Source organism: Lepisma saccharinum, chromosome 3, assembly GCF_977018435.1.
Source record: "Lepisma saccharinum chromosome 3, izLepSacc3.1, whole genome shotgun sequence".
In the NCBI taxonomy this organism is placed as follows: domain Eukaryota; kingdom Metazoa; phylum Arthropoda; class Insecta; order Zygentoma; family Lepismatidae; genus Lepisma; species Lepisma saccharinum.
Genome location: NC_139231.1, coordinates 30,276,997 through 30,398,892, shown reverse-complemented (window position 1 = coordinate 30,398,892; position 121,896 = coordinate 30,276,997). Strand labels below are relative to the sequence as shown.

The 121,896-nt window shown below is 37.1% G+C and overlaps 1 protein-coding gene across 4 annotated transcripts; it reads right to left on the bottom strand.

Annotated features, from left to right (window-relative positions):
• Positions 1-18,388: 18,388 nt before the first annotated feature.
• Positions 18,389-73,578, bottom strand: LOC145984954 (mitochondrial S-adenosylmethionine carrier protein). Of its 4 annotated transcripts, XM_083118387.1 has the most exons (7): positions 73,334-73,578; positions 58,031-58,187; positions 37,327-37,436; positions 28,827-29,091; positions 26,743-26,881; positions 21,988-22,113; positions 18,389-21,225 (listed from the first exon to the last, which is right to left on the bottom strand). In XM_083118387.1, the coding sequence occupies exons 1-6, from the start codon at positions 73,418-73,420 to the stop codon at positions 22,005-22,007; spliced, it is 867 nt and encodes a 288-aa protein (XP_082974513.1). In that variant the 5' UTR covers positions 73,421-73,578; the 3' UTR covers positions 18,389-21,225; positions 21,988-22,004. The 4 variants fall into 4 exon arrangements, with proteins under 4 accessions (XP_082974513.1, XP_082974511.1, XP_082974514.1 ...); XM_083118385.1 differs by having other exon boundaries at positions 18,389-22,113; XM_083118388.1 differs by having other exon boundaries at positions 18,389-22,113; positions 73,379-73,578.
• Between the last annotated feature and the right edge of the window lie 48,318 nt (positions 73,579-121,896).

Sequence of the window (121,896 nt, the reverse complement as noted above, 5' to 3'; positions counted from 1 at the left end):
CTAGTGAGGAATGTACAACATTTTGACTGTCCAGGTATACGTGATTCAAGATTTGGCCATTCATTCTTTTTGCAGTGATTATCCTTGTCCCTACTGCCCCATTCGCACAATAAACAGCAAAATTTAGTATTGTCGAGCTGGATACCTTTTAACAACGCAATTACTTTTAAATCGAAGCATATTATCCAACAATGCTTATCATACTGATATTTTCTAACAGGATTTTAATTTTTTCATGTGTTTCCTTCATGTTAGTTGTACAAACTAACGGCACAGAAGGAAATTTGTTCCCATTATGCAAGAGAACAGCCTTCAAACTAGTTTTTGAGGAATCAGTGAAGTCTCCGCTATATTGTTTCATATTCATGATCAAATAAATCCATCACATCGCAAATATTATTACTAGGGCTAGGATTTTTATGACTTAGCATTTTTTTTTTGGTAGGGTGATGTGTTCCCTAAATATATAGAAATTCATATGGTGAAGAAACTAATTGAATTAAGGTGCTTCTTAAGGGCATATTTTGCCATATTGCGTGATAGAGCATATTTTGATGGATTTTCGGTCATATTCAGCATATTTTTACATTTTCAAGAAATATACAGTCATTTTCGAAGTGGATTCGTTCTTATTCCCATTTTTACTCGAGAGGTTTTTTTTGGACTGCAGCAAAATCTTTTTCATTTTTATTTGAGAATTTAGAGAAAGTATTCATTGTGCATTGTAACTCAGGGTCCATAAAGTGAACTAAAAATAGTATGTAAGCATATGAAAATATCTGAGCATTTAGATATTGATGTTTGAAACAGTCCAGTTATAAGGGCATATTTTGTAAAATTTTAGGTCATAAGAGCATAATTTATTTTGCATATTTTGGTGATTTTTAGGTCATAAAAATCCTAGCCCTAGTATTGTAATAATAATACGCTATCGTTTTCTCTGGAATTAAAATCTTCAAACTCCCTTCCTGTCGGTTAGCTAGTGTTGTCCACGAGACGGGACAAGCGTTTCAAAATTCGAGACGAGACACGGGACGGGACGAGACGGCTCGTGAAAAGTTTCGTCTCGTCTCGAAAGTCTCGAAAAAAATACAAACAAAATAATTAATCAGTTACGAATATTTATTTACTCAGAGTAAAGGATATTCTTTGGAAACCCAAATCAGCGTTTATTACATAAAAAAGGCTATCCTATTTAGTTTTTATACTTTTCCGAAATCCAGTATTACTTCCATTTTTCAATGTATTCAAGCTTAGTAATTTTAAGTTGTAATAACACTCCAGATAGAAGTACTTTGCTAAAATACCGATTCAGATATCTATCTGTATAAAAATATTGTGAGAGAGAAGTATTCTCGATAATTTCTTTGAATGGAAAATTTATGAAAAATATTGTAAACCTTACGAAAATTGCAGGCGTTGTTTGCTTTTCCATAGTAATGAAATTTATTATTTGTTTATCCTTAAAACAGCTTAAATATATTTAACGCCTTTAAAGTAAAACTACTGCAATAACGCGCAGGGTGGTATTTATAGGGGGGGGATGGGGAGATTTCCCCCCTCTGGGTACTTGTATTCCCTTTGCTTGATAAATTGTATCCATGGGGGAAATGTTATATGGCATAAAGTAATTATTTCATGCTGTCCCTAGACAGTCAGTAGAATTTCCCCCCTGGAAATTTCTTAAATACCACACTGAACAGTTAAGTGATTTTCAAGATAACAATAGTTGTTATCTTAACAACACGATTATTCCCGCACAAGGAATAAGGAATATTCTACATAAAATCGTGCCATCTAAGGAACGGCCCTAAAGCGATTTTTGTAGTCTTCTCATGGAAGAAAGTGATGGGATTTTTGGCATGTAACCTCCCTTGCTATTTTTAATATTTCCCCATCCAAACCCCCTCGCGATCAGTAATAATTTTCTCTAGGTTATTTTCTGTTTTAACTTTTTATTAAGCATTCTGTCTGTTTAAACATGAAATTTCCCAGCGGACGGAGAATTCCCTCCCTTCAAAATAATCGGCGAAACGGGAATTCCCCTTTCGCCTAAATTTTTACTTGGATGGGAAATATGATATAATGCGCCTCTGGCTAATTGGGCGAAACAGAATTCGGCAAAAAGGGAAGACATGGAAACTAAAATTGGAGCAAGAGAACACCTGAATTTTGTGAGGAAATGTAATCAATTTGTGGCATAACTTCCCTGGGTGATCGTTATCCTCTCCTGCTTGTCGCGGCGCTTCGGCACGAAAGATTGCATTTACTACTGTCGGTTCGTTCGCAAGCGACACTTCTCGCTTTTCGCCTGTCCTGTGTTGTTTGTCGCATAGGTCAGACCAAAGTAAGAAGTGACCAGACCAAAGTAACAACCTATGTCAATTTCCGAACCTAAGTAGCACGACCAGCTGTACGTGTCGCTGGGAAAAGCTATTTTTTATCACTGCCCATATCAACATCTCATTTCTAATTAATTTCTTGCGTCGGTTAAGCATTCTCTTATTTCTCCATATTTCTGGATGTTCCAACATTTCTTCGATTCTTTAGGAAGCTCTTTCGAGTTATTTCTGTAAGATTAACCCTCGCAAAACCTAATTCGCCACACGATGCCGGTAACGAATTTGCCCAGACTATACCCTCGTGTTGCAGTTATCTTTACTTGAAAAATCCGGAAATTTCCTCAACAACTGCTACCCCAAGGGCTTCCTTCCATTCATCCTTGCGCCAAACGATGTGAAGGTAGCCACTGCCATTGTTTACTGTAGGTCCTCTTCCAGCCTTATTGGGGACAATCGTCATAAAATTCTCGCCAGCACAAACAGTTCATTCATTGCGACCCCTCTTCTCAAAATCAACAGCTCCATACTCAGTACTGGTTGCAAACTCTAAAGATTTCGCACCAAAAACCTGGTAATAAGCCAATATAGTTAGATTCTCTGCGTTGACGTAAAGAATCTATATTGCCTGAAGTCAAAGGAGTAAAAAGCGACATGCAAGAAGCGACGCCTGCCACTTGGAAATGAACCCTCAGTAATAAATATACCCTTCAAAACCGAAGCGACATGACGAGCGGGACGTGTCACTTGTCGCTTTCGTGTCGCTCGGACTTGACCGTTTTCTAATGTAGTGCATCGTGTTGCCTCTGTCCGTTGGTAGCGCATGCGTGGGGAAAGCCTGCTTAGAGACTGACTAAAGGAGCTTGTGTCGCTTGTCACTTCGGTGCGAAACCCTTGTGTCGCTTGGGGATTCCACCGATCGAACGCAGGCTTGCACGGTGTGCAATACTGCTGTTGATGGACTAGTTCCCAAGCAGCATGTGTCGCGTGTCGCTTCGGTTTAAACTCTCACTTACATGAAACCTTGCAACCGAAGCGACGCAACAAACTGTTCGGGGTCGATTGTCGCTTGCGTGTTGAACGGATTAGACCATTTTCTGAATACCGTGCGTCATATTGCCTCTGACTGTGAATGCTTGCTAATAAACTGAAGTTGCCTGTGTCACGTGTGAACTACCATGTTGCTTGTCACTTCGTTCTGAACGCTCCCTCAAGGGAGCTTGCAGACCAAAGCTACACGCGACAGGCGAGAAGCGACAAGCAACCGCTTGGAATCGAACACTCAGTAAATGTGACCTCCGAACCGAAGTAACACGACAAGGTGTTCGTGTTCTTTATCGCTGAAACTTAATATCGTGCATAGTGTAGCCTCGGTCTGTTAGTTGGTAGTGCATACTATGGGGTGAATAGTTGCCTATATAAAGAAGGGGCTCGTGTTGATCGTAGCTTCGGTGCAAACTCCCCATGCGGCTTGTCGCCTGTCGCTTGTTGCTTCGGTCTGAAAGCTCCCTTAGTGTACGGTGGATAAAAGAGTTGATTGAACGCAGAAAAACAACAAAGTAGATTTCATTTTCTACCTATTCGTAATTAACAAACATTATATTAAACACTAGCCGATTGCCCGTCGTTGCTCGGGTATTTATTTATCCCAATCTTCTATTAAACAGGAAAACATTGAATTCTAACTATAGTGAAAAATGAACTTAGAGTTGAACGGCATTGGGAGTGTCACTATTCATCTTAGCGAACCCGAAAACTATGGATTCCACACTAATATCGGTCGTTTTACATGTCACCTCCTTCGCACACCCACCCCTAGGGGTGCCAGGGGTGTCTTGGAGTTGAACGGCATTGGAAGTGGCACTATTCATCTTAGCGACCCGAAAACTTTGGATTCCACACTAATATCGGTCGTTTTCGATTATTTTTACATGTCATCCCCTTCCCATCCCCCTAGGGGTGCCAGGAGTGTCTTGGAGTTGAACGGCATTGGAAGTGTCCCTATTCATCTTATCGACGTCGAAAACTATGGATTCCAAGCTAATATCGGTCGTGTTCGATTCTTTTTAAATGTCACCCCTTCCCACCCACGACCCTAGGGGTACCAGGGGTGTCTTACCCCCACAGTTTTTCTTTCCAGAGTGTAGTTCATATGTGTACTAAGTTTGCTAATCGTTAATGTCACCAATTAACTTAGCGACTCCAAAAACTATGGATTCGACACTAATCTTGGTAATTTTTGACATTTTAATTTTCACCCCTCTCAACCCCCATCCCGATGGGTGATGAACTTGGAGTTGAACGGCATTAGGGGTGTCGCTATTCATCTTAGAGACCCCGAAAACTATGGATTCCACACTAATATCAGTCGTTTTCGATTATTTCTTGCAGGTCACCCCCTCTCCACCCCCACCCCCACCTCCAGGGCTGTCTTACCCCCATAGTATTTTTTACGAGATTTCAAGTGATACGCGTACCAAGTTTGGTTGAAATCGCTCCAGGCGTTCGAGAGTTATGTCGGAACAAACATACACACACACACACATCCATCAATTTTTATATATTAGATCAATGTCCTTATGGTTAACGAACCTTGGCTCAGTCGGTAACGCGTCTGACTACCATGCTAAAGGTCCCGGGTTCGATCCCCGGCTGGTTCAAATCCGGGAACTTTTATAACGGTGGAAGCTGCCCCGGCGCCCACCCAGCGTCGAATAACATGGGTACCTGGGGGGTAAAGGCGGTCAGGGGCGTGATGCTGATCACATCACCCCCACTCATGACCGGATCAAGAAAGTGTGGGGCGTTACCCCCACACCCCCTATACGTCTTCATGGCGTGGTGCTAAGCACAGGGGAACACTTTACCTTTTATTTATTCTCACTATACAGTGAACAAAACATTTTAAGGTTTTACCCACTTTCGGGAAAAATATTTGGTGATGTCTTCCAGTTTTAACTTTTGTTGGCATAATATCCTGCATTACTTTTACGAGACGAGAAGAGACAAAACGAGACGGGACGAGACGAGACGGAACAGAACCCTTCGAGAGGAGAAACGTATATTTTCGAGACGAGACGGGACGTGACAGACCAAAGTCTCGTCTCGTCTCGTCTCGTCTCGTCTCGTGGGCAACACTATCGGTTACGAAAGAAACCCAATTTGGTGTCTTTCTGAAGGAGATTCCAGACTTTCAGTCTAGATCATAAAAGTTCGGCCTGTTTCTTTCCCAATTTCAAATCCCGAACAGGGTTGTTTAATTCACCTTGAGTTAACACGTGAGGTTCACAGGAAGAGCTTTCGAAAGTAGAATGATCTTGCTTCTCATTTTGAACTTTGATAGCTGCCTCATGTTCACATTCATCTTCTACAGTTGTGTACGGGGATATGGTAAAGGTACTGGCCTCACAGCAGATGGCAAACTTGGTTACTTTACTGTTTATTTGCATTTACTATTTATTCCTTTTACCTTTGTAAAACAGATGAAAAATCTCGTGGTTCAAGCTACAACATTCCATTTCCATTGAAGTCGCATCAAGTACGAGGTTCACCCCCCCTTTTCATGTGATTCAGCCCTCCCCCGAAATAAAATTTGCGTGAGTCATTTTGCATTCATAAAGGTTAAATTGTTTGTACCCATCTTCTGTTCGAAATCATTTAAATTATTGTTTTACATACATTACTTATCACAGAAAAAATACCTAAATTCCGAAGAAGCAATACTTAAAAAAATATAATTGTACAAAAACTGTGGGTGATAGAAAAATTCTGAGTGCATTTGTACGTGCGTCCTTCTAGTTGCGGGGGGACACAGACGCTCTCCACTGTACTTAGCCCTTCCTTGTGACTGGGTGATTCAGTAATGGCCGGGTGAGAGGAATGAATGAGTGAGTCATCCAACACCGTGTTGTGGATTGCATGCCGTGGGCAAAACGCTATCCTCCGTGAGTCAACACTCAACAGTTGACTTCCATCCAATTTTTAGTCACTTAAATTTTACCATCTTTTTATGTGTATGATTTCCTTTCTTTCTTCTATTTCTTCTTTTTAAAAAATAAGATGGGGTAAAAATGGAGTTTTAACACCCCCCCCCCCCATTGGGAGCATTACTACTTTTCTCTGGGTCCTTGTGTGTGACAAAAACTGATAGTGCAGTTCCAGATCAACACATCTTGTGTATCGGAATGTATGACCGAGGTTTTTCGACATCACTGATCTTACGGAAGCATTATAATGATCAGCGACACTTTCACCGAGTCGAAACATTGAGGAACAGTTTCCGTGAGGCTCTTCCCTCTGCGGCACTGTTGCCAACTTAGCTCTTTCTCACTGGGTCCGGCCGACATAACCTAATTTTGCCATATGTATACAAATTTTGCACGTGACGTGATATTGTTATATTGGCTGCATTGCCCCACCTCCTCTTACCTCCCCACCTACTTTTTTATAGCGCCGTGTCTGACGGTGAAGATGACATAATATTGTTATCCGGGAACACTTTTTATTTCGATTTCATACAACAATCGGTGGATTATTGAGATGGGTGATGGCGCCGGATCTAGACGGCGAAAACTAAAAATAAATTGTCATCACTTTAAATTTAACGGTAATAGCAGGGCCCCACCCCTTCTATAATTACCCTAGGAGGCACTTTATCCAGCCTTCGTAAATCTAGCTCCTTTAAAGTGTTCTAAACTCCGTTTAAGTTGAAATTTAGCTCTTTTATGCGCACCAGGCTTGGCAACACTGTTAGGATGGGCGTAGGAGGCAAGGAGAAATGCATTTCGTTTATGGTAGTATTATTTTATTTACTCTCTTGGGAATATCAAACTTCCGATGGCATATAAAAAGATATCAACGCAAAGAGGGCAGTTTGAAGATGTAATCGACAGGCGGAAAAGTCTAAACTTGCATTTGATTAGACGTAACTTGAAGTTGATTCTCTATAAGGAATACATGGGATTCTGAAAAATCTTATTCATCATATTTTTCAAACATCGTGTCTAGCTTAATAATCAACATAAAAAAAAAACGCTTCCACTTGTAACATGGACAGACATTCATACTCTCTCATACGCCAGGATTTTTTAGTAGCAGTGTCCATTCGTGCGACACTGAAATAAACGCACAACTGGTACGAAACTGTCTCTTTCCCTTATCACGATCTTCCCATCGATGGTATTAGGTTAGAGTCCTGGAGTTATGTAATATCCACCTTTACAAATCCTGCGTACGAGTGTGTGAGTGTGTTCGTCTGTAAACTAAATCAGAGAAGCCATGGGCGTAACTTGGGGCTAAAGTCGGGTTGAAGGAGTAGAATGAGAACATAGGGCTTAACAGTGACGTGCGGTGACGTCGACACTTGGGGTAGCAATGAGTGGCGTGCCCAACGGGTCATAATCCCCCCCCCCTATTTTAGGGCCCAGTATTCCTAAAAGAAGAACGTCAAATACAGGAAAAATTGCAAAGTTAGGAATGACTACAAAAAGTTGTACACATAACTTCCACCCACTTTCGAAAATCAAAAACCATTTGATTTGACTACTGAGCCAGAGATGCCGGGTTTGAATCTCGGCTTGGCAATGGGTGATCTTTGTGTGTCCCTTGCCCTTCATCAATTTTATATCGTCTTCGCGATTAGCCAAATATGGCGGAAAGCGAAGTAAAATAAACCAAATCAAACAATCAATCAATGAATGATTTGATTTGATTCGCTTGTTTATACATTTGGTTAATCGCGAAGACGATACGACAAAATTAATGAAGGGACAAACACAAAGAACACCCATGTCCAGGTAGGGGTTCGAACCAGGAACTCCTGGTGTTGTAGCGCGCTGTGGTAACCACTCCCCAACGGTTGGTTGATTTGACGTTTTAAGTCCACTTTATACCCAGAAAGGCTAATCGGGACTAGACCTATAGTTTAATGTTGGATCCGAACCACTATATGCCTCCATCGGGTACAGATCCGGGACCACTCCCCCCCCCCTCCCCACGGAGGTCGGCCGACAACAAACATGTGAGAGGAAGGCGCTAACCATTCGGATTCGTGTGAATCGGTAAAGCAAACTGCATTTTTCCTGAGTATTAATTTTCAATTGAATTTTTGAAATACCATCTTTATATATGATTAACGTTTTTTCAAAAATTTTGCATTGCTTGATTTCCATAATTTCCCCATCTCACGATTTCGTTACTGAAGGATCCGGGCTCGAGCCCTGGCCTTTGCATGAGTGTTTATTTGCAACCACTCTTCACCCGTTTAATTTAATCAACGTTCATCGTCATGGCAGAAATTAGGTAAAGCGATGGATGAGAGAAGAAAATACAAATAATTTCCTCCCAGTGCATCTGCAGGGCACTGTGAAATCAGTAACCTAGAATTCTCTGTTTATGATTGTCCCTCACGACTTTCCAAGCTCTTAGCTACTTATTCCGATTAAATCTATACAGTTAGAAAAAGCGATGGGTAACAAAACACACCTTTTTCTACTTTCTTCAATGATATTCATTTGGCTTTGAGTTCTGGGATACATTTTTCATTTCTAATTTTCTCATTATTCACTGCAGGCACAGTACAACACATAAGAACAAGAATGCACGCTCGTCACGAATCCCGGCCTGAATTGTTCTTTGCGAGGTCCCTTCATCAATTTCATTATATCATCACTCATCCTCATTTTCGCGATAACCAAATGTGGCAGAAAAGCAAAGTAAAATAAACCAAACCAACAACAAGAATTAGAACGCGCGTTCACTTGCCCAAATAAATACATCCGTATTTATGATTGTTTAGCTTATCCATTTTTTTTATTGGAGGCCAAGAGATTAGTATACTTAAATAAAACACTACTAAAACGAGAGCAAGAGAGAGCGTGAGCAAATATTTGTTATTTAATCAATATATATTCCATATTTTTTTTTAAAAAAAACATAACATTTTTGTCTGCACATAAGACGTTCCAATTGCATAAATAATAAAAGTATATCCCATATTATATATACATATTGCGCAACGTGTAAAAAGTAGTGTAAATACAGAGGACAGAAGTACTGCAGAAAAATTTCCCCTTAGTTCTTTAGAGGATTTACAAAGGAAGCGAAGGGAATCCAATCCCCTATCTGTCCTATAGGAGATAGACTGGAGGACCTGAAAGCACGGGCTTCCAACCGTGGGAGCGGGGGCGAGAGGGCAAGGGAGGTAGAGGCAGAAATCTTCCTTTTCCCTTCGAAAACCCGTTTCTACCTGGAACTGTGAGGCGGAGAAAGAGCGAGCTAGGCCGCTGAACGCACCGAGGGACGAGAAGCGCGTGAAAAAAAGTGTTGCATATGAACTGTGGCTTCAACAAAACAAATATTGTGATTTGAAAATAATTAGAGATTTGAGATTGATTGATCTATCTCTGCTAGACTAGCTACTCCTCAGTGCACGTCACTGGGGCTTAACTTTGGGAACGGGGATTGAGAATGGAAAAGATTTTCATTCCATAAAAATAGCATCCCGGACAACAATGACTCAATATTTCTTTGTTCCTCAGTTCCCAGGAGGTATCAAAAATACCCTTAACTAGTAAATGTTAATAAACCTGAATTTTAGGGTGCCACTGCCAAGTTACGCCTAGTAAAGAGTAGAGGCATGCATATTTATTTTTGGACGAAAACACGAAATATGAAATAAAACATTGTAATGTTAATTTTTCATGTTTCTGAAAGGTGTGAGGTGCATTTTCCTACCCTGTCTTGTTTGTCACGAAATGATGCGAAATAGACCCTTAAACACGAAATTCAGAGTTTACTTACCGACGCGACACTTTCTGAAGTTTGAATTATCCTGTGTGCTATGCAATTAACTTAAAATGGATTAATTCTGCTGCAAATATTAGAGAAGCAAAAATGGACCCCTTTACACAGGAATAAACTTAATACTCTGCTAACTACATACATGTGCCATTAGAAAGGATACGTTTATTTTGTATTTTTGTGTAATAAGTGGTTTCTAAATCAAATGTAGGATTATATTCACAATTTTGAAACCAAAATATCATTTTATATACCACTTCTGATCCGATTTTTCACTGCAATAACACTGAAATTTTATTTTATTTACAGCTTTAGAACCCGAAATTGACTGTTTTTGTACCGAAATTTTGCTTTTTTATTCACCAAAAATATTTGCCTCTACTAATGTCTTTCTGCCACGTGCTGTGGTGGTGAATGTGCTGTCTAAAGGTGGCTCACTGGGGTTCCCTGCTGGCCCGGCATTGAGTGTGCCCAAGGGAGTCAATCCAGGATGTCCAGGAATATCCCAAATTCCAGTCATCGAGAGTTTACATCATCGTTACACAGGATAGGCATGTGACATTTGAACAGTTTCAGAATGGAATGGGGGTGGGGGTGGGTAAGGAGAGGGCACATTACATCGTGAAAGATTTGAAAATGAGAAAGGTTTGCTGCTACATGACCTCACCCAGCAATGAAAGCAAAAATGTCTTGACAGGTGCAGAAAAAACTTGGAACTCCATGTCAGCAATCTGGAGGGTTTATTTCAATCATTTGGTCAGACAGGATGAATTTTTCTTCAGTTGTTGGACACAATGCAATAGAAGCACAATAGAACAGCGTACAGTCAAAATAACCCAAATCAGGTTTCACATGCTGGAAACAACTAGCATTTGTATTCTTCTGGGAATGCTGATAGAATGGCTGCCACATGGTGAAAAGATCAACACACACCAGTTTCATTATTCTGGAGAATTCAGCAAAGATATATAAATAAATAAAGAAGTGGCACAACAGCCCATGATAGTCAGGGCCTACCTACTGACTGCCTGTCTCGCTCCAACATGCCTCAGCAGAAATGGGCTATCATACAACCAGTTACAGGGTGATGTGTGGTCAGTACAATGAACCCCCCCGTCGTTGTAGGTTTCAATGACCGAGATACGATCCTCATTCATAGGTCCCCAGTTTCCTCACAGATGGTGGGTGGTGAGTCCCACATGCTTGCCGAAATCCCAGGAGAAAGGTTGTAGGCCAAGCCCAAAGCCTGACACTTTTAGACTGCATGCATCTTCAGCAAAGATGACCAGGTAAATGGACCATTTTTATTTAACACAATAATGCCAGGCCCCATACTTTTGCACAGGCTAGGGCAAACTACAGGAACTTGGGTATACCATCCTCAAACATCCTACATACTTACTCTTTACATTTGGACAGGATGAAAGAGCCAATAACAAAAAATCACCAATGCCAATTCCTTACAGGAGAATGTCTTATCTTGGTGTTGTACCACCCCAAAAGACTGGCTCCATGAGGCACTTGTGAATCTCCCAAATAGATGACATCGATGTATTGAGGCAGGGGGAGAATACGTCCAACCTGCCTAAAAATCTCAAGTTTCTGCTATGGGATCTAAATCAGGCGAGTCTCAAGTCAGTCTTTTTCGAATGAGCAAAGTATTGAGTTGCTAACAATCCTGTGGCACAACAGTCCGTGAGCACCACGGCCTACCTACCGACTGCCAGCCTCACTACCACCTGTCGAGGTGGGACATTATCCAACCAGTTACGGGGTGATGTGTGGTCAGCATGATGAACCCTTAGTTGTAGGTTTCCATGACAGGGTTACACTACTCATTCCTAGCTCCGACAATTTTCTCATGATGGTGGGTGGCCACTGTTCCCACACACAGGCCAAAATCTCAGAAGAAAAGTTGTTATGCTTCACCACAGAAGACTCAAACCTGCACGTGTCCTGTAGCCCAAAGCATGATGCCTTAGCCTGCGTGGCCATGATGCGGAACAAATTTGCTAAAAGGAACGTTTATTACAATTACAGAATCCCAAAATTTTTATTGTAATAATAATAAACTCTGGAGAAAGTGAAGTTGCATTGTGTTCAGTTCTCTTGCTGTTTTGTGTTTATGCCAAACATTGCAATTAATGCAGACAGACGTACTTCACTATTGACAATCTAGAAATGTGGATTTTATATTAAGAAGTTTTACATTATAAACAAACTCTAATTTAGATAAATTTACATTAAGAGTTATTTAACCAAATACCCCATACATCATAATAATAGATGTAACGATCGCACTGAAATCATACTAGTTCCGAGAAGATACTGATACCATTGGCAATACTAACACTGATTTCCACTAAGACTGATATCAATTGGAACAATTTAAGTAGTTCAAAATATCTACAAATTTTAAAATATAGTTTCTAATTGAAACCATACCATATCAATCTACTAGATTTTTGCTTTAAAATATTAGTAATTTCACATAACTTATTCACAAAATAAATTTCTCCTTTTTTGTAGCTGATCAGTGGTGATTCATTCATTTTGAGTTTTTGGACTTTTAACCAGTGTATGAAATGTTTATGAACATACATTTCGGAGACTGATTCGTCTCCCTCCTCAGGGTAGTGTGTTATCTTCTATATATATAAACATGGATGCATGTGTGTATATATGTATATGTATGTTTGTTCCGGTATAACTCTCGAACACCTGGAGCAATTTCAACCAACCTTGGTACACATACGAGGTGTGGCTAGAAAAAAACCGGACTGATGCTACAAAATCTTTTATTGGTCATTTTGGACAATAGGAACATTATCCCCTTCACGATCCCTACACCGTTCCATACGAATCTTCCATTGCTGGAAGCAGTGTTGCCAGTCGTTTTCGGAAACCATGTTCATGACATCCGTCGCTTTTCTTTTCACAGCTTCTACTGTCTCAAATCTGGTTCCTTTGAGTGCTGACAGTGGGAATAAATAAAAGGAATAAAAGGTCGCATGGAGCAAGATCCAGTAAATATGGTGGATGTTCTAACACTGGGATCCCATGATTGGCCAAAAAAGTCTTCACTGACAATGCTGTGTGAACAGGAGCATTGTCTTGGTGCAGAATCCATGACTGGTTTGCCAACAAATCAGGTCGTCATCTTACTCACTCATGAAGGGTTGTCAGCACACTAAGGTAATAATGTTGGTTTACAGTTTCACCCTTGGGTACCCAATTAACATACACGTGGCGAACCCGGGCATTTCCAAATCATTGATTGGCGTTTGGTTTCAGGATCGTATATGAAAAACCACAATTTGTCACAGGTTATCACTCTCTCTAAGATTGTAGGGTCTCTTTCAATGTTTGTCAAAATGTCAACACAAATGTTCATTTGAGTTTCCTTTTGTTCCAATGTCAGGTTCCTTGGCACGAATTTCGAACACACTTTTTTCATGTAAAATTTGATGAATACTTTCTTTGTCAATTCCTGTGATTTCAGCAACAGCACGAATACTCAATTGACGATCTTTTCGAATCACATCGCAGACTTTTTGAACGTTTGAGTCACTTTTCGACGTGCAAGGTCGTCCAAGACGTGGGTCGTCTGTGATCACTTCTCGTCCCTCTTTAAACCATTTGAACCACTCAAAAACGTGTGTGCGTGATAAACAGTCATCTCCGTACACTACCTTTAGCAAATTGTAAGTTTCTGTCGCGGATTTTCCCATTTTGAAAAGAAACTTCACATTGATACGCTGTTCCATTTTAACACTATGCATCTTTCCGACTGAGCACAGACGCACGATCTGCTTCGTCCAAAGCCCACAGTAGAACTGAGCGGCTTGCACCCAGGGCAATCACTCATTCGATAGGCAGGGTATCATGGTATACACCCATGCATCCATTAACCTTCACATGCTCGCTGTTTGCCAATAGCAAAGTCAATCCAGTTTTTTTTCTAGCCACACCTCATACGACTTACAATCTGGAAAGAAATAGTGTGGGGGTAAGACACCCCTGGCACCCCTAGGGATGGGGTTTGGAAGGGGGTGACATGTAATATAATCGAAAACGACCGATATTACTGTGGAATCCATACCTTTTGTGGTCGCTAAGATGAATAGTGACACTCCCAGTGCCGTTCAATTTATTTATTCTTGCTTCTGGAAGTGAAACTAAAAATGTTGTTTATAATCAAGCTTCAAGTTAAATTTATATTATAGTGAATTTGTAAAAGATTTTACTTTATAATTTGTATACTGTACTTATACTTTTAAATACCTGTAAATAAAATTAGTTACATTTTACACTATAGTTAGAATTCATTATTTTCCTGTCTAATAGAAGATTAGGATAAATAAATACCTGGTGCTGGGTCATCAGCTAGTATCTAATAAATCATTGTTCAGTCCCTGGACACATGGTGTGTTTGGGGAGTGTCTATTAAGGAGTATAAAATCTGTTGCCTTTGAGGATTACTTTTAGTGGCCAAGTTGTAAGTGAAGTTGTATATATTATTTATATACATAAACACTAAACCCCTCTACATCACTTCACAGATAGATCTTCAACCCTGCTTGGCCAGTCAGCATATAAACGATGATCAGTGTAGCACATTCACTGGGAGAACTGTATGCCGACAACCATTTAGGGTCTGACAGTTGCACATAAGCAGCACTGAAGAAGGTTAACTAAAAATTTTCTGGTTGATTACGAACTTTATCAACCCATAACCTTCTGACAAGGTGGAGCTTGGGCCACCAAAATATAATCCTCCCTGGTACTTTACACATAAAAACAGGTCTTGACGTGACCACCAGACTAGGTGGAGCCTGGGCCACTGATAATTCTCCCCGACAACTTCACTTAAAACAGGTCCTTATGACCAGCAGACGAGGTGGAGTCTTGGCCACTGAAAATAACCCACACAGGAGAAGTTCACAATCACTGGGTGCTAATTCTGGCCTGTGTGGAGGAAGAAGCGGGGAGTGATCAAATAATTCTGTCAAATTATATGTAGTGAGATCTTGCATTTAGCCTGGAGTGTGACGGTGTTATCAGCAAGGAACTGTAAGTAAGCAGACCATTTCTGGGTTGCAAAGCGCTGCACATTAGATGTCTCTGTTGATTGTTAAGCCTGGAGGTAGGAAGTCAACTAGCAACACTCGGTGTATGTACCCAAACACTGTGCCAATGATCTTGAGAGTTGAATTGGTCTGCTTGAATTTGGTCTTTGTTGACGACGGTGTGTGCCTCTACTCCATGGACTGCCAATTCAATTAAGGAAGCAGGTGTGACACCCATGTCTCGTCACCTGCAGTGATCTAGCTCAAGAACCCACATCAAGAGTTTGCTACATGAAGCAGTTGACATACAGTAAAAAGAAAGCCAAATGCTCTTTGGCTGTTCTAGCAAGCAAGAGTTGAATAGAATCCATATCCAAACTGGCAGCAACCTAACAGCTGAACAACTGTTACGTAGATTAGATATGGCCAATCTTGTGAAGTGGTGACTATGAAACATGTTCAAAGTAGAAGGTCAGTGACGAAATTGTGAATCTTCTGTTCTCAAGACACTTTCTCTTCAAACTCGCACACCAAATTTTCGTTCAGCACATGCACTTGGCTGCTTCACTGATCATGCACATTTTGCACTTCTTACATTAAAGATTATGTCTAAATTCACAATTGAAGAGTTGTTTTTAATCAATAGATGGAAGGGCAATGCAGTTTTTTACATTCCTCCGTTCATACTCTGGAACCCAGAACAACAATGACTCTCGAGTTGAATGGCCAAGCATACAGAGTGTAAAGTTTATGTAATCATTTAGTGTTTGTGTTTAAAGAATATATTATTGTTTTATAGCAGTCTTGAGTTTCATTCTACTAAACATCTGTACTTGAATCAAGTCTATGGAATACAGTATTATAGTCCCCAACTCAAGAGACAAAGGTTTGTTACACAACGATGAACGATGAGTGAGTGCAATTTCCTATCACGTACATCCAGTGGCGGTGATTGGGTTACAAAAAAAGGGGGGGGGGCAAAGGCAGTTTACTTTCCATTGGTAAATAAAGTTTAGCATAATGCAGGAGTACAAGTGGGGGACAACTGCCCCCCTTGCACCTCCTAATCGTCACCACTGCTTGCATTGTGCAAACGAACACAAAAAACACATTATCAGTCCTACACAGGACACACACACATTTGTGCTCCTACCAGCAAGGAAACAGACAGTTCCTAACCCATGGTCTTCATACACCTCACCCAAATTGATTGACAAATGTCTACCAGTTCACAGTCCTTGCATTCAAGAAATCAATTACAGTCTGCATCGCACAGGTAGCAGGCAGCTCAGTTATCTTGAACATGTTTATCACACAGCAGAATGATACACCAGCATTAGCTGCTTGTAAAATAATAATGGAAAGCATCACACATGAGCAGAATTGTTACTGAAGTTTTAGTAGCATATAATCATCACATAGACAAGACAACATTCTATGTTGAGGGGATACAGAAACCAGTGCCCCAACAATGGCAAATGCTATGTTGAACAGCCGTTGAAGGTGGTCATCCGGTCATATTTGTGAAAGAACATGTATTTGACTGCAGAGCGAGCAGTCTTACTGTAGCATATTAAGAAATGTGGAAAGAAGGTAGTGCGTGAAGCAGGAGGCTTCGTTCATTGCTTTCGTGCAGTGGGAAGCCTTTCACCATCTGATTCATGAGTAATGGTGCAGTGTGGCATTGTAATCATGGCAGAAGAAACAGAAGGTGGTTAACTGCTTGCCTTATTATCCTGAGTAAACTCAGGCAGGTACTAGGTGCACTTTTTATATTATCCTGAGTATAATCGGGCCAAATTACTTTTTCTCATTCCATTTTTTTATCCCATACAAACTCATGAGAGGCACTCTGCCATGAAGTACAGCAAATGTCCATTTGGAAGCAGTACCTTACTCAGCTTGATGCTTGGAATGTGTAGAAGAGTGAGAGATGCAAAAGGCAAAAAGGCAAGTTGATTGGCAGTGAATCACGTTACTACTGCCCAGATTGCAATGTTCCCTTGTGTGTAGCTCCATGCTTCCGAGTTCACCACACTGTGCCTATCGATTTCAGAATGAAAACTGCAATTTGTAAGATTTTAAAAACATATCTACAACATTTAAAGGCAATATATTACGTTCAAGATTATTATTATGATAAAAATGTATGTCCTTCTTTAGCCCGAGTATACACAGGTTAATATATATACATATAGTAATGTTTATAAGTGAGTGAAATGAATTTTTTAAACTTACATTATAAACGTTTTGTAAAAATAAGTTTTCTTACATTATGTTCATGAAAAATGAACACTTTTCATGCATGTGTGTGTAGTCAGAGTTAACTTGGGATAATAAAGCATAAGTTCTATATATATAGATATTCTATATTCTTAGCTATATTTCAGGTAAAATATGTATTCTCAATAACAAGCATACAATATAGAACAAAGAAACGGGGTTTAAAAAATTTCAAAATTTGGGTTGTAAGGCAAGGGGTTAAGGGGAGAATGGGACACTTGCCCTTGCAGCATTTCTAACTTCTCTACATATGCCACTCACCCACTCCTGCTTACTGGTCTTGAGGTTCAGCTAGCAGGCAGGTAGCTCGTATTGCACGGAGCTCTTGCTTGCTTCCACAAATGTAAGCAAGTGTCTCAAACCTGTGCTACGTCATGGCAAGTAACACTCTTAGATACTGGCTCTGGCAAAATTACATGTGTAATATCAGCTTCACTTCATTCAACAAGTTTGTACTTACAAGTGCTTCACTTCACAGCTTACTGTCCTACAAACTTTTTAAATTTTTATAACATTATTTTCAGTGGTTAAGCTAGTATTCACGAAATTGTTGTGCGAGATTGAAATAAGCACACTAAGTCTGTAGTGCATAAGATTCCAGTGATAACTTGGAAGACTGCATTTTCCATAACATAACATAACTGACTTTCCCAACGACTATGGGAAGCAAACTGATCCAAAATCCATGTACAAAATCTTCATAGAATTAATTTTAAGTCCCTCCTTTCACAATTCTATAATTTCTAGTTTTTAGTAAAAATAATCATCTTTGCTTAGAAATATTATATTTAATGTAATATACTACATATTGAATATATAACAATGGACTATAAGTACAATATATGTCTTGCTGGCAAACAACATTGGCACAACTGCTTAAGTCATACAAAACTAATAATAATTTTCACAAACTTTTATTACAAAACTGTATGTAAATACATCTTCACAGCTGTAATAAAAACAAACAATGCTAATCCAATCTGTCTATAAACTGACATGTAGAGTCAATCTTAACAAATAGTTCCACTCAATGACTTTACAAAGTCTTTACAAGAGTTGTAAAAAAGCTGTCTTTTTTGAATGGATGTTTTCTCCAATAAAATGCTGACTTTTTTGGAAAAAAATTGAACATTTGGCATCTTTGACAATTGCAGCTAACCTATTTCACTTGCTGTTTCAGTTGTGAGTTTCAAGGTTCATAATGCCATATTTTGCAATTACCTAAATAGTTTTACATGGTGTAGCAGTCAAGAGACAAGTACTGGTCATTGCTTATAGTTATTATTGGGGGGGGGGGGGGGGGGCTGAACCAAAAAGCCAAGAAAAACTCCCACCCCAACAAAAACAGCAGTCTTTACCTTACCACTTTCAACTCTAGCCATTACATGGGTATCAACCATTTCCTTTCATCTTATAAATCATCATCAGCAACAAAGGGTGACCAGCAGTTCCTGCTCAAAATGAAACACAATGCTAATCACTAGGGAACGGATTTCTAGGTCCATACCTATTTTTATTTTGCTACGTCCTGGACATATGTTACTCAGAGATCTTTGCCTTTCATGTAACCCCTCTACTGAAATTATATAGAACCTAAAAATGCCTAAATTAACTATAAATTCCTATAAATGCCTAAAAGCCCTATTTTGACTTAAAAAATGCCTTTTTAACGATTCGTTAACTTCTAAAATAACTTTCATTAAGAACGACCCTTAATTTCCACCAGAAAGGTTTGAGACCCTTGAATCTTGAGACCTTGAGTGGCAAAAGAAGCAATGTAACAGCAAGGGTGGTCAACGTCTGTGCAAATTTACGTCAACTTCCAACGTATATCATGAAATTGGAAAAATGTGGAATGAACTGACTGGATGAGGTTTTCTCCATTGTTAGACACTTTACTTCCCAGGCAATTAAAAGGACCGTAAGTGTAACAAACAAAACAAAAGTGAGGTTTGTTTTGGGACAGAATCCTAGCTACAAAAACATTCAGTTTTTAAAACCGGGCCAGCATTATTTCCGGCTTTCAAGAGTGTAAGAGCAAGGGAAGATTCCAAGAATATGGAATTGGCTGTTTCAAGTGTCTGCTATGACGTGTAGGAAAGGCAACCCTGCAAGTGACCAATCATGTCACATATTTCCCCTTTGATACAACAGTTAGGTGAAAGGGAAGGTTTTGTGCGGGAAACTACAACTGCCCTAGTATAGAGGCTGTTCATCAAGGAGAGAAGACCACTGCAAACCTGCCTGCGGTTTGAGTTTTTTGAGCAAACATTAAGCACAGATAGACTAATTGGGACTGTACCTACAGTTTAAAGTGGGACCCGAACCACTAGGTGTGTCCAACTCATATTGAACCTACGACCTCTGAGTTACAAGTCGACAACGTTACCACTACACCCCGGGGAGAAAAAAAACATTGAAAAGCATACTCTGCTTCAAAATATGATAAAAGTTTAACATTGGAGAAATTGTTAATTTTTTATAATCAATGAATAGTATCCATTGCATTAAAAATAGTAACTTTTGTACACAAATTGCATTTAAAACCAGTTATTTCATAAAATTATTATTAATTATACCTATTAATTTATTGTAAGCATGTAAAAGTCCTAAATTCTTCTTTTTTACCACCTAAAAATCCATTCCCTACTAATCACAGTTCTTACTTTCAATCGCAAGGTGATACCACACCCATATCACTCTGCATTCAAAGAGAGGATCATCACACCACAGAATATTTTTGGAAAAAAAAAAAATATACATAAGTTATTTTACTTAATGAACATTTACTGAAGCCCCTACACATAGACTCACTAAGTGGCACATTTGCGGATCATCTGTGGCATGGCTCGTGATTTGCACTACATTCTATAGTGTTATATGCTGCTTAGAGTAGGGCAGTGTTTGCCATGTCACCCAATGGCGCCACATCCGTATTTATCTCTTTGGTATTTAGCGTTGCATTTCCGCCACTTTTGGGTAAGGACAATGATGAGGATAAGTAGGGATTAGTGATTGATAAAAGGACATGAACAAAGAACACCCATGCCCAGGCAGGACTTGAACCTGGAAACTTGGGTGGCGAGAGACTGAAAGTTAACACTTCCAAAAATGGCAGCGATGAACATTCCAAACTGAGCTGGTGGAATAATTATGTCAATAATATATAAGTATGCAAGTTTAATATATTAACAATGCTGTCTTCATTGCTTTCATTCTTTGTATTTATAGGAAATTACAATATAAGAATTTATACCAACAGTATTATTACCAAATCTGCAGTGTGCTACAGGACACAGAAAATGAACAATGCATGTTACTAAATAAGATTTAATGATTACTAACATAAATTTATTAATTATGTGCTTATTCTGGAATTGAGGTCAATGTGTTTCACAGAACTAATACCATGCTCAATGCTAGGTCTGTTTAACATAAAAGCCACAATACACAGTTCTGCTTTATACAAAATCTATGGTGATCCAGTCAGTAGGGTATCAGATTGCTATGCAGGAAACCAAGGTTTCATTCCCAGAGTGGGTGATCTATTATGGGAATTTTTCCTGCAATAACGTCCCTCCATGGAGAGGTTCTAGGATGTAAAAGTGGCCAGAGCAAGGTGTTTGTCACATCACTTCCTCAAATGGGTGAGATGAGTGGGGTCCTACCTCCATACCCCCTTACATGTCTTCGCTGCTAATGCAATATGCAGGGAGGTAGCCTTTCACGCATTTCTGTCAAGAGTTAGAATGAAATATACTGTTTGTTGTACGAGAGATTTGAAGGAATATTAGGAAGAGATGTAACGAATATCCACAGGATATTCCAACAGGCAGATCCCAAACAGAAATATGTGAACATGCACTGATAGAAAATCATGTGATTAAAATATGAGCATTTTTAAAAATTAAAACAGAGGACAGAAAAAGAAAACAGGTGAAGCCATTTGGTGTGAACAGTTTACAAACAATAGCAGTATAAATGATTAACAATATAAAGCTAAAATTTTAAAAGGAATTTCCCAACTTCCATTCCACTAAAGAAATGGAAGATATATATTTATTTATTTTATAAAATAATAATTTAACCAAACCAAATTCCAATGTCATAATGTAACAGTTTTTGGAACATTTATTGTTAATTGGTGGCTTGTAACCATTTAGTGAAAATTATTTAATAAATTGTTACTGATTATTTGACGACTTCTGTTTATAACTTTTGACAAGGACACATGTAAAATATATTGTGACGTTGAGAAATTGAAAAGGTTTAGTCCCTACAAGGAATAGCACAGTATTTATTAGTTCTACCATTCTGTTAATTACCGCAAGTTCACTTAAGGTGAAGGTCATGCAGTAACAGAAAACATTCACATGCACAGAAAAGAACTACAAAATATACCCACCACCAGATAATGAATAACCGGCTCTACATCAAACTAGCTCATTGTACCTAATATTGCAATGTATGATATTTTACTACAGGGCATCAATTACCTGCAACTAATTTTGTGTCATGCTATAAGCAACTGGTACAATTCTTTAGTCTTCTCATAGACTCCAAAGAATACAGCTCCACCGAAGGATATCCATGCCACACGAGGTACTATTCCTGCATACAGCCTGTAAAAGAATACCATATTTATTCATGCATAATGCACACTTTTTTCCAAAATTTTTAACCCCAAAAACTGTGGTGCGTATTACGCACGGAATAATTCAGACAGCCAACATGAAACCGTACAGGGTCGTTCCATGATTTTGGGACACTAGAATTGATTTTTCATATCTATGGAATCCTATCATGTTATATATATATATATCATTGTAAAGCTTAAATCCCGCAGTTTCTGAATATAAAAAAAAAGTGCTCCCTGTGCTTAGCACCACGCCATGAAGGCATATACGGGGTGTTGGGGTAACTAAATACGGAAACAGTATTCCATTCAAGATAACGACACTAATGTGAAATGCTGTTGAAATAAGTTCATCACAAAATGAAGGAATGTTCAGATTTTTATGGTACTTTAGATGAAAGAAAACATAAGGAAAAAGATAATAAAAATTAAAATGTATTACTGGCCTAATAATATGAGATACAAGAAGTGTGTAAATTCCTTAATGGAAGAAATCTTGTGCTGCTAACTGCTATTTGGAAGGTCCTGAATGTGCCTCGTATAAATGTTACATTAGTCACGGAAAGAAAAAGTATATATTTTGAAGTTCTTTTAGAAAAAGCAAAGAAGGAATGAGCAAAACCATGTATAAAAGTTTGAAGACTATTTCACATGATTTTTCACTTTGTAATGTAATGTTCTGAGACATCAAGAAAAGCAGTGCAACTCTGGCGGAATTCGAGCATGCACCTTCCGTAACATTGGATGCATATCAGCAGTATTTGTTGGGCGAGAATAATAGAAAATAACTTCCTGGGCACTGCAAATCCATAACGTAATTTTGATGTTGCTTTCTATTACAGAATAAATAAGGTGATTAAAGAGTGAAAGCTTTGGGATGCTAAACACAATGGAGGGAGGGAGAGGGAGGTGGCATGGGTTGGAGACTTATTGTTTACACAAGAGGATATTTTCCTGTTGGTCCACATAGCAACAAGTGACTCATTGAATAGGTATGATGTCATTCACTCTTGATCAGCACAGCAACAGCTTTACGACCTACAACTAAGAAAGCCATATGTTGAAATTGGATTGTACTGCGCATTATATATGAGATATAATTTTTTTATTACTTTTACCCATCAAAAACCAGAGTGCGCATTATACATGCACGCACACTATACACAAGTAAATACAGTATAACACTAAACATTTCCAGCATTGTAAGTCAGTATACATGGTGAAGTGGTAACCATTGTGTTGCAAAATCTGGGAGTATTAGGTTCGAATCTTGGTTTAGGCATGGGTGTAATTTAGGGATATGACGAAGCTGAAAATTTACCAATGCCGATTACTCACCGATAATTTTTGGAACCGATACCGATGCCGATATTTAACCGATTCCGATACATAAGATTATTAAACAGAAATGGGATGTTATTTTCAGCATGACAAAAATAAATTTTCTATGTACATTTCTATTGCATATCATATGTTGTATACATATATATTCTCAAGAGATGGGAATGTACATTTGCATCTACAAAATGTTCTGTGAACTTTTAAGAACAACATGGATTCTCAAGAGATTAAACATTAGTACACAAGCAGTTCTTTGAAATGCAAAATGAATTCCTGTTCTGCCAGATTCAACTTCAGAATCACGAGTTTTGGAATCACTTCAGGAAGTAACCTACTTCTTCTCTTATCTCAAATCTGTTCAGCAACACTGAACACTCAATCACTGAATACTGATGCAGCAGGTATGCCCAAGTATTTTCTCAGCACTTGCTTCAGGTTTGAATATTCATTTTTGAATTTCCAAAACAACAGCAGATCCTGGTTCAGCAATGTACTGTTTTATTTCAGATTTATAGTTAGGTTGATCCTCTGAAGGAGTTTGCAATAATTTTGTTACAACAACTCTACAATAATGACAAATCATAACCTAATTTTCAATAAATCTTACAAAACTAGAATATAAAACTTATTAGAAGGTAAAAACTCTAGTATAATCTGTTCCGGTTTAAATATCAGATTTTTGCCGATTCCGATATTGATGCCGATTTTCATACATCTGTAATCGGCTTCGGCACATCCCTAGTGTAATTGTATTCATGTTAGTTAGTGTTGCTTTTCTGCTACTTTTGGCTAATTGCAGTGACAAGGATGAGTGATAATTATATGAAATTGATGAAGGAACACTCACAAAGAACATCTTGCATGCCAGGATTTGAATTTGGGAACTTCAGCCACCAAGACAGCAGGTATTGAAGTATTAGTAAGTTTGATCTATTATCTAATTTCATCTTTCATCCTCATTGTCACAATTAACATAAGAAGTATAAAAGTGTAGTAAAATAACAAAGTAGAAATAGAATTATCACTGCAAATAAGCCAAGAGGTAGAAAACTAAGATAAAATAAACAAAATAATAACAGAAATTTCGTGCTTTTTGCTGGGTTTTGCAGAAGTTCACAAAGGTGAGAAATCAACTGTAATAAAAAAGAAGCAGACACTCTTTTTATTTGTCCATTACAATAACAACTGATCCTAATACAGTAAAATCAGAACCTTACATTCCAGGACTTTATATTTTCCCACTTCATACATTAAATTTTTCTGGCATCAATAAGCATAATGATATAAAACTATTATAAGTTTCTTAACCATAGTCCCATGAACAGAGATTCCACTGCATTATTTTTATTCAAATTTAAACTGATCTAGCTGATGAAGGCACATAGGGGAGGGAATGTGGAGGTTGTCATGTGACCAGCACCACTCTCTGGCCTTCTTTTCCCCCATTTATTAGAGGCTGGATGACCCCCCAGAGCAACTTTATACAGGGACAAGAATGGAAAAATTCCGACCTTAGAGCACCCTGGGAATCAAACACACATCTCTCTTGAGGTAATCAGGCACCCTCTCAAGTACAACCTTGGCTATATGTTTGTTAGACCTCCAGGTTTCGAAAAATGTGCAGGGTGTCAAATAATTAATTTAAAAGAAAACACTGACATGTATTTGAGGTTTATCACAGGAGGACATTTAAGAAGCTGCGGTAGTTCAGTCGTTAGGGCATCTGACTAACAAATGAGAGACCCAGGTTCAATCCCTGGCGGGGGAGAACCGGGACTTTTTCAACCTGTTCAAGCGGCTCCAGTGCCCACCCAGCATTGTATAAAGTGGGTACCTGGAGGAATCTGAGGGGTAAGAGGTGACCAGGGGCATGGTGCTGATCACATCACCCCCAGCTCGGCCGAGATCAAGAAAGTGTGGGGCCCTAACCCCACACCCCCTATACACCTTCATGGCATGGTGCAGGGGAGCACTTTACACACTTCCAGGACATCTGGGCCGAATTTATGTGTGGTAGTTTGTTTTTTTGCGTGGGGATTCATAAATTTAAAGGTTTACGAAACTATGCCAATAACCCAATGGTGTTATGTAATCACATCAGATATTATGTTATTAGTGAATTATTATATAGCAATATTTCTTAAAAATCACATGAACTCATGGTGATTTTTCTTATTTTATGTCATGTTCATCTATTTTGAATTATTATTTGAAATACCCATTACAAGGTCAAACCTAGAACCTTTGACAATGTGAGGTTGCAATATGTTCCACATATCTGTTTGTATCAGTTACTATGATTATCAAAAGCAAAAATCATGTGTATTTTATAAAAATAATATTTGTATATTTAAATTATCTTCAATAAGAAGACAGCAGATCATTAGGGTTAGGAACTCAATGAGTTTGTTACATATCAAATTATTTCAGTATCTGCAATGAATAAATTTTATGTTATTACTAGGGAATGGATTTTAAGGTGCAGCACCTTTCCAAAAAAAAATATAGCTGTTTTCATACCGATCGTTGGAGATATGTATTTTAAGACATGGAATCAAGTAAAATGAACACACTTTGCTGCACCTTTTCATGATTAGCACATGTATCCCCTTTTTACCCCCCTCTTTGATGCTTCAGCACTTTTTTCCTTTCATGTTTTGTTACAAAATTGCACAGAAAATTAAATGGTTTTCACTCTTCTTGAGCAGCTACATAAAATCATATAGTCTCATTTTGTAGAGTAGAACGAGAGCTGTAAAATGGCATAATATAATCATTGCAACCCCAATAGTTCCAAAGATAATGTAGCAAAACTGAAAGAGAAAACACAAACTTTAACAAAACCTATTCAGCAAAACCACAGTTTTCTATGCATGCATTATATACAGAAGGTGCAGAAAAAAAGATAATGACATTTTATCAGCACATTTTTTAAAACATTTTCAGCACCTTTTTTCCCCCTTTGCTGACCATAATTTTGCACCTTAAAATCCTTTCCCTAGTACTTTATATATATATATATGTGTGTAATATTATATTAACCCTGATCTACGGTCAGAATTTCCAGCCATCCCTGCATATGCACAACCTGAGGAGGAGTAAAGTGGTCACAGCATAGTGATGATCGCATCGCCTACAAAAATGTCTTGAGATGTCCCCCTCCCCTAATGTGCCTTCATGGCATTGTAGGATGTGCACAAGGAATCTTAATCCCAGGTTAAAGGTCATGTAAACTCCTTCCACTAACACTGGATTAAAAGAGAAAAATAATTACCCTGATACACCACTCTCCATGTACACACTTCTAATCACTGGCCATACATTTCCTTGAGCTGCCATATTTGATTTCTCTGCTAGCATTATTCTAGTCTTTGCCACATCAAGAGGTGTGGTCAGTCCAGCAGAAACACCACCTGCCAATAAAAAATTGAATTTCATTTCTTCATTCTTACCGTCAACCCAGAGAGAGTGTAATTAAATTATGATTGATTTAAAAGCAAAAGGAAAAAAAAAAGGTTCAAATTTGGTGATTCTTGATTTTCTTCGAGCTTGCAGTTCAGAAAACTAAATTTTCGATCATGTGTCACATGCCTTAGATGAGAAAACCCCTACCACAACATTATGGAGAGAAATTGATTCTGTAATTGAAATCTCATGTGAAGTTATGAAGCAAATTTTAAAGTAAATCTCTTGTACATTGACATGGCATAGTTTAATGGAACACTTTCATAATATTAAAATTTATAAATACTATAAACTCCTTTCAATTGCTACACTTTTCAAATATTGGTATCGGTTCAACCCTAGTCTTCCTCATGTTACTAGAAACATCCGCACTGCTCATATATAGCTTGACTTTTAGAAAATCCAGTTATGTGGGTTGATTTATATCAGTGCAGAGTTCATCCTACATCCAAGAGCATATGCAGGGGTGGGTTCAGTGGGTTCGGACCCCTTCAAATTCCTTTCTTCTTTTTGAAAATACTATGGTAGATTCAGCATACTTTCCGACGAGATACTTGATGTGGCAGGTACAGAAAATTCTCTCTGTGCACAGTTTGTGGATTCAGAAAATAACATCAACTAAAAGTTTTCTTTCTTTAGTTTCACACTGGGTAATGATATATCAGCTGAGAGTCTGACTTCAGTGGGAAACTGTTTTGGTACAGTAAGTGAAGTTTGTGTTTCTTTGGAAATAATACATGTAGAGGTGAAATAGTAAAAATAAATATATTGCATTATGTACCAAACTATTGTTAGTGTGTGAAACTTCTAGAAAAACATGATTCACTTCATGTTTTTGTTAAATTTCTTCAACCTTGTCAGTTAAGTGGAGCTGTCTGAGTGAACCATCCCAAGTCACAGTTGAAAAAAGGGACTTTCTTAATTGTACTCTTTATCTGAGAAAAGTTTTACTGTACAGTTGTGAAAGTATTTAGAGCCCTCATCACAATTTAGCCTCTGCTCTTTCTTAGCCAAGAGACATCACACAACTGCTTCAGAGACTTTGGGAGATTTCAGATGAAGAGTTCAGCAAAATATTTCAAACTGCTTCTGAATAGTGTCAACAGACATTCAACTCTGAAATTATGATCCCAAGAATAACAAAATACACGCACAAAAAAAAACCTAGATAACTATCCTTGAACTATTATTATAGAGGGGGCACGTGCCATCGGCCTTGGGGGATGGTCATCCCCCCAAATTATCTTTCTGGATATGCCCCTGCCCACATCCACAAGTTCGGCATACACACTTCTTTTGACAGTGACACACCAAGATGGGTGTTTTATAATTTTGTACTGGGGTAAGTTAGCATCCTTGCTTCTGCCACTATGCACTTTTGAAAAAACGTACATTTTTATGAATATGTCATAATTAACCCCATAAATCATCCTGTAATGCACAAAATGCATAAAAATTGATCATTAAATACCCATGGAGACCATCGACACACATCAAAAACTATTGCAAGCAATTCAAGAGCTGTCCTTTATTCATGCTTCTTTTTACTTCATACAAAAACGTTTTTACACCTTAGTAAGTTTTCCACCATACTAAACATTCATGAAGAGCATGATTTTCTTGTTTATTGTTTCAAAAATATCAACATAGACAAAGTTAATACCCAATGTAAGTTTTATGTGTCTATCGCTTTTTGTACAAGTTACGTAGTCAAAATCTTGGTTGCGTGACTTTTTAGACACCCTGCATATTGGATTTTGTATATAATAATCAATTGAATGGTTTTCGTTGAATTTCTTGCACAAAATTTGTAATTAAGAACAATTTCAATTCTAGAATATTTAAATGCATTTGTTAATTCCGTGTCCATACCAATTAAAGAAGTTTATGCACCTGCCAAAGCTCCACACAGAGACACTTGTGACGGGGTGAGTTCATGTTCAATCCAATTGCTCCATAGCTTCTTGAGGAACTCCCAAAGAGGAAACTGGATGAGCGAAAATGGTATCTCACGAATCAGCATGCTGCGGAAACCTCGATACAGCCCTCTAACACCTTCTTCCTTTAGAGTGTGGTCCAGAATGTGTAACGATGTGTGAGGTGATGTTTGCCTTCTCTGCTTGATAACCTCTACAGGAACTCTGACAGTACAAGCCATCTGAAAGCAAGTTACTAGATACGTCTACTAAAATTATACTGTAAATAGTTTAAAACAAGTACAACAAATGTGAAAAGTTGTACTTAAACATTTAAAAAAGTTTTAATTCCTGAGATTCCCTGATTCAGGAGCCAGAAAAAATGGTTGCAAAATGTTGGATTATATCAACTGGAGACCAATCGATTGTAAGCACAACTTAAAAAAAAAAATGTGTTTAATCCTATTGTGTGGTTATGTTAGCATACAAGGAAGTGTTGAAATTGTGTTAACCCTTTGCGACCGGGGAAACACGATCGTGAGGGTAGGTATTTGAATTTTTTCCCGTTAGGAGAGATCGCTTCTCCGACTCAAACCAGAATGCAACGCCGGTGCTAGTTGTGCACTTCATTACTCTTTTGTTTGTATGACGTTACGGCTTTGGCTGGTGAATTTGGAGGAAAGCAAAAAGCAGCAACAAGTGGATGCAATGAGTTCCAGAGGTAAGTTCCTTGTTTTTGTTGCTTGTTGTTTCAGTTTTCAAATTTAAATAGTGAATTCTTTGTCTCAAAAGTGTCAGATTTGAAGTAAGATTATTAGTTTCGCTTGCTGTATTAATGTATGGTTTGTATTGTGATGTAAAAAGTAAGTCGCACGATCGTGAGGGTCAGGTCTAATTTAAGCTCACGTGCAGAATAATCTTTTGTTGTGAAGTGTTAGTTGTACTTGCTGTAGATCTTTTGCTTGAGAAGGAATGAAAATATATTGCTTGGTGGAAACGTATCTTCACTTGAAGTCATTTATTGTTGTTTTTTGTGAATACATATTTTCCATAATAATATGTAATATTATGCATAATATATATAAATATATTATATTATTCTTTCCAGCTCTGTCCAATGATGTTGTCTTGCAGCTGCTAGAGGACTCCGACATTGATGGCCTCTCAAGTGAAGGTGAAGAAGCAGCTGCAAATCGTGGAGGAACATGGGAACAAGCTTTGGAAGGTCCAACCTTTGATAGATGCTGTGAGAAACGGGTGCAAATCAATACCGCGAGATTTCTCAAGCTATTCCATTGATGAACAGATGATCCCATTCACAGGTTGCCGCAAACTGAAACAGTTCGTAAAAAACAAACCACGGCCTGTAGGTTTAAAAAATTTCGTTGTCACCAGTTCATCAGCAATTGTCCTAGATTTTGAAATATATCAAGGACAATCTACTCCAGTCGAGCGCCCTGAGCTAGGACTTGGTCCATCTGTTGTGTTCCGACTTGTTTCTTCCCTTCCACAAGGTAGTTTCGTTTATTTTGACAGATTTTTTGTAAGACTTCCATTACTGGAAAATCTTTGGAAATAGGAATAGAAGGGACTGGATCAATAATGGCAAACAGGATTAAAGGTGTTAGGTTACATGAAGGGAAAATGCAGAGAGGTGAATCTTACGAGAGGTATGACAAAATAGTAATTGTGGAATGGCAAGACAATAAGAAAGTGCTCATGGCATCAACATGTTGTGGAATTGAGCCAGTTTCGCAGGTAAAGAGATGGAGCAAAAAGAGAATAAATATATTGAAGTTACATGTCCCTCCATTGTGAAAAGGTACAATCAAAGTATGGGGGGTGTTTATGTTTGTGATCAGCAAATAGAGTACTACAGAACATGGTTCAAAACAAAGAAGTGGACCTTGAAAGTGACATTACACTTCCTTGACTTATGCGTTGTAAATTGTTGGCAAATGTACAGGGAAGATTGTCGATTAAATAAGTTAGGAAGGAAAGACACAGATGATCTCCTTAAATTTAGGCTGCAAAAAATCTTACAAACTGTAATTAATGTAAATATATTATTTACCCTATAACTACAACCATTAATACAGTCTCTCTCTCTCTCTCTCTCACACACACACACACACACACACACACACACACACACACACACTCACTCACTCACACTCACACACACACACACAAGTAATTAAATTGTCTTTCTCTAATATAATCCCGGACTGTTCATTTTGAAAGTAATAATTATATGGTACATTATGGTAGTAAATAAGGCCTAACACTCACTATCGTGAGGGTACTATCTCTAGAAAACTAGATGTGGCAAAAAAATTTCATTACGAATTTTGTGTTTTGATGCACCCAAACATCAATAAAATTCAATTTGTGACAAATTATTCATCAGAAATCTCTCTTCGGTCGGAAAGGGTTAACCCATTAATGCCGAAACAGCATTTCAAGTATTTTTTCAAATTCCTTTTTTGAAATGTCATAGTTGAGGTACAAATAAGGTGAAAAAACATTTTTTTTGTTAAAACTAATTTTATTTGCCTTCATTACAGTCTGGCAGATTTTCCTGCCATCAGGCATTTAAGATAGAAATTTCAACTACTTTTTAACTTCCTTTGTAATTATTATTTTTTCTTATTTAGCTACTTAACAAGAATTTTAATACATTGGTACCTATAGCATAACCTATTTATATGGAATATATACAAACACAGAAACATACAATAGTTTCAAAAATGTACTCTAAATAAATTTCTAAGAAGTTACATATTTTAGCACATAGTTCAACAGGAAGCAGAATTTTCAATCAATCTCTTGAACATCAGTTAAAATCTGCTCCATAATGTGTCCCAAGCCTTGAAGTACTCAGGATGGACAGCAGATACACATTTACCACAATTGTATGTAGTACGTTCTGAACATTTCTTACATCTTCAATTAGGTTTATTGCTCTTCACAATTCAATGTTCAGCGTTATCATATTAAGAGTGCATGCTGTATCTCTTTTCTCAGAAATGGTGACCTGGTAACCCTTCTTGGTACTCCCAATTGCTTGTAGAGTAGGTCTTACTTTCTAGTGACAATCATTGGCTTATTTTCATATTATCAGCAAAATGTAGGTGGCACATAATGTGATCAAATATATCCCATCTCATGGCACCAGATACCATTACATTGTGTATATCTAATGCAACACTCCAATGCATATGGTGCTTTGGTAACCTACAATACTCAGAAACAAAAAGTATTCTAATGAAGATTAGATTATTTTATTTTGTTATTGACTCAGTACGTAGATTTCTCTGAATTGCATAACTCTGAGTTTGTTCCACAATCATATCAACAAAATGTGCTGATAACATCAATTGGAAGAAATCCAGAGATGGTCTAAGTGTACTTGCATAATCCACAGCAGTTGGAGAGAACAAGGGATGAAAATTTTGTACTTTGCTTTCAACATGCCTCTCGGGCAATGCCCATTTTCTTTCTTCTTTGCATTTGTGCTTCTGAGGTTGTGAATCTCCATTACCAGGATTCTTCAAATTTTCTGCGTATCTCTGAGACAGTACATCTCCTTTTGTTTGGAGAATTCTCCTTGGCAGGTGTTCCGGTAGTTCTCTGTTTAGTCTGTTTTATCCGAGTCCACATCTGTATCTACTTCAAGGTGTTCAACTGCTGCAGAAGAGCAATACTACAGCCATTTCAGTGGCGTGCCCAGGATTTTCAATAGGAGGGGGCATAACTATACATTTTTTGGCAGTCATCCCTCATTTTGCCATCATTTCCTGCTTTTGAAACCCCTTTTTTAGGAATACTGAGCCAGAGAAGGGGTTATGACCCCCACTAACCCCCCTTCCTTAGGCATGCCACTGAGTCATTTGTCTCCTTATCTGAGTCTTCAGTGAGCAGGTCACAAATGTCACAGAAAGAACCTGTAAGAACAAATAGTAAGTGTACCTTGTCTTTGTACATATTACTGTTTTCATGTAATATAATGGAATAATAGTAGTATTATAATAATAAAAGTTTAACATTACTTTTCAATCATTGTTGTTTTGAGGACTAAGATGCAAACTGTAAATCAGCAATTAAAATTCAGAATTTTGGGGACTGCGGGAAATGATACTGTACTGAACAAGGTGCCAAAATTGGGGGAGGGCAGGCAAATACAGTATATTTCCCTTTGTAGATAAGTTTTAGCATAGTGGGGGGGGGGGGGCAAAAGTGGCAAAAAGTGAGGGGGCAACTACTCCCCATCGCCCCTCTAATTGTCGCCACTGGACCGAAGCCAAACATCCCATTACATTATAGTATGTTAAATATTATTCTGTAAAGCACAAGTTTGTAGAAATGTGCAGTACAAAAAACATAAAAAGAAAACAATTATGACGTTCTCTGAATTGTTTGTCATATTATATTATATTATTTTTTGGCATATTATATGCTATAATTACAAATCGCTTATTACAATGAAAAAGAGACATTTCAAGATCAGAATTCATCTATTAGTTTACAAAAATACAGTAAAACATATTTGTACTTTATTTGAGGAGCTGCAAGCCATTTTCCTTCCTATTCTCGCAAGCACACGAGAATTGACTACTTGAGAATGCACTAAGTCACGAAACTGCATCAGCATGGTCAACAAAGAAGGTTGGAGGTCTAAACATTCAAGCAGTTGCATTTTCAGATCAATTAATCCATTTCTCTGGATCCTGCCATCCGCATTAATGGGTTAAAATAAAATGTTGAATCAGTCTTATTGTTTATATATATTGTTCCCATTTAAAATTGAAAAAATGCATAAATTACTCTCCAAAGACGACCATATTTTATTATTTGACATGATATCCTTCTGCATTTTCTGGAAATGGCCAGTGTCCCAAGGAAAGAATTTGACAGCATGGTGAAAGAAGTATGAAGATTCCATGGGATCAGAAAACTTATTTTAAACAACTGGTATAGGCTGTAACTGCATAACGGGTCGCAAAGCAAAAGAAGAAGGAATCATATCAACACTTCACAGGAAGCTTCAGTAAGATCAAGTATTGAAATGTACAACCTAATCAATAGTGATATTACAGTAAATTAGCATTTATTATTAATCAGCTATTATTTATTGTGTATCAGAAATTCTTTAAATCAAGCATGTTGATGAGATGACTTACAATCTCATCATCAGACGTTCAGGTTTGAATCTCAGTCTGGACATGGATCTCTCTCTCTCTTCATAATTTTTATCTAATCATCATACTCATCATCACAATTAGAAAAAAGTAGCAGGAAAGTGACATAAAATAAGGAAATGTGAGGATATGTCAATAATAGAAATACAGCAGTAAAAAGAGTTTGGTGCCAGCATTATTAAGAATGAATAAAATTCCCAAGTCTGTAACGCTTTAAGAAATGTTCTGTTTTTAAAGCTAAATGCCATGAAGGCATATGAGGGATGTGGATCCGATGTAATCAGCATCATGCTCTGGCTATATTTACCTCCCCCTCTCCATTTATTAGAGATTAGGTGACCACACAGTGGCTTCACACATGGAAAAATTTCAACCCGATATCACTCGCCTTGAGAAAAAAACGTGGATCTCCAACAAAGCAGTCAAATGCCCTATCAAATGGATGGCTCTTCTTGAAAATGTTACAAACATTTATGCTTGTTGTAAGGTTTGTGGGCAATAGTTGTTTCATTGTTAAATAAACTGATTTAACGGTTAAACATGACCCATGGCTAGCTGGAGGTAAAAACAAGCTGGCATGGTTAAGCAAATGATTGTAGCTGTACATGTCATACATGTGACAGAGCCCGACACAGCTATCTTTGCCGTTGCACAGATACCAATTTCTGTTTCGTCTCCCTCTCTCTTAGCATCACATGTTCTACCCTACTCGCCAACCTTCACCATTGTTGCCATATTGTCATTCCATTCCTGGACACACTCACGCAATCATCATTGAAAACAATTGAATAGCGCTCCAGCTTGCGGTTCACACCGTTCGGCAGGGACGGTAATGTGGCAATATAGCAAGGCGTAGTGGTTGCTTCTTTTATGCAGTGCATGTTCATTGGCTAGCTAGTGACTAGTGTTGACAAATGTAAATATGAAGCACTATTTCTGTTACGGAAGGAGAAAGGCAAAATGACTGAGTTTTGTTGGATTGGAAGCACCATATTTTTATTTTAAGTATTTGACTGGTTTGACATTGTGTGCATGTATTGTGTGTGTGTAAGTGAAAGTGCATGTGTTTGGTTAGTGAACGTTACATTCCATAATGCCTCCAGTATTATTGTTCATATTTCATCACTTTAGAATTGCTCAAAAGAAATAAATTATGTGGATGCATGAGCATTTCAACCCTCGTCTCCGGCACCGGCACGTGTTCTTGTAGAAATTGCATGATGGAAGCTGTTATTTTTGCTGCTTAATGCGATGCATGTTGTTGTTGTTTTTTTTTTGTTTTTTTTTGTGTGTGTGTTAAAATTGGCTAGTTTTGATGGGTGACAAGTTCATAACAAAAGAAAAAGCCACGCGGCTTATCGTCTGGTGGCAATATATGTACATCTTATTCTTATTGCGGAAGCCGGTATCGTTTGTAAATGTACAACAAAGGCAGCCAACTGTTGGCCATCACCGAGAGGCAATAATACTGCTTAAGGAGGAGTGTTTGTGGTCCAATTGTTGCTGTTTAACACATTCGCAAGTTACACTGTTCTACAAATTTTCACTTTTTTCTGTTACAGAAAGGAAAGTAGCTCTTTCTTACTGAAATTGACCTCCTGAACACGATATGAATTTCATTTTCTAAGATTGGCTCTTAATTTCAGTTAAGGAATAATTCATGTTACCCATAAGCAATGCGTTGGCTCTTATTTTCAAGGTAGCATAATTCATGTTACATAACAATCAATCATAATCAATGTGGGCATAACTTAATAAATGTATTAAGAGTGCAAGCAAAAGGAGGCCAGGGGGGCACTTGGGAAGAATTAATACAATTCAAATTTTGAAATTAAAGTGTGAAAACATAGATGAGAGATGAGGTGAAAGACAGACACAAATTAACTTAATGCTGGTGATGCTTTATGATAATTCTCTTAACTGGGGGAAAGCATAACTCTGTTTCCTCCACTTTAAACACTTCCGTATTCAACGTCCTCATATTAGTAAAGATTGGGTACTCTCATTTCTGTAACAAAACGTGTGTAGAACAGTGTTATTAGTTCTCAAACCAGTGGTAGTGTCAGTCGTGCATCACATGTCATTGCAGTTCCAGTGTGGAAGGACTTATTGGGAGTGAACAGTTAAAATGCCACCAGGCTCATTAATGCAATGGAAAAATAATAAAATAAATTGTTTAATTTTATTTGAAATCACTATGAAGAAGTCTTCTTTACATCATTTTGGGTAATTTTACGCAATGATTAGTCCACATTTAGCAGTTTTAGTCCATATGTATGTACATATAAAGCCACTTGTTAGCACATATAAATCCCAGCCCTGGTTATAATGCATGGCGTTTAAAACTTAACGTTAGATAGAGCTGAGTTCTCTAATTTCCTTGTTCTACGAACAGCTGTGCCTCGGTGCACTGTAGCGATTTTTCTATTGAGCAGATTAGCAACACTGGTTCTCCCGTTGTACTGCGCAGATTGCGGCAGAAATATCTGGGTTTGACTATAACTGTCCACGATTTGTACTGTATTTGCAAAAGTTGTATCCTTATCTGCCACCTAACAGAGCCAGTGTACATAAACGTTTCTTACTGGAAACTTGCATGCTAACTTGGTAGGTCAATTGTTGTGCATTGCTATGGAATATCTGTTATATCACAGACCCAGATTAGATTCCTGTTGAGCCATCATATTCATATAATGTTTCAGTACACTAATATCTCTTCTGTGTGCCATAAGCTATGATATGAATATTGGTTAAAACATTCATCAGCAGTAGGGTAAGATCTTTCTCTTCACAACATGAAGGACCTACTGATTGTGGAGATGATCAGCGCCTCTACTGGAAGAATTTTTCTGAAGAAGGTTGCATCCAGTGTTGCGTTTGTGTGTTCCGGTTCACAATTTTTCTGTCAAGCCAAAACAAAGACGACTTTTAAATTTGTTTGAGGAACTGTACACTATTATTTATCTACAACATATGAGGTTTCATTCATTAATGTGACTTTGAAATGTTACTATTATATACATAAAGAAAAAATGGGAAGTCTTACCCCAAATGCAAGGTAAGATGAGGTTTATTCCATTCTTTTTCCAAAAGTACAATTGGTTCCAAACACTAAGGATGCTTTTTGTTCATTTTTACAGGGTTTTCTATGCAGTAAAACAATTTCTAATAAGAAAAACCATTTAATACTCATTGGTGAAACATTAAGTAACAAATCTTGTCCTGCTTTTCTCTACAAAATTGTATAAGTATTGCAGATTTCTGTATATTACTTACAAATTCTCCACAAGATGCTGCAGCCATGTGTACAAAAGGTGCCCACTTCTCAGAAACATGGGATAAGCCAACTTTCTTCACTGTATCATAAGTGCAGAAAAAGACAGCAGCTATGAAATGCACAAGAGAACATTGTTAATGTCAGAAATGAGAGTACTTGTGAATTCTCTTGTAAACCAAAACTTAATATTGTTGCTGTATTTTGATAGAACTGACAAAGTATGGATACACAATTAATGATATACATAATTGATATTCTAATGATCCAATGTAACATTTCAAATCTTCCAAATAGAAAATGAACGATTCACTTCATCTCCTCAATGTGCATAACTGACTGCTGCTGAGAAAACAAAATTACATATTATGCCATTCACTTTTACCAAGGGTGGACAGTATTTTAAATGCACTTTCATATGTTCATGCAAAGAATATCTCATGCTACGCATTATCATAAAACACTAAACACTTCTGAACAGACAACATGGCAATAGGCAAAATCGCCTTGCACTTAACTGCACCCCAACCGCTGGGCATCATGGACAATTTGGAGGAGGTTTTTATAAAGGTTTCTTGCTAATACATGTACGTAGAGGTGCCATAAGAGTGAGCAGAAATGACAGAAACCAAGCTGAACAGTGTTGTTGTGTGTCAACAGTCACTCTTGTGAACCCAAAGAATAATTTTATCTAATACAGGAACAAGATAGATTGATCAACAATATTGATTCTGGTCAATATAGGAATATCAATACACCACCAAATTGCCAAAGTTTTAATGATTTTAATTTTTATACATAAGTTGTAATTTAATACCAAATACCACCAGTTTGTTGTGTTTTTAATTAATTTATAATTCAAATATCATGGTTTTGTAAAGTGGATGTCAAAATATGCAGTTTCTATTTTATAAGGAAAATCCATTACAGCCACCTACTTGCAAACATTAATTAAGGAGGTTTATGATCCATTCAGGTTCTTCAAGGAACATTTGTAATTTTAAATTGCAATCGTCAAAAATTTCACATCAGTCTATGCTTATTACAGAGATGAAAAACTATACTACTGACAACTGACTAAATGATAATTACTGATAAATTTAATAATAGCACATATTATCTGACCTCCACATATCCCATATGTGTAGCCTTTGAACATTTTTTGTTCAACATTAATAATAATAATAACCTGTGGTGGAACAGCCCATTGAGGGGCCCAGGCCTACCTACCGACTGCCAGCCTCACATCCACCTGCCGAGGTGGGAGATCGTCCAACCAGTTGATGTGTGGTCAGCACGACAAACCCCCCAGTCGTTTTAGGTTTTCTTGACTGGCTTATGCTACTGATTTGTAGCTCCCCAATTTCCTCAAAATGGTGGGTGATCACCGGTCCCATACACAGGCCGAAATTTCAGGAGAAAAGTTGTAATGCATTCCACAGGAGAGTCAAACCTGCACATGTCCCGTAGTAGAGCAAAAAGGATGACACCTTAGACTCCTCTGCCACAGTGCGGGACTATTGAACATGAAACTAATGTATATTTATAAAGATTAAAATATGTTATTATTGTACCCAAACAAAAATACTCCCTTTAAAAAATAATCATTATGAGAATAAAATATAATTTATATAACTGTATTTACTTTTACTATATTTTTATGGGACAAAGTTATTAACAAACTTTCTTTTTTCGATAGCTTTCTGCACTGCTTTTGCATGTATTTTTCTTATTCCCTTCTGTTGCTTTCACTACTCCTTGCATGAGCTATGCCATGTTGACTCTATTTATCTTATTTTCCTCTGTAGTCTCTTCATATATTGGGTTCTCAGCAAGAAGCTATCATATATTCTCAAAAATGCAGTAATGAAAAAATCCATTTGCAGTTCCAAAAGCAAATGCTGACTTTGCAGACCTTTAGAAAGAAAGAAAGAAAGGGGGAAAACCTGACAAATTGTAGACTAAAACACTACATACACAGATGAGGGTACAATTTCAGTTTTGAATCTTATAAAAGGTCAGGTTTACAAATTTTCAAGAGCACTAACTCCAATCCATGAAATTCTACCATACTCAAAAAATGTTGTAATATAACACTGAACAATAGTGCACTACAATTTTGTAAATAAAATTTTACATAAATTAGAAAAATCATATGAAGCCAGGACTTTCTCGGGGTAACTCTGTTAGCAGAGCGATGGCACGATATACCAGACACCTGGGTTCATGTCCTGCTCAAGCATGCATTTTCCACTTGAAGAATTTGCAGGCATTAGGAGAAAATCTTAATGCAAGGGCACTTACCTCCCTGTCCAAGCACAAGGGATAATGGGATGAGATAAATACATCAATATCAGTGGATATTATGTTGAAAACAAAGGGATATGTAATAAACAGTTTTCGTGTTTGTATACATTTCGGCAATTTTTATAGCCTTCTGTCTCACATTTGGGTCATTCCATGTCAAGTGAACCAAATGTTGGTTAATTTTGAACGTGACCATCTCTGATTTTATTCATAGTTAGTTGTTATGAAGTACCACTTAAGGTAGGAAAAATTGCAAAATTACAGATTTGTATCTGTTGTAGTTCTCCAGTTAGAACCCTCTGAAATATGGAAAAAAAGCACAATTTTTGGCACACACGCAATCACAAAAAAACTCATAAATCAAGCTAGAATTGACGTGGAAGGTTGGGATAAGAACCAAATTGTTGTTTTTGCTATGAGCTTTAATTACATATACCACATGACTATTTTTCAAATTTGTTTCATTGCAAGGTCATTCAAACTTTTTTTGAAAATCAAAATTTTCAAAAACCTATATTTTGAAAATTTTTAAAAATGCACATAGAAACATACATATTTCAATATCAAGTTTTAGAAGTTTTCTTATGGGATCGCAATGGGATCATAGGCTATAAAGAGGCACTCAGAACATGAAACGACAAGCACAGTGCAACACATAGGTTCAAAATTATGCCAGAGCCTCGATAGTATGTAAGAATGCAGTACCGAATGCACTAAAAAGAAGTGTAAAGGTTAGACACGAAAAAGAAGTTACATCTGATGGGATAAAATCAGACTTAAAATATTCACAAATATGCAATGCTGAATAACGTATCAATCTTTCTGTTTAGGTTAATTTGTGTAGCTTTTTCACCTCTTGGGTTAATCGCGACGATAATGATGAATGATAAACTGATGAAAATGGATGATGAGACAAACACAGTGGGGGTGTATGGATTGAATTGAATTGGTTTTCCTAAGTCCACTTTAAGGCGACCATTTCCGAAGACATACAATGTCAAGACTCCATTTTGCAGACTAACAAGGCTCTGCGTCTGGATTCCGCCAGTATAATCCTCTGTGAGGCTCGTGTTTTTTCGTCCATTTTGTGATTTTCCCTTCACCATTCTTCCTCCTCAATCGAAAGAGACACCAAAGCCAAGTAAAATAAACTAAATCAATCAACAAACACAATGATACATGAATGGTTTAAGCAAGGTAGGAGAATTTTTGGTGTTGTGGAGACCCTTTCTGAAGAAGTCTGAAAATGTCTTCTTCAACCCTTGAGTGAATTTTGCAGAATAACGCGACTCTGGCATCTGAACTCACAGCCAGTACAATAATTTGCGGGGCTTGTGTTGGGTCCTGCTTATGCTTGTGAATGTCGTATCATCAATTCCATCTCATCACCATTCATGTTCATCTTCACGATTAGCCAGAAGTGACCGAAAAGTAAAGTAAAATAAAAAAAATCAACCAATCAAGCTTCAGACTTCCACAACAACACCAGGACTAAGGATGATGTCTTCAGATAACTTTGTAAACAAAAAGTGTTTGCCACGACATACAGTCAGCTTAATGACGTGTTCGTACAAGTTTTTCCACAAGCCCTACTGGAAGACTTTTTTACACCAGTAAACTATAAGCACTTTTTACTACAAAGTCAGCAACTTACATTATGGTTACGATGTAGCAGCCATGACGTTCCTAACTGTACACATGGAAAGAGCTAATTGAACTGGCACACAAAACACACTATCTCTCTATTGTAAGCTCCTCTACCGGCAGCTGGCAAACTTTCAGAAGAGAGCATCTTGACAGGAAGAAGAAGAGAAAACAAACAAACAAACAAACAAAAAAACAACATATCTTCCGTTAACCCTTTCTTAACCGAATGTGCCAGACTTTTCCCTATGGGGTAAATTATCCGAGATGTTAAATTACGGACAATTAAAAGAATCATAAATTCCCGAGACTGAGATCGTTAAGGAAAATATATTTTGAGGGAAGTTGACTCGAGTGTCTGAAGAGCTGAAGAGGTGGGGTTCGCTCAGATGACACGTCTTGGAGGGTTGGTTTTCTGCGTTACTTATCATGTAATATTTAACCCCATCATCTCGCGGGGTGAAGGAGATATTTTTACAATTATTTATAAGAAAATGTGTCTTCGTGAGTATTTCAACTCAGAACCTAACAAAAAAAGTTGTACCCACTTCAACCAAGGGTTAAAATATTTTCCAGGACAAACCAATAGGTAAAATTGGATGCATGCGTGTGTGCGCAAAACACACTCACTCACACACACATATATATAATATATGAATTTGAATTTTATTTCCACTTATAAAGCATATAGCCTACATTGGTATTTGAAGGATTCACTTTAATAACAGTTTTTTCAAATTCTTCGAACCGTGTCATATTTCCTGGTTTTATATCATTTGGTAGGTTATTGAATATCTTAGTTTGAGTGTTTTATGGTTCACAAATTAGAACACCTTCAGGATCCATGAAATGTGAAATATTTTCCCAAAACTCATTTGTGGCACATGTTCAAAGCTCAATTGTTGCATAAGCAGGAAGGATTTATAAAATTTGGGCCTCTAGGCTATCCTGCAGACATTATTATTGCTATTATTATTAACAGTTTTATCATCATGGTACTTTACTTCCACTAACTCAATGCTGTGTTCATAACACCTGTAAACTTTAAAATATAGTACATCTGATTAAAAATTATTCATTAAACTTCTTTTTCATTTATAAGCGCCACTTGCCACAATGCCTAATACCGCACAGACACACGCACCAAATGAAAAGAAACAGATTACTTGGGGCATTCCCCTGGATTTTGACGCTCCTTATTGCAATATGCAATCAAATCAAATCTACAATTTCATTATGCATTGTATGTGCACCATACAGTTGAAATTTTTAAATTGTTCTCCAGTTTTGATGTGTCAAACATGCCAATATACATGGATACCGAAACCAAAATTTTAGTTTTATCATCTCTAATAAGAGAATAAGTATGTAATTCCTTCATCCTCTATAAAACCCATTTTAACTATTCTCTTCCTTGATCACAAACATAAACACACACTATTTTACATGCTGTCCACAAGAATCAATTTTTTGTAGAGAACACTGAATCAGGTAAAAAAAAATCTCATTACATTTTTTTACTTGAGGTAACATACACCACGGACCCTACAAACATATTGTCTTCCTTTCAATATAAAAATTAGTTTCATAATATTTTTACAACAATGGATAAACTTCAAAGATGGATGCAGAGAATGCTTAATGGCCTTGGGCAATTAGAATAATGAAATATTCAACAATAATTAACGATTGTTGAGAAACAACGGCCGTATCTGTGCAACAACAAAAAATCATAATTTATTAATGTGAGTGGTAAGTGTATAGCATGGCAAGTAGGTATTAGGCTTAAATCACTGATGATAGTTGTTATTAGTGACTAATTATCTTATTTGTAATGACGAGATCCTGGGTTCGATACCCCGTGGAGGCACATATAGGTTCGGATCCCACTTTAAACTGTAGATCCAGTCCTGTTAAGCCTATCTGAAACTCAAACTCAGTATCATATCTTCTGTACCTTGTTATCAAATATGAATTTAGCAAGAATTATCTGAAAACTCTCGGAATAGACCAATTTAAAATTAATTAGGTTCCTTCTGCAGTAAAATCCCCTTTCCTTTTGGAACCATTAAAGCTAACTAACTCTCTAGCATTCTTAAACCTGAAGGTTTGTGGTTGCAGCAACACAAGCCTTCCATCTGTCCCTATCCTGGGCAAGATTAATCCAATTATTAGGTCATTCTCAACGTTATCCTTCCATCTTCGTCTTGGTCTTCATTCAGGTCTGATTACAGCACCTATATAACTCTGATATGAAATGTGGATTTCTTTTAATAAGTACTTCAGTAGGATACATGTTACCATGCACGAATATTGCAAGTGTTAGACACATTCATGGTTTATATCATGCACATTGGATTTTGTATCACCTATTTTGTGCATTCTGTATGACCCATTGTGTATTTGGTGTTCTAGGAAATGTATCATAGACAATATTTGAAGTGGTATTCTGAGGCAGTTGCAAACTATGAAATTTGTACATGTCTCGTTAGTTAATATGGTTCATAGTACTGCAAGCTATCTGCAGGAGAGAGTTCAACAATCAATGAAGAGGATTTGATTCTCTTGATTTGATTTGATATATATTACTTCGCTTCTTGTGCCACTTTTGGCTAATTTGCAAAGATGGGGATGAGTGATGATATGATGAAATTGATGAATGGACACTCACAACATCCATGCCCAGGCCAAGATTCGAACCTGGGACACCTGGCATCGTAGCGTGATCATTGAAGAGGAACAACTACTTGGTAAGTATATTTGCTCATAATTTTTCTGTTTAAAATTATAAGGCATGCTTGGTTATTCACATACACCCTTCAAAAATACCAGTTATCAACATGACACCTACAAAAAGACTAACTTAAAGCTACGTTATTACATATTATGGATCATTTTTAACTAACTACTTCTGAAACTTTGGAGATTATAACAACTTTTTCATACATAACTGAGATAACTAAAAATATGGTTAACTTCATTTTATCTAACGTATATTTTCCAAACTTCTGCTCACAATTCATATCCTATCTCTTTTACATGTATATATAACATTTTTCAAATTTAAAAATCCAAAATCATAATAGTTTCGCCATCTATTGAAGGAATAAAGTATTGTTTCTATGTGAGGTGTATGAGAAATGCATCGAATCAACATGCGTAGATAAGTGAGCCAGTACATGATTCGTTATTTAATGGCTCATTGTATTGCAAGCTAGCAGCAGGAAGGAGATCAACAACAGGGTGTCGACTAAACTAAAAAAAAAAAAATATTCTTGACTTTTTCTTGACCTTTCTCTTTTTCTTGACTTCCTCCCCTTTCCCTCCCTCTTATTTAATCGTCCCCTACTTAGGTATGGTCAAAAATTAAGAAATTAAATATTTCTTCAATGAGAAACCTCTACCACACGCCAGTTACAATTACAACTGAAGCTGTACTTCAATAGGGGTTTAAACTTGAATACATGTAAAAATTAATGCTTCAGTCTTCATCCTGGATGGGGCTACATTACTTTACTTAATAACTTTACAAACCTTCACGCATACAAGAATATAATTCTTAAAAAAAAAGTGAACAAATTTTAATCGCAACTCAATACAATCTTAGTTTTCAAATATTCAATTTTGTCAAGTCCCAGGCCCAGTATAGGTATATAACACTGTAAAAAAAAATAGCAAAAATTCTTGACCACAAGCATATTTTCTTGACTTCTTGACCTACCTGTTTATTTCTTGACATTCTTCACTGGTAGACACCCTGCACAATCATTGAAGACAAATTCTTAAGCCTATTTTTCGGTATAAAATCTTTCAAGTTATAAGGCTATCAAGACAACTCCTACAAAAAAAAGACATGTCATAAAAGCTATAAAAGAAGTATATATATATATATATATATATATATATATATATATATATATATATATATATATATATATATTAAATATTACTATTTTTTAAAAAACTAAAATAAATAACTATTTCCGAAACTTTGGAGTACATAACAACCTTTTCTACATTACCGAGATAACGAAAAATATACTTCACATCATTTTATCTACCGTATATTTTACTAATTTCTTCTCACAATTCATATTTTCTCTCTATTATGTGTATATATAACAGTTTTCAAATTTAGAAATCTAAAATGATAACCGTGTCGCCATCTGTTGGAGGAATAAAGAATTGTTTCTTTCATTTATATGTGAGGTGTAAGAGAGATGCGTCAAACAATGTGAGCTAATTATGGGTAATAAATAGTTGCCATATGGAGTATTTTAACGCAATCGCAGTTTATCTTTTTGAAATTATATAGAGAAAGCTTACGATATTCTTTTAGTTAAAACTTTAGTTCTAAGATAATAAGGAAAAGTGAAAATGAAATACATGAATCACATAAAAACTGACGTAACGCAAAATAGACTTTATAATTCTAAGACGAAATTTGTTTTAAGTACACTTTATACTCAGATGGGTTAAGCGGCACCGGACCGTCAGGCTAAAGTGCGCTCCAAACTACTGTTAAATGTGTCTCCACTGGGGGATCGAACCTGGGACCCCTTGATTAAAGACCACGGTGTTACCACTGTACCATAGATAAGGCCCTATTTCTAAGAAAATGTCTTCTCCTGATAAAACAATACGTTTTTGTAAATATGTGTAGCAAAGTATCAACTGATAAAAATGCTAATATTATTACTAAAATTTTAGACAATGATTATTCGTTTTGAACCTGCAAAGTAATATGTTAGGTTAGGCTTAGGTTTTTGATAATCGCAGGTTCAAAATCAAGAATCTACCATGATCCATTTCATATTTTCTTAGAGACGGATGCAATCAACATAGTTGCCAGGTCCGGTGCACGGTGGCACCAATTTTCCGCTGCAGCGTTCCTGGCAGTTGGTTCTCTGAAGCAAGGCAGTAAGGTACAAATGGCCTTGCATCCCTCTTCCAATTGAAAAAAAAAAAGAGGTCCTCACAGATGGTAGAGACGTCGTTTTGAGGCTTTATACTAGCATCTACCTGTATCAATAAAAACAAAATATCTTCTAGTAGCACCAAGCTTTCTGCAACCTCGGAAAATATGCGAACTACAGGCTTCACTGCAGCGACACTAGCACCACTGCCCTCATGACAGACTTTCAAATGCCGTGGCAGATCTTTAAAACATCGGACTTTGGAAGGTTAGTTTTCTTTTCATGACATTTTTAGTCTTACATCTACGAGGGTTGTCTGGTTTCTTACTGACACAGAGGGGGAAATCTTATTAAACATTTCTCATATTATGTATTAAACCTATAAAAATCCCCACGCTGCTTCTCACAATGTTCTTAATGCTTTACCCATTGTAGTCAATTAACTTTTATTTGAAACAATTATCTCGAAAAAGCTTCGTTTGTGAGATATTCCGTATTATCAATTTAAATGGTCCACCCTGAATATATGTTTTTCAAAACAAAGACTGACTACAGAAAAATTAATTTCAAAATCACACACACAGAGCAGAAGTAGAGATAATGAAATCTAAGGAGAGAGGAAAAAGGAACAGAATAAATAGTCAGAGAGAGATTAGAAAGTGCAGAGTGGAAAGGATTACGAAGGATTATGTAATAGATGAAAAAGGAGAGAGAATAAGGAAAAGAAACAGAAAAGAAGGGGGAGATAATGAGAGAACACTTAAATCTGATCTAAAGAAAACTACAGACCACACTCAAAATTCACTTTCACAAATTCATTGAATTCGAATATACTGAATTTATCTTTTTACAAATTGCCGAAGCAATACATGACAGTTTCAAATGAAGTTAATTCACTTATGTACACTCCTGTTCAGAAAAAAGTGACACATACTTCAACTGTCCAACATTATAAAATATGCCACTTATGTAAACAGGAGTGTACAATAATATATTGCAAAAACCGAACTGGTTCAACACGAACCACGTGAACGTTGAAGAAAGACAGGAAATCTGGAAATGTATTTATTATATTATTCAAAATCGTGCAATGCCTGTAACAGTCTAAATAGAAAGACTTGAAAACGAAGGAAGGAAATTAGCAGTATAAAAAGGAAATGAAAGTCCCTCGTAATCACTACTTTTTATTTCCTGAAAATCGAATTTTTTCTCCTTCATTTTCATGTTGAAATCTTATGGTTCCATGTATTCGGAGTATTTTATGGAAGTAAAATTAACCGCTAAGTAAAAGCTGGTAAACTTTCTGGTTGTATTTTGGAGAGTTCACTTGAAAACAATAGTTTTTATTGGATATACAAAAATTCTTGTTGAGTGTGGGTGTGTAGTGCGTAACATAATGAGAATAGGAATGATTTTGCATTTGGAAACCGTGCGAAATATACTTACTGGCGGAGTTTCTTTGTATAAAAACTACTGATGACAGAAGTACAACATAAGTAAAGTATTCAGTGAACAATCCAAGATAAATTATAATAGGGCCTCCCTGATGGTGCAGTGGTAGTGTCATCACCTTGTAATTAAGGGGTTCGATTCCTGGTGGAGGCACATAGTGGTCCGAACCACACGTTAAACTGTAGGTCCAGTCTCGATTAGCCTTACTGTGCATAAAGTGGACTTATAACACCAAATCAATCTATCAAGAAAAATCATAAATTAATGAAATAAACAGGTTGAAATGGGAATTGTTTTTTTTATTTTTATTTAGCACCGCTTTTCTTCCACTGTTGGCCAATCGCGACGTTGGGAATAAATGATGATTTGCTGAAATTAATGAAGGGATTTTCATAAAGAAGGCCGGGATTGGAACCCTGGGACCTTTGGCGTCGTAGCGCTGTGCTAACCATTCTTTTTTTAACCCCTAAGCGGTAGTTTCCCCGCATACAAGGTACATTAGTTTTACTTAGTTCTCTGTTTTCTCATTACAGATAAACACAAACAACCATGTCCTACTCGGGATTTGAACCCAGGACCCCTAGCATCGAAGCACACTGTGCTGAGCACTCTTCCGCCACGGACAACGACGAACCATTCCACCATGAAAGTCCGCGGAAAAAGAGAAAATGTAGACCGAAAGACTTCATCTAGTAAACATTGTCAGAGTCCATTTTTTGTCCTGATAAGCTAATCGTGACAAGACCATAGAGTTCAAAGTAGCTACTCCCACGAGGCCTAACAATGGTGCTTCTTGCAGGAACATTCAGTTCAGTTCAATGAACATTCTAGCCCGCACAGGTCAATATCTACTGTGTTCCGAAGACAGGGGTGGGCACTGGTGGGCAAGCACCCACCCAAAAATTCCTGGGCCCACCCAATTGCCCATCAATTAAATTCAATAAGGATATATACTTGGAGATAGCTATATGAATGATTTGATATTTTACTTGTGAATATTATCTATGCTAGAAATGTTCACATATTATCAACCCATAAAAAGTCAATTTTGTCATTAGAAAGTGAAAGTAATTACTAGAGCTATTGAAACAAAAACTGTGATCAAATGAATACTTCCATGATTAAAAGCAGCTAGTAGACTTAGGAGGCTCAAAATTATGCAGGGTATGATCAAGATTAGATCAGAATTTAGGTTGACCTTGAGGAATGCAGCTCCAGGCCTCCACATACGTATATAAATCCCAGCCTGGGTATGGTTAAAATAATCTCCAAATAAACAAATAAAAACATCATCTTAGCTTTACTTCCTCCGGCAACACTATTGTTTATTTCGACTTTTTAATTATTATTAAAATAATTTAATCAAGAAGACTTAGATGGTCAGGCCATGTGACACGAATGACAGAGGAAATAATAGTTTACAGGATTCTTGTTGGGAAACCTGATGGTATGAGACCAGTAGGAAGGCCAAGACGAGGATGGAGGGATAACGTTGAGATGGACCTCAAAGAAATTGTCAAGGATGGGAAAGATTGGATTGATCTTGCCCTGAATAGGGACAGGTTGAAGGCTTGTGTTGCTGCAGCCATAATACTTCAGGTTTAAGTATGCTAGAGAGTATAATATAGTTTTAATTAGCTCTGCATTGAAATTCCAGAAGTGTCCCTTTTCTTATTTCATTACAATTTATATATACCTGTTATCTTCAAATATCAACTTTATATTCATTCTACTAATAAGAAGGAATCACAAAAATCACTACAATACTGAAGTAAATAAATTTTAATAAACCAGTTATGTATGGAAAAAGCTACAGAATTATTCAATTATCCACTAATGAGTGGCTTATCCTATTTAGAAATCCTCGTCCCACACATAAATTTTGCCACATTAATCAACCGAAAATATCAACAGAATCTGTAGATGCAGCTGAAGTAAAAAAAAAAAGTTATGCCACGAAGTATCCAGAAGACGATTTTGTTAGTTTGTTTTTAAGCCCACTTTCATGCTCAGATACGCTAATCAGGACTAAACCTACAGTTTAACGTGTAGTCCGAACCAGTGTGTATTGTGCTTCCACCAAAGGAGGAGGGAGTTGTACACAGGACCTCTTCATTATAATGCGACTGCATTATGCCATTGGGGAAAAATATACAGAAAGAACTCGCATGAAACGTGGCATTTCATCACCACAGAAGATGCATCCATTTTAAGAGGGTGATTGCCTCAGACAAACATTTGAGACTTTCGGAAAACAACGTCGTTGTTCACGGAATTAGCTGCCTTGATCCATTAATGAAACGCTGTGCAATTGAAACTACCACCTCAACTTTCTAAGAGCTATGGACTAATGAAACTCCATTTTTGGAAGAGTAAGTTGTGGTTGATTTCATTTATTTAAAGTCATTTTTCTGCTAATTTTGATAATGACGACGATAAGGTTCAATGGTGATTATATGAAAGTAACGAAGGTGCGAAAACAAACATATGCTGACACTCAAAATACAAACCCTCATAAATTATTACTTTGACAGGGGTTCCAAGCACCAGGGGCTCGTTGCCCTGAAAGAATAAAGTTTCCAGGATATGCTGTACAGGGTAGAGGTTGACATTCTAGTGTGTTCGAAATGGTCACACCATACAACCCAAGTCATCTATGAAAAATAGATGAATTATTACTGGCACGGTGATCAACTTCGATGAATTCCTTGTGTCCTAAATAATTTTGTTACCTCAAAAAATATGTTCATGTAACCATACGTGTATTGCTTCTCCCGCATTAGTAACATGACAGTTGAGAAAACGAATAGCAACTTAGCTAACATGGACGTACGCAGGATTTTTCACAGGGAGGGGCAAGGAAGGTATTTTTTTCCAAGGGGGGGGGGAAACAAGGCACATTTTCCCCAAAAATTGTGTTGTTCCCTAAAAAAACATTGCTTAAATTTGAATTTATGGTGTTCATGCAATAATTAAAACATATTATGGTGGCTAAGATGAAATTATATGTGTAAAATACATCATTTTTGGTTGACTTTCATTTTCCGGGGGGGCACACCCTCCCTTGCCCCCCCCCTTCCAGACGCTCATGTTAGCAAATAATCTCTTCAATTCTGAACAGATTTTTCAATCTTACTTGTTTATTACTTATGAGTGATATTTTGTCAAAATAGTCTTTCATTAGCCTGTGAATACTTCATGGACAATGAACAAAGAATTTGTTTTCCGTGTGTGTCTTAAATCATTTCTAATAAGACGTTCATTTTAATCCAAACATTCAGTGGTGGCGATTAGGAGGAGCGGGAAGGGGGCAATGCAGTTCCCCCGCCACATTTTACCACTTTTTGCCCCCACACCATGGCCTCTTTATGCTAAACCGTTTCTACCAAGAAAAAGTATATTGTCCTTGCCCCTCAAATGTTGGCACCCAGTCGCTGCTACTACAAACATTCAGATAGATTTCTCAGTTGTACAAACCTTTAAGCTGAGGAAAACAAGAAAAGGAAAGGGGAAAAGAAGTAAGAGAGGGGGGATACATACGTCTTATATATACATATATACTATATATGAGTCATCATTCCATGCGAAATCAACACAGCCTCCAACCTGACCATCACCGATTTTTATGAAATTTGGGGAGTAACTATGCACGGAACTTAGTAACTATGGAAATTTTGAGTCTCGTGCGTCTTGTAAATTTTAAATTATTCAAGGTCAAAGTTTGCATGAGCCCGCTTAGCTGTATTAAATGTGCTGTAACTCCACCCCTATTTCACCTAGAAAGACGAAATAAAGCTTATTGTACAGAAAATAGAACAAACTTTCCAGTGATATATAACAAGCCTATCTTTGGATAAAAATATAGTTTTATCACATGACCTTGGCCTTTGACCTTGAATATCTCAAAACATGTCATCACCAAAAATCATGAAAAAATATATTTGGTCCCTCATGTCATACTCCAAAACATCTCAAAATATGATTCTGGGACTACAATGGGATCAGAAGATACAAAATAATATGTGTAACTATGTGACTGATAAAAGCCTCATTACATGAACTATGAAGAGTCAAATATCTCGTAACACTCCCCCTACAAAATGTAAAGGAGTTATCCTTGGTATAATTGGTCATGAAAGAAATAGGTTAGGCACAGGGAAATCCCTAGCCGTGTGTGTCAAGCGCAGGTCCGGCATATTGTTGACTGCCATATTGAATTCAACGAAAAATTTCAAAGGAAAGGGGGTGATGTGATATATCAAATCAGGCTAGAATTTCACAAGAAATGAAGTGACGAAGATTTTTCCAACATATATATTTATCCAGCAAAAAGTTATTACTGCATGCTTGTAACTATTTTCTCCTTTTAGAGTGTTAAAAACAAAGAATTAAAATGCTCCTAACGTGTTAGGAATTCATCGAGATCACGCTGACATCTTGGGAGAGAAAGAAGTATACCTAGGTACGCACCATTGCATATGATTTTAATCAGCGACATTCACCAAATAGTTGAATAATGAAGAATATTGGGAAAAGTAACTCAAACAAACACTTCCTTTGGAATGAAAAAATCTTCAGTGATGAAGCTATTTTTTATGTTCATGGTGAAGTTAATAAAAAGGATATGCAATACCTGTGATTTGATAATCTACAGTAGACAGATCCCAGCCGAATGGTTGTTGCTGGTAAGCTAATGATGTGGTATAGTGTATGGAGAACGGGTTGGTTGGTCCATATTCAACAACGGAACCTTAAATGGTGAGGGCTTCTTGCATTTGTTAAGTGAACAGGTTTTTCATCTTTGCTTACGGGATATGGCACTTTTCCCAGAGTTTTGAAACAGGACAGAGTGTGACCACACTATGTGGACACTGGTAATTTCTTTATGGTAAATTTCTAGCTAGATTGATGGGTAGACGGGAATCTATTAAAAGGCCTGCACATTCCCCAGATCTAATATATCTTAGGAGGACATTTACCTTCAGAAACATTTGAAGAGAATGGTGCATGCACTAAAAGTTCGTGATATTGACCATCTGAGAGAAGGAAGGCATAGTTGCTGCTTGCGATGATGTTGCACCTGCTACATTGCCAAATGTTCTATGTGAGTGTGAGAGACGTCAACGAGTATGCTCACAGGATCATTGACAACATTATAATGTGCATATATCGTAAGTCAAAGATATGCATATAACTTTTTGCTGGCTAAAGATACGTTGAAAAAAACCTTCGTCACTTCATTTCTCGTGAAATTCTAGCCTGATTTGATGTATCACATCACCACCTTTCCTTCGAAATTTTTCGTTGAATTCAATATGGCAGTCAACAATATGCTGGACCTGTGCTTGACATACACAGCTAGGGATCTCCCTATGCCTAACCTATTTCTTTCATGACCAATTATACCCAGGATACCTCTTTTACATTTTGTAGGGGGGTGTTAAAGGAAATTTGACTCGTCATAGTTCATGTAATGAGGCTTTTATCAGTCACATAGTTACACATATTATTTTGTATCTTCTGATCCCATTGCAGTCCCAGAATCATATTTTGATATGTTTTAGAGTATGGCATGAGGGACCAAATATATTTTTTCATGATTTTTGGTGATGACATGTTTTGAGATATTCAAGGTCAAAGGAAAAGGTCACGTGACAAAATTATATTTTTATCCAAAGATAGCTTGTTCAATTCCCTGTACAATAAGATTTATTTGAGCTTCCTAGGCGAAATAGGGACGGAGTTACAGCACATTTAATACAGCTAAGCGGGCTCAAAAAGAGCAATTTATGCGAACTTTGACCTTGAATAATTTAACAATTACAAGATGCACGAAATAAAAAAATTTCATAGTTACTAAGTTCCCTGCATAGTTTCAACTCCCCAAATTTCATGAAAATCGATGGTCAGGTTGGAAATTGCACATATCTGTGTTGATTTGGCATGGAATGACTCATATGGTCTTACATTTATACTGCTCACCCTAATCTATCAACAAGGAGCTTCTGCCCACCCGGTTGAAAATTTCTGGTGCCGCACATGAAACAAATACTATACATTAGGTAAGACCATATGACACGGGAATATTGGAATGTTAATTCCATTCCTTTGTAAAGGGACTATGTTGTTTACCAAATTGGCTAAATGGTGAAATAATGGATATGTAGGAAAGGGGCGTAACTTTGGGTCTCACTTTTTTGGGGGGAGGGCAAGTTTTTAAGAAGTATTTGTTAAAAAATATATTTAAATTATTTTAAAACATTACATTTAATATTTAAAATAGATTTTAAAACAATAAAAAAATAAAAAAACACATATATAAATGTTTATAAATTAAAATATAATTAAAATATTAAATTTAATGTTCTAACATTTTCCAAATATTCTATTTTTTAATTGTTTTAAAATATATTTTCAATATTAAATTAAATGTTTTAATTTTTTTTTTAACAAATCCTTGTTAAAAACTTGCCCTTCCCCCCAAAAATGTGAGAACCCCAAGTTACATACCCATTACTTCACCATTGGCCAATTTGGTAAACAACATAGTCCTTTTACAAAGGAATGGAATTTACATTGCTATATTCCGGTGTCATATGGTCTTACCTAGTGTATAGTATTTGTTTATACATGTCCAATTTTTTTTGAATGACCTTGCAATGAAAACAATTTAGTAGTCATGTCATATATCTAATTAAAGCTCATAGCAAAGGCAACAATTTGGTTCTTATCCCAACCTTCTATGTCAATTCTAGCTTGATTTATGAGGTCTTTTGAGATTGCATGTGTGCCGACAATTGTGCTTTATTTTCCATATTTCAGAGGGTTCTAACTGGACAACTACAACAGATACAAATTTGCAATTTTGCAGGTTTTCCTACCTTAGGTGGTACTTCATAACTAAGTATGAATACAATCAGAGATGGCCAGGTGTTTTTCATTGATTCACTTGACAACATGAAATGACCAATTTACTGACATTCCCTCATAGGGGTCATGGGTAATTTCATACAAAAAGGGACAAAATAAACAATTTTTGAAAATACATCTAGTGAAATATTATCTCTATGGGTAAATAGTATACTTTCTATAGTTGTTTGGCAACAGTGTAATATTACCCAGCATTCCCTACTTTCCGGAAGCCAGCTATGATAAGTTCCCTGTAAAGTGACTGCTGGTTTCCAAGAGAATTTCTTTATCAGGTAATGTTTTTTTCATTCAAATACACAATGATATTTAGTATTTAGGTTTTACCAAGTTAATTGTTAGCTAATTTGCTTCAAAATTTGTTGATGTGCTAAATATAACATTGGAAGTTGTCTAATTTAGCAGGTTTTTGTAGGTAGACTAGCTAGTAACGTAAGTGACCAAAAAAAAGAGATAGTTTTTGTTCTGATAATAGCAATGGTGGCCGCAGTGGCTCAGTCGGTAACGTGTCTGATTACCATGCTCAAGGTCCCGGGTTCGATCCCTGGCCGGTTCAAACCCGGGAACTTTTCTAACGTAGAAGCGGCCCCAGCGCCCACCCAGCGTCGAATGACGTGGGTACCTGGGGGAAACCCTGGGGGGTAAAGGCGGTCAGGGGCATGATGCTGATCACATCACCCCCACTCATGACCGGATCAAGAAAGTGTGGGGCGTTACCCCCACACCCCCTATACGCCTTCATGGCGTGGTGCTAAGAACAGGGGAGCACTTTACCTTTTTTATCTGATAATAGCAATGCAAATATTTAGCTAAAATTTATTATCTCTTAGTAGGCTGTAAGTTGAGTGCTGAAAACAAATTAGCAGCTTACTGCAAGCAACAAATATCTAGTAACGGTAAGCTGAACTTGTGTAACGTAAGTGACCAGTACTTTTGCAACTTAAGTGACTTCATGTTGACGGGAATACACAACGCAGTTGATAATAAAACACATAAGCATCGAGTTACCAAGTGGATGGTGGCAGAGTCCAATGAAATTAATAGAACATTTACAAGTAAGTTTCACGGATATATCTTTAGTAACTCGCTTACGTCTTTTATTAAGTGACCTGTTTTACAAATTAATTGCTGTTTAAAATGATATAATGAGCCCTCTACATTAATTTAATTAATATTAAAAAAATAAGGTAACACTTTTACTTTAGTAGATTATCATGAAATTGTATTGATAGAAGGTTCCTTTTATAATCATGAATGTGCCTCTGGAGTTGAATAAAGTAATGCTGTTTCCTCTGCTTCTGCTTCAGTTTTAGTGCCAGTGTTTTTCAACCACCGGGCTGTAAAAGGTCCATTGCACTAAGGGGTTGACGACTAATTAAAACGTAATTTTATATTTGACAGCAAGTCTATACATAATTGAACTATGATTATGCCATAGTTGTATATTACTTTAAAGATCAGAAATGTATTTATGAGTGAAATTTTTGGGTCCAGGGCATCAACTTGTAAGAAATACATTTACTGGGTTGTGGTCTCACAAAGGTTGAGAACCACTGCAACAAGCAGCCAAAATACACCACTAGTTGCTCCGTGACTAGATTTAACAGCCATTTAACCAAATTATACATGATGTCCTACAAAAACCTGCTAAATTAGATAACTTCCAATAAATATTATATTTAGCACATCACTAAATTTTGAAGCAAATTAGCTAACAATTAACTTGGTAAATTCTAAATACTAAATATCATTATGTATTCAAATGAAAAAACATTACCTGATAAAGAAATTCTCTTGGAAACCAGCAGTCACTTTACAGGGAACTTATCACAGCTGCCATCTGGAAAGTAGGGAATGCTGGGTAATTTTACACTGTTGCCAAACAACTATAGAAAGTATACTATTTACCAATAGAGATAACATTTCACTAGATGTATTTTCAAAAATTATTTTGTCTCATTTTGTATGGAATTACCCTGGGGTAATTCCACGGTCACTTATGTTTGAGTTTTTTATTACTCACACACTAATACCCTCTTCCTAATTCGGACTGGTAACGTAACGTAACATAAGTTACCATTTACTGTAACGTAAGTGACTACTATTTTATTTTTGCTCTCTTTACACATGAGTATTCTTAATATCTCAAAATGGTTTTGAGTTCCAAGACACTATCTAAGTTGACACAAAGTTATATTTTTTAAATCGTAAAAGCAAAACAGGAATAAAACTGCAAGTTTACTTTTCGCATATTACTGTCACATTTTGTGTAATGTAAGTGACAGTTTTATTTCATTTTTTTCATTATATAATGAATAACATTGATCAAATTTGAGTGAGAAAGTTGAATTATAATTTTAATTAAGCTAAGGAAATTTTTAAACTGTGGTAAAAGTAGTAAATTATTGTGAAATCACATTTCAAATAATTTTATCTTCTCTGAATGTAACGTTAAGTGACCGTGGAATTATTCACATGGGAAACATATTTAGCTTTATGGTGTAATATTTACACACTCATATTTTCTTGCTATGTCAATATTATGAGAAAACTTTTGTATTTGAATCTTTCTTATTTAACGTTAATCGTAAGAAGATGGGTGATGAAATTGATCAAGGGACACTCACAAAGAACACACATGTTGGTACTGAGATTTGAACCCGGGAACATTAATGGCAAGATTGAAAGTTTATCACTTAATGTGTTCGGCCACAAAGCCAGCTATGAAAAAAATTAATTAGGAAAAAATGTACAAAACAAATAGGAAATATGATTCACAGAGAATACTGACAACATATCTTAGCAATTGAAAACTGAATTTACCACTTAAATACAAGTCCTCGTGAACAACTTGATATCTACATTAATCAAAACTGTTAGGTTCTAAGGGTTATTATTATTTATTATTTGAAGTAGGGTTACACTTAAGCTTACAGTTTATTTTACACAGATTATCTTTCTATAAAAGCAGCTTTTTGCCCTTTTTGACTGCAATTTTCAACTTGGTGACATCAGGGAAAGTGATGGCATAGAATAGCATAACCAGTTTTTACTGAATTCTACGATCAACTCAAGGGCAATGTCTATTTTATGATGACCAATTCTTCAAGTCCTGGTATTTGGTAAAAGGGTAGCAGTGCTCATTTTAGAGAAACACAGGTATGAACAGATAAGCACGAAATTCTGAAATTCAGGAGACTGAACCATGCCTCCTCCATTGAAGAGGCTGGCTGCCTTCTTAGTGCTACTCTTATACAATCAAACAAATTTGTTGAATTTCACCTTTGGCACCCATAAATTAAATATGTACAAAATACTGCAGTCATGTAGCAAACATGCAACAAAAACTGGAACAGAATAGTAGTCTCATATATGTTCTGCCACACTCAGCATAAATATATACTTCTGTAGGCAATAGGCTTTAATTACATTTCAGAATAGTTTATAAAAAAGTAATTACCATTAGGTGCAGAACCAAGAGCTGCTGGTCCTACCCCGGCATATATGCCACGAAAACCGCCAGCTTTCCAAAACCCCTGTCTACTCTGAAGACGTGTCTTTATAGTATCAAGAGGGAATAATGTGATATCTACAGCAATTCCTGCAGCTCCTCCAGCCTTTAATAAATAAATACACTAAATTAATACCATTTAATAAATAAGAGGACATAGTACACACACATATGATGCTCAAAATTGAACAGTTGTGTAGAGATAAAGAAATGGTGCACTGTGAAAGCAACAATTCGTTGCACATCTGTTTGGTAGCATAGAATCACATACATTCTCTTGTCAACATTGCTTCTTCTACAGATATAATGTCTGTGTATAAACAGAGTATGCACAAAAACCTGATCAAAACAAGGTTTTTGCTTTAATATTATTTTTTCCACATTCCATAAGTGATGAAAATGTGCTGGAAGTACATGCTACCACTTATTTTGTACTGCCTTTGTGCCACTTCTGGCCAAGTGTGATAATGAGGATGAATGATGCTTAAATAAAATTGATGAAGAGACACACCCACACACATTCATGAAAATTAAAACACCTTCAATAATCTTCAGAGCACAACAGTGTGCTTTTACAATAGATAGGTGAAAAAAAGGAAGAAGCACGACACCAAGTTTAGTTGATAGTTCATTGTAAAAAGTTTTGAATTGGATTATGCAGCACTAAAAAAAAAGCATGATACGTACTCTGGTCTAACATTACACTACTATCGGATTAAAAAATTATGGATATTCGAGTTTGGACTGCAATTAAAAGTTAACCAGTAGATCTACATAAAAACGAGTAACATCAAAATTTAGCTTATTCAATTCTGTGGTAATCTATGGTAATATTTTTTTTCGTGTATCCCTTCGATTTTCTAGATCATCGTAAGAACAAAAAAAAAAAGTGCCTTTCTTAGTTCTGTCACTACAGTGATGTTGGCACATTCAACACACATCTTTTCTCAATTGAATAAAAATCTGTATATAATCGGTTTCGCAATGTGAAGTGACAATGGTAATGGTTTTTAAAAACAGCTGCAACGAGCTTTAAAACAAGATCAAGATCATATTTGTAAGACCACCCAATACTAAGAAAAAGGTTGTTTTATGAAACAGTTAAGAACCTTTTTTGGCTGATTTAAAAAAAGAGAAAATTAAGGACTAGTTAAAACCTTTCTATATAAACAGTATTTAAATTTCATCATGATCGGCCCAGAAGTTTTCTTATTTACAGAATATCAAAGAAAGCAATCATTTGGAAAACAAATAAAATGGCACTTTTTTTTTTCTCTCACGACAATAAAATACCGAAGGCATACTCGAAAAAAAAATTGTTACCATGGTTTAACGCAGAATTTAATGAGCTAAATTTTGATGTAACTTGTTTATATGTAGGTCTACTGATTAATTTTTGAGTCCAAACTTGAGCATTCATAATTTTTAATCCAATAGTTGGTAAATACTTGAAGTTTGATGCTTCAAGAAAGGGATTAGCACAATTTCGTGTTCCACGAAGCACTAGTGATCAGAGAAAATACATGAAAAGTAGCTTATGCAAACTTCAATGCTTCTCAACAAGCAGCCATTCTTCAGTTACTGACATCTTACACATGGTAGGCTTGAAGGAGTTTTGCGCTTAAGATTAGATACCATATAACCCAGACACGTATGAACTGGGATGGAGGCTTAAGCCCCTTCTGAAATTTTGTGGTTTACACTACATCAAGTTACATTTTTGACTTCTCATGTGTGTGATAAAATACTGTGATAATTTAACAAGATAAATAATTATCGAAGCAAGGCAGAGAATGTTCTAGAACCTTGAGAGCTAACCCTGTTATTGATAATATTAGATGCGACCTTTTCTTACACTTTTGGCATTGTCACACAGCGAGCATGAGCATCATTTAAAGATTTGTCAGCATTTGGAATATGCAACACAAAGCATTGTTCAAGGTAGATCTAGTGGTTTGAAAATGACACATTTTTTTCATAAAATACTGGAGTTTAGTACCAGTTCCAGTTTGGATCCAAAGCTGAAGACATTGACAACAGTGGAACTCGCGGAGCCTCAGTGTAGTGCTAGTTCCTGTCCAGAGCCAAAGAGATCTAAAGTCTGTATAAAGTGAATTTTTCAACAGTACTGGATATCAGAGTGCATCCCTTCGATTTTCTAGATCATCATCAGAACAAAAAAAAAGTGCCTTTCTTAGTTCTGTCACTACAGCGATGTTGGCACATTCAACACACATTTGTTTGTTATAACACAAGGTTTCTTAAAAAAATATATATTATTAAAATGAAACTGTTGAGTGGTAAATTATTTGTGCTCCGACCAAATTTAGTGTATCCATTCCAAGTCTTTCATGGGATAAAAAGAACTTTTCAAGTCGCCTGACTGAGGAAGTGGAACTGGGTTTTTTATTCAAGAATTGATGATGGAGTTTATTGTAAAGTTTGTGTTGTATTTGCTGCAGAACTAACCAACAAGGGCAGTCACCTTTTATTATGGAAAGATGCCGTGGGGAAATTTGACATAGGTACACTCAAACACTAATGATCACAATGAGGCAGCTATTAAGGCTGAAAATTTAATAAATGTTGAGAAGAATGAAGGAGAAAGAAGAAAGTGGTACTCCCACCAGTTGTTCAGACAAACATCAACATGAGCTGCCATCCCAATGTGACATTGACAGTTGTTCCATAAACATTTACCTGTGGTGGTCCAATAAATCTTGAAGATCCAAGTCACAAGGATTGGAAATTTAGGGCTTTGTTCAAGTTTTGTGCAAAGGCAGGGGGACAACACTCTAAAGGATCAAATCCAGACCTGAAGGAAGAATGCATCTTACTTCAATCCAGTTACTCAATATGAAGTTATAAAAACTTCCGTTGGACTGATTTTAAAAAAAATGTGTCCAAGTACTTTACCATATTGGGAGACAAAACTTTAGATGTGTTGGGAATGGTACAGTTTTCACTATGCATTACATTTGTTTCGCAATCCAACTGTATTCAAGAAAACGTCTTCTCTGTTTCGTGCTGTTATATGGCATGACTGCTGAAGCCATGAAAGAGACAATTTTGAACACTTGTCAGTGCTTAGGCCTGAATATGAACAATTTGGTGGGTCTCGGCTTTGATTAATATGTAAACATGGGAGGACATATCAGTGGTGTTCAGGCTCAAATCAGAGAGAAGTTTCTACGAGTTTCCAATGAACCGCCCACAGTTTGAATCTCAAGTATCGAGTGGGTTGTCCATCATGTGCACGTGTAACAGCTTCATAAAAATACTCGCACACCACAGATGTTTTAATGCCTGAAGAGAAGAAACGGCACCTTAGTATATTTTGGATATCGAAGACTGAAACCATCTTTATCTTTCTGTACTTGTGTGGAGCCTCCCCAATGGCACAGTGGTTGCGTCATCACCTTGTAATCAAGGGGTTCCGAGTTTGATTCCCAGTGGAGGTACATAGTGGTTCGGATCCCACTTTAAACTGTAGGCCCAGTCCCGAGTAGCCTTTCTGTGCAAAGTGGATTTAAAACAACAAATCAATCAATCAATCAATGTATGGATTTAAAACAACAAATCAATCAATCAATCAATGCACTTGTGTGGGTATCCACATGCAATCACACATACTGAGATGGCTTCACACACACACAACTCCTCCCCAAGCCCCCTGGCTCTCTGGACTAGAAATTGTGGTCTGTACTTCAAGACATGATTTGAAAGAAGATATAATGCAGTATTGTCACTTTGAACCACTTGTCTTGTAAAGGCAGTGGAAGATTTCCCCCTCAATAGAGGCATAATGCAATTGATGATGGCCACAGAGACTTAGGTCTTATGTGCAGGTCAAAGGTGGTTTGTATACAATATATCCACCTAACACATACCCATAGGATATGATATCCTAAATGTATATTCTGTTATTTCATTCAGAGCTTTGAAATATTTATATGGTTAGACTGGGTGTGTATATGTAGAAAACTTTCAGATTATACCGGGTGTCTACCAAAATAACAAATCCAAAATGCTTGACTTTTTCTTGACCTATTTTTTTCATTATTTCTAACATTATTTAATCTATACTTAGGTATAGTTGGAAATTAAGAAAGTATATAATTTTAGATTTCCAAATATTCAATTTTATCAAATCACTGTACAGGTATATAGCAATATAAGTTCACTATACTGTAAAAAAATAGCACAGGTTCTTGACCTAAAGCATAATTTCTTGCCTTTCTTGACCAAGCCGTTGATTTGACTGGTAGACACCCTGTTATAATATCAATTAATCTGTGATGCAAAATAAACACATACCTAAAGCCTACTTCTTCAAAATACGTAGTTCATATAAAGCAAGTTAGTGAAGTTGGAATTATTACATGACGCACGGTTTTACAAGCGATATCAGGTGGAGTTACGGAGAGTGTGTTCTTGGCGACCAGCCAATAGCAGGAGTGCAACATTGTACAGTTAGGAAACTGCGGCGAGCAAGTTAAGCGCCGTTGTGACAGATTACTTTGGGTCACTTATACACACACGTAGGACGAAAGGGTGATTACGAGGAACAGGAATAGTGCGTAGGAAGAGTGTTGGATTACAGTGAGCGTGTTTTACATAGTGGCGCAATAGAAGCTGTAGCTAGGCAAGTAAGAGCTTGAATGCTATTGGTTAACATTGAATGGTGTCATTATGCAAAGACCAATCACAGCCTTAGAGTTGCAATGAGGTGAGTGATGTAAAAAGAATGAGAACAGTGCAGATGGTAACAGAAAAGGCGTAACATCAACTTTCTCGGTGCGGAAAGATTTCCTCGGTTAGCAGTAGTGCCTTCGGACGTCACGTTGTGAAAGATGAAACGCTGAATAAGTTTAAAGAAAAAGATAATAAAGTGGGTTTTAGTGCTAATCAGTGCAAGAATAGTATAGAAACAACAGCAGTGAAGAAAGTTGAGAAAAAAGTCTATTTGAAGATTATGAATTGATGGGAGACAGTCAATTAGTGAGATTTGCGAACGTTGTGTTAAACAGATCAGTGAAATTTAACGGAGAAGGAAGAAGATATGTCGGTTTGTGTGAGAATGAGTGTAAAGTTGATGACTTGTTACAAAAATTAAGGAAAATAGAAGATAGCATCAAGTTCGATAAAGTGTTAGTTTTAATAGGTACAAATGATGTCTTAAAAAGAGGAAAAAAGGAAGATTTTAAGAAATCCTACGTAGAGTTAGTAGACTTATTGGAGAATAAGAGTGAAGAGATTGTTTTGTGTACGGTTCCTCCTGTGCCTGCAGTTATGATCATTGGAAAAAACTTACATTCTTTAATAGAGTGATTAAAGAGTTGGGAAAAAGAGAAAAAGTGCAAGTGCTCAACCTAGATAGTTTGTTTTTGAAGGATAACGGAGAAATTAACTTAGATAAATATGAGAAGACGATGGGAAATGGTTAAAATTATCGACAAGACTTGGTGCATTGGAATGAAGTAGCAATGAGAGAATTTGTAATGCTTTTTGAAAAGAGTTTATTACAAGTGTGTAAAATTGACGTGAGGTGGTATGAAGATTTAGTGGATGAAGATAGTGCATTCAAAGAAGAAATTTTGAACAGTCCGGCTAACAGAAGAAAGATTCAACATTCAGTCTGCGTGAAAGCTAGGGTCAATAAACTTCAAGTGACATGCTTAATACGACACCTGAAGTATGATTTCGATAATGTCAGAGAAGACATGGAAAAAGGTCACATTTGAGATGACAAGACCTTCATTAACTAAAGTAGATAATTTAATTTTGATTGACTACACAGGAAAAAAGAAATCTAGAGTGCTAGGAAAAACAGTGACTATACTTAACCTGGAAGGAGCTGAATTATTGATGGAGTTTGTCGTGGTTAAAGATCTTAATCTACCAGTGATATTAGGAAGCGACTTTTGTTTACAATAGACTTTCAAGAAAAGAAGATGTTTTTTAATACGGAAGTTGGAAGAAACGTTATTAAGTTTTTACCCACACAATATGAAGAGGAAGAATGTGAAAAGAAAGCCAATGTGAGTCACGTACGAGTAGAGAGAGATGATTGTTTGCAATATACTGAGAGAGCTGAAGTGTTGCCAACTGCAAAAGTTAAAGACCAAAGAGATGCTACAATGAATGATTTGCGGGAACGAATACAATTTTCTGAAGAATTAACTAGTACACAAAAGATGGAGTTATTGGATGTGTTGTCTCCTCTAATACATGTTTTTTCTGATAGACCGGGCACTTGTAATAAGTTTACATATGACATCACGTTAACAGACGATGAACCAGTTGTGGGACAATTCTATTCTGTACCTTTTGCATTGAAAAATGAAGTGAGGGGATGAATTGAGCAGTGGCAGAGAGATGATATTGTAGAATTGGGTCACTCACCATATTTAAATCCACTTTTGGTAGTGCCTAAGCCTCAAAGTGATGAAAAAAGAGTTGTGGTAGATTTTCGTGCAACCAATCAAAAGATAAGACTAGAAAAAAACAGAGTAGTTAAATTAGATGATATTTTGTTAAATATCAATGGAAAGACGTATTTTACCTCTCTTGATCTGTTGGCAGGTTATTTTCAGATACCACTTACAGAAAATAGTAAGGCATGTACGGCATTTATTTGTGAGGGGAAAATGTCCAAATTTTGGAAATTACCTTTTGGAATTGCGACAGGCGTTTCTGCCTTTACTAGTGCTTTGAATCATGTTTTGGGAAATGTGTCAGAATTTTGTATAATATATGTTGACATTTATTAATTTTTGATAGTACTTTTGAAGATCATGTAAAACATTTGCAAATTGTATTGAAAAAATTGCACGAAGCTGGAATGACAGTTAAGATAAACAGAATTTTGTAAGAAGGAAGGTCTTAGGACCCCTTATCTCTTGTTCTGGTGTGAGGGCCAATCCTGAAAAAGTGAAAAGCATTTTAGAATTGCAAGAACCTAGAAATAAAAAGGAGATACAGAAGTTACTGGAAAGTTTCACATGGTTGAAGAGATTTGTACCTAATTTTTCCAATATTATAGCTCCTATAGCTGATTTGTTGCATAAAAATAAGAAATGGCAATGGGGAGCCACAGAACAAGCAAGTTTCGATAAAAAGAAAGAGGTAATTGCTAAGGAAACCATGTTATGTCACCCTAATTTTAACAAAAAATTCTATATTAGTTGTGATGCATCTTCAGTTGCTATTGGTGGTTATTTGTTTCAAATAACAAAATTACAGCATTACTGAATTAGCTTGTCTAGAAGTGTTATTTTGCGTAAACAAATTTGAAATGTATATATCAGGTCCGGAGTTTGAGGTTTTAACTGATCACAAAGCACTACAATGGCTGAATTCCGCTAAACACTGGAATCTGCGATTGTGTAGATGGTCGTTAGAATTAGGAAAACACAAATTTAAAGTAATTTATGTTAGAGGAGTGGAAAATAATTTATCTGATTTATTGTCAAGAAACCACCCGGAATTTGAAATAGAAAAAGTGTTTAACACAATTGGTAACTTGAAACTTGAAAATTTACCTTTTTTAAGGAACAATTAAAACAGGTGCAATGGAAAGATGAGATATTGAGGGAAATGTACAGGGGAATGTTATGAGATCAAGAATAATAAATGTAAACAAATTTTATCAACTAGAAGAGGGTGTTCTGTTGACTAGAAATTACCATTTTTTGGAAAATTGGAGATTGTGTTTGCCAAAAATTTTTGTAGCTGATGTGATTAAGGTTTATCATGATCAATGTGGACATTTTGGTATTGATAAAGTAGTAAATAGGCTGAAAAAATCATTTGTTTGGAGAGGGATGAGAGAGGATGTGAGAAATTGGATAAATCACTGTGTTATCTGTGCGAAAACTAAACCAGATAAACACCCTATTAAAGCCAAATTGGGTATGCATGTCATTAATAACGTAAGGGAGCAAGTATTTGTAGATTTGCAAGGCCAGTTGCCTACTGGGCCTCGTAGAGAGAAATTTTTGTTAACAGTGTTGGATGGGTTTTCTAGGTATTTAGTTGCTTAAGCTATACCAAACGCTACTACAGAAAAAGTTCTGGATAAGCTGGTTAATTGCAGTGGTCAGAAGTAGCGAGCTACATTTTGAAAATTGTAGTTGTAGCGGTAGCGAAGCTACAAAATTCTTGTAGTTGTAGCGAAAATTTCGCTACAGCTACATTTTTCCTCAGCATTTTGAGGTGAATTTTGAATGTGGCAACAGTGTCAGAAAAAATCGACAGTAACCCTTAATTTTGCAGGAGGTTCATAAAGACAGTCTATTACATGGAGATACAGATTATCTAGATTGTAGATTATACATATCTGCGTAATTTATTTAATTAGTATCTGAATAATTCAGATATCCAGATAACTAACTGACATATATGAATATATTCCTGCTAACAGCTACGTTTTTTTAGCTGCATCTTTATTTTGGGGAGAAACATGCCTCGTTTGCTGCACCACTGGAAAAATGTGCCTCGTTTGCGTCACCCCCGGAACAAATCCTGTGGATATTCATGGTGTAAGAGACACCAAAATGTTATTAATTGCTGTGTAAGACACAACTTGCAGTGCAAAAACGAGCGATGGATTCTCCACTGCACTGAGAAGGGAATAGTGCCAGCAATAAATGGCTCAGTACGTTAACAGCATTGATCATCGTCAGTATATAGGATCTCACCAGCAAGAAATTATTGTTACATGAATGATAGAGTTTCTGGAATTACAATTATTTTCGCGATAGTATTTGTTCAAAAATTTTCCTGCAGAAACGACAATTTTCTTTAGTTAATATACATAGTTTTCAAATTTATGTATTTCTCCAACTTTTGCGTCACTTTTCTGTAACTTTTCCTAATCATGACATCATCATCATCATCCTTTGCAGTTTCCTGCTTCTGGCTGAGTCGGCATAGAAGTCAAACCTCTCCATTTTTTCCTGGTCTTTCACCACTCATCTCTTTCCAAGGTGTTCCAATCTTGTCCTTGTCTCCTAACACTCTCCACTATCTGCTCTTTCCACCGACATCTTGGTCTCCCCCTTGGCCTTATTCCCACTCTTTGTGCATTGTAAGCTCTTAATGGTAGTCTTTCTGCATCCATCCTCCTCATGTGTCCGAACCATCTCATCTGTGCCTGATCTATTCCGTCCTGAAGCTTCACTACACCCACTGTGTCGGATCTCGTCATTTCTTATTCTATCCCTTCTACTGTAGTCTTCCTCAAAAGACTCCTTAAAAATTTAATCTCCACTGAATGAATCTTTTCTTTGTATCTCTATGTCATTGTCCAAGTCTCTGCTCCATACGTAATTATTGGCACATAGTATGTGTTATATATTACCTTCTTGCATTTCATAGGTACATCCCTGTTCCATATTAAGAATGCTTTGATATAGTCCACCACCCATTTGTCCTCTTCTGTTTACCTCCTCATCTATTCTTCCACTTCTCTCAATCATGACAATGAGGATGAATGGTTTATTTAATTATTATCTTATCTATAGTCGCTTTCTGCCACTTTCGGCTAATTGTGAAAACGAGGAAGAATGATAAGCAGTGTGGAGAATGGAGGAGCAGGAGGATCTCATCCTCCCAACTAGGCGTCTTTCCTAGTTTTTGTTTTGAGTCCATTTTATGCATAGATAAGCTGATCGAGACTGGATCCTAACCACTATGTGCCTCCGCTGGGTATCGAACCTGGGGCCCCTTTTGTAGTCAAAGGGCTCCAGGTACTTTTCATTCAAAATGGTGACTTCATATCAGTCTATAAAAAATGAAATATTTATTCTCAAGAAAAATATGTCGATGTGAACATAAATACGTAATCCTACCAAATTTTATTTGTGTATAGTTGTAATAATTAAGTTGGGTAACACCCTAATTGCAATATTCATATATCAAATTTGAATTGATATGCCACTTGCATAGGTATGGTATTCTTAAAAACTATAGTAAAAATAAGTATCTGAAGTAACACTGCTATCAAAATTATCGAATGACTGGAATCATGATAACAAATAACAGAATCTATTTACCAGTAGTAGGGGATTTTTTTAATTCCCATATGGTTGTTTTCATTTTTTATGCAGAAGCAGCGCAAAAAGTAGCGAGTATCGAACAGCAGTAGTGTAGCAAGCTACTTTTTGGTAAATGTAGTTGTAGCTGTAGCGAAGCTACATTTTGGAAGAGTAGCTATAGCTGTAGCGAAGCTACTTTTAAAATGTAGCGTTCTGATCACTAGTTAATTGTTACTTTGTTCATTTGGGTATACCGAAAAGATTGATTTGCAATAGAGGGTCTTGTTTTATAAGTAAACAGTTTAAACAGAAAACGAGAGTTTGGTGTTGAGATATATTACTGTAGCAGTTATCATCCTAAAACCAATTTAGTAGAACGTGCTCACCAGGAGATTAACCGACTCATGAGAATATATTGTGAAGACATGCATAAAGATTGGCCGTTGTATGTTAGTACAATTGTTAACTTATTGAATTATTCCATAAATGAAACTTTAGGAGAAGCTCCTGTCTCAGTACATTTAAATGAACAGATTGATGGAAATTTGAAAGCTATATTTGGAATCAAAAATGAAATTAATGTCAACTGGAGTAATAAACTAAAAATGGTGAAAGTCAAAACTTGTGAAAAAAGACAGAAATTTGTAGATAAACATGCTGAAAAAGAAGTAGGTAGAACGGAAATTGTAGAAGTTGATTTAGTATTTTTGAAGACTCATAAGCATAGTTCATTAATTGATAAAAAGATTGCTAAATATTTTGACTTGTTTAGAGGGCTTTATTATTGTATGAAACAAACTAGAAATGGAGTTTTTGATCTATTAGATTGTGACACTGAGGAGTTGGTAAGTGACCAACATGTAGAAAACCTTAAGTTATGGAGATGTCCAAGGGAAAAGAAAATTGAGTACTGTAAAAAATTGAATGTTACCAATGTAGTAGGCTAGGTTTTGAAAACCGAAAAATACTTTTCATTTGAATTTAGAAGGTACTAAAGTTTTAGAGCTTTCAGTGAGAATTTGAAGAATATTTAGTAATTAGTTGATTAGAAAAGAAAAGTGCAGTGTTCAAAAAGTGAATGACCAACCGAGGAAGTCAAGTGACGAAAGTAAATAGAACTGATCATTTAGGACCAACCTAAAGAAATAAAAATTGCTCACTTGACTCGAAATTTTAATTTTTGCCCAGGGAGGGGCAGATTGTGACCGATTACTTTGGGTCACGTAAAATACCGCACATGTAGGACGAAAGGGTGATTACGAGGAACAGGAATATTGCGTAGGAAGAGTGTTGGATTACAGTGAGCGTGTTTTACATAGTGGCACAATAAAAGCTGTAGCTAGGCAGGTAAGAGCTTGAATGCTATTGGTTAACATTGCATGGTGTGATTATGCATAGACCAATCACAGCCTTAGAGTTGCAATGGGGTGAGTGATGCAAAAAGAACTAGAACAGTGCAGTTGGTAACAGAAAAGGCGTAACCTCAACTTTCTCGGTGCGGAAAGATTTCCTTGGTTAGCAGTAATGCCTTCGGATGTCGCATTGTGAGTTCCCCGCGATTGATCAAACTTTATCCAGGCGTCGTGAAAATACTTTTATAATCCCACATCACATTCTCTGGCATAAGAACAGCATAAGAAGAAAAGTTGATACCACTGTTTATAGTGTAAAATTTAGTGCATATTGGAATTTAAGGTTTATTTTCAAATACAAGGTAAAAATTAGATATTAGTAGTTTATTTCCTTTTGTGTTAATCTTTTTACAGTACACCAATTACCTAACTTAAGACTTGCGACTGACTGGTCGGTCTGGTGCCATAAACCCAGAGCTCACAAGCCGAATCAGGTTACTACAATCAAAGCAAGAGTAAAATTAGAAAGCAAGTAAACAACCACAACATTGCAAACAGTTGAACCGTGTTCTGTATTTTTTTTTTCATGCAAGAAGTTCTTTATAAAACTTGCCACTTTATGGTTCATCATTGCATGGGGCACGACATTATGAACCTGACTGTCCAAGTCCCATGAATTTCAGTCGCCTACAGCCGGAAATATAGTTTCTCGAAGAAACAAGGTCAACGGCACGTTTCTACACACACACAATGACCCTTCGTTTTCCTTCAGTGTTCCGCCTGTTTTTTTTTTTATTTGCCACCTTGTTAACACCGCTGAGTTGTGTCTTGGTAAAGCTATGGGTGTCAAATTCGGCTCAATATGAATAATGGCCCTTCATTGTCGTGGGCGTTTACGAACATTGCGAGTCTGAGTCACTTTCAGTTCAGCGTTTTCGTAACAAGGGCGGTGTAAGATAATTGTACTCGTGCGCCACGCAGAACAGTTGTGAGACGATTCAATATGGTTCTTATTGATTGATTAAATGTTGGTTTATTTTACTTCGCTTTTCTGCTACCTTTGGGTAATCGCAAAGATGAGGATGGATGATGATATGATGAAATTGATGAAGGGACACTTAGAAACACCTATGCCTGGGCCAGGATTCAAACCCGGGACCCCTGGCATCGTAGCACCCTGTGAAGTCCACTTCTTATGTTCGATAATTATGCAATAGTGTGTGTTCCGCGAGTGTTACTTAATAATTTCGTACCAGCCCCCATGGTGGAGTGGTTAGCATATCGTACTACGATGCCAAGGGTCCCAGGTTCAAATCCCGGCCTGGACATGGATTTTGTGAATGTCCATCCATCAATTTCATCATATAATCACTCATTCCCATCTTCGCAATTAGCCAAAAGTCACAGAAAAGTTAAATAAAATAAAGTAAAGAAAAATCAAATTAATAATTTCGCTCTTGAAACCTATTACAAGTAGTACAGGCACCAAGGGTAAAATACTACGTTCACAAGACAGAAATCTTAGTTTTATAGTGTATTCTTGCTTCAAGGAATTGGCGTCAGAAGAAGTGCGTGCTGAAACAGTGTTTTCTCAGAGTCGAGAACTTACGGCTAAAGCATGTGGTGTCTGTGTGCATACTGTGTAGCGTATTATAAAACAGGGTAATGTATCTACCACAGAAATCGGTAAACTCCTATTCAAATCTTCTGGGAAACATGCCAGAAAACAGAAACGAGAGTGATGACGATGGTCTTGCAGTTCCTCTATAATAAATACCTTCAAACTTCATTCAGGCATGAGTTTCTCTTACATGCTGCAGTGATATGATATAATCATGTGTAGAATTCTATACTATATATTTCATTGTACTCAAATATCACGTGCATGCATTATATAAAAAAAGCTGAATATTGGACACGGTGAAATCTCTGCATTTCCTTTCCGCTAGCAGTTGGTTTGGCAGCATTACGACAGCACTGGCTGCATATTGGCTGAACTCATGTTCCTTCTAAAAGCGTACGCCGTATAGTACAAGAACACGCATATTTTAGTCCGTTAGATGTGCTTCATTGGGACTCAATGATAATTAGATGATTTTCCCTGAGTTTTTACTTTTCTTCAAATTCCCTGAGAATTCCAGGTTTTCCAGGTGTGTGGGAACCCTGTACCTAGTCTCAATCCGTACATGGGACTCCAGTAGTAGTCAGTGTCCAAGATGGCAGTAAACGAAGAATGGATGCTTACTGGGAAACATAGATGCTTGTGTACGCTACATATAAAACTACATTTTATCCATAAATTGTACTTTGAAATTTTTTAACTGTGCTAATTACTTTCTAGAAGGTACAAATTTTCTTCCGCAATAAATTCAAGGGTAACAGTTTACTATATTGGAAACACATTTCTTTAATTTTAAACAAGAAACTACTTACGGAAATGAGTTTCTCCAAGGTTTACAACGTTCGAGGTATTTTCTTTCATCGTGGAATATATTTGACCGGGAAATCCTGTATTTTTCATGAGAAATATCTCACCGACGCACAATTGCTATTGCTTTGATTTGCTTGCCCTACGACAACCGGATGCTGCATACGTTTGATGATGTAAGCCCCTGTCAGTGTTCCAAACCCCCCCTTTTTTTTTTACTATGCTTGCCTAACGTAACCAAACCTAACCTTATCAGAAATGGTTCGTGGGGCTATCGGTCAACTACCGTGCATAATTGTTCGTGGGGCTATCCGTGAATGGTTTGTGTGGCTATTCGATAGCTACCCAGGCTATCCATCAGCTACCCGTGCATAATGTACAATTTGCACAAGTGACGAACATGATAGTAGGTATTTTTTGGTGGAGGTTGGAAACACTGCATGCCCACTACAGTAGTCAAGATTTGCCCACCGCCATATTCTGTGTTATGGAAGCGAAAAAAGGAGTCAAAGAAATTACTCTCTATGTGAAAAATTGGGTACCAGTTAGATAAGCCGGAGACACATTTAACTGGTTTATTTTCAAATAAAATCCATTTCTACTTACCTCATATGCATAGCGGAACATTTTTCGGTACTACTTTATTATACCGGAGACACCTATTAATGATTTATTTCACAATTTTTTAAATTGCTAACATACTATTCTGCATCGCAGAACATTTCTTTAGGTGAAATAATGAATTTCTAACGAAAATAATGTCTATTTCTTACATTAACGAGTACTTACTGTTGTTCCTTATTTCCCACAAACCATCCACGGGTAGTTCCAAAAACCAATGACGTTAGCCCAAAAAATCACGATAGCCCCATGAACCATCACGGGGACGAGGTATGCCTACTAGGTTAGGTTAGGCCTGTTAGGTTAGGTTCCATTAGCACTCCTTTCGTTCAATTTAGCATATACGGACAATACGAAAGCGTATTGTGCTCTCGTGCAGAAAGCAAATGGCGGCAGCAGCAATAGCGCGTCGGAAATAGATTTTTGTAGAAAACCACATGCATTCGCATTAAAATGGATCAAAACTACATTCCCGAACGTCAACAACGTTACAGAAAATGATTTGCATAAGTACTTTCTCCTGTAAATTTGAAGAAATCCGTCTCCGGTATAGTAAAGTGTTACCGTTGCTAATTCAGCGGGCAAATCTTGACTCACGTTGTCTATCGTCAGCTGATGTGCAGTGTTTCCAAACTTATGAACCGTTAATGCCGCGCAAACTATTCACAAAAGGTTTTTAAGAGTAAGGAGTAAGAAAAAAAATGTAGCAGAAAGTTAGTTTACGGAAGAAGAAAGTAAGGAATTTCGCATCTGGGTATTATTTGAAAACGTAATCTTGTAGCAATCTGTGCGAATAAAATTCCATGTATACCTGTAGAAGTGAGGTTACACCATGTACACGTTGACATACACCTACCACAAGTGATGTTATGAACGTAGGTTCCGAGATCGAACTCATTACTTCCTTTTCTGTTGGCTAAATACGTTCCGTTTGTCATTCTTACACGCACACATTTAACAACAAACGAGAACACTACAAGAAACAGAAACAACCTTCTAACTACATGTTTCACATGGATTTTAAAATTAGTACAAGGATCACGGTGCAAGGAAAAAACCAGGTCTTCCTTTTTGCACAACAGTTTTTCTACCTTGTGTTCTGACGTCAGATGAGAATGCTTACTAGGTTAGGTTTCATTAGCATAAATACAATGAATAATTATTATTTAAGCTAAGAGAACTACACATAGCTAGTCTAACCTAACAACGTAGAATTTTAGCCTAAAATGAAAAAGCTATATGCCGTGACGTCAGAATACAAGGTTGCTCAAGTCTTGTGCGATAAGTGAGACCCTTCAGGGAAAAACGAATCGCCTCAGGTTTCACTAGTGATAGTAATAATCTCCCTTTTATGTCCGGTCGGAGATAAAGAGATATTTTCTTTCGAGATAATTTCGCTTCGTATTTCTATACTGAGAATCAAAATTCTCGCAACGCATTTCTGTATCGCGTAAGTGCCTCAGAGGCACAAACACGAATTTTTGTCTCGGGGGGGATACCATGATAAACGTACCACTAATAATAATAATAATGTTATTATTATAACATTATCATTATTATTGTTATTATTGATGATTTGCTTTATTTTACTTCGTTTCTTGTGAAATTTTTGGCTAATTTGCAAAGATGGGGAGGAGTGATATCATAGATGGCGATATGATGAAATTGGTGAATGGACACTCACAAACATCAATGCCCGAGCCTGGATTCGAACACGGGACCAACATTATTATTATTAGTAGAAGTAGGGTGCCTAGACACATACTTTCAAAAAAGAGGACAGAGCATGGCGAAAAGGAGGACAAAGCCATAAAAAAGAGGACACCGCAAAAATATGGCAAAACATTTGCCATTACTCATAACTTAATCAATATTAAAAAAATCTTACTAACATTTTGCTCACATATACCTTTTAGGTGATCTCTTTCAATAACTTCCTCTTACCTTTAATCAAAGAAAGTATCTTCTAATCTGTTATTAAACAAATTACAAAGATTATCTACAATTTGAAGCACAGAATTTTACTCCTTTTCTAATTCTTGGATATTAGAATGAAATATCCCCACAAGTCAGTAGCGAAGCGTAGTCTTACGAAGGAGGCAAGCAATGTTTCAGTACAACAAAACATGTAGTACAACGACATGCCGAGGGGAAAGATTCAAGGTTTATAGCCTCATTTACCCAGTCGCTGGATTTGTCAAAATATCGTAATAAAGTGACTGTACTAAAAATAAACCATATGATCCGCAAACGTCACATTTACTTTTAAAAAAAAATCCAGGTAACGTTATTCATATGATATTAAACGTTTTGCATATGCGAACTTTCCGCATACGACTAAAGGGAGACGGAATTTCTTACTTACTTATTAGTACCTTTATTTGTTCATTATTATTTAATATGGTCAAACGGTGACCAAACCGATTTAGATAAAAAAAAAAATGGGAATCATTTGTTTATTTTACGCTGCATGATGTAATTTAGTATTTTTGGGCACCCTAAAAACCGCATTGGAGTAACTTAAACACTAAATAAAAAGTTAAACACAAACAATAAAAAATTCATTTCAAAGCAAAGAAACACATGCATAGACGATGTACTCACCACAATAAATTTCAAACTCTTGGTCCATTGGATGCCACCCTTTGGAAATGTCGCACAAAGCCCCTTGGGCTAACTTGTTTTTAAGTCCGGTAAATGCGGTGTTGGTATCTCTCTCGAGCTAAACGAAGCAATTTTCAATTGCTCAATAATACACCCGCACTTCACATCAACCGTTCCTAAATACGCGTTCATTCCGATAAATTCACAGCACAAAACACGAAGCAACAAACACTCACACTATCCCACGCGCTTTCCACAACTGCTAGCATCCACACAAGATCACTTTGAAAATCTCTGAAACATCAGAAAGTGATACCAACCTATTTCCTTAATTTTTTTTATCCGTCACAAAAGATATATCAGTTTGGAGTTAAAAATTACGCGGAGGAATCAGAATCATTTCAGCAGAACGAGTATGTGCATTAATATTTAAGTAATAAAGTGTCATTCAATGGCGTGCCCGGGGCGAAGGGGAGGGGGTGGATGGTAGACATAACCCCCTTTTGGCCCAGTATATCTAAGAAAAAACGTCAAAGGAAGGAAAAGATGACAAAATGGGGACCGTAAAAAGACCTTGGGAACACCACTTGCGTCATAATAATAGAACTTAAAACATATTCGGGCCTCCCCGATGGCGCAGTGGTAGTGTCGTCGCCTTGTAATCAAGGGGTTCCGGGTTCGATACCCGGTGGAGGCACAAGTGTTTCAGATCCCATTTTAAACTGTAGGTCCAGTCCCGATTAGCCTTACTGTGCATAAACTGGACTTAAAACAACAAATCAATCAATCAATCATTAAAACATATTCTTGTGCTCATAATATGCAGAATGTATACGATTTACTTCTATGCCATGTACAAATATCAGTAGATAGTTCTTTCTCAGATAGCTTTATTTTCACCCCAAGTTTTATTCAAAGGGAGTCAATTTATTGATTGTAAAATTTGTGAAAGAGCTCACTTGAATTACTGCGTAAATAATTTGGCAGTTGCAAACACTGGTAGCGGTCAACACTTCTGGCGTAATTTGAGCTGGACCGACCAGGAAGCAGGGTGCAGGACCAAGGTCCGTCCAATCTTCCCTCCCTCCCTGGGAAAACTCTTCACGGGGGTGCAGAAATTCCACTGCCCCAACTCCCAATGTTAACTTTTTTTACGCGTTTTACATTTCGCGAAATCTAAAATAATTTGTAATATAATATGATATATATGGAATTTAGAACAGTGATAATAACTTCTTTTAGTTACTTTATGACTAACAATTATTATTATATTTGCGATCTTGTTTACGTGTTCATGAAGACAAATATTCGTTACTAGTTTTTGCTGGCAACGTACCCATAGATGAATCCTTCTGCTTTCGGTTGAACTCGGCTATTTTCGGGAATCACGCAAGCTCGGAAAGCACAGCTTTTTGTAGAAGCTTTGTGGACGGGTTCCACCAGAATTTCACGCTTCGCCATGTGACTCCTTCGGAGGCCTTATTTTCCCGCAGAACGGCTGCAAGCATTGAGGCTGGTGCTTGCTACAGAGCTGCTGGGGGAGTTTGCGGCCGCATTTTTTCGCGAAATCGAGTGCGATGGAAACTAAATACGGTTAGAACATTAAGTACATTAAATGATATTCGAATTATGCAAGCAGTGCTTGCATTGCTTGTACTATATCTTCGCCACTGCCACAAGTGATGGAAATGTAACAAGTAAGATTCGCTTTAACTTATTTCCAAAAACCGAATTAAAATTTTGGATAGTTTAGATTGGATAAAGAAATATGAACATTTCTAGCACTCTTTCAACAGCAGGGGAAAGTTTCAGCCACCTTACACTTTATCTCATATTCATTTTTTCCATCCTTTAAAAGCTGGATATTTTCTTGCAAGATCATTGTTGAATTTACACTTTCGCTTCGTTATTTCATGGGGCCTCCTCGATGGCGTAGTGGTAGCGTCGTTGCCTTGTAATCTAGGGGTCCCAGGTTCGATACCCAGTAGAGGCACATAGTGGTTCGGATCCCACTATAAACTGTAGGTCCAGTCCCGATTAGCCTTACTGTGCACAAAGTGGACTTAAAAAACACCAAATCAAACCATGTGTTTCTGTATCGTGTATGTATAACTCGAAAAGGAAGTGACCGATCTCCGTGGCGGTGTTTTTAGCGTATCGCGCCACAACGCCCGCGGTCCCGGCTTCGAATCCCAGCCTGGGCATGGGTGTTCTTTGTGAGTGCCCCTTCATCAAAATCATCATAACATTGCTCATCCTGATCTTCGCGATTAGCTAAAAGTGGCAGAAAAGCGAAGTAAAATAAACCAAATCAATCAATCGAAAAGGAACTGCACACGCGTTCCAGCCATTTCAGAGGGCGAAGCAATGGGTTAGAATAATACTAATGACTAGGGTGCGGAATTTTGCATATTTGCCTTTTATATTCCTTTGTAGGCATTTTTTATAGTGTCTATAAATTCCTATTTTGCTTTATCGTGCTAAAAAATGGCTCTTCTCCTATTTTTGCATATTTAATCGTTTCTTATGTTCCTTTGGCTTTCCCTACATTGAAGGATGAAAGGCTTTGTTTATGTTGTACTGACTGAAATCTGGTATTGGACATATTTGAGGGTCTCAATTGGAACATTGTATAAAATATATATATTTTGTTTACAGTGGTGCAAATTGTCTTTTCATTAACTGTTTAAATTCGCACAGTCGTTAGCACAAGCTCTTCTTGTGAGAATTAGTTTAATTGACGATTAAATGTGAATTTCGATCAAAAGAGTATAAATAGTTTGTTAATCGTTAGCCCACTTATATGTATAAACTGAAGTGCTAATACAGTATAATTGTGCATTGTAAAAAGAGAATTGACATAAGTTCACATTCATTGTCTGTTTTAGTGTCTTTTTAAAACTTTAGGGTGCCTATTTTCGTACCTTTTCTAAATTTTTAGTGTTTTTTCAAGTGCCTATTTTTATCATTTTGGTGCCTATTTGACTGCCTATTTCAGAGGTTTTTAGTGCCTATAAATCCGCACCCTACTAATGACTCAGCTGGGAAAGTGATCGTGTTCAGCTCCCCGATGCTAGGTGAGCATTGCTGGAATACTTAACCCGCCCCAAGTGATATGCCTCAAATGAAGATCGTTATATGTTCTCTATGCAGCACATTTGCTATGGTCCATGCTATACTCGATACAAAAAAAGGAGGACATTTACCGATTTCTAAAAAATCCGCCCGGACGCCGGACAGATACCTAAAAGGAGGACATGTCCGGATAAAAGATGACGTCTGGTCACCCTAAGTAGAAGTAATAGTAGTAGTAGTATCAAAGACGTTATTACCCTCGTAAATTATGCAAAAAGGGGGGTAGAAGTTGGTGCTAAAGCATTTGTGTTCGAACAAACGATTTGAATTATATTTTCAACACGTTCAATTTCACATTAATAATGAAAAACAAGCAAATAAACTATTTTTGAAAGACAGAAAATTCTTGATAAATGCATTCCAAGTATAATTCTCTTTACTTAAGGGGGTTCTAAAGCCATGTTAAAGCATAGGCCCAAATTTCAATGGATGAGCGTACAACTAATATAGATTCCGTAAGGAAGAAATTTTCCGATATAAAAGATTGTTTTATTCACTAGAACATGTGAACGTTATAATTTTGTTACGATTAATAATATTTAAGTAAATAACAGAAAATAAAAGGTCTCCGTCATGTTCAAACTGCTGCGTACAGATGGCGCTGGAGTGGTAGTTTTGTCAATACCGGTGCATTTTTTTTCTTTTATGACTAGAATGGAAGATTTCGTGGTGAAACAAAGATCACATGTTCTTCCCGCAAGCATCTGAAATACTATGTGAAAAAATGAAAACATTTCGTACTTTCAGAGAGTAGTGCTTATTATTAAAATTTTTGAAGTGGCGTTTCGTCGCAATATACTCCGTGGTGCAGATTTTAGCCAACACCGTTGCCGAGATGTTACTCAGTGTTTTCAAACGATGTGACCAATACGAGTGCTTCGAAATTGTGAAAGTTAAACCAAGTTACCAGATAATAATGAATCCTGTAAATGTTGGAAGAAGGAAACATCGGAAAAAAACTGAAAGGTAAGTGTTATATTTAAATGCTTGTTGCTTAATTTATCAAAAGCAAAACGTTTGCAATATGCAAGAGTGATGCAGAATGTATGATTTATTTACCTGTTGAAGAAATACCTTCCGATATAATTTCTGTGAGAATATCGCTTCGACGTGTCTACATTTTCAACGCAGCACGCATTTTTTCCTTACAAACGAAGTTGATAATTCTTTGCAATTGTAAAATCGGAAGAAAATTTTATTTTAAATTAAGCATAATGCAGATATTACAGTTTTGTGATTATTACTAGAGCATGAAATACCTTGATATAGATTATATTCTGGCATTAAATCGATATTGCACAAAATGCTCTACTATCGTTGATGAGATTATTTTCGTATTTCACTGGTGCTATTGAAAAGTACGTACTTACATCGGAATTTGTATTACAAATCAGTCGTTCATTATTGTTTCACTTTGCCCTTGTACATGGTTGGAACGAGTCGTTTCTGGCCTGTTTTGAACAAGATTTTTCTCCTTTATATATATATATAGCTCGCAAGTGTTAAATGCATTAATGGCCGCGTGCACCAACGCCGATCATTTCGAAGTTCAGATGAACGAGATCAATTTTAATCCACTCTAAATGAACTTGGTTTAAAGATTTGCATTGCACCAACGAAAAACGACGTTCACGAGATTCCGTTCAAATGATCCGAGATTAATTTGTAAGGCTATACCTGATTGGTTGGCTAAAACAAATGACAATCAAGAACCCCACAGAGTAGTGTGATGTGTTAAAGTATCAACGTGTAGGAGAAGAAAGTAATTCGGGCCGCAAACTTATCTGAATTTGAGAAATGTACTTATCAACCTTGTCGACGAGTACAAGGATGTAGTAGGGTGTAAAGAAATAATAATCTTAAAAAAGAACTGACGGCGCAAGACAAAGGGATAAGGAGAAAGCATGGAACCTTCTTCTAGGGGACTTCAATACCTTACGAAATGCATTCGCGAGAGAACAGCGTACGCTCATATGGTATGGTACGCTCGCCCGCTCAATAAAGATATTTTATTATTATTATTACTGTATTGTGGTAAGTATTTGAATTTTTAATTTCTTAATTCTTATATATTTATATTGTCGTGTCGTGTAAATAGCCAGTAACATGTATTTTCGTAAATTTATACAATCATATTTCGTCTGTTGTAATTTACCTTGCACATGCATATGTTTTGTGTTCTGGGATAGAAAGTACAGTATTTAGAAACATTTCGACTTTGTGCCACAGAACCACAAATTATTATTATTATTTTGGCAGTTTTTAGTTTACACATTTCTCGAATTATCGGCATTGTACATCTAACATCTCTAGCGTTTGCACGCCCTCGATATCACTTTCCGCTCTTCTTCTATACAAAAACAACTGCCTGCAGTCGAAGCGTCAGTATCGCGAACCAGGATCACACACCAAAACGGTGGCGAATGGCCGATCAGAAGATAAACTCGTTTTGATGTTCCTAGATCGCGATCAAGTGTTAAACCGTCTTGGTGCAATGGAATTTTCCAGTAATCCTTTCCCGATCCGAGTTTAAAATTTGATCTTCGTTCGTGCACACGGCCATAAGTAGGTTAAGCTAAGTTAGGTTGGATTGGAATAGATTTAATGTGAGATCCCTGAATTTTGTGCAAGTTCTGGACAACGTTCTGTTATCTTCTTTCACAGAATCAGGTCAGAAAACCGGTTTTGTAAGCTGTATAAAACTCTTCGGTTTTCTCGTTCTTTCATAATCTTGAACGCCTTGTAATGGTAGTGCAGCATTTCCAATAAGTTCAAGCTTTATGTATTTAAAGTGTAAAAGTACACCCTAACAGCTAAAAGAGTAAAGTCCTAACAGTCTACCAAACAATAGTTTGCGTGTTTACTGCGAATTTACAAATTAGTATAAGTTAGGAAAGTTTACTAGTTTACATATTTTTCAAGTGCAAAGCCAATCATTTATTTGTGGGTAAGATTGATTGATTTTCAGAGAAATCATAATCTGTCGTGATTATGTTACGAATATTTGATTCAATAACCTACTGAAGTCCAAATCATATTTAACATGCACTGTAAAGATAGATCTGAATCTGAGCTGATATAGTGAATCAAACCTTTAATAATTCTGTTATAACAGGACCACTACGTTAACAATTATGGTGTAGTTTAGATCAATTATATTCACATCCACTTACACAACATCTCTAAGTTATTTTCATTTTATTATTAACTCAACTTGTCTCAGGTTGTAACAATGTGATGAAAATGTTTTTTTTTTTTATCTTTGTTAAGTTTATAGTCTCATACACCATATTAACAATATTTTTATTTGCTCCTTTTGCAGATGAACATTTGAGAATCCATTTGATATGTCTTATAAGAATACCTTGAAATTTGTAAAAAGGACAACAGATTTGACAAACAATGGCAACCCAACACCGTGGAAGTTTGTGGATATGCTTCTATGGAATCAAAATCGTCCTTGTGGATTGTTTGACCTGTACACAATTTGTAGATACATGGTTGAATGGTGATGGTTTACAAGATATGAAGAGTCCAAAATATACTCAAGAAATTATGTTGCAAGACTTCTTAATATCTGGTTGCAAGTAGTCAGCAATTGGGAACGGTATATTAGAGAAACTGAAAATAATGGGAATGGTATAACATGTGTGTCTTGTCTGTCAAGTTATAGCACACATTCCTTGAAATTTTTGCTAGTTCCAATTTTTAAGGGTATTTGCCCATCATTGCTTTGATTACAAGACAGAAAGAATCATACGTATCTATGAAAGAACGACATAATGTTTTGCAGGATGAGCAAGAAGGAGAATGAAGTTACACTGAAACAAAAATGTTAATGTGAATTTATACGTATATCCAGAATATATAGTTTTTGTAGTCCTTTCATGCAATGATTTTTGAATGATTTGAATTTTATTCTAATGGTAATTATTACCATATTGTATCTTAGAAAACTTCTCTTACAATTCGTATCTGAGTAATGCTGAACCCTAAGATATCAACAGTCTTTGGAAAGTTACTTTTCAAAAGTAATTCAAAGTTAATCACTTGAGAAGTTAATTCAGTTATAATTACTGTTGCTTTAAAAAGTATCTAATTTAGTTACTATTACAATAATTGTAATTATTACTTTATTCTAGATTAGTTGTATATTTTAAGACATGGTTCAGACCATGAAATGCAAGCGCACTATTAATTTCATCACAGATGACCACCAACAACTTGGCATTAAGTTTCATATATAATTATAACTGCAGGTCTCCGTGTTGGAGTGGTTAGAACAGCGAGTTACGACGCTAGGAGTCTCTGGTTCGAATCCCGGCATGGATATTCTTTGTATGTGATCCTTCATAAGTTTCATCATATTATCACTCGTTCTCATCTTTGCGATTAGACAAAAAAGCGTAGTAAAATAAACTAAATCAATCAACCATATAATTATAACTAAGTTAATATATTTTATATGTAAATACAGAAGCAATAAAATCCACATCTTTTACTTAAAGATGAAAAAATAATATTTTATTGTATTTTTGTTGAGCAAACAATATATTATTCAGAATTACTGTTGAACTGTTGTATACCAATAAGGATTGTTGGAGATTATAAAGCCTTATGTCGAAATTATTCTAATTAAAATACGCTGGGAATAGATACATTCTGGTTCTTGGCAATAAATAAGATTGTTCTCATGGTCTCACGATTTCAATCCATTGTTTCAGGCGAGGACACGATTCAACAAATTGTAAAAATGGAACAAAAGAAAATTCCTTTCTATGCGAAAAAAATAGTAATTGTACACTTCTGTTCAGATCAATTGGTACATACTTCAACTGTTCGACCCTATAAAGAGTGACACTTTATGTGAACAGGAGTGTACAACTAACTTTGAATTTAGTTACTATTTAGGTGGAAAAATAACTGAATTTCAGGTACTAATTTCATAAAGTAAGTAGTTTACAGTTTCTGTTACACGAAAATGTTACTGTTACTTCCAAAGACAGCTGCAGAACAAACCCTTATCGACCAACCTGTATGTATCTGCCTTGATTACGCGGAGATCTGGCAACATGGCTCTCGGTTGCCATGGCAAACTGTGCTGCCATCTGTTATCGAAAAATTACCACAAAATTGCCTTTAGATGCAACATGGAGCGACGTGGACACTAAATTGTGTACGTATTCAAAGTTTCTTTAATACATATTATATACAACATATATTGTTTAAATACATTACACAACCAAATCATCAATCTCACAATAAACCAACAGCAAAAATTACATAAAATGTCTCTCAAATGTGCATGCTCCCTTTCCTCAAAACAATTGTTCATGCATTTAAAACAAAATGAAATGAGACAAGTTTTATTTCTCTGTCTGATAATTTACAATCCATTACAAAGAACAATGTCATAATGCGAGCAAAGTTTGCACAGGCCCGTACCCAGGAATTTATATTGATATATTGATAATTCATTAATTATATTGATATATTTATATTTATAAACATATATAAACAAATTAATTTGCTACATTTATAAACTAGCAAATTAAATCCTTTAACAACTGGTTCAAAATGTCAATAGGTGAAATGTTTTTTTAGATATTATTTAATTATTGCTTTTTATTAAAAATGACAATTAAATTTTCATACTTTTATTGTGTTATGTTTCTATAATGGTATAAATCTATTAATGGTCACCCGAAAGGTAACATTTCCTTATCAGAGTTGTAGCTAAAGTTTTCAGTGCTCAGGACTAGAATAGATTCTCGCACCCCCCTGCACTGAATTTGCACCCCACCCCTACCTTGATGTAGCTGTCATACTTAGACATTGTAGAAATTTTATGTGCCTACTCTTTCCCGTTGAACCCGACGAAAAGAAAAATTAGCACTCATGAAATGTGGGTAATGAAAGGGCAGTCGGTTCTGTTGTGCATCCCACATCATCTTCATTGAAGCAGTGTGTATTATTGCTCAAATCTGCAAACTCGATTTGAAAATTAATGATAACTAGGTGGAGGCAGGCCCGTAGCTAGAATTGATCTCTAGGGGGGGCTCACGGTTTATCAGGTGACTTTTTAAAAAAACGTTTCACATTAAATAAAGGTAAGCTATTTTGTGTGTGTTAAGGGGGTCATTAAGTTAATATAAAACATTAAAGAAATAGAAATATAATACAAATAATACCCTCTTTTTCAATATCTTCTAAAACACGATCATCTCTCGAAGTGTTAATTGAATGCTACTGACCTCATTCCTTACTAAACACTTCATACACTTTTGATTACACAAATATTTGTATCCCATATGAAAAATGCATGTTACTTCTCTCTTCATAAACTTTTGTCTTCTCGTTTAATATCTAAGAAACTAAAAGTTAAAATATACAAAACAGTAATTTTGCCTGTAGTATTATATGGATGTGAAACTTGGTCCCTTACATTGAAAGAGGAACATAAATTGAGAGTATTTGAAAATAAGATCCTTAGGAAAATCTTTGGACCTAAATGGGATGAGGAGACAGGTGAGTGGAGAAGGTTACATAATTTAGAACTACATAATTTGTATTCATGACCAGATATTATTAGAATAATTAAATCAAGAAGATGTAGGTGGGCAGGCCATGTGGCACGAATGGGAGAGGAAAGAGGAGTTTACAGGATTCTTGTTGGGAAACCTGATGGTAAGAGACCTGTGGGAAGGCCAAGACGAAGATGGAGGGACAACGTTGAGATGGACCTAAATGAAATCGGTAGGGATGGAAAAGAGTATATAGATCTTGCTCAAGATAGGGAAAGATGGAAGGCCTGTGTTGCTACAGCCATGAACCTTCGGGTTTAAGAAGGCTAGAGAGTTAGTTAGTTAGTTAGCATATGAAAAATGCACAATATTCAATAATAGTGACTACAGTACATACCTCTGCCTTAAAAAAGTTGGAGTCGGCGATTCTTCATGTTGTTGAACCTGTGAAGCAGTCTCGACATATCTATGTTCGATGCTCGTTTCTTCTCAAATGCCAGAAAAACAAGATTTGCCAGGCGCTTGCTGCACATTGACAGTCTCTGAGGGCTATTGATGCGGGTTAACACAGAGAAAGTGGATTCACACAACGCTGTACTGGATGCAAAAGTTCTTATGCCAGCAAGTAGAGCATAAGTGTCTTCGTAGGCCATTCTAGTTTTGTACAGTTCTTCAAAAGTATCAGGGGAATACAGTTTTTTGAGATATGCATTGGCAACAGTTAGTTCCTCTTTTGACGGAATGGTGATTTCAAAGGATGATAAATATTCAATGTTGCTAAATTGAAGGGACTCAGCCGATGATATAGCCTCCAATAAGTCGTCGTTATTGGTAAAACGTCTATTTATTTCTGTTAGCACAAGATCTAAACATTCGTAGAATATTTGTGTGAGAGATGTGAGCTTTTCCTCTCCTAGGACGTCAGTGATAACGAAGTCTTGCAACTGTGTATTTCGTTTTCTCTTTCTCGTGGGGTGCTCAACAATCTCGTCCTGAATTCCATCCTCTTCTAGCAGTGCATTACTTTCTTGCAGAATGCCTTCGTACACATCTTCCTGACGCATGCTCCTTAATGTTTCTGTGGCAGCTTCAATCATCTTTCTACCAGCATCCAAATGAACATTACGTGCTTGAAGCATTTTATCAACTGGGCTTAATATTTCAAGGATATTTTTCATGAACACTAAGCAAAACCGAAACTGAGGGTTGCTAATGACTACAAGCAAACCAACACTTGCTGCTACGTCATCCCCGTTAAAATTTCCATTTTTCACCAACTGCAAAACATGAATTATATCTCTGTAGTTTTCAAATATTGTTCTCGTCATTTTTAAATGTCCTGACCAACGTTGTTCTAAAAGTCGCGAAAGACTTCTCCCCTCGTATAAAATGGCAACTTTTCCCTTTTTTAGAAAATTGTGCAACATGGAACTCTGTTCGAAAAAGTGTTTAATTGGAGAAATTTCATCCACGCATTTAACAATTACCAGATGTAACCGATGGTTAAAACAATGAACGTAAGGAATTAGACGCCCAAGCCGTTGCTGGATTAAAGCTTGCACACCCCCTTTCTTCCCACTCATAACTGAAGCCCCATCAAAACACTGGCTGAGCAATTTCGCACTATCCAAACCATATTTCTGAAAAATATTTAGTGTTAGATCTGCAAAAGACTCTGCATCAAAAGCTGACAGTGTTTCTATGCACAGAATTGATTCCATGACTGTCCCATTCTTTACATAGCGGATTCCTATGGCTACGTTTTCTCTGTTGTTCTTATCTCGTGTACCATCTTCAAGCAAAGTATACAAAGGAACATCTGCACTATTAATGTCACTAACAATGTTTTCACGTACGATGTCAGCCATTATTTCAATAATGTCATTTTGAATTTCAGGGGACAAGTAAGATGCGTTTTTAGGCACCTGCTTAAAACAGTCTGCCAGTTTCTCATCTTTTCGAAGCGTGAACTCGAAAAGATTTCGAAACAGGCTTTGTTTCTCATGTTCTTCTAAGTGGTACGTTCCCCTAAGAGGCAATTCGTTTATTGCAAGGAACTGAATAACTTCAGCAATCAGGCGCGTGCCCAGGATTTTCGTAAGGGGGGGGTTATGAATCCAACACATTTTCCAGTTCACAGGTCAAATTTCATGTAATAAATTAGATAATTAATATACTTGGATTTTATCCCCAATGAACGCAATCAATTTATTTGCTATGGATGCTTCATGTTTTTATTGCATCATATAAAAGCACCTGCTTGAATATTTCCAAATTATTAATATTTTATATTTAATTGCTCAAATATAATTTTTAAACAAAAAATATGTACACTCAACATTGTAACAACATTAAAGAGATTAAGACTACTTGATGTCTTAAAGACAGTAATAAATAAGGTACCACAGTTCAACAATTTAAATTCTGAAATTTAGGCATCGAGGTTTCTGTGTGAGTTCTGACAGTATGTCGTCACAAGTAACTTTTATATCCCGCTGAATGTTCAGAGCAGCTAACCCATTTAATCTTTCTTCGCAAATGGTATTTCGAAGATAGGTCTTCAACCGCCTCAAAGTTGAGAATGATTTCTCATTTGATGTTGTTGTTACCGGGATTGTACATAATATGCGCAAACGTGTGTTTACCCAGGGAAATATTACTTCACTGCATATATCAATTGCTTCAAGAGCATTTACTGGACGTCTTTGCATTGCTGCAAGATGACGATACCACAGTTTCATTTCAGTGTGAGCGTCGTCGCCTTGTAATCAAGGTGTCCCTGGTTCAATACCCGGTGGAGGCTGATAGTGGTTCGGATCTCACTAAACTTTAGGCCCAGTCCCGATTAGACTTACTGTGCATAAAGTGGATTTAAAACATCAATCCAATCAACATTGTACTTGTTGTGGAGATGATTTTGCTAAATATTGTGTACATTTTTGGCATTGTATTATTATATTATTGGTCAAAACATTTGTTTGACAGTCGACAAACAAATACCAACCCCTTCAGTAATTAACATTTTCTACTACAGTGTCATTAATGTGTCATATTAATTTTCATATTAGGTCTATGGAGAGGAATTTTGTATAATGTTAACGTTATGGAACTGCGAAACCAACTGTTGAAGGGGCCACTTCCCCCTTCCCCTCCGAAGCCCAGTACCGCACCACAGGATCTGTCACTGAGCCCGACAAAATCTTGCCAGATAGTGCTCGAAATAGAAATTCGTAGCCGAAAAGGGACGGGATATTTGATCGATTTTGGAGATACGAGGGGATACATCCTTGTATGGATCAACATGGAGACAATACAGTAGGTGGAGGATGCTCAATATGAAAATTATTCCAATTGGGGGTATGATTTGTGAAACTTTCTTAGCTGGAGGCAGCATCCCCTACTTCGACCACTGATGCCAGAAAAGATGCTTTCAGAAAATGAATTTATTACTGCACACACATATTACTTATTGTATTTGTTGCGTTTGTACAAGAGAAATATTCAGAAGATTTGTAAGGAATATTTACAGTTAATAGGATGCCTACCTAGTCTATCCCGTGTCGTAATACAAATTTTATCCCTTTCCTACAAAATAATAAAACTGTCATGGCAACCGTGATATTATAATGTGGTTGCAAGGTAATATTGTTTTTCGAGGGTTCGTGAACAAAACAAAAAGTAAATGATTTTAAAGTCCATTTTATATTCCGATACGTTAATCGGGACTGGACTTAAAGTTTAAATCGGGATACGTACCACTGTGCAATGCACCTTCACAGGGGATCAAACCCAGGACCTCCTTGATTACACCACCATCGGTGAGGCCCCTGAAATCATTGAGGAAACTTGTTCATCTTCATGTTCTCTCGCCCTGCGAAAGTTTATTGGTGATATAGGGTGACATCCTACACACGTCTTCCAGACATACACACGCGGGCACCCCCCTCCCCTGCACACACACGATTGTATGTTTACAGCACATGCTGTGCCCTCCCAGAAAAACAATTCTAAATCCGCCTATGGATATATCTGCTATCAAATAATGAACGTCACTTACCTCGACAGTTCCTTGACATAATTTTGCAACAAGGTTTCCAATATCTTCTGTTATACCTTCTTGTTGAATAGCAAGAGTCTGAAAGTTCGCACGTTTCACTCTCGCAATTCGGATGGAATTCCTCTGAACTTAAATCGACCTTTTCTGACGTTCTATTTGTGGAAGGTGAAGCTTCAACTTCCATTTTTTGTTTATTTTGGAAATAATCTAATAATGTATTTCTCCTCTTTTCTCTATCCATCTTTAGTTCCACGTCAAAAATCTATTACACACGCAGAAACGTAACACACAACACGACCACTTCGACTTGCTACCTTGCAGACTGCAACTCGCTACAACCCCAGTGAACACCAGGACTTGGGACAAAGATACCGGGCGGTCAAATATCTGAACCATGCATCCAGCTTGGTCCAGCTCAAATTACGTCACCAGTGTTGACAGCAACCAGTAGTGTCAGTGTCAGTAGTGTTGGCAACTGCTAAATTATTTACGCACAAATTCAAGTGAGATCTTTCACAAATGTTACAAGAAAATTCAATAAACTGAAGGCTGGAAATTGGTTGAGAAAAAAATATCTAATTTGTAAAGAGCACAAGAGTAAAACGTATAATATTTTGGCATATTAATTGCTTTTATTTTGTTTATGAAACTGACTAGGCCAGTTGGGCTATATAACGCATCCCTCCCTTCCTCCCGGCATGCTATTGTACAAAACATCGATTGCCTACTTCGTAAAACCATGCCTCGCTACTGCCTGCAACAATTATTATTATTATTATAATTATTGATATTTTGAAATAAATATGCATCCAGGTGCGATATAAGATTTTGACTTACTTTGCCTCCTAATTGTAGTGATTGAAATCTCACAGAACTTTGCTCTGCTGCCATAAATGGTATAAGAAGGGGAAAGAAAGAAAAGGGAAGTTAGCAGCACTGTCGTAACAGGAAAGGGAGGGTCATTCTCCTAAGAGGGTCATCGTGGGTGAAAGAAAGGGGAGGAGGGATTCCTTCAGTTCGCATTCCAAGGGTTACGGCTCTTTTCTTGACCATACTGAGAAGGAAATTCTGCTTCCTTTTCAGTGACTAAGGAATGAATGAATGCCTGTGCATTGCTGTAACTCAACTCCAATATTATCAAAAGTAATTGAAGAAGCAATACATTTCTCATTGCCAAATGTAACCATTTTACAATATTGGCAATTTATGAGATAAAATTTATTTCTGCTTTGAATTTTTTTAAATGACCAAACCAAAGGGGGGGGGTTTAACCCCCATTAACCCCCCCCTGGGCACGCCACTGTCAGCAATGCTCTTGATATAATATTGATTCTTTTCAAGAACATTCTGATTGACTAGTGTAGAAATAGATTTTCCCATCAACGAACGGTTTTGCTTTTCTGCCCACCTTGACATTGCTTCTATGTGTGTAAGTGTCGCATCATGTTTCACTAGCCCTGCTTTGGTTTTATCGAGAGCTGCCTTCCAGTTCTTAAAACCTTTAGATGTAAAGGCCACTTCTTTGCATCCGAAAGGCCGATATTGTCTACAAGCATAGCAGAATGCTGCATCTAAAAATTGTGAATACTCTAACCATTTGAACCTTTTAAACCAGTCACTTTGAAAACACCGTCCATCAGCATTTCGGGGGTAATGTTTGAGTTTTAGCTGTTTAATTTCCTCACCTGGTTTGGAAATTTCCTTTACTTCCGTAGGCAAGAAATCCTTTTAGATGGGGAAAGAGTAGGTACGGTGGTCGCCGTGGTCAAAGATTCAGATGTTTTTTTACGAATTATAAATTTATCCATGGTGCTGGGGAATCGTTAAAATATCACAATACTACACACCAAGGACGAAACATGGTTATATTATTCGTCACTAAAACCATGCTAAAACCACTCACTATCACACGAATCAGTTTTACGAAGATACGAAACACAATAACACCCGCGCAAACGCGAAACCTTCTTTACACGAATGAAGAACTCAACCAAGTGTCTTTGTCAAGGTTTTTCCCCGACAGGGCATGGGCAACCCCTTATATTCCACCCCCGACCGGGCAATAAAACTTCCCTTCGCAAAACTTGGGAGCCGATGACCTTTGATGCAGATGGGAAGGACCTGCTACAAGGGAAAGCCGAAAGAGGGGGAGCGAAGGTGCATAGATCCCCTGTGGAAGAACTTTAGAGAACCTTCTAAATACTTCCCGTTACTTAAACTTCGGTTTATAAACAAGATGAACAAATGTGATAGCTGCTCTTCATGTACTGTGAATTTATCCTTCTATCAAGTTATGAGCAAATAATATCCACACTCTTCATTTTTACTTGTCACGGCAAACAAATTATGCAATAGTTTTACCTAATACCAGGGGGCTGACGACAACGCCAGGGGGGGCTGACGACAATGCCGGGGGGGCTGAGCCCCCCCTGGCCCCTGCCTAGCTACGGGCCTGGGTGGAGGAACAGAAAATGAGAAACTTTAAGCAGATATTAGTTTCCTATTAAATTAACATGTCAGTGCTATGTTTTATTCCCGACGAAAGGAGGTGAGAAATGGAGAAGGGGCCTAGGGTGACAATGACAACCATCTTCGCAGCTACGGATCCATTTCTTACTAGTCCAATTTGATATAATTTTAAAATCTTATCTATGACTGTAGAAGTACGTTTTAACCCTATGCTGTTACCAGGGTTACCAGCCCTAAAAAGTGAGTGAGAACTAGAGATGTTCTTCCTTCTTTGTATGTGTTTATTATATTATTTTTAGTAAATTATGTTTGAAGTCAAAACTAATTGCTTATCTTTGTTGTTATAACACAAACTCTTACCCTCGGAAAATTTTGATGGGGGGAAAATATTTAATAGAACAAGATTGCCATGGGAATTAGTACCCTGTAACCACCAACGCTATGGAATAATCCTTATAATTAAAAACATGTCACAATATGAATTAACCGAAAAAAAGGACATTTTCCCATCAAGACTGCAGTTCATAAAAAGTCAGAACAGGGTGTAAAAATGGTAAACTGTCCCGACCAAATTGGAACATTTAGTAGCTTCGCATAAATGGTTATAAAACTAAAATTACTAAATATAGTAGACTGCAGACATTCATTTATCAAAGAAGAAAATCGAAATTCTTGCGAGATCTTAAAAATCGTTTATGTTATTTTTGTAGGTTTTTATAAGTTTGTCTTAAAATATTTCATGACTCGAGGGTGGGGGCATGGCTCACTTGCCCCCCCCCCCCTGGGTACGGGCCTGTGTAAGCAAGAACAATTTTGGATCCATTTTTTTTTGCAGGCTGAAATCAATATCGATTTAATAGGGCGCAAATAATTTCACGGGACGCCAATGCATTCTCTCCTTTACAACTTTGGTCCTTCCCCGATTTTGTAGTGGTAAGATCATCACCTTGTGATCAAGGGGTCCCGGGTTCGATACCTGGTGGAGGTACATGGCACAGTAGTTCGGATCCCACTTTAAAATGTTAGGTCCAGTTCTGATTAGCCTTCCTGAGCGTAAAGGTAAAGATAAACCAATCAATTAACAGGGTGGCGACAGACCTGGAAAACCTGGAAAACCGGGAAAAGTCAGGGAATTTGAGGTGTCAAAAAAAGTCAGGGAAATGTCAGGGAATTTCCTGTTCATTGACTTTTTTCTTTATTTATTTTGACACCTCAAATTCGAACACTCTTTGGAGGAAAATTGTTATAACTCGGGTACTATGGGAGCAATCTACTTCGGATAACTTTTGTTTTTCAGCTAAAACATTAGCGCATGTAACCATGTACAATTCAGAACGCCGAACCAAGGAAGGGGGCTTGGGCACGACCCCCAAATTTCAATGGGAAAAAACATAAAAATCTGGAGTTTGCCCCCTCTTCTCCCGCTATTTTGGGGAGAAGGCGCAAACTTTAGTATTCCTTTCAAAGAATGTACATTTCTCAAGAGAATGAAACATGTTTCATGTTCTTGGGTGCCATACAAGTTGAATAATAAGCCAAAATGTGATATTTTTCTTTTTTACGAAAAATATGTAATTTGCATTTTTTGAGGAAAATTATTATAACTCTGGCACTATGAGAGCAATCTACTTCGGATAAGTTTTGTTTTGCTAAAACATCAGAGCATGCAACCGTGTACAATTTAGAACGCCGAACTGAGGAAGGGGGTTGGGGGGGGGGGGCGAGCCCCGAATTTCAATGGAAAAAAAAAAAATTGTAGTTTGCCCCCTCTTCTCCCATTATTTTGGCAAGAGGGTGCAAACTTTAGTATTCTTTTCAAAGAATAGACATTTATGAAGAGAACGTAACATTTTTCATGTTCTTGGGTGCCATACAAGTTGAATAATAAGCCAAAATGTGATTTTTTTTACGAATAATAGGTAATTTGCATTTTTGGAGGTAAATTGTTATTACTGTGGCACTATGAGAGCAATCTACTTCGGATAAGTTTTGTTTTTCAGCTAAAACAACAGAGCATGCAACCGTGTACAATTCAGAACGCCGAACCGAGGAAGGGGGTTTGGGGGGCGTGACCCCAGAATTTCAATGAAAAAACCATAAAAATCTGGAGTTTGCCCCCTCTTCTCCCGCTATTTGGGAAGAAGTCGCGAATTTTAGTATTCTTTTCAAAGAATGGACATTTCTCAAGAGAACGTAACATTTTTCATGTTCTTGGGTGCCATACAAGTTGAATAATAAGGCAGAATGTGATTTTTTTTTTTTACGAATAGTAGCTAGGTAATTTGCATTTTTTGAGGAAAATTGTTATAACTCTGGCACTATGGGAGCAATCTACTTCGGATAAGTTTTGTTTTTCAGCTAAAACATCAGAGCATGCTACGGTATACAATTCAGAACGCCGAACCGAGGAAGGGGGTTTTGGGGGGGGGGGGCGAGCCCCGAATTTCAATGGAAAAAAACAAAAAATGTAGTTTGCCCCCTCTTCTCCCATTATTTTGGCAAGAGGGTGCAAACTTTAGTATTCTCTTCAAAGAATGGACATTTATCAAGAGAACGTAACATTTTTCATGTTCTTGGGTGCCATACAAGTTGAATAATAAGCCAAAATGTGATTTTTTTTGCGAAAAATAGGTAATTTGCATTTTTGGAGGTAAATTGTTATTACTGTGGCACTATGAGAGCAATCTACTTCGGATAAGTTTTGTTTTTCAGCTAAAACATCAGAGCATGCAACCGTGTACAATTCAGAATGCCGAACCGAGGAAGGGGGTTTGAGGGCGTGACCACCGAATTTCAATTAAAAAACAACATAAAAATCTGGAGTTTGCCCCCTCTTCTCCCACTATTTTGGGGAGAAGGCGCAATTCTTAGTATTCTCTTTAAAGAATGGACGTTTCCAAAGAGATTGAAACATGTTTCATGTTCCTGGGTGCCATACAAGTTGAATAATGCGTCAAAATGTGAAACTCTGTTCGGAAATGTGGCATGGATATGTTGCAGAGAGGGGGAGAGGGGGGAGGTTGGTCATCAATATGAATTTCCTAGGCTTGTTCCAGACCTGTGTCAGAGTTTCCATCCAAACATAAGAGTATGAAGGTCCAAAAAGCACATTCATTTCGTAATCAGCACCATGATACCATATGGTATCATCGGGGAGTAAAGGTTAAGCCTCTAAATATTATGTGGAAAATGCATTGAATTATCATTTTTTCTTGTTCGTATGGGAGTAGTAAGGGGACTTGTCAACAGATGGAGGGGATAAGAGTGGGTGGCGCCGTCCGATAGTTGTCGGACGTCGTAGTAAGGCATTTTGTTGGGCAAACTGAAGGAACATGGAAACAAATAGGTTCCATTGATACATACAATTTTTGTCGAATATCTCCACCCGACAAAGTATCTCACTACAAAATGCGACAGAAATTGCATGGACTGCAACATCCAACAAAAATTGAATGCATAAACAAGAAGAGCTTTAGACTGCAAATATGCTGCCGAAATTTTATTACTCTACTGGCTCACTTCACCTTATTTAATGTAGCAGTGCTTACGAAGGTTTTCTTTCATCATCCTGAGGTATTACTGGTTTCGCACAAGTTAATATACGTTTTCAATGACATTGCACTATTCTTAGATATCAAGAAGAATCCAACCAAATGGGATATATATTGAATACTATCACGAAAAAGTGAAACATAAATCTGCACTGGTGAGCGTTATAAAAATTTGGCAAGTGCATGCTCCCAACCTCAAATTTTCTGCAACACTAGTATTGCAATGAAATTGACACCACTCTCTGTCCTGTGTGTTTTAACTCATGAGAGATGGTCATTAATCTCTCACTGAGTAATGCTAATGTCCAATATTATGAAATAAAATACTAATAATAAATACGTCAATATTTTAATATCATATTTACTCAAATCATTCAATCATAAAAGCAAATCACTTTCTTCAAGAATTGACTTTTCTCTGCCAGCTCTGCTAAATTTTCACTTTCCCTCTACTGATTTATACGAGGGGTGGCCAGAAAGTAATTTCCAATTAGTAGGGACATTGATTTTTCGCAAATGCCAAAACCGTGAAAAATGGTAATTGCTGCGAAGTTATGTTTAGGAATGTGCAGTGATGTCTGGGCACATTTTTCGCCCGTTTGAAATATCGAAATAATGCGAATTTGGTATAAAATGCGAATTGTTGGAGTTTTTAGCGATTGTTTTTAAAAAATGTCCTAAAACAAGGAAATATTTCATGAAATCCAACATTCTTGTCTTTTCTAGGCCATGTTTGTGTACATAGAACATGCACGTTTTCCTACATTTTATTCAAGAGTAAACTATAGAGTTATACGTACATGGAATAATTCCGACAGCCACATTAAATCATGTATTTCCCACGATTTTTTCAACTTCTATCAAAACCATTTGCATCACAGAGCAAAGTTGTAGGGTTCTAACAGGAGATCGAATGCGTATCTACCGTCACACGGGAGTCACATCTTCGTATTTGTCGCATGAGATATGTTTGGAATTACCAAGCTAATTGCGCACATTTGGCATTTGTCAAGCGAGTAATAATGGAGCTCAATCTGACTACTATGCGAGAGACCCGGGGTCGATCCCCTGCAGGGGAGAACCGGGATGTTTTCCACCTCCTCAAACTTTTCCGGAGCCCACCCAGCATCATATGAACCTGGTACCTTGAGGAAACTTTGAGGTATAAAGGTAGCCAGAAGCGTGGTGCTGATCACATCATCCCTACCTTTAGCCGTGATCAAGAAAGTGTTGGGCCCTAACTCCACACCCCTACTATACACCTTCATGGAAAAGTGCAGGGGAGCACTTTACTTTTACTTTCTCAAAAATCTGTTCCAACATATCAAACTGTCACGAAAATACACAGACCATGTGACCTACAATTTAAAATAATAGTTTAAAAGCACAATGTAGTATTACGTTTCGGTATATTTGGCAGATAAATGTTCTAAAACAAAATCGCGAATTTTGGGAAACGTAACACTAACAAGTCAAAAAAGATAATGCCAAATTTTGGTGCCATAATATATCGGTATCTGTCACGTGAGAATGATTGGTTTTAATTTTTTGGGTGCATCGGCACTTATGGTCATTATGCACCCTTCAGTATATATGGGGAAAATTCCATTATCTAAAATCCTTACCTTAAAATTAAAAAAGGGGTATGGAAAATAACTTTCCCAAAATAACTTTCAAGATATCAAACTCTCACGAAGAGGCGTAAGCCATGTGACTTACAATTTGAAACAGTAGTTTAAAAACACGATGAAGGTATAATTTCAGATATTTGCCAGAAAATGCGCTAAAATGAAAATGTGAATTTTGGGAAAAATAACACCGTATAGTAAAAAAATAAAATAAGAAAATACACCAATTTTAAAAAAAATATCAAGGTCCCTACCGATTAGGCATAAATAAAACAAGAATATCAGTTGTAATTTATTGCATTAGTAACAGTGAGTCCTATCCTAATTTTCAGCATAATCACCACCATTGTTCTGGCATTTGTCATAGCATTTCACTAAATTTTGTATGCCCATGGTATATGTGTCTGACAGCAAAGCCTGGAACTATCTCTACCGCAGTGTAGCTGTCAAATCCTTGCCCTGCCAGAAACCTCTTCAGTTAAACAATCAGATGAAATTCGGTAGATTCAAGTCCAGGGCTGTACAGGGATTGGTCCAAGATCTCTCACCTGGAGATATGCAAAGGGTTTGCGTGTACTCACCTGTATGGGGTTGTGCACATTCGATTGGCCTTCCGTGAATTGTCTGCGCCATCGTCAGACCATACTATCACTCACGACGTCTGGTCTGCACACCTCACACGAATGCTGGTGGCTCTGTGCCAAATGTTGAGCGTGCAATGTAGACTACATCGCGGTCTGTGGTAGACTGTATGAGAGCTGCAATCTTTAACCTAGAACTGTCCTAAAATGGCTGCATTGCAACTGTAGGCCTACCAGATTACAGCTACATGCCACTTCTTCCTGCCTGCATGTGTGTGTGTCGGTCTTCGACCACTAGTGCTGCATATAGACACCATTGGAGCTTTTTTCAGGATGACCCTCGTATATGAACTTTCAGAAGCTTTTATTATTAGTGTGTTCCTGTTTTAATGTGTGGTTAGCTAAATCAGGTACCTATACAATGCAATTCTATAAATTCCTTGCATTAAATTTCTAATACCTACATACCCTTTTCGTCATCATTAATGGTATAACTGCACGTTGTCAGTTTCATGGTACTTCACTTGGATATACTGTACTGAGCAGAAATCCCATTGATAACGTAAGGAAATATGACACTTTATTTTATTTGATTCAGTTGTTTCACTTATATGCAAAAGTTAAGTTGTTTGCTTTACAGAGAAGAGAGAAGTAGCTTTATGCATTGAAAAATGAGTCCGCACTCATGGGTCTTGCAAGCAGAGGGTTCCAAACCTCAGTGGAAATATCAACATATAATACCGAGAATGTATAAGGAGACTGATAAATTACAAATTGTATTTCTTAATCATTCACTCTTCACTCTTATCTCATTTAGTCATAACTTTAATAATAATCAAGTATTTTATTTTAAACTTACTGCGTATGACAATATTCCGTAATGCTTCCCTAGCTTGTGAATTGTAATAATTTTCCAAATTCACTATTTTGTAGTTTGAATTCAAATCATAGAGAATAGAGAAATTGAGTCAATTTCATAAAGATAATATTGGTACTTAACAAATCCATACCTGGATCTGTATGAGTTTCTTATTTCCATTTGCAAAAACATCGATTTAGTTTAGTTTATAATTGTCAGGGAAAAATGTAAATTTTGTCCTGGAAAACCTGGAAAAGTCAGGGAATTTCATTTCTGCTTGTTTGTAGCCACCCTGATTAATTTTACAACTTATTTTCATTTAGATCGTTCGGCGCCCCCTAGTTACGGTTCTGAACTTCATAAGACTAAGAAATGCAGGTAATGCGAGCGAAGCGAACAAGAAAATTTTACGAAAAGTATTTTTAGTTGCATGAAATTTGAAGTTGTGGGCGGTAATTGCCTCCTGCAGGTACATTTGGCCGTTAATGTTTGCCCCCCTAGAACTCATTTCTGCCAAAGGTTGAGGGGCAATGCCCCTCCTGCACCCTGTGGTTGTGCCACGTGTCGGAATGGTTATCACAGCGGGCTACGACGCCAGGGGTTCTGGGTTCAAACCCGGTCTGAGCATGGTTGTTCTTTGTGAGTGTTTCTTCATCAAAATCATCATATTGTCGCTCATCCTCATCTTCGGGATTAGCGAAAAGTGCCAGAAAAGCGAAGTAAAATAAATCAAATCAATCAATCAATCAATCGAGAAAGGACTTCACAGACTACATGCGTTCCAGCAGTGTGGGACACGACCTGTGTCCGAAAGTTGCAAGACCGTACTTGAAGCGAGCATCCTCCGAGTACGGTTTTGGAGTCGTGGACTGGAAGTGAAAGTCTTTCGAATCGCAGTTCGACTGCAGCGCCAAATATTATCAGTAAATAAAACTGAGTACTCATGATATTTCCCGCGTTTTAAACACTTGTTTTTCCACCATAGAATTGATTCATTGATTGATTGATTTGTTGTTTTAAGTCCACTTTATGCACAGTAAGGCTAATCGAGACAGGATCTAAAGTTTAAAGTGTGATCCGAACGACTTGTGTCTTCACCTGGTACTGAACCCAGGACCCCTTGATTACAAGGCGACGACGCTTCCACTGCGCTATCGGGGAGGCCCTACTTTGCCATAGAAATCACATAGCATTTTCAAATGTTCGTACACATACCTAGGTACATTTCCATACATTAGAAGAACTTTAGCCAACAACTTGCTAGCCCATATCCTGTGTTGCCGGTTTTCTACCTGCGTGATTTTAAACAAATTAACAATGATTGCGAAAATCACGAGACCTAGTCAGCAACCATCTGTGCTGGAAGCTGTGCACTTGCGTACTTCTTTCTGTTCTTGACACTTTCGAACTGTACACAGGAAATCAAAGGAAGAGCCCTCCCTTACGGTTATGCAACCCGGAATTTTATATCATCTAGTTTCGCCAGGAAGAGCAGCTCGCGAGAAGCGTAGTGTTTCCAACTCTTGAATCTACCCACAAATTCACGCTACCAGGTGGAGATCTTGCTTTCCTCTTGATTTGATTTCAACGAACAACAAGTTTATTTTGAGAATGTCTCTGGTAATAATAACAAGTGTTATTAATATTTATGCTTGAGTTTTTTATTATTCTTTTACCACTTACGAACGAATATGTGAAGAAAGGAGGTCTCACGGATTTCGTTATCGCTCGGATACTTGACACCTCCCATGAGAGAGTCCTGCAGACGAAAATATAGCATTATGACTAATTCTGTTATCTATTTCAGAAAAAAAAGCCCCTTCCGATAGCCTAAAGTCGCCTTGTAATCAAGGGGTCCTAGATAAAATTCCCACTGGTGGCCCACCATTCTAGATTATAAGTTCCGTTTCCATTAATTTATCTGTGCATAAATTGAAATAAATTTTTTTCTTAAAGACTTACGTGTGCTCGGAACAACCCTTGAAAGGCAAAAGTAAAATGACGTGGAAGTTATGATTGGTTTTTACATCACTCGCGCTAATGCTGACCACCGAACTCCATTTCTGCAGTTATTCTTTTCGAGATTTTTTTTCTCGTTGGTCCTGCCACCATAGGTAAGTCCAAAGAGAGGATTCTGACCCCCATAACCACCCCCTCCCCGTTCAGTGTGCTTATGCCTGTCACCCTTGTATTTTCCCACTGTATCCTATTTGCACCCATTACACATTTTTCTTTTTCATTTTGCAATAACGCTTTCGGTATTTTTTCTTCAGAGTTATTCTTTTTGTTTTTAAATATTTTGGTGGCATCTGTTTTGGAAAAAGTTTCACGAAGTTTGTTTTAAGTGTAAATGCATCTGGACATACAGTGTAGAGTGGGATTTGAACAACGAATATGAGCTTCCGTCGCGAATCGAACCAGAGCTCCTTTGATTATGTTTTCTTTCCACGTTTATTAAAATTTGCTTCCTTCAGCCTACTTCCGATTGTCGCATATTTCAATTCGTATTAGTTCTTTTACCGTTTTTTTTCGTTTGCATTGTTCGAGCCATGATAACTTTCTCTCTTAATCTGGTTATTCGAATACTTTTATACTTTTTTTTCCTTTTCTCGATTTTCCATTCGCACTCATTACAGATTTCGGTATCACGCTTTTCCATATTTTCAGTAATTTAATTCTCTTGTGTATAATTCCTTTGACTATTTTTAATTTGCCCTTAGTCCGAATCAAGAAAATATGTTAGCAGTGGCGTCGCGTGAAGTTCGCATACGAGTGTTCACAATAATGTTTTTGTACTGAGATTTACTCCTCTCTCTTGTAACTTCATCTTCATTTAAAAAAAGTGAGAATAACAGTTCAATCTATTTTCAACACCCCCCCCCCCCAATCACGCTATATTTGAAGTAATACAAGACGACCATAGGGAAATTGTTCCTCTCCTCCTTAAAATTCACCAGGTTTAGCGAGTTCTCGCTAAAGTTTGCAACTGTGTAACACAGACCTTTTCGAGTCTCCCTAGACATGCCTTGTATATTACCGCTTTAATCAGCGTTCTCACAGCGAAGTGAACATCTTCGGGGTATGGTGGCCAACAGCCCCTTAGCTGCCAGCTCTATGCAACACGCACAGCAATTGTGTTCAACGCCCTCCGTGGAACACCGTGGGAGTCAGTGTTGCCAACTATCTACAAAAGTTATCAGACGTGAAAGAAGTCGTGTCATATTATGTGTGTGCATTTAATATGTACATAGCTAATTTACTCGTAAGACATATACATGAGTGTTCACGTGCTCATGCGAACATTATCAGGCGACGCGCCTGTATGTTAGGAAATATTTCCCGTGTAAATCTTATTGTACGGTGGTGTAAAATTGATGCCAGCTTTTTCTTGCGATAAGGGTTTTGAAAGTGGAAGGGTCTCATTTATTAACCATGGTGGGAAAGGGAGGGGGCGGAGGGATGCCAGAAACATTCCAGACGGAATATGCTTGAAACGAAAAGTAGGTGTAGCATTTGACCGTACTCTTCCATCAGCAGGTGGGGTGCTGAGAAGGGTACCTGCTACCGAGGGGGAGGGTTGGCGAGCAACACTGCCACAGTGAGTCGCTGTAAATGATTTCATCGTCTGTGCTGTGTGAAACCGGTTCTTGTTTCTCCTATTCTTTTCCTATACATTTCTGCCAGCCTTTTTAGCGAAGCGAGGTCATATGTTCCAGATTGGAACTCTGGTCAGGCATGAATGTATCACTGAGTTTGTCCCGTCACAATTTTATAAATTTATAATTCATCCGTATTATCGCGATTAACTCAAGAGGCAGAAGAGTGGTAAAATAACCGAAATAGAAATTGATGCATTTGTGCCTGGTGCTAGTGTAACGACGAAGTTAACTCTTTATAAATGATGAAATAGGTAGCTCCTTGCGCTCAAATACACTTATACCTTGGAAAAAAATCCAACTTATCGCTGATCTCTTACTACATTTGGAAGACTGCCAAGAGCGATGTAAAGCAATGCAATTACATTGTGAATGTTTCACATCCTATAGTCTTTCTTTTTCTCGTAGCGGGGGCGGGGGTTCATTCATTACAAATATCTAGGAAAGGATTTAGCAGCAATCCGTGATATACTTAAGTATCCAAACATGCTGCGTAGCCAGGGTATTTGGGTCCTAGCCTCTGATAATTATGAGTTTTTCTTTTTCGTTGTTTCTTCAATCTTCATCAATTTCCCTGAAGCATCATTCATCCTCTGTCGCCATTGCCTATATGTAAAAGTTGACATAAAATGAGTAAAATTCGAAAAGAAAACACAAGTATCTACTTTTCTCATAGCTCGCCAAACATGCACATTTTCGTATTTTATGCTTTCAACTCTATCCGCCTAGATTTAAATCCGTACCTTTTATTCCAGTTGAGTGATTGACTCACAATTTCGCCATTGAAGGTTGCAACAGTTCTTTAATTTAAATACATTTTTACAATTATATTTTGTTATTTAGTTTTGAACATAATCTGAGGAGAATGAAGAAAATTCTGTTGTGCTACTCTATTCAATGTTGATGTTATTTTGTTTGTTATTCGTTACTATAGTGACTGTAGAAATTGGTTAATATACTAATGTCATAAGGGTAACAGTAGTATAAGCCGGAGACACATAAAACTCGGTTGTTTTCAAATAAAAATCATTGCTACTTACCTCATATGCATAGCGGAAGATTTTTCAAGCTGGCCATAACTTTTTTTCCATGAAAAACACGTTACTTTTAACATTATAATCATTTAAAGGTCGTTGCTAATTCGGCGGGCAAATCTTGACTCACGTTGTCTATCTTCAGCTGATATGCAGTATCGTCAGCTGATGTGCAGTGTTTCCAAACTTATGAACCGATAAATGCCGCACAAACTATTCACAAAAGGTTTTTAAGCGAAAATTGAGGCTAGACTCTACTTTACGTCCATATCTGCATGGTGATTGCTTCTTTGCGTTCGCGGTGCGCGATCGTGGTGCGGCACCCGGCATCTCTTCGGGTAAGTACCTTTTTCTTTTTACACTTTCTGTTCACGATAGCCACACTATCCATTCACGGGGTCGAGGTATGCCTACGAGGTTAGGTTAGGCCTGTTAGGTTAGGTTCCATTAGCACTCATTTCACCCCTAATTATGTGCTTCATCAGCTAAAAAATACCTCAGTACGTTCAATTGCGCATATCCGGACAACATCGGTGTTTCTCGATTTACTCCTTCAGGAAATTTTTGCTCGCTTTGGGATTTACGTTGTTGAATTCCTTATAAAATAAGCTTTCCAACGATATATGACACGTATTCCTTAGGAAAAGGACGTAAACTAGTCTTACCTTTTATTGAAAAAAAACCCGCTCACACGTCATCTTGTCAAACTTCCGCGTGGTTGCTACACTGTGAGGGGGTTACATAACCAAACGCACGGAACATTTGATTCACGTAGTCGACGGTAATGGCGGCACGAGCTATCGCACAACGGAGATGCATGATTGACGAAAAATACCTTATTTACAGGCAAAATACGTAGCACGATTATATAAAAAAAATATCTCCGGCTTCAGAAAGTCCTCAAGAACACAATTCCGTAAGTACTTTCTCGTCTTTTCTCCTGTAAATTTTGAGAAATCCGTCTCCGGCTTATACTACTGTTACCCAGTTATTCACTGGGTAATATTCAGCTCTATGAAGGAAGACTTACTGTAAGACATGCAAGCCAGAATTCAATCCATTCACTCTAAAATCATACTTGGATACGGTAAATCCCAATATTGACCAAATTTTATCTGCTTTTCACTTGAGTTTGGCCCAACATGAGAATAGGTTGCAAGACAAGTTGTTCCAGAATACCGAAACGCTGGAGAATAGGTTACTTCAGAATACCGAAACGCTGGAGAATAGGTTACTTTAGAACACTGAAGCTCTGGAGAATAGGTTGCAAGACAAGTTGCTTCAGAATACCGAAACGCTGGAGAATAGGTTACTTCAGAACACTGAAGCTCTGGAGAATAGGTTACTTCAGAACACTGAAGCTTTGGAGAATAGGTTACTTTAGAAAACTGAAGCTTTGGAGAATAGGTTACAAGATAGACTTGATCAGAACACTGAAACGCTGCGCGAAAGTTTACAAACAAACTGTGAAGTTTGGGGCACAAAATTGATTAGGTTGCAACAAAGTACTGAAAAACTGAACGAAGGGCTCCAACATGTAGAAAATAAGTTGCAGCAAGTTTCTGATTCTTGTCAATCAGCTAATAGGTTACTAAATGAACGTATAAATGATGAAGTAACTTTATTAAATTCGAAAGTCAGTGATCTTGAATCAAAACTAGACCATCATGATGATGAGTTAAAACAACACTTATCAAACCAGTTGTGCCAACATGAAACTTCTATAAGTACACTACAAACAAATATGAATACTACGCAGGTAAAGTATCAAGAATTTGATTCTATGCTTAAGGATTTAAATGAGAAATGCATTAACTTAGAGCAAAGTGATGTTATTTGTACTAGTATGGTTAGAGACGTTCTACAACCAGAATTAAGTAATGTTAATGCACTTACTAATGAACATAGGCGCATAGCATGTCAAACTGATACAAGATTATATTCTAAAATAAAGCATGTTGTTTTTAGTGAACACAATAAATGCGAAACATTTCATACAGGTTCTTCTGGCTATGGTACATCTGATGCTGGAGTGAATTCTGCAAAGGAAAATGTAACCACATTGTGCAAGGGCAAATCTGCTCACAATAAAAGTAAAAATAAATTTGGTAAAGCTTCCACTTCACAGGGCAAGAATACATATGCATTGCGGCATTGTGTTTTAGATAATACTGAATTTACTAATATCAATCCTACTGTTGACAAAATCCATTGTGCATGTTCACTAAATAACCATCCATGTCTTTTTTCGTTGAACAGCTCTTTACTGTATGATAATAAGCACGTACATACTTGTGATATTGAAAATAATGCACCTAGTTCTTTATGTGCTACAGACACATCAAAGCAAATTTGTTCTACATCTAACAAAAATTCCATACCTTCTAGAACTTATGTTGCTTGTGATAATAAAGACAATTTCACAGGTCTTGAAACTTCAGTATGTACGTAGTTGCCAACGTCAAAGTACATGTCATTCCTTAATCCATGATCAGTTTCCTGATGACTTAAATGTAAATCATAGTCCTTGTACTAGAAAAAACTGTACTTATAACCCGATGTGGCTGAATAATGATTCTACATGGAATTCATATAATCAGTCTGATACATGCTCTAATAGATTTACACGAGTTAGTGAACTCAGTCAATTGCCACGTTTTGGAGGAGATGTTTTAAAAAAGTCTGCTAGAGAATTTATCGAACAACTAACTACAATGTTAAACTTAATTGGTGTTCCTTCCAAGTATAAATTATGTATAATTCTTAAGTGTTTTTATAATGTAGGCGCTTACTGGTTCAACAGTGAAAAGAAGAATTTCACTTCTTATGAGGACTTTGTACATAAATTTCTAGACCAATTTGCTTCTAATGAATTATTAGAAAGTCAGTTGACATTGTTACGATCTAGAAAATACAACCCAGCTTCAGGTTTATCATTGGAAGCATACGCTTTAAAAACGTACTCTGCTTATTGTAACCTTGTGGAAACTCCAAACAAAGTTGAAGTAATACGAATGATTTTGAAACAGCTACCAGAGTCAATTTCAAAGAATGAGATTGCTGCCAAAGAAGTAGCAGAAGAAGAAGTGAAGATGATACATTGAAGATGTTACGTTTGAAAAATATACGTATTTCTACATCAAAGTATGATGTCAAGGTTTTCAACCGGAGGAGGAGGCTATTGCAACAGTTCTTTAATTTAAAGACATTTTTACAATTATATTTTGTTATTTAGTTTTGAGCATAATCTGAAAAGAATGAAGAAAATTCTGTTGTGCTACTCTATTCAATGTTGATGTTATTTTGTTTGTTATTCGTTACTATAGTGACTGTAGAAATTGGTTAATATACTAATGTGATAAGTAACATTTGAAAAGTTATTTTTATTTAAAATATTGCAACAAACTGCTCCACACCGGGACAGTACATTTTATTCCAGTTGAGTGATTGACTCCCAATTTCGCCATTGAAGGTTTGGGTTGTATTTGGGTTATACTTATTGTGTTTTTGGTGCGCTAGGAAAAAGCAATCCCAAACTCCGTCCCTATCTCTCAGCCCACATCCACACTATTTAGGTAAACTGTTGTTAGAAACATATTTTCCGAAGAATATCCACATTGAAAATAATATTCCCCAATTGTTTTGATAGGGCATTTCTATTGTTCCGAACGAATTATCTCCGTAAGAGGACTAGGGCCTCCCCGATGGCGCAGTAGTAGAGTCGTCTCCTTTTAATCAAGGGGTCCCGGGTTCGATACCCGGTGGAGGCACAAAGTGGTTCGAAACCCACTATAAACTGTAGATCCAGTCCCAATTAGCCTTTCTGTACACAAAGTGGGCTTAAAAAACAACAAATCAATTCAATTCAATTGAATCATCTTATCAATATTTTTAAATCTGCATGCACCTGCTTAATTTAATAGGTTATATATTTATATTCATTGCGGGCAGAAATGTGCGAGAAAACAATGCATTTTTTCAGGGAATGCATGAGTCAATAATAATGTATATTTTACGGTATATACTCTTTTATATTGCATTGATTGAATAGTATCCTTATTTCCTAAAGCAAGCGTGAGTTTCTTTGCACATACCACGCAGGCCCTGCTTGACGTAAATCTCAGATGCAGTAACTTCACGGTCGCCTTTTGCCACCACGCTTTGGCTTAAATTCGATCCCCGATGGGTGCTTCGTTCGAGATCCTGCAGCAGTTTTACTCGTATCTATGCCTTGAGAATGTCACTTGCAACGGAACCAATAAAATGAAACTTTCTGCACCGGATTGGGCGTGAAAAACTACATGCACCAATGATATGGTGTTTTCAAGAGGCATGTGCATGTGCCTCATCTGACCCTGCAGAACGAACCATTGTGTATTTCAAATTACCTATTACTTTTATGCATATGCATATTCAGAGCATAGAATATAATAGAAAATTCTTTTTATATACTATAGAGCGAGGTTTAGCCTAGGCTGCTATACCACCATACACACGATATGTAAAAGAAAAAAGTATACTCTAGCTTGTAAAATTCAAACTATACAGATAGTATATTGAAATTTTATATGTCGCACGGGAGACTAAGAAAGGGGTTAGGAAACTGGAAATTAATGTGGGCGTAAGTCTGATGTTCGGAGAAATTAACATGTGCCATAAGTAACAAATAATATTAATGTGTGAGAGATTGTCTTTAAAAGTGGGTTGCGTAAGTGGCCGAGCCAAAGAAGATTTGTATTAGAAGGCCTGGTCTTGCCATGCGTGTTTCTTTTCGAGCATCACCTATGAAGTTTATCTAATTTCTAATCGTCGAAATTTGCGAAAACAGTAGAAAAAGGGATTAAAATCAGAAAATAAAAATACGAGTGATCACCAGTGGCGTGCCTGGGGGAGGTAGGGCGGCCCAGTATTTCTAAAAAAAAGAACATCAAAGGCAGGAGAAGATAAGAAAATGAGGGCTGACTATTAAATTATATTATACGTTACCCCCGGTGTGCGAATTGACGGCGGGTGCTGGGGATTCCCCCCGACAAAAAAGTATCCCCGGCAAAGTAAAATTATTTTTATCCCCTTCAAAGAAAACATATTGAATCATATGTCATACCATTTCTTTACTATGTAACGAACACAATTGAAAATCATTCTTGTCCATTAATGGTCCAGTTATCAAAGATTTCCCTGCCTAAAAGTATGCAGCTTTGTGGATTTAAAGAGGACACCATTCTCCAATCTCACCAAGTCGAGGCAACGGCAGGCTGTTTTCCACTTAGTGCTGATATTTTACAGGTATTAAAGTGTTCATAATAAACTTGTATGTAGGTTAGGTGGACATTAAAGACCCTATCACACAGATTTGGATTTCTAGTAGGAATGTTCTAGTTCGCGCTGAACTGACTTTCTAGGCATGTTATAGGTAGAAATCATGGCCGCCTGGCTGACTGCTTGACTGGTTTTGATGAATGGGACACGTTCTAATTGCTACTAGCTTTCCTCGACTGGATTCTGTGGAACAGTCAATCAGAGCAAAATTTTGCCATGTGAAGATAATCTGTGAGTTTGCAAAGGAGCGTTTTTTGATGTCTATTCTATGTTGTTTTTTGTCTGTGGTTTCCGAGTGCTGGCTGTTTATGTTATATTTTCTCCGTTTCTCTATAAAAAAAAGTAGAGAGATGATGTGCAGTGCATTCGTGTTCAGTTCATTAATATTTAGGTATTTATGCAAAGCGATGAGATGTGTACGTAACAAATATGATTAGCTGAAAATGAAAATCCTTATTATTACAAACAAGTGTATTAATAAATGTTTGACTTTTTATTGTGAATGAATCCTGCGAATCTCATGTATGAATAATGCAAACCCGAGTTAAAAAGCTTGTTCGATACCCATTGATTACCATATTGTTTTTCAAGCCAATCTCTAGTTCATACTTTTCCTTTTTTAATAAAAGCACAAAGCAGTAATTCTCCTACAACATTCTTCAAATTGCTCGTCCACGTCCACCTTTAAGCCGGCTTTAGAAGAAAGCATAAATGCTACGTAAATGCTTCCAAAAATCTTATAAGAGATAGTACTTTACACTTTTACATCAACGCATTTCATGGATCATTTAGGTTAGCTGTTCCAATTACAATGTATAATACATACAGCACGAAAGGCACGTCGAGTTACACCGTCTATGGTGAGTGCACGGTGTTTACAATTGAAAAAGCTAAATTATTCTTCCATACGTGTACAGTAAACGTTGTAAAGTATCAGCGCCATTCTTCTCTACCTAAATCCATTTAATACGAAGTAATATTCCTCTCGGTTGAATAGTTATTGTATTTTAAAATTGTGAAGTGATACGTTATTTACATCTCACACGGCCGCCATTATGGGAACGAAAGACTATCGGTACCGTGTAACAAGTACCGTGTGAGGCGAAAACTAGCAAATGGGTAGCCAGTCCAGCGTCATCTAGAGCATTTCTACGATCTGAGGCAAGGGGGGAAATTTGCTTCGTCGCCGCCGTGCTGAGGTTTGATTGTCGGTTGCTGCTTTCGGCTACACAAGCAGAAATTTTAAACCTGTTTATACTCAATGCCTGTCTTTTAAATTGAAACGTTTTAAACTTTTGATTCCGGCCACGTTGCGTGGCTCGAGGCGAGTGATAAAGCTTCAACCCGGAGCCATGCTTAAAGCCCACATCACACGGAACTGGATTTCCAGTAAGTATACCCTAGTTGGCGCTGGACTGGCTACCAATTTGCTAGTTTTCTCCTCACACGATACTTATCAGCGTACTTGTCGATAGACTTTTGTTCCCATACGAGGGAAGTTGTAATGGTGGCCCCGTGCCATGTATCGGATGCTGAAATATGTGGCGGATAATATAACGGTGGCGTAATTCTCCCGATGTTGGAAAAGGTCCTGAGAAGTTTATTGCAATGCGCTGGAATGGCCTTTGTGGCGGAAATGTTCACAATTCTCCATATGGCAATCCCGTGATTCGTTTAATTTGCTGACAAGTGATGCATTCTCTTATCTTCTTTTGGATGAATCGCTTCATATCCGGGAAATACACTCTTCCTAGAGCGGTTCTGTAAGTTTTGCTAAAACCTAAATGTGCTCCTCCAATTCGCGAACTGTGCATGGTTTCGATGATTTGGTCTCGCAATGATTTTGGGACACACAAGAGCTTCTTTGTACTGCCACCTAGTCTGGGCTGTCTGTATAATAGTCCGTCTTCCAATAAATGAAGATAGGCTTGTCTTTGAACTGAGAGGGGGGGGGGTTCGGTCCCTTCCTCCCCATTTTCCTGGTCTTCCAAAATTCTGATTATTTGGCCGAAAAAGGAGCCATGGTGTTGTGCCACATCAACAGTGTCGTCCCAAAGTAGTAGGGTCCTGGGTTCGGGCGGCTGTTCTTCGGTGTCGTCTTCTTCCAAATCGCCGTAAAGTGAGCCGATTTTCATTAAAATCTAATGTTGCCTTTTGGCCCCTTCAAAAATCATTGCCCAGTATGGTCCCGTGTTCAAAATTTTGAACAACGCGAAAAAACATGTTTAAAATTATGACAATTTATGGAAAAGGTGATGATAACAATTTCTTTTATGGCGAGATGATGATTTGACACCCCCCGAATGGCTGTGGAAATTTTGAAATGTTTTGCCTCTGGAGGTATACCCTTATCACTGCAAACACTGATTTCCGATCCGCTGTCTACAAGAAATCTTCAATTCTACCCACTTACACGTGCATTTATGTATATTAAATCTTGTTGGGGGAAAGTAGAGACCGTTATTTGTTTGCTATCGGCCACTACGCATTCGTCTCTGTAATGCGTAGTTACGATTGGTTTAAATTGTCCCATTTTGCAAGCACGTATCTTCTGTGTGATTTGGATAATCACACACCCTGCAGCGCTGCGTTTCGCGCCACTCGCTCTGCTCTCCTCCGCCTCGCGGTGAGGAAGATGAAAATCCGCCCGGATGTTGTCCGCGCCCACGCCCCTGTGTGCGTTGGTTGTAATATCTGTTGCGATTTTCAAAGTTCGCCCTGTAATTTGTTGGTCGTCTATAGTAATTTGTTCTTCTGTAATTTCCCCGGTATGACCCCCGGTCATAATTGTTTCTTTGAAATTCACCTCCATTTGTATTCTCTCTATTTTGGTTATAACGTTCTGAATCAGTGCTCCTTTGCTTTCCCTGTATTTCAATAACTTCATTTAATTTTAAAGTAAGGCTAGCTAATTGTGCTTCTAATCCGGTTTCTTGAGCCTGAACTCCTGGATTCGATGTTTTTGTTTGCTTTGTTTTAACTGCTCGATTTCATCTTGCAAGGACTTGACTCTTGCATTCAAATCGAGATTAGCCTGTGCATATGCTGAATCCCGATTTCCAGCACTCATCCCTTGAAAGTTGATATATTGCTGTGGCATGCATGTTCCGCCGGAAGGAAAAAATAAACTCTCCTTCTGAGCTTTGCATGCAATTTCTTGCAGTTTACATTGCCTCAATAAATATTGAGCCTTCTCGAACGCTTTTAAATCTGTGAGCAATTCCGGCACTGATCCATAACCCTTGTTATATGTTTCCCTAATGTAATCAGGTAACAAACCCTGACATATGTTTTATCTGCTTATGCATTGGCAATTTAGGATCTAATTTTACAAGCAATAGTTGTTTGTCTCTAACATAATTAGAAACTGGCTCGTTCTCACGATGTAGTCTGTATCTAATTTGCTCCTGTAATTGGAGTTTGTCTATCGACCCAGTGAATTCCCCGCGAAGGTTGGTCCTTAAAATATAAGTCCTATTTTGATTTTGCTGTACTTGAGACCAAACTTCATGCCATCTTAAAGCTGGTCCACCCAAGAAAGCTGGTAACATTTCTAATTTCTTTGCGTTGTCCCAGCCACTTAAAATGGCTAGACTCTCAAATTTGTCCAAAAATTTAGAAATATCTTCCCTTGCTACACCCTGAAATTGCATACTTTCTAGCATCATAGATGAACAAAGTGTGAAAGAGCCATGCTCCTAATTGCGTTTGGGGATGAATTACGAGCTAAGGTTCCTGTCTGAGGGCTACTCCCGGGAGACGCAATTGGGAGTGAGTTATTGTTGTTATTGTAAAATTGCTGTTCTAAGAGCTTGGTGCGTTGTCTGGTATTTATTGGGCTGCGTTTACTTATAGGCCTGGAGCTTGCGCTAGGACCGCTTTGATGTAAATTAAAATTTACAGTTCTTTCGGCCAATCTAATTATTTGGTTAAGAGTTTCATTCAGTTCATCCTCTGAGCTAGAACTCGACATTTATCATAGCAATAATAATTTTCCCTGACCTTTAGCATTAAAAAAACGCGTGCCGCCTTATGAATTCTCTATTTTAAATGCGTACATAAACAGTTAATGATTTAACATTTTCATCATGAGTTTCATCCTTTCTTGTCCTGATTAAGCGGAACTGATCAAGCGTAAATGAATAAAAATAATATATGACTGAAATCCTGGTTCTAGATTCTTAATTTTCATTCATTTCAAATTGAAATGAAAGAAAATTCCAGCATCTCCATCCACGTAACGAACTGTGAGGTTCGTGGGATCAAACCAAGAATCTTAACCATTATGCTTGGGTGATGTAGCTTTGTCATTCATTCATCCTCACTATGAGCACTCGCCCTTGGCAGATAACTTGATGGTAATGGGCGAGAGATTACTTTTCACACATGAAATGGCACAACACTAAGAATTTCGGTTTATATCTTCTAGTTTAGATCAACATGGTTAGAGAAGGATGTTACCTGTCTATTCGATGATGAATAGTTCCTCGGAGAAGACTCTTAGAATTGCGCTATGCAGGCTCGCTCAAGTTCCCCGATGTTTCTCGTTCCTCGATCCAAAGCAAAAGACCCCACTTCGCCCGTTACACTCTAACTTATCCTTTCTTCCACCACCTGATTATTGCTCCCTAATACCAGTTGATCAGCAACTTAATTCCAATCAACTAGGAGGATTGATTTAATACTGACCTACGTAGCATTCATTGAATGCTTGAGAGAGTACGACCGACGAAGGAGGTTATTGCTTCTGGCTTGCTACTTTTCTCTAATCAGGAGAACCTGTTACGATATCCAGTTCTGTGTGATTCAGGCTTAAATTTGAACTTGGCAATAAACATTTGGTCAAGTTTTCTGTGTTACTTGTGTATCAGTTTGAGTTTTCTTAGAAGTGTTTCTAAATTACGTTTAAATGTTATCACACAATTTAATGACCTAGGTTAGAACCAATGCTATAAGGTACTTAGAACAGCAAGGCAAACATTTAGTTTACTAACTAGTAACATGTACAAATTTGCAAAACCAAAAAACTACCTCCAGAAATAACATCACAAATATACCACTGACTGTGAGTGAGGATCCCCCCTCCCACAAACACTAAGACACCAAAAAGCTTAATTCGCACAGTGGTTACTCCCTTCCACTTTCAAAAATCCTGGTCACTCTACTGGTGATCACCCTTGTTTAAGTAGATTTACTGTGAATTTCGCAGGAGAGGAAGAAAAAAATAGCAAAACCAAAGCGATCAAACGTAAGAAACCGAGCCTACTCAAAATGCACAAACACATTGAAAAAAAATATCGGTGTTAAAACAACACAGACAGTGGTCCCAGGAAGTCCACACCCCATTTTGGTCAACGTTTAACCTCAGTGGTGTTAAAAATTTGTTGATTGTTACTATTTATCTGTGTTATTTCAATACCACTGAGGTTAAACGTTGACCAAAATAGGGTGTGGACTTCCTGGGACCACTGTCTGTGTTCTTTTAACACCGACATTTTTATAGTGACTAACTCCTAGATCATGTTGGTGTGTTAATTGCTAAGACAACCAAACGCGCTCCACATCAAAATTTGGCTTCTGAAAATGACGAATGTATGTAATACACTAACACTTCTTAGCTGTGCCTGTATTCATTACTAATATATTTTTTGAATTATGTGTGTTCGTCGAACGTAATTACAACAGACACTTGTTGTAATTTTAGTACGATATTATTAATTTAATAGTATTGAGATATCTACATGTACTGAAGCAAATTTCACAATATTATTATGAGCATCTCATTAGGTAGCTATATTGAACATGGCAGTTAAGCTAGAAGTATGGATGAGAGGTCCTACAAAGAACAGCAGACAAAGTGGCCTGTCTTTGATATCTGTGCATAGTGAAAAAGTACAAAAAGGCACAGAACTGTTCATCAACAAAGTGAAAGATGTTCACGAAAAGGAAAGACAAATTCATTTTGTGTTTAAATAGAAGACTCAACAAAAACGCCAAAATATTTTCAATTCAATTTCAATTTTATGATTTGTATAATAATAATAATAAAAGGTAAAATATAAGTTTCTATGACTGAAGGGCAAGAATCATGGTGGCGTCCTTGATTAGAGTGTATCCCAAAGAACCTCCCAATCTTTATAAATTCCAAAAGTTGTGTAATGGTAACTAAATATCTCACACCAAACTATAGCTATTTTGAAGTATATCTAGCCGCGTCTACAAAGGGTTCTTAATTTTGTATCAAAATAAACAAAGTGCATCTCTTCACTTTATGCAAACTGCAAATTTTGTGGTGAAATTTAAGTATTTAAAGTTGATCTGACTAAAAACATATACAGAGTGTTTCAATAGTCGCGCAACCTAAACTTTGAAAATTTATATCATGAAAGCCGTAAGAGATATTTACACCCGGTTTATTGCATTATAAAGCCTCATTCATTGAAATAGTTTTCAATGTATAACATTATCAATTTATTCCATACAGAAAATTAAATAAATTAATAACTTGGCGAAAGCAGCAATTTTGAGCGAGAAAACTATGCAAGTAATTATCGCAGAGTCATAATTAGACGTCTAATGAGTGATGCTATGCCAGTCTGTCATTTGAAACAAAAAAATGATCATTTACAGCATTTGATGGATTTATGACTGGCGATTTTATGGGTTGAGTGAAAAAGTGCCATTTTTGGCACATATCTCCGTAGCTGGCAACACTAGCAGGTCGAAATTTTGTCGCCAGACGAACGCAACGTGTGCCTAAGTATTGCCTATACATTTACGTGAGAAATCTTAAATCATGATTTTGCACCGAAATTGGGCTCTTGAGAGAATCCTAAGCTGCCCCTGGCTACCCTGAATTTTCTTCGCTCGCGCTTCGCCACTACAGTGCCTGGTTGATTCAGCATGGCGTATTCATTGGAGCAGCGCGCGTGCATTGTCGAAGAGTATTTTACTATCCATTTTTACACTCATGTACAAGAGGTTTTCCAAGAAAAATATCCTGCTTCTACTGTACCTCACAAGCAACTGTTTTACGATTAGTGCGTCGATTTCGAGAAACCGGAAGTGTATGTAACAAAACACGAAGTGGTCGCCCATCGGTTTTAACCCCTGCCGCAGTGGGGGATGTGCGTACATGTCTGGAACAATCTCCAACCAAAAGCTTGAGGAAACTTGCTTCCCAAGCCAGTGGCGAAGCGTGACATTTTTACGTAGTCCTCGGAAGTTTTGCCAAATGTCAGGGTCTTTCAATGGAGCGGGGGCACAATATTTCTCTGCAATAAACTCCACGGTCATTGTCAATTCAATGGAAAAGCTCATACCACAGGTCTTACACTACAAACGATACATAATGGACATTTCCACTTTGACATGAAAAACGTTTTAAATCCATTCATTTCACAAACATGAGATGTGCAAAATATCTCGGAGATATTTGTTTTGGTTCTCGAGAAACACGCCTTCAAACACCACTGAAATTCACCTCGTACGTCATGGATTTGAAAACGTCCTCTCCACAGACACGAGGTACTCTGACGTCATCACTTAGAAATGCGTGCAGGCAGGGCTTCTGCTCGTCCCGTCAACTTAGTATGAGCCGCGGAAGCGACAGCAAAGTCACTTGTTACTGTGTAAAACAAGTATCTTGTAACTTCCAGTGCAAAAATCTGTGCTCCATTTCTTGGAGATGAATTATGCCCTAGCAGTATAGCAGTATTTACTATAATTCAGCCACTCGGTAGAGGGTTTTCTCATTAGGGTGACAAATCAAAACTTGTAACAGTCAATGGCTGAACACGTGAACAGCCTTCTTCATTGCGAATACATAGGTTGGTTCTGACTAGCAAGAACTTAATGTTAGAGGAATGCGTTTTCTGGAATTACAATTATTTTCGTCATAATATTTTCTTCGCAAATTTTAAGATAATACATTTAGAACACTCTGGTTTACACGACAATTTCTGCAATATAAGAGGTGATACGGTATAAAAAAGTAGGGGAGTTTTTAAATTTCCTGCAGCAAATGACAGTTTTCTTCAGTTAATATATATATTGCAAATTTTTGTATTTAGCCTACTTTTACGTCACTTTTCCGTCACTTTGTTTAACAGCAACGATGAGAACGCATGGTTAATTTAGTATGTATCTTCTCCAACATCACATTTCTTCCCACTTTTGGCTAATCGCTACAATGAAGATGAATGACTAAAAGCAGTATTCGAAGTCGGGGTGCAGGAGAACACCCCCCACACACACACACTACCACCACCACAAACAAGCACAATCTAAGTATCACCCAACCTGCCACGATACGAAACGAACTTTTTCTTCTGCCCCATCTCATTTCGAAAACATTCACTTGTCCCATCTCCTTTTATGAGACGAGACGGAAAATGTCTCGTCTCGTGAGCAACACTAACATTAACAATAGAAGCATCCCCCTAGCTGTCCCCAAAGTCTCGAGCACACATCCTCCCATGTAACAATTTCCAGTTCAATGAAATGTCACTCACAAGGAAACAGTCATGCCCAGGTCGAGAGTCAAACCTGGAACATGCGACTTCCTCAGATAAATCATGAATTTTGTATATAATAATTAAAACGCCAGTTCATTCCTGGTAATTCTGAATTTTCGGTTTGGTTTGCATATATAAGCAGGATAATATTCAGTTTTCGACGGCTCGTATATTGCAATATTTTTTACTTTGCTTAGTCATCTCCGGATGATCGGACGCCTCTTCTCTGTCCCAAGCGAGCTTGTCACTTTCCAGTGCTCGTAGGGATGTGAAGAAGACTTCCCTAACACCATATCGTGTTCGCGCTGTTCAAGAACTGCGAAACCTTGATAAGGATAAACGCTTGAATACTGCAGGTGGTTTTGATCTCTCATCGAAGAAAATGGCATCATAATTCTTCATTTTGTTTTGTTTCACTGATGAAGCTTGGTTCCATATGAATGGTTATGCTAACAGCCAAAACACCAGAACATGGTCCGTTGAAAACCCTCATGCGTTCCACGAGGTACCACTTCCCCCCAAAATAATTGGAGTTTGGTGTACTGTAACACTGTAACACATGAGTATTAACTAACTAACTAACTAACTAACTCTCTAGCCTTCTTAAACCCGAAGGTTCATGGCTGCAGCAACACAGGCCTTCCGTCTTTCCCTAGCTTGAGCAAGTTCTATATACTCTTTTCCATCCCTACCGATTTCCCTTAGGTCCATCTCAACGTTGTCCTTCCATCTTCGTCTTGGCCTTCCTACAGGTCTCTTACCATCAGGTTTCCCAACAAGAATCCTGTAAACTCCTCTTTCCTCTCCCATTCGTGCCACATGGCCTGCCCACCTAAGTCTTCTTGATTTAATTATTCTAATAATATCTGGACATGAATACAAATTACGTAGCTCTAAATTATGTAACCTTCTCCACTCACCTGTCTCCTCATCCCTTTTAGGTCCAAATATTTTCCTAAGGATCTTATTTTCAAATACTCTCAATTTATGTTCCTCTTTCAATGTAAGGGACCAAGTTTCACATCCATATAATACTACAGGCAAAAGTACTGTTTTGTATATTTTAACTTTTAGTTTCTTAGATATTAAACGAGAAGACAAAAGTTTATGAAGAGAAAAGTAACATGCATTTCCTGAATTAAGCCTACTTTTTATTTCCTCTTAATATAATTTTCATTTGTTAATATTACTCCTAAGTATTTGAATATTTGGAAACTGGTTCAAACGAGTTGTTATCAATAATTAGATTTTGATTATTACCTAACACTTGGTTTCGGCCTGTAAGCATATATTTAGTTTTCTATTTGTTAACTTCCAAACCTATCTCTTTAGCAGTTTTGAAAAATATTTTATCATTATTCTTAATTGTATTCACATCATCCCCCAGTAAGTCTACATCATCTGCATATGCTAACAACTGAGTCACACCATTTAATTTTAGTCCTTACGTTTAAATCCACATTGATAATCACCTATAATTTCATTAGCATATGGTGTTAGTCTTGTTAAAAGAATGTTAGACAATATTTTGTATGTTGTTGAGAGTAGAGAAATTCCACGGCAATTATTGCAGTTCATTTTATCACCTTTTTTAAACACAGGAACAATTATGGATTCTTTCCACTGTTGAGGGATTTCTTCTTTATTCCATATTAAACAAATTAATTTATGAATTTGACATATTAATGAATTTCCACCATATTTAATTAACTCAGCTGGTATTAAATCAATGCCAGGTGCTTTGTTATTCTTTAGCCTTTTAATAGAATCTTTAACTTCAGTCAAGTTAGGTTCTGGAACTAAAGGTTCTGCTGTGTGGACTTCATTTACTTCTGATTTATCTCCTACATGGACATTTAAAAGGCCATTAAAGTAGTTCTTCCATCTATTTAGAATATCTCTTGGGTCAGCTAGAAAATCACCGTCTTTATCTTTTATCAAGTTTACTTTAGGTTGCCACCCCTTTCTAAACTCATTTACACCTTTATATAAATCTCTGATATTTTTATTTTTGCTGTTTGTTTCAATTTCGTTAATTTTGCTTTTCAAGTAATCTATTTTTTTTCTTCTAAACGTGCGGTTAACTTCTCACTTTATTCTATTATAATTGTTCAGATTTGTATCATCAGAGTTATTTAACCACCTAAGTCTAGTCTGATTTCTTATTTCTATTAGATTATGACATTCATTATCAAACCATGGCTTACTTTTTCTCGGTTTATGGTATCCTATACTTTCTTTAGCTGCTGATTCTATTGCATTACGTATGTGCTCCCAATTCTTATTTACGTCTGTTTCATTTATATTTTCATCATCATTTAAATCCTGCAAAACATCAAATCTATTTGACAGTTTAATTTGGTAATCTTTCTTAATTTTTTCATCAGTAAACTTTCATGTATCAAATTTAATAACTTTTAGATTTTGTTGCTTATGATTTATCACTGAGAGTCTTTCTCTTAATTTAGCAATTACTAAATAATGGTCACTGTCACAGTCAGCACCTCTATGTGTACGAACGTCAATTATACTAGTATGCCTTCTCTTATCAATGAGAATATGATCTATCTGATTATGAGTTTTACCATCTGGAGAAGACGAGGTATATTTATGGATATCTTTATGTTTAAAAGTTGTACTTTTCACAATTAAATTCTTTGAGGTTGCAAAAGTAATCAATCTTATACCATTATCATTACTTAATTCATGAAGACTTTCTTTACCAATCGTGGGTTTAAATGTCTCTTCTTTGCCAATCTGTGCATTACAGTCACCTAACAGAATTTTCATATCATACGGAGAAAATTTATCAAAGACCTGTTCTAACTCTGTATAAAAATCATCTTTAGTATTATCATCTTTATCTTCCTTTGGTACATGTATGTTTATTAAAATAATTTTACACCACCTACCCTGTAAAACTGCATATGATATCCTATCATTAATAAATTCTTCTGTTTTAAGAGCCGAGATAATTCTATTATTTATGAAAAAGCCTGTTCCAAAATTATGATTTTCAGTACCACCATAGAAAAAAGTATAATTTTTAGTTTTACAATTCCCTTCTCCTGGCCACCTAACTTCCTGGACAGCTACTACATCTAATTTATACTTAACTATCTCATTAACTGTACACTGAAATGCCCCAGTCCGGTAAAGGCTCAGAACATTCCAGGTGCCTAATTTAATATCCTTATTCCTAATGTAGATCTTATTCTTAGTCCAGGGACCTCCCAAAGTAGTCCCCACCCGGAGATCCGAATGGGGGACTATTTTACCTCCAGAATATTTTACCTTGGGAACATCCATGGCCTTATATTGCTGTTTCTTGACATGTCTTTTTACAGTGCAGAGTTGTCAGCTCTACGCCTAACCCCCAATATGAATGGAGGAACTACTACACAAGACAAACACAAACACATTAGACAGCACAACTACTACACAAGACACACACAAACACATCACAACTATAACACAATATAAACACAAACACATCACAACTATAACACAATATAAACACAAACACATCACAACTACTACACAATATAAACACAAACAAACTACACACCACAACTACTACACAAGACAAACAAAAACAAATTAGACAGCACAACTACTACGCAAGACAAAACAAACATACTAGACAGCACAACTACAACACAAGGCACATACATACACACCACCGATACTACACAAGACAAACAGAGCAGCATAACTACTACACAAGATAAACACAAAAAACACGCTAGACAGCACAACTACTACACAAGACAAACCCACATACAAGCACACCACAACTACTACACAAGACAAACAAACACACTAGACACCACAACTACTACATAAGACAACCCCAAACAAACTACACAGCACAACTACTGCACAAGACACACAAACACATAACGACCACTACACAAGAAAAAACACAAACGCACAACTACTACTACACAAGATTATGAAAATAAAATCCTCACAGAAACATAGTCAGTAGTGCAAATTTGAATGCTGAAACATTACTTCGCAAGGCGTGAATGCCAAAAATACATATATATTACATTTTTTTAGCATTCATTTCATTACACATGATTGTAAGTAGTGTTTAAAACAATCACTAATCGTCACTAGCACTAAAACAAAGCTCATTGTCGCGATTAGCCAAAAGTGGCGGAGTAGAAATCTAAATTATATTTTCATAGAATCCTACTAAAAGTTGATTCGTATTTTATGAATGACGCATGTTTCATATTTCCTTTATTGTCAACATCGCACCCCTTCATTCCGCACGCCTCATCACCCCTAGACGATTAATCCTGGTGCAGCCGGTAACGACCGACCAGCTGGAGGATCTGTTTCCTGGAATCCGTTCGCGAACGAATTCACTGATCCGGTTTACTGCTCCTCTCTGACAGAAAAAAAATAAAAATTGTACAACGTGGAAATACGAAATTTCTTAATTTCACGTATTCACATGAGTATTGGGATTACTATTGTTGTCAGACTGTTTTTGTTTTCCGACTTGACATTTGATTGATTGATTGATTGATTGATTTGCTTTATTTTACTTCGCTTAGTAGTATCGGAATTAGATAAGGCCGGTCGCTATTTAATATTCGCAATTCATTTGCACGTACTTAGAACTAATTTGCACGGGTTTTAATTAATTCGCACGTACTTATAACTAATTTGCAAGTACTTAGAGTACTTCACATTTATGTATTTGCATGTTTATAACTTTTTATGAATATATATTTATTTATTTTATGAAAAATATGTATATAGAAGGTAATTAGAGGTACTAAAGGCTATGCATATGGTTTTATATTCATTACTGCAAAGTATGTAACGTATAAATCGATAATATTAATGTTTATAGTATTGAAAATAAGAGTTTATGGTTTATGAACCGCTATGAGAGGTGGTAATGGGTGTAGGTACAGGTCCAATTACGATTGGGGACGGTCCCGGTACTCGAACCCGCGATATGCAATATTATTAATTAGTACTATGCAATAATTGCATTATATTATGAAAGACGATGGTACGCCACGCTAGACAGGAGACGGTGAACTCCGCGCTGAGGGTAGAGAAGAAAGGAATTTGGGGAGTGTGCGTTCAAGGTCAAATGACGTCACAACGTCAGAACAAAGAAGGAATCTGATTGACCAATCAGAGAACGCGTCGGTAGATTTTCAGAACCGGTTTTTCCAAGGTTAACCAGTACGCAAGAACAGGAGAAAGGTATGCAACGCTGTAGGGCATGGGAAGGGTTTGATCCAGACAACAAAGGATGTCTGGAATGCGCAGCAAGGGTGAAATCTTTGAAGCTATTCGTCGCTTGTAGAACCGGTTTCCGCCGCCAATTAATATTCCGCTCAGGGTTGCCCCAACGCACAGGCCGCTTTAGCGCAGGTTTTTTTTATTTGTACTATGAAGAAGGGAGA

What these genes read in the sequence shown, in the direction of transcription:
- LOC145984954 (XM_083118385.1), bottom strand. Translation starts at nt 73,420, where the DNA reads ATGAGTTCGATCTCGGAACCTACGTTCATAACATCACTTGTGGTAGGT. An exon ending in GTGTAACCTCACTTCTACAG is followed by an intron (nt 58,188 to 73,333) that starts GTATACATGGAA and finishes TATTTATTAAAG; the next exon opens with GCTGGAGGAGCTGCAGGAAT. An exon ending in ATGGAGAGTGGTGTATCAGG is followed by an intron (nt 22,114 to 26,742) that starts GTAATTATTTTT and finishes ATTCTTTTACAG; the next exon opens with GCTGTATGCAGGAATAGTAC.